At 50.3% G+C, this 140,993-nt stretch overlaps 2 protein-coding genes and 1 long non-coding RNA gene across 3 annotated transcripts; 2 read left to right on the top strand and 1 right to left on the bottom strand.

The window, feature by feature from the left end:
- The first annotated feature begins 33,234 nt into the window (after window positions 1-33,234).
- On the top strand, window positions 33,235-96,956 carry IGFBP2 (insulin like growth factor binding protein 2). The gene is made up of 4 exons (XM_030018815.2): window positions 33,235-33,699; window positions 90,448-90,671; window positions 92,136-92,276; window positions 94,522-96,956. The coding sequence occupies exons 1-4, from the start codon at window positions 33,297-33,299 to the stop codon at window positions 94,687-94,689; spliced, it is 936 nt and encodes a 311-aa protein (XP_029874675.1). The 5' UTR covers window positions 33,235-33,296; the 3' UTR covers window positions 94,690-96,956.
- Window positions 96,957-100,302: 3,346 nt separating this feature from the next.
- IGFBP5 (insulin like growth factor binding protein 5) lies at window positions 100,303-125,946 on the bottom strand. The gene is made up of 4 exons (XM_030018642.2): window positions 124,915-125,946; window positions 105,309-105,535; window positions 105,024-105,143; window positions 100,303-104,611 (listed from the first exon to the last, which is right to left on the bottom strand). The coding sequence occupies exons 1-4, from the start codon at window positions 125,243-125,245 to the stop codon at window positions 104,480-104,482; spliced, it is 810 nt and encodes a 269-aa protein (XP_029874502.1). The 5' UTR covers window positions 125,246-125,946; the 3' UTR covers window positions 100,303-104,479.
- LOC115343112 lies at window positions 123,624-126,241 on the top strand. Its single transcript, XR_003924006.2, has 2 exons — window positions 123,624-123,824; window positions 125,939-126,241. It is a non-coding gene; the product is annotated as an uncharacterized LOC115343112 (long non-coding RNA).
- Window positions 126,242-140,993: the final 14,752 nt, after the last annotated feature.

The raw sequence follows: 140,993 nt of genomic DNA, 5'->3' as shown, positions 1-140,993 counted from the left end.
ATTTTTGGTATGTAGTTGAACACCATCATGGCCTTCTGCACAGGTGTCTTCTGTTACAGCAGGGTTACAAGGGAAACCTGTGGGTTCAAGAAACTCTTAGGTCAACTCTGTTTCATTTTTACTATGCTTTTCTTACATGACATGCCCACAGCAGCTTTCTCTGGGTACTTGTCAGACCTCCCAGCCTAGTCCTGGACACTGCTGTTGCTGGTCCTGGTTCATGCTAACCAGTGTGGTTTCTTGAGATGCCATCTCCAAGCTGCCTTGAACTTTATTTTCAGTTAAGATGTTTCTGCTCCCTTGGAGATGCCTTGTGTACTGGTGTGTGGATAGCTGGAACAGCTCAAGGAGCCAGCTTTTCTCTTGCTGGCTGCTGCTCCCACTGAAGATAGGGTGAATGGTGCGTGAGGATGGCTTATGCTACTGTGAGGATACCTCTGCTGCCTGAAAAACAGTCACTGACCTGCCTCAGTGAGTTTATTAAGGGGCACCACTCCTGACTTTCGCTTAAATTCCTACATAGGTTTATGAAGTGCTGTGGTCCAGGAGCTGCTTTGCAGGTAACTGAGCCATCCTTTAGGGAAACCTCAGCAAAAAGGAAGGGTTGTGGAGCTGGTATAGACTGGATGTCCAGAAACAGCTCTGTGTCCTGCTTGAACCTCCTGGAAAAGGGGTGAAGCAGATGGGGGGAGCCGCTCCAGTTGCCAGCTCACATGGAGCTGAGTGCGCTTAGGAGGTATCGGCCACGCATCTGTGGATCACCTTGGGAGAGGACTTTTGAGAAGGTTTATGAACAATGACAACATTTCTTAAACTGCATCAAAATAAAGACAACTTCCGTTATGCTAAAAGTTTCTTCATGTGAGCCCTTTTACTGGGAAATTGTGATGAAACCACACGAGCATTGATCACTTTGCTTGCTACTTCATCATGCAAAAGCCTTTGTTGGTAAAACACTCGATGTGCTTGGGGGGGAGGTTCCTCTGGTGATGTGGCTGTACAGCTCTGCCTCTAGAAGTGGCTCTGAGGGGCCTGAGTTGCTCTGTGGTGGTCCACATTTCTACAAGGAGGCACCATGGAGCCAGTTGAGGCAGGGGAGCCCTGACAGCTTGGAAACAGCAGCCCAGTTTCCTGGGTGGTGGGCTTGAGGATGGGAGGGGGAAATGCTCTTTTCAGTGAAGCTGCAGAAGAGGTCCAAAACTCCAGCACTGCCTCCATAAGGTGTTCCTCTGGGAGCAAAACTTCACAGGGATCTGTGGTGATACAGGGGCCATGGATGTGGGTCATCTGCCACAGGAAAGTCACTGCTATGCCTCCATGATGCGCCAGAGAAAAGTACTTGGAACAGCTGCAGGTGTCCCCTGGTTAAACACATCCTTCTCTTTTCTGGAGTTGTTGAGCCGCTAAAACCAGATGTAAGTGGCAAGCTGGTGAGCATGCTTCTGGCAAATTTGGATTTACCTGCTGTCTCGATGGCTTGTAGCTGGCTGTGACAGCTGCTGTGTGGAAGTGTGTGTTACTGGCTCTCGCTGCCTTTACAAGCAGGATGGTGTTTTTCTGCATATTGCTTTTATTCTTGACTCGGTGTGCTTGGGTCACATTTCCAGGTCCCTCTCCCCTCCCAGTTCTGGGTGCTGACATATGACTCTGCACATCTCTGTGCTTTCTTCATTAATGCAGAGGTTGTAATTAAAGTACAGGTTTTGGATTAAAGCTCGCTCAACTGCTATGAAGTAGCCGTTCATTAACAGGTGCAGAGAATATGTTTTGTTATGTCGATATCCCAGGGTGATTGCACAGGTATCTTACCTAAGGTGACTTCTATTCCTGCTGAGGAAGTTATTAGTTACCTTTGGGATTAATATTTTCAAAGGGTGAAAGCTGGGCAGGGTGGAAATGGGAAGAGAAGATAAGGATGTGAGATGATTTTTTTTTTTTTTTATCTGGACCGTGTGGTCCCACCTGCATCCCTGCATGGGCTGTGCCCGCAAAGCTCCTGGGCTGCTTGTGTCCTCCCAGAGAGCCGTGGTACCCTGGGCTGCCCCTGAGCAGAGGCGTTTTGTGCTGGTGAACCTCCAGGGCTGCCAATTCCGCACGTTTCCCCAACGTGAGAGCAGGGAGGAAGGTGGAGAGGGCAGGAAAGAGGAAGGATGCTGTGGTCAGAGCACTGTCAGCTGGCAATGCTGCGAGCGGCCAGCGGGCGACACTGCCGCTCCGCTGCTGCTCGGTGTTGCAAGGCTGCTGCTGCCTGCCTGCATCTCCTCGGCTTCCCTTCCCATCCAGGAGAAAGGCTCTGCTCACCTGTATGCCTACTACAGATTCCTAGCTCAGCTTTTCATGCTTCCCCTCCCCCCGCCAAAATAGACCGTAACAGTGATTTTTAGACTGAAATAGGGGTCTGTGCCAAAAGCGATCAGGAGGTAGAAATAGGAATGGGAAGCTTGGAGATGGGGGTTTTGTGGTCACTTGTCACCTCTAACAGAGCTCAATTTGTGTCATTGCTCTGTCCAAATACTGTATCTATCTGAGGAGAATTTGTTGTATCAAGAACTATGTGATTTGGCCAGGTAATCCTCAAAATCTGTTGTTTTGTCTGGGATTCTAGGGTGAAAACAGGAATTCTTAGCAATATTACTTACTGATTTCGGTATACTTGCTGTTGAGCCTTAGTCAGGAACTTGGATAGGTTGTCTTAGGTGCTGTAGCAGCAGAGAGCAAAATGCCAGCACCTGTCTTGGAGGGTGTGAGCTTATGGCAGTGCCTGACTCATCTGGATTGCTACAGCTATGGCAATCGGGGGAGGGTTTGATGGAAACAGAGACTTTGAATCTGACTGAATGTTCTGTAGATGTGGCTGAGCAGGTTGGTTGATCTTGGTTACTTTTGAAGAGCAGGTAAGAAGGGGACCTCTTTCTCACAGCAATCTGTCAGTCCCATGGGATTTTTCAGGATCGAGGATATAACCCAAGGGGATGGTGGTTGTAATCAAAGTGGCCTTTCAGGTGCCCAAAGGTGTTTCAGGGGCCCAAAGGAACTTGGAAACCAAAAACTGAAAGAGCTCAGGGCAACTATCGTCATTCTGATTTCTCTGTTAAGCATTTACCTGTTTCCAAAAGAAAAGAATTGCTTTGGCTTTGCCCCATTTGTGCTTCCTGCTCCCTCCTGCTCACTGACAGTCTGTTTGGTCTGCAGGGGATCATGATGATAAGCCTTGCTGGCACCATTTGTGTTTGCGTTATGCCACATATTAAAGACTGTTGGGGCTTAAGGCTCATGGGGATGAGAAACCTTAGCCACAGGCATTGGTTGTCCCTTCTGTGCATCCTGACTTAAAGGTGATGGGAACTCAGCCCACGTGCAGGTACTCCCTTTTGGTTTTGTCTCTTTCTTGGGGATTTGACTGTAATATAGGCTGACAGTTATAAGCGATAGGCGCCATGTTTTACGGAGCATATCCCAGTGTGATTTCTAACTTCCATGAACAGCAAATGTCTTGGCCTTACTGCCAAGTCTTGGTCAACTGCCTTCATCCTTGTGCACAATCAAGGGCTGCCCATTGCCTTCCTGAGCTCCTTCATGCCTCTTCCTCCGTGCTGCATCCCAGGGAGATTCCCAACAGCACTTCAGAAACAGGAGTGACCGATGCAGGTAAGTCACCTTCCTGGGGCAGATATACCCTCTGCTGAGACAATTTTCTAGGTCTCTCCCTAGAAAGAAAGGAGCTTTAGTGATGAAGTTTATTGCTGGCTTTGCAGCTCAGACCATTGGACAATGAGAGAATCAGCCAGATTTGGGGTATGATGTGAGCACCTCTTTAATGGGCTGCAAGTCACCATCTGCTTTTACATGTCGTCCTAACTTCCACCTGCTGCTCATCTCAGCTGGATGTTCAGCAGCTCCACTTAGGGAAACAGAGCATCGTAGAGCTGGTGGTCCAGCTCCCATGAAAAAAGTGGGCAGGCAACACCTTTTTGCTTTCCAGCTATGCAGTGTGGCTCAGCTTTTCTTGGAGAAATGATTCCTTGAAGGATGCTATGAAGTGATATGCAGTGGCATGAGACTCTGTATTTCCAGTGGCTCAGGGTGACAGAGAATCGCCTGCTTGAAACTGGCACCAGTGCTCTGGAAGTGGGGAGTTGCTGTCGGTAACATATCCTTCCTCTGAGTATTTGGTTCTTAGCGGATGCCTTTTGAGGCATGGAGTGCAGCGGAGTTGTGGATATGCCTCAGGTGCCCTTATTAGATGCCTGGATGCATTTTGAAAATGGCTGCTTAGAAAATGTCTAATTGCTATTCCACATATTCAAAATGTTTTTTTTTTTTCTCTTGACAAGGCTTTGGCATGCCTTGGATTGCTAAATATACTTTCCTCTTGCAAATTCTTGGCAGGAATCTGTGTAAGGAATCATGCCAAGCAGTCTCTTCAAATGTTAACAAGCTCATCGGTGTGGCTTTCCCAGTGCAGGGTTTGTGCTCTTTTTTTTTTCCACCTCCCTTCCCAAAAAACCCCAACCCTTCTTCTTTCTGTATGCTGTTGCTCTGAGCATATGAACTATGGCAGCTCTGCAAGAAAGGATTTTTCTAACCAGAGCTGTAAAAAAGTGCTTGTTTGGTATTCAACAGTTTGGTGTCACTGCCCTGCTCAGCCTCCTGGGGCTCCTGTTGAGTTGGAAGTGTGGATTTTGGGGTGCTTCTGGAAAGCCTAATCCACTTCCTCTCCTCCCTTGCCCTGTCTTGCTTTTTCCTCTGTTTTTAGCAAGTTGGACTGTATCCTTGCACAGCAATCATAGATTTGATGTCTTTCTTTTAGTAGCCTATTAGCAAGTGAATGATGCTCCCCTTTTGTTTCCCCCCAAGTGCTTACACTGGTGTAGAAGCAGCCCTGGAGCTGGTGCCTACAGCCAGGCAGGGACCCGCAGACCCACACATTAGAGCTTCAGGCCTGGGCTGCTTCTCTCCCTCTGCCCCAGGAGAAGGGCAGTGCTGCTCTGGCATCTGAAACTGCCAAAGCAAAGAAGGGGGGGAGAAGCCGGCACAGCACAGCTGAAACCCCAATGTCTCCCTAAAAGAAACCTTCTCCTAGGACTCTGGCATCCATCAACGTCAGGCTACAAACCTCCCTTGAGCTTCACGGGGGACAATCTTGCATAAGCATTTGAAGAGCCAAAGGGCTGGCTTTCCCTTGACCTTTGCCCACCTCTTGTTTCTTCTCTTGCCCTCTTTTACTCACCTCCTGACCCAGAGCGTGAGCAGTGTCGCTGTGGGAAATGTCCAAGCAGCCAGGGGAACAGCACGGTCAGCCCCACCGGGCTGCATGTCGGGGGCTTTGCTGGCAGCAAGCCTCCACCTGATTTCACAGGAGGCAAAACGGGTTGGAGCTGCCCTCACCAGCTCTGCTGTGGTGTGCATGGGCACGGCTGCCCCTTGCCCCTGTGGCAGCAGAGGGAAAGCTGGCCTGGGTTTCTTATTTTTGTGCAATTACAAGCATGATATTGCTAGGTTACACCAGCTGAGGCTTTGGGCTGTGCTTTTAAACTGTAAATTTTGTAAAAGATTCCCTGGGCTTTGCCTCCGAAATACTCTCCTGGCCTTCGGTCATCTGATGGACACACCTTGGGAACAAGGGTTTGTGTTTGGGTTGGGATGTTAGATTCCCCACCCTGTGCTCAGAGTCCTACCTGCTCTTCATGGAAAGAGCTCAGCGGGGGATGCAGGGAAGCTGCTGCAGAGGAAGCTGAGTTGTGGGGCCACAGAGCCTACGTTCATCACATTACAGCCTGGGGTGAGCAGAGGGCTGGAAAGCCAAGGGCAGACCTTGGCACAGAAAAGCCCATACTTGAGACAACTGGAAGGGTAGTCCAAGCCAAGTGGTGACTCCCCACTTTTCCACTAAGGTGCTTTTTGTTCACACTCTCTCTGCTTGCAGTGTTGTGACTTTGGCCCACTCCTGTGAAATGGGCCTATTAATCCGGAGAGTGGAGAACTGCCCCTCCCGGATCTGGTAGCTCTCCTGTTAATGATGACTTCTTTTTTTTGTATTTTATTCACCAAAATGTAATATTTTCAGCCTTGATTCTGTGGGCTTTTCCGAAGGGACCTCTGTTCACACCACGGAATATTTATTTATAACTCATGAGTTTGGTTTCAGGAATTTGCTCTGTGACCCCTCTCCATTTCTTTGATTAAATCTCATATTGTAAGAGGAACATTTTATTCTTCGGCCCTTGCCCACCCTGAGACAAATGTCCTGCAAGCCGCTGCTTTCCTCTCCCCTTCAGGCAGTTCTGGAACGGCTCCAGCTCTTTGAAAGTGTGGTGAGAGGACGTGATTCCTCCAAATAAATATTATTTCATGGGAGATGCTAAGTGGTGGACCAAGAGGGCACTTGACTTCTTCACTCAATATAGTTCTTCCAAGTCACCACCTACTACTGGGCCTCACCTTTGAAGGGAGAAGTTTTGATGCAAAGCAAGATTGTCTCCAATATTCCAGCTGTGAGGCCAAACTGATTGCTTGAAGATAGGATCTTGGTCTCTATCAATCACGTCTGTTTCCATTCAAGCTGTTGGATTTGAAACTGTTTTTACTGTAATGGATTGGATTTGAGATTAAAAGGCAAATCTGTAAAGGGAACATTTAAAAAACCCTTAAATGCAGAGTAGACCCAAGTCATGCAAGGAAAGAAGGGGAACAAATAAATAATGTAGGCATTAAACAACTAATTTTTAACTTTAGTCAGCTGAAGATGTATGCTTTTTTTGTGCATGAAGAATAAGAAAGAAATAAATGCAACTTCCTGTAGCAAGAGGAGGTGTTTATTCCAAAGTAGGTCCACCTCTGACAAAATTGTTGTGTATGCCATGATAGTCCTTATGGACCTCAGATGAAGACTATGCTAGTACTTATCAAAACAAAGAAGAAAACAGTCAAAGGAAAAGATATAAGGTGATAAACAATCAGACAGGTATTGAAGCCTAAAGAAACTGGTTTGTGATCTAAGCCCAGCAGCAGCCTGGCCATTGCCAAGAGGTTTGGTTTGGATTATTATTACTGAATCATTGCTTAGCAGCTTAAGACAACATGTTTTTACAACATGGACCTTAAGCACTGATAAGTCATTTCACATAGCTCACTTGGAGAATCCAAGGCATTAGACATGGCAGTAGAGCTGCCAGTTGCGTTTCTTCATTTCCAAAGGGTGGAGATCAGCGATTGGAGTGGTTGTACGTGGAGATCAGGCTACTTCATTTGGCCAAGGTACTGTCCTCCCCTTTCCCACTACTTACCTTTTTTTTTGGTGTGTTCTCACCTCACATGCACCCTCCTGAATGATGTGAAGTCCTTGAGGCATAGAATATCATGTTTTGCCCCTCTGTGGAGAGCTGAGCACAGAGGACCTTGCGTGCTACCTTCTACCTCTGTTGTTCATCTGTAGGATGGATAACACCCAAGCCTTTGAGAGTACGTTTCAGGAGCGTTCCCTGCCATCACTGCAGGAAGATGGTACCCTTGCCATCACTTGCAGAAAAAGGGGTTGCATGGAAATGAGAGAGACTCTGGCTTGTGGTCTTGCTCTAAATCAGCTGCATTTTTAACATTCAGAAGCCAACAAAGATGAAAGACTCCTGCTCAACCTCTCTACTCCCTTGGAAAAAAAAAGTACAAAGACTTGATAAATACTTTGCATTAATAAATTCCATTTGTCTTATAAAACAAAGTTTGCCAACTACCAAAGCAGGGAAAATATTTTACATAACTCTGAGTGCGACGTCTAAAAGGTTGCTATGAGCCTGCTTTGAACAACTCTTTCCACAACCCAGAATGTGAAGGAATGCTAAGTTTCACCCAGGCTAGGGCCAAGATTGCTGCATGTGTCTGAGTGGTGGGTTGACTCTGGCTGGATACCAACTGCCCACCAAAGCCGTTCTATCACTCCCACCCTCAGCTGGACAGGGGAGAGAAAATAGAACAAAAGGCTTGTGGGTCGAGATAAGGACAGGGAGAGATCACTCACTAATTACTATCACGGATGAAACAGACTCCACTTGGGGAAAATTAACTTAATTTATTACCAATTGACCAGAATAGGGTAACGAGAAATAAACCCAAATCTTAAAACACCTTCCCCCCATCTCTCCCTTCTTCCCAGGCACAGCTTCACTCCTGAATTCTCTACCTCCTCCCCACCAGCAGCGCAGGGGGATGGGGAATGGGGGTTGCGGTCAGTTCATCACACGTTGTCTCGGCTGCTCCTTCCTCCTCACGGGGGGGACTCCTCACACTCTTCCCCTGCTCCAGCGTGGGGTCCCTCCCACAGGAGACAGTCCTTCATGAACTTCTCCAACATGGGTCCTTCCCATGGGCTGCAGTTCTTCACAAACTGCTCCAGTGTGGGTCCCTTCCACGGGGTGCAGTCCTTCAGGCACAGACTGCTCCAGCGTGGGTCCCCTGTGGGGTCACAAGTCCTGCCAGAAAACCTGCTCCGGTGTGGGCTCCTCTCTCCATGGGTCCACAGGTCCTGCCAGGAGCCTGCTACAGCACAGGCTTCCCACGGGGTCACAGCCTCCTTTGAGCATCCACCTACTCCAGCGTGGGGTCCTGCCCGGGCTGCAGGTGGATATCTGCTCCACCGTGGACCTCCCTGGGCTGCGGGGGGACAGCCTGCCTCGCCATGGTCTTCACCATGGGCTGCAGGGGAATCTCTGCTCCGGCGCCTGGAGCATCTCCTCCGCCTCCTTCTTCACTGACCTGGGGGTCTGCAGGGGAATCTCTGCTCCGGCGCCTGGAGCATCTCCTCCGCCTCCTTCTTCACTGACCTGGGGGTCTGCAGGGTTGTTTCTCTTACATACTCTCACTCCTCTCTCTGGCTGCAGTTGCTGTTGCGCAGGGGTTTTTTTCCCCTTCTTAAATATGTTATGACGGAGGCACTACCACTGTCGCTGATGGGCTCAGCCTTGGCCAGCAGCAGGTCCGTTTTGGAGCTGGCTGGCATTGGCTCTGTCAGACACAGGGGAAGCTTCTAGCAGCTTCTCCCAGAAGCCACCCCTGTAACCTCCCTGCTACCAAAACCTTGCCATGCAAACCCGGTACAGTCCATGTGCTTTTCTGCCAGCTGGTTTGTTTAATTGCAGTGGAAGTGGCAGGCTGGCTGCCTTCTGGTGTGAGTGGAGTCCAGCAGGTGAGGGGTAAGCCATGGAAAAAGAAATGAAGGCACGAACGTGGCCCAAAAGCTGTTTGTGAACCCAAAACAACGTTCTTCACTGTGCTGTGGGAACGTTGCTATAAAAGGCAGGAAAAGCACAGCTGTCTACTATTATTGTCTTGTTATTAATTTTTAAGGGTGATGTTGATTAACCAGTAGAGCAGATTCTCCAGGGATGTTTCTTGGTCTGGACTACTGACACTTTCTGATTCTCAGGGCAGGGACCAAGTACTGGCTGTTCTTGCTAATCCTGACAGGGCCTATGTGATGGTTTGCATCATCTTGCTCTGGTTTTGCGTCAGGCTGCAGAGCAGCGGTGATCAGCCGCAACATCTAGGGGACCTGCAGAAGGTTCTTCTTGCCACTTGCAAGCCTGCACCCTTGATCTTGGTTAGCGCTTCACGGCATACAGAAATATGAATTGTTATGGGTGGTGGAGGGAGGGGACACCCAAGCCTGAGATGAGCAGGGTGCAGCTGAGGTCTGCCTTCAATGACAGTCCCAAGACCACTCAGGATTTGGCATTTGGAGCACTCCAAGCCAAGCATGCTCTTTCGGCTTTGTAGGAGGCACGTCATCACAGCTGACCAACCTCCCTCCACCCTTACTGTCAGGCCTCTGCCAGTCTTTTAGGTTATCAGCTTGGCTTGCAGGAGCTGGGGTTGTTTCTCTGCTCAGTTTAAGTCCATCTCCTGGTCACCTCTGCCTACCCGCTTGAAGATGAGCTGGCTGCAGCTTTTTACATACTTGCACTTCTCCTTAAGCCTCCCTTTGCCCTGGGCCATCTGCCACTGGCCAACCTCTTGGAGGGAAGGAGGTGACTAAAGGCTCCCAAGTCTCTGTCAGTGTCAAGGCCAGGCAATGCTGTGCATTAAAACATGCAGAAAATGAGGGATGCAGCAACTCTGGGTGCACAAGCATGGTCTGGAACTCAGCTCCCACAAGCATTGAAGGCCCCGGGATATGCAGGAAGGTATGCCATGGTGAGAGCCACATGGGAAGTGGCCATTCCCTCTTGGGAAAGCATCTGAAACAGTCGACTAAGGATTTATCCTGAATTGGGGTGAAAATTTATTTGTGAATCCCAAACAATGTCTCTCGCAGAGCTGTGGGAACGTTGCTATAAAAGGCACGAAAGGCCCAGCTGTCTACGATTATTGTTTTGTTGTTAATTTTTAACAATGAGGGTAATTACCCATTGGAACAGATCCCCCCTGGGATGCTTGTTGGTCTCGGGTATTTAAACTATGAGGTCCTCTGAGCAGAGACGTGTCTAGGGCAAAGTGTACGTACAACACTGAAAACCGCAGCGCCTTCAGCCACAGCTTGTGCAAACCTACTTTCAGTTGCGCTGCAGCAGTCTGGGAGGACGCGTGTGGCCAGACACGCTGTCTCAGCAGAGGGGTGTCAGCTCCCACTGGGATGGCAGTAAGTCTTAGGAAAACCTGGAGAGCTGGGTAACTCTGAGCACCTGAAGTCTGTCTCAATTTCATCATATTGGTATTTTACAGCAGAACGTCTTCAGCCAGACTATTTATAGCCAGCTCCCAGCTAAGAACAATTAGTATTTGTTTTAACAGCGATTGAGGCTCTTAGGAAAGAGTTTCAACAGCTAAGGGATCAGCCTTTGGTCACCAAGGGTGGGGGTTTTTGGGGGTTTTCCCTCCCCCTCTTCCCCTCAATAGACTGTGCAAGTGCCTTCTCTTTTAGGAATCAGTTCTGGAGCAAATGGAGACTTGCCACTAAATTATATCTCTGGGCAGAAAAGCAATGCCAAGTCAGGCTATTGATTTTGTAATGTAGGACACAGCCCCCCTTGCCCTGCGTGCAGTCATGCACAGACTCCTTGGCATCTAATTAATAATTTGCAGTTAAGCAGCGGCTACTTCCTTGCATCATTTCAACACAATTGCCAAGTGGAAAATTGAAAAGCAAGAGAGAGCCAAAGAAACGACGACGACAACAACAACAACAACAAAGGTTTAAAGTTCTAGGAAATTTCACTATGTGAGGTCAAAATTCCTTGCACATTCAGAGGCTGGGCTGTTGGCTGGCAGGCGCCTCTAGTTAACATGGCAAGGCCCTTTCTTTTCAAAGCCCTGTTCTCCTAAAGCACCTCTTGTTTGACTGGAGTTTCTCAGCCCTAAAATGCGCGTGTGTTTGGGGAGGGGGAGGACGTGGGGAGAATGTGGGACTAGGGCAGGTCAAAGAGAAGTTGAATGAGGGTTTTTCTTGTGGTTGGTGAAGCACAAAAGGATGGTGAAGCAGAGCTCCCAGGACAGGACCGGGAAGAGGATGGGGTGATGCAGCTAAGGGGTTTGCAGAGCAGAGGATATGCAGGAGTGGGCTTACAGCCAAAGGAGACCTGGTGCTAACTTCTCTGGATCTTGAGGAACACATCTCACCATGAGCCTCTCCTCCCAGTCTGCTGGTCAGCAGTTGGAATGTGATTGGCCTGTTCATGGCACAAAAGGTCTTTCCTCTGGGTGGAGGGTTTTTTAGCATGGCCCTTTTAGAAAACAATAACAGTAGTGTCTCGTGAGTTAGGTTTTCCAGTCTTTTATGCTGCTAGCCCTGGGGAAGAGCTGGGGCATGCTACATTGTTGGCACAGCAAGAAGTACCACAGCTATCAACAGCTGAACTGAGCAGTTGGGGCTTTTATGCATCTTCATGCTCGAGGTTGTCGGAGACGTGAGGAGAAGGGGCCCAAGGGAAGGCTGGTGTTCAGAGGATCTATCAGCTGTTTCTGTTTTGCCTGCCTTTCTTCTGTCTTCTCCTCTCCATGGAGGCACGTGCTTCTAACTCTTCCCATTTACAGCCGCAGTAGTCTTCATGATGTTGGCAGCTCCAGGATCTGCGTGGCCGGAGACTAGCAATTGTCTGTGGGATGCAGGCATAAAAGATCAGCAGTCTCAACAACATGACCTATGAGGAAAGGCTGAAGGATCTGAAGAAGGAAAGGCTTTTTGAAAACTCTTTTTTAGTTACACAAAAGATTTTGCTGCAAGGTAAAAGGGTCTCATTGGTTCTCTGTATCCATTGCAGACCTGACAAGAAGTGATGGTTGAAACTGCAGCAAGAGAGATACAGGTTAGGCATTGGTTGGACAACATCTGGCCAAGTAGGTCTGGTTGGCTTTACTTTGAGTTCGGGTTGGAGCAGAGACCCCCAGAGGTCCTTTCCAGCTACAAAATTCTACAATTCTGCGATAGGAGCAACTTCCTTGCAATAAGGATGGCCACATAGTGATGAAGTAAGGTGGTAGTAATGTCATCTCTGGAAGTTACAAGTTGGAGATTAGGTAAACACTTGTCAGAAGTGGCTTCGGGAGAGCTGACACTCTTTGGAGCACTGAAAGCAGACTGTCCTCCTGATGTCCCCTGTGGTTTTTGTTTTAAAAAACAGCAGGTCCTACCTTTCAAGCACTGATGTCTGAAGGCATCAGGCTATGCATCCTCCATTTCTGCTTGGAGGAACTTGAGGCTTACAGATACCTGGCATGCGGAAAGATAGGGGAGCCTGGGAGGCTGAGCAATTTCATCAAGAAAAATGTTGTTCCCCATGTTCACCCTCCTGAGTTGGGGGTTTTCTAGAGAGGGGAGGAAGCAATGGTGTGGATTACTCATGGCCTGTTTCTAAAAGACCCAATAACGCTGGGTTGAATCACTGAGCAAACACGGGCAGAGCTGCAAACAATACCCAGAAGTCTTGGCCTCCTTCCTCTGCTCCCATTTCACGATTTTATTACTAAATCTAAACCTGGTGCTCGCAGTCCTTTCCAGGGAGGTACGTTTAACAGCATGCACATATCATCAGCCAGATCTCTTCCTCTTTGCCCTGAGCCTTTGTACACAAAGCAGTGATGGGAGGGCTTGTAGATTCTTGCAGTTTCTTGATTCTGTGGGATTCCCGTGGGCTGAGCGTGACTTAATGGCTGCGGTCCTGTGGATGAGAAATGCCTCACACCCTGCTGGCATCGAAAAAGGATTACTGTTCCCCTGCTTAATGCATTTGTTTAATGCCCATTCCATGAGGCTGTTTCTCAGGCTGTTTTCCTTGCAGGATATGTCTCCGTGTGTGCAATTAGCTAAGAGACATTAGCTTAATGACTTGTGCGTGTCTGAGTTAGGCTGGGCCCCATCTCGGATTGCTGCCTTTTCCCTCACCTTTCTCCTGTCTGGAGACTTTTAATTCTCTGCAGCACAAACTGCTCTGTCATGCTCATCCCGGAGGTTGGATGCAGACAGTGTCTCTTGCTGGTCTCCAGCCAGAGAAACCCTGCTATCACACATAATTACCTCCTTGACTCATAATGACTTTTATTGCCCCCCCCCCCCTTTTTTTTTTTGTTTTATAAGTTTGATTTGCTCTTTTGAAGCTATTGTTTCCAGCCCTGTATTCCCAGTGGCTCCGGAGGACTGCAGTGTATTCATGCAGGAATTACTGGGGCGGGCTCTGTGGTCTGTTTTGTGCAAGAGTTGAGACTGAGTGATCGTTTTGGTCTCTTCTGGCTGGTTTCTGAGCTGATGGGTTAGGCAGAGGGAGAAAAATATCTGGCCAGCAAGCTGCATTGTTCAGGAGCCTGGTGCTGAAGCAGAGTTGTTCACTGAAATGTAGGTCATCAGTTCATTTTGATGAACTGATTGTCTTGGTCATTTCAAGTGGTTCACAGCAGCTGGCTGAGCCATCGCTCAGGTAAGATGAAGGGGACACCGATCATCCAGTCTCCTGAATACGCCTAGTGCCAGAAATTTTCAGGACTGCAAGAGCAGATCTCATAAGGAAATATCCACCCGCTGTTCTTAGTGATGGAGAAGCCATCACAGTCGTCAGTGAGTTTTGCCAATGGGCGATATCTTCTACCAAGCTTATTTCTAGGCTGAATTTGGCCAGTTTTGCTGCTATACCATGGATCACATTATGGTGCAGTCTGTCAGAGTCAAAAACCCCTGTCTACCCATTCCCTTCTCCATGTGCATAATTATTGCCTCAAACAAGTCACCCTGGGGTTGTGTCATTGACAGGCTGAATGGTTCATGTCACACTTTCAGAGTGAAGTTACATCTCTGAACCTGTCCTCCCCCTCCATCTTTTGTTGTCAGTCATTTTATTTCCCATATTCTTCAGCCCCAGTTCCAAAACTCAGCCCAACAAATCTATCTGCAGAGGGCACTGGTAAAAGACAGGCTCCTTTTTCTCCATTCCTGGCTGGACTGAAGCTTGTGCTGCCTGAGCTGGCCGGCTTCTCCTATAGGCACAAATGGATGAAGTTTCCAGAGCCACCAGTGTGGAACTGTTTGCAGTAATCAGACCTGCACAACAACATTTATGGGAAGAAAGGCAAGCAGATCTGGGTATCTTGTGGCTTTGCTGATAGGTAAAAGCATGGTCAGATAGTTCTTTTGAACCAGACATTGTCTGCCTAATGCAACCTCTGGTCCTGTCCTTAAATGCGGGGCCAGGATGGGTGCTGTACATTTTGGATAGGCTTCATTTGGCCTGCAGAAACCTCAATATCCTTTCCAGTTCCTCTTTCCTTGCTCTCCTACCCATCTGTAAGGTCCCTGAAGTCATCACCTGCAGCTCACATTCAGGAGAGACCTGTACTCACTCCCTTGAAGGGTGCTGAGGAAAAAAGGGGTGTTTGGGTGGACTATGGTGGAAGACTTTATTCAAGGATTTCTGTTTGGGTAGGATGTATGTGCCATGGAGCCCACTGGTTTGGAGAAGGTGGTTTGAGATCTGTCTGGAGCAACAGAAAAGTAAGTGACAAGTTCATATCTTTCATTGCTTTTCCTCACCAATTTGCACTTCTATAGTAGATTTGGCAAGGCACTGGCTTCAGACTTGGCACCAGGAGGAACAATCCAAATTAATTTACCTTACCCCTGCTTTAAAAACTCCAAGATCCATCAGTTTATTGTCATCCTGGAAAGCACTGTGACATTTCTCTTATTGCTGAATACATTGTTCCTGTTAAAAAGTGTCACTCATGATGGTTTTTGACGTAGATGGATATAAATCAAATGCATTCCTTTCATTGATGCAATTAATGAGCAGAATGCATGGGGAAATTGTTAGGCTGTTGAATACTGCAAATTAAGGGCCTTCAAGAACAACAAATCCCTGTCTATAATGAAAAGAGCAAAGACATGTCAATCTTGTTTAGTTACCTGTTTATAGGATGCAGGTTCCTTTACTGACAGTTTCAGAAAGAGTGTGACAGGGTAAGAATATAAGAATACCAGATCCCGTAGCTCCTGTTGAACCAATCCTGTATGAACTAGCTCATCAGACGTGCTTCTAATTTTCTTACAGAATTGTTTTTCTACAATGAAGACCAGTCTTTTTTGTGAAACTGAGCATGTCAACAGGACACATCTCTCTCTGAGGATTTTTTCCTAGATTTTTCATGGGAAACTGACCCAACTTTGAGGTTATTTTCTTTTAAAACAAATTTATGGGCCTTTGCTGAAAGCCTGGGAGGTTTTGTTTCTTTACTGAAAGCCTTGGAGGTTTTGTTTCTTCATCTTAAACCTGAGAAACATGTTAAAAAGAGGTCAAGGATAATGACATTTTTTAGCAGGGAAAAGCAGCAACATTTTAACAACCTTTCTTCCTGACCAGCTTGGCTAATTGTTCATTAAACCACTGTTAAAAGCCTTAGAGAGGAACAAAACCTCTATGCTTAGGTAGCACCAAAGCCAGCTGCCTGGAAGGTCCCTCTGAAACAGCCTGGTGAGAGTGCCACAACCTTGCCAGTCCAAGCTGGCCAGCCCAACTCATTTAGTTGTCAACTCCCATAACCCAAGCCTTGGGGTTTTGGCCCCAGTGGGATTCATTTGCACAGAGGTGAGAAACCCCAGGTTGCACATGAGCTCCAGTTTTTCTGCACTTCCAAGGGAAAGGGGGTGGGGACAGCTGTCCTGAGAGATGGGCAGGGAATCCACCAGGAGCACACAGAGCAGGGACTGGACTCTGGTCCTCATCTGCTCTGTGCATCTTCCTCCTGCAGAAGGCATCGAGGGTCATCACCATGCCCACCTCTCAAGGCTTGGTTTTCATTGAGCACATGGGCTTGGGTTTGCTATCTCTGGCTCTGCCTGCAGGCTCTCCCTGACCCCTGGACCAAACTATTTCTGCAAAGAAAAAATCCAGAAAAATCCCATGGAAGGGACTCTCGGGTCTTTTCCCTTTTAGACCTTGATGACAAAGCTCCATTTGGGCCTGCAGCCATCTTTAGATAATTAGAGTTGTGTCAAAAGCTGGGTTTATCCCTTCATTTATCGGACAAAACAGCCCGATGTCTCTGCCTTTCAGGTCTTGCAGTAAAGCTTCACAAGTGGTGGACACAGCTGCAGACCCGGCGTTGTGCCTGGCCTCACTGCTGCCATGACGTTTTGGGTTATCAGTGAAGAAGTGAGAACGTTAGATGCACACGAATGTGCTGTGCACAGGTAATTCCTGCTCCCGCAAACACCACAGGGCAGGTCACCCTGCTGCCGCTGGGTCTTCTCTGTCAGGCTCAGAGGGATGGAAAGGGTAAAAGGGGTGCCCGGGCTGCAGCGAGCCAGGGATGGAGGCCAGCCATCCCATGCACAGGCCTCCAGAGCTTTAACCTCCAGAACCACAGTGCTCAGCTCCTTCTGAAAAAGGACGAAGCTGTTCAGCAAAGCTGTGGAACTGGGAAGCTTGTGGGCTGAAATGAGTCCAAAAGACATATTAACAGGCATGAGAGGCCTGTGATGAAATAGCTAAGGTATTAATGCAGCCAGAGGCTGGTAATGAATACAAGAAATGCCCACGTTTACCCAAGAGGTCCCAAAGGTCTCTTGGCCAGAACATTGTGATCCTTAAAGGAATCTTAAGAAAGTTAAACCGCAGGGTTAGGGCTCCAGGAACAAAATCTGGGCTAGTGTGGTCTCTCAGCCGCTCTGACCTCTTGGCTGATGAGACCCTGTTTAGGAGCTTTGTGCTTTTTAAAGAGCATGGATATTATCCCCTGGGGCTTGTCACCCAGAGCCCTGTCAGATGAAGGTGCCCCCTTGTCCCTATGGATGGCATGAGTCTCCCACTGTGCCCCATGGCTGTGATGCAGGTAACAAAGCTTAATTCTCATTTTTCAGATGAGGTTCTGTCACCTGGTGGCAGGGGAAATCCTGAACACTCAGGTATTACCTGGTGATGTACAAAATGCCCTTCTAGTACTTTGCTGTCTCTCCATCTCTCAGCTGCTGGAGGAAACCTATGAAGTGCAGAGCATGGGCCACTGCAGGCTAAACTGCTGTCGTCACAGTTTGACCTTCACTTCTTCTCCTTGTTGCCTTGTCCCATTACTTCTTTAATGCATGGAGGGCCTGGAGATTGTCCCTTGGTGCTGAGCAGAGCTGGGCTGCAAGGAGAAGACGGCAGCTGGAGGCTGATGAGAGCAGAGAGCTGTTGGGTGGCTGAGCATCCCTGGTGCTGGATATGATGCAAACACTACGGCAACAAGGAAACCAAAGCATGTGTGATGGATCTTCCTCTAAAGTTAATTCCAAACCAGTGCCCATCTGACCTGCTTTTTGGAGGGGCTGAACCTGCCTTTTAGGAGTCATTCACTCCAGTCAGGCACATTTTTGACCCATACAAGGGAGACAGTCCCACCATTGGTGTGGGCAGGTCCTGCCTGTCCCAACACTGATCAACCCATCCCATGTCTGGGTGTCCTTTAGCCTCTCTATCCGTGAGAATTTGTTCTTCTTTTGTATGTACTTTTTCCCATTCAGGATGCCTCAATGAGGAAGGGCTGGTGAGTGGAGGTCTTGTCGTACAATACTGGGTCTCTTGCCATGAAAACACCACCATGCTGTTGTTATTTTGTGCACCTGATGTGATAGCTCTTACAGCCATTCTTTGCTTCGACCATTTGCAAGGCCTGATTTTAGTCCAAAACAAGCTTCCTTGAAATAAAATTGTCATTTTCCAGTCTTCCTGTAGAAGCCAAAAGTATTTCAAGTTGGACTGGACTGGCCTAAACACAGAGTAGGGAGGGAGTCAGTAGGTTGGGGACATTTTAATAATGAAAAGAAGAATGTGAAAGGAAGGATTAAACACGGTGTTTTATGTGTATTTATTGAGTCAATTTATAAGGTGCCTTTTGCAAAATATCTTGAGCGCTGCATGAAAAACCACAAAGCAAAATATTTGAAAAATTTGGACATGAAGCCAGTGTGTCCCAGCGTACAGCCAGGCAGCAGAGGAGAACTTGGCACCAGGAGCTGCTGTCTAATCACCAGGCACCAGCAGGAGGAGATCCATGTCTGTAGGGCAAGGTGAGCTATCAAGGGAAGGATCTGTTCCCTGTGGGCCAGCCAGCCACTGGTGGGTCTCTGTGGGTAGCCTGGAGGACAGGGTGGCTCAGCCCATCAGATCTCCTCCAAGCAAAGAGTCCTGGGGTGAAGGACCTCGCTGAAGATGGCGTGACCCTGGCTGATCTAGGGAGGCCTGAAGGTGACCCATCACAAGCCCAGCTGGTGAACACCTAGTCCCCAGGAGCGGGGCTGCCTGGATGGGGAGCACGTTGGGGAGTGCAACCACTGCTCCTCCTGTACTGCACAATGCCCAGCACTGCTGCCCCTGGACCAGTTTCAGGGAGAGGCCAATTAGCAGCCCATTACAGTAATTTCACCTGGCCACAGCGAGAGCACAGATGTTTGTGGCACGGTCTCTGTTATGGGATTTTCTTGCTTGCAGTTGAAGGTCAGCACAAGTGTTGATTCTGGCATGCTGCCGTGCTGACGGCGTGTTCCCATGAGATGTCCAGAGCTTCTCCCTCCAGCTGCGGGGCTCTGCTCAGCCCTGCCGAGGGGCTGCCAAGTGCCGCCCCAGGGTGACTGCCCCCCCAAAAAACCTTTGCGAAATGTGTGGGACACCTATGCGGTGAGGAGCACTATAAAGAAAGCAGTTAACAAGTGCTTTGCAGTCACAGGGAGCTGGTTAGGCTCTTGAATGGTGGGCTGCTTTTGGACAGGCACGCGAAAAATACTCTGTTGAGGATTTAGCTAAATTAAAGAGCAAGTAAAGACCACAGGACAAAATTGAAGCACCTCTATTATGCACCTTCCTCAATCATTTTTAAGGGTAGCAAGAAATTGAAAATGGGTAGAGCAGAAAAATGACCATGCTGATTGCTTTGAGCCGTACAAGATACTTTTTTTAGCATCTGTAGCACAGTTAATTTCCTGATGCAGTATTCTTCCTGAAAATAGTTTACTATAATAAAAATGAAGGAACACCATGCCCAGGGGACAGTGATTAATCTGCTGTACACAAGGACATTTCTTCAGGGAAGGAAGCATACCTATAAGAGGAGATTTCATTGCAGGAAATACTGCTCACCAAAATGCCGAACTAAGCATATTCGAAGAGGTAACTTTGCCTTACAAATCCAACTTGTGCAGTACTTGCTGTGGCTCAGGCTGGGGGAGATGAATACGATCAACAAAACATTGTGAGTGAGGTGGGCTTCATCACTTCCTTCTCTACAGTCAACCACTTGCCTCTCTTCCAATAAGGAGGAGAGTAAAATACTTAAAAACCCAACAAAACTAGCTCATAAAACTACATCTGTTGGCAGTGAGGCCCAAGACTGTACTTCAGTCTGGTTTTAGCTCTTGCTTTTGTCAACTGACTGGAGCTCAATCCACAAAGTAGCCCTTCAGTTGGTTGGGACAATTACTACAAATAATAAGGCTTTGGGCAATCTGTGTTGGGAAAGGAGTTTTGGATAGGTGTCCCTTGAGAGTGGTCCAGGGTCTTTCAGGTTGGCTTCCCAGTGGGATGAAGCCATGGTGAAAAGTCAGAGGTGCTCAAAATGTGATCCATTTTGCTGATGTATGGTCTGCTTGTCTACCTGTCCATCTGTCTGTCCCAGTCTTGGAAGAGAGGTGATAACAAGAATTATGAAGCCCAAAGCTTCCATTGGGATCCTGAATGAGAAGCACGGGCCGATGCACCCACATCTTGGTGTGAGAAAGACAGCATCACTCAGCTTTCTGTCACGTGGTTTTCAGGTATTATTTGGACACTGTCCTTACCTTGAGGACTTCACCAGCTAGGAGCAGAACCGATTTACATCCTGGTATTTTTCAGAAATATTTGTGCCCAAAGCAGAGAGGTACTTGTGTGGAAGATGTTAGAATAGGGGCTGATACTTGGCACTGCTGCAAAGCGCTGCCGGAGGAGCTGGTTTGCATGCAGGAGGATTTGACCTTGAACTTTCTCCCGCAGTTCAAGCCAACATCCTCTACCCTCTAGGCCTGAAAAATGTTCCTCCCCCTTGTTTTAAAAATACATTTGTTATGTCTAATGTTTCTGGCCAGAGCTATGGTACAGACTTTTGCCTGCAGAGCTATGCGGGTCAGGGGTGGGGGGGTGATGTGATTTGTGAGTGGCTTTAGCTAAGCTCACTGAAGTCCCCAGTGCAGTTACACCAGCAGAGCTGTTCTTTTCTGGGGACACTTTATTGCCATCCCAGGGGACGGTGGCTTTCTTGTCCCAATGTGAAGTACAGCCCTGCTAGACTTTCTGGGCTCACACTAGGCTGTGGCAGCCACAAGCTAGCTGTGACATCCATGCTGCCAGTTCAACGGTGGGCTTGAAAGCAGATACCCAGAGCTCTGACCTGCTCATGTTCAAAAGACCTGCCAAAGGGCTCAGGCTCTGGGTGTCTGTCCAGGACTGGAGCAGTGTCTCTGATCACCCAGAGCACGTGAACCAAGTCTTGGATCTTGGCTGCAGGGCTCCAGGCCTCATGTGGGACACGTGTTCATGTGCAAGTAACGCAGCTAGCAGATGAGTCCCATTTTGGGGACAAGCCCAGGTAGAGTAGTCATGTCCCCTGTGATCCCACGAGTTAGGTACAGAACAGGGCATGGACAGAAGCAGTGACGGAACGGGTTGGTCTGCCTGTGCTCTCAGACCCAGGCGCAGAGGTTGCAGCCAGACTGCCTGGTCCCCAGCCGGAGCATCTCAGCACCCAGGCCCGGCTGCAGACTGGTTCTCCTCCGGATCATGCGCACAACCTCCTCCACCCCGGCTGCTGAGTTTTGCGGGGGAGAGCAGAGGCCACTGCCATGCTGCCAGGTGCCTGGGGTGAGTCATGGAGTGCAACCACCCTCCCTCCCCAAGTCAGTCTAGACACAGGGGAAATCCAGCTGCCTGCAAACGCCCCATCCCATCAGCTTCCCAGCCAAGCTGCGCTGTCCTGGCTGGCTTGGGTAATTTGGAAGGACTCCAGTGGAGGATTTGGCAGGCTGATCTCTCACAGCTCTTCCCAGTTCAGGCCAATGTGGTGAACCGGTTTACCGAGCACTTCATGCTGTTCACTGTGCTTTTGCCCTTCTTTGAGTAATGGCTGTATTTATTGGCAAAATGGCAACGTCCATGCAGTGACACCTGACACCCTTTGTCCTCATGTGAGAGGTTACCGTCATGCTGGACTGTGAGCATCTACTTGCTTTTGCGGGAGAAAAGCAGGTGTAGAGGGCAACCGTGGTGATTTTGCTAGCAGCAGTGTTGGGTATAGGAAGCCACATGGTTGGGCCCTATCTCTGCCACACCAGGGTGGGTTTTCCAGTGAATTGCCAGAAGTGGAGGATCTGCAAGGTGTCCTAAGAAAGACTCTGCCTGTCTGAGAGGATGCAGGTGAAGGAGCGGATATTACGGTGCCATGTGGATCATGCTGAGCTTGCTATCAAACCTCTCCAGGTGCTTATCACTACCTTTGATTTTTTTGATGTGAATAGTTTGCCTAGAGAAGCTGACGTTTTCCCACAGACCATGATTTAAACCTTGTGGGAGCTCGTGTGCAGGCTGCTGGTGGTGTGTGTATACCAGAATCCTGGCTGGCTCCCATGCGGCTCCCTGCCCTGACCTGTTCCATGAAATTAAGAGATGCAGAAATTATTTCCTAGGAGATCTTTTGTATTTATGCTCTGCTGGGTCGGGCTGGCCTGCAAAAGCCATTGGGCTGGGGGTTGTCTCTGCAGTAGCTAAGTGGCTGGAGGAGTTTGAAAGCTGGACATCTTCTCATAGCACCAGCCATGCCTCAACTCCCTCCTCTCCATGGGGCATGGCAGTCTTGCTTGGACGGAAGGATGGCAGTACCCTCCTGACATCCACCTCTTTCTCTTCTAGGCTCATTAGTGCAGCACTAGAAAGCAGTGTTAACCTCCTTCAGGAAGACAAACACCCAAATCTTGAGAACCTGAGCTAGAAAAAGCTTGTTTCATTGAGACATTGGGCAATTCAGAGAGGTACAAGTGGCAAGAGGAAGATGTTTCTTCTTTCTTTAACTTGCCCTCCATCCCTTTCTCTATCCATTGCAGTTTCTAGCTCTGCCATACCTTGTGTTCAGCTTTTCCCTCCCCTTGCAGTTCCCAGTGCGTGCAGCCCTGCAGAAATGCAGCGCTGGACTGTAAAAGCTGACTTTAACCCTGGTGCTCTGGGTACCGGGCTGGGCTCGCCGAGCTCCTGGTATCCGGCAGAGGGCAAGCGAGCTAAGAGAGCAATCCTGTCCCTGCAATCCCTCCTGCATTGCTCACATCAGGCCCAGAGCAGCAAATCCAGCAAATTGCTCAGGAAAGATCCTTTGGGGTTGTTTTGGGCTCTCTGCAGACAAGATCACATTTTCCAAAACCTTTTTCCCTCTCTTCACCTGGCTGCATCTTGCCATTTCTCCTGGCCAGTAACACCATATTTTATTCTTTGCTACATTGGTGTCCTGATTGGTCCTGGCACCATCTTATATTCAAAATTTTTAGCTATTTTTCTGCCTTACTAGTATGGCTAGATACAAGAAGTATTTTTTTGTACAGTTTTTGTTTCCTGTGTCTGTTTCCTGCTGTTTTGGAAGACATCTTCCTCTTTTTTTGGTCTACTTTGGAGCACAAGCCCTAGGGTCTTGAAAGCTGATTCCCTGGAAGAACTGCCCTTTCCCCATCCTGGCTGCTATAAGCAAGGAACAGTTCTGCCCAAGGTGTGCACAACATTGCTCAAATTGTGCCTGCTGCTCCATTACAGCTATAGTGCATTCATACCTTCTCGTTGTTACCTGTTTCTGTTCCAGCTGGCAGGTATACAGTCCCACGTGCTGCAGGACAGAATTTTCCTAAAGTCCCCTTCTTTCTGGGGATGTGCACTGTTCACTGTTAGACATGGCTGAGGTTTAAGAGATAAGATTTAACCAGCAAATTAAAAAAAAGCAAGCTGGAAGTGAAGTAGATATTTCTGTCTTTTGGGGGGGGGATGCTCTCTCTTTGTTCTCAGGACAAATTAGTGTGTGTGCACCATCAAAGTGATTTAGAGTGTTGTTCAACTCTCAAAAGACATTGTGGAAAACCAGCACCAGTTGTTGTGCATTTGCTTCCTTTAAAGGGTCAGAATTGGGCTGTACTTGCTGCAGGGTGGGAGAGTTAAAAATGCTGTAGGAAATCATGTACTCATTTGCCTTTGAATGCCTGTAGTGCACAGGCTCCTGGTTCTCTTAGACTCTTCTGAAAAATCCCAGCAATGAAGGTAAGTAGGCTTTACTCCAGCTCACAGCTGCTCTGGTAGGTAAAAAAGTGAGTAACTGGTTTATTGCCTAAGATAAGGGCTGTGTTTGCTCTTGACTACCCCCCATAACTCCCTGCAGCCACACCAGCAGCACCCACCAGGACAGAGTGACCCATGGGAGAGGTGGATACTGGAGGAGAAGGATGGATCCGGCACAGAGCAAGAAAGCGGATTAGCAGGTTCTGGCTGGGTGGATGTCCCAAAAGCCAGGGTGTTGCATAGGGTTTGGGGAGGTAGATTTGGACCCTTTGTTTTAGAGCTGGTGGGTGAGGGAGGAGAACCTGCATTTGCAGAAAGCTCGTTAGAAAACAGCTCTCTTTGGTGGGATGGGTTTCATCTGGAGTCTGAGAGACAATAAACAGGAAGTCCCACAATGACATTTTTATAGAGCTGCTTTGCAGAGTGGGGCTGCGCTTAAAATCCAAATTTAGTTTATTTGAGTGGGAGCATCCTTGGCTTTAATGTCTGCTTGCATTCAAAGCAACGTGATAGAACTTGGCTCATGCAGCTCTGATGTCCAGGCAAACCCATGATCTGGATCCCTCCTGTTATCTTCCTAAAAGCCTCTGCCCTTTCATTGGGCTATGCTGGTGCTCATGCTTTGAGATCTTAGTAGTGTTTTGTAAAGGATTAATTAGCAAGCTGTATTCTGCAGCAGAGATGACTTCATTTTAAGGTTTAAGTAGCTTTGTACATCAGGCCAGTAAAATATTCTTGGAAATAGACACAGAGCTATAAACCTAAAATCACTCTCTACTGCTGAGTGAGTATCTTTACTAAAATCTTTAATAAAAGGTCTGGTTAATAACTAGCATGTGATAGCAAGTGATGAGGAGAGTCTGCGGGCTGGGTTTGTTCAACCTGGAGAAGAGAGGGCAAGAGCTAACTGCTGTATTTGACTCTCCAAAGGAAGGCTTTAGAGGGGATGGAGCAGGTCTCTTCTCAGAGGGGCACCACAAAAGGACAAGAAGCAACAGGGACAAGCTGCTGCAAGGAAAGTTCTGTCTCGATAAAAAGAAAATAAATTCACAGGGAGAGTGGTTTAGCCCAGGGAGGCTGTGGGTTCTCCATCCCTGGAGATATTAAAAACTGGACCAGAACAGACCATGAACAACCTTTTCCAGCTCTGAAGGGGATCTCTGGAGGTCTCTAGCCAAACCCTCTGCTTTGCACGGCATCTGTTGTCCTGTGGTGGTGGGCTCCAGGAGGTACTGGTTTGTGGGGTCACCAGGGGAACTTTTCTTGGAGTGGAAGGAATATACAGCCTTGGGTAGTGGCGGCCCCTCCTCGTTACTTTTGTCATGCATTTTCTCTGGCAGGGTGTCCATGTCAGCAAGAAAAAGGAGAGCTTGTTAGTCCAGCTCCTTCTGTGTAACAGGAATCAGTGAGGGTCCAGAGGAGCAAGCCAGAAATGAGAAGTGATGCTTGGGCAGAAGGTTGCGGAAGAGGTCTTGCTTGTGGGTTGTATGTCACTGCTTGTGTTCACAGGCTGGTACATAGAAACATACTAAAGAAATGGAAAGACTTGCTACTGTGGGAATGACCTGCAAGGGGAAACCCACCCGCCAGGCTGCCTGGCTGTCTCAGCAGGGCTGCAACAGTGCAGGAGGGCTCATCATGTTACCTTGGAGTGAGATCATCCAGATCACCCCCTCCCACACCTGCCTTGACAGGTAGCATGCTTTAAAGCACATGATTAAATATTCTGAGTTGAGCCCCTGTGTTTTTCTGCTGGCTACTTGGTTAAGAAGTGCCATTATTGGTTGAATGGCCATGATGCTCACCAGAGATGTTCATCTGTAGCTGCTAGCCGAAAAGGACACTTTTATATGAAGTTGGTTCCTCAGTCTTTCTCCTGTGCTGTTGCTGAGGCAGGCAAGGGTTTTTATCTCGAGGGAGAAAGGCAGAGTTGGTGTTGTCCCAAGATGCCCTATGAGCGGTCTCTGCCTTTACCACTGAGCAGGGACAGAGGTGGGACACAACTTGTCTGAGGCCAAGGTAGCTGTGAGATGGGGATCTGTTTCTGCAAGATGCTCTGTCCCCTCAGTGCTTGGCTCCATCTCCCTCTGCCTCGGCCACAGAAATGAGTCAGACCCAAGAGAGGTGCAGACACAGGACCAGGGAAATGGGACTGGGGAAATTCTTGGTTTATGAGTTGGTAGGGCGTCAAAGGCAGCACAGCCCTGCGTGCTCCCTAGTCCTGGAATAGTTTCTGTTTCTCAACAGCCAGGAGATTGCAGGGGCCTGGGGTTTCCTTTGTGTTAGAGGTAAGTATTCAGTGCACCTTCAAATACTTCTCTTGCCCTAGGAGAGCTCTGTGCTCGGGGTTAAGATCCGAATGGTTTGTCTTGTCCCCGGCCAACACAAGACTGTTCCCTGTATTTTTTTCCAGTACTTGTTTTATTTGTCCCAGGAGACAAATAAAGTTACTTCCCCGCGGAGGCTTTGACATAGGCAGCTAGAGACCAGCAGCTGTAGTTTTTCTTGATATGTAGTTGCACCACACTTTCCTCTCCTTCATCCTGTTCCATCCAAGCACTTTCCATGGGCCCATGTAAGCAATCCCTGCTCTTCCTGGGGCTGCAGCCCCTTTCCACTCCATTCCTGCATGCAATGTTGTTACTCAAAGCAGTATCCCAGCGTGGTGCCTAGGAAAGAGCTGTTTTCTCTCCTGAGTAGGTTCTCCAAAGCTGTTATTACTTTTCCAACAGCAAATACAAAGCAAGTGGAAATGTTGGCTGATGCTGCTAATAAAATTCTTAAGCATCTATGTGTGCTTTGAAATGCTTTCATCCCGCTGCCCTGCTCAAGGGGTACCAGACACCGAGGGAAAGCCTGTCAATGTAAATGTCAAAGGGATCTTTGGTTCTCATATTTGTCAGGGGGATCCTGCCCGTTTCCTATTCCCACTGTGTCACCGGGCTGGGAGGCTGTTCCAGACCTCTCCCAACAGCCAGACCCTATAGCATTTGGACTCACTGAAACAAAGGGATTTTGAATCTAACTTTTATCTGGGGATCTAAATCCCCATGGAAACCAAGGAGCACAATGGAAGACTCAGTAGGTGTAAGCAATGTGGTGGCTTTTATGCCCAGGCCACCAGAGTTTGTGGGAGCACTCCTACCACTGAAGGGAAATCAGGGTTGAGTGGCCTGGAGAGGGAAGGTCTCTGAGGCCAGAGGAGCAGGTCCTCAGGCAAGAAGCTAGGGCTGTTAGCCACCAAACCCAGAGAGTATTAATCCCCATTCCCTATAGGTTAGGGCTGGGATTTTGTGATGTCTGAAAAAGTGCTGAAGTTTTACGGTCTCTGCAAAGAGGTCACCTTCTGCTGATATCCTGAGGACTGCAACTGGGAAACTGTAATACAGAAGCTCTGGGTAGTACCAGGTCCTTTAGCCACCCAAGGCCCACTTCAAACAGAGACTTCTTTAACGTAGGAATATCTCTGCAAAGATGCGCTGCTACCTTGGACTGAGATAAAGCCTCTTCCTTCCCCTCCCTCAGCTACCTCTCCTTCATCCTCACCAGGTCCTCTTCCAACAGCAATTAACGCTGGTACCTGCTGAATTCAAGGACAATCTCCACGTAAATCCTCTCTGCTCTTGTTTTAGCATCCCCATAAGCCCAGTCACTGTGCCTGACCAGCCTAGGTCAATATTTAACCCTTTTTGCACCATCTCCTCCTGGTCAGCTGCTTGGTTTCAAACTGCTTTGTACACCTGAGGCTAATGAAGGCATCTTTGAAGGACGCTTAGGGATGAGCGAGGAGTTTGGCTACCAGGGTGTCCAAATCTACAAGCCTCTGCTATGCATGGCAACTGCAGACCAGACAAACTCGCCGCGCCCTGCCTCCCTCCCCTGCACCCTCCCTGGAGAGCGGTGGTGCCTGGGAGACAGGCAGGTACGAAGCACCTGGCCCCTGAGCCTGAAAACCACCACTGCTTTATGCCTTCCAGCTAATGGGTGGTTTTAGCTCTGCTAATCTCTAATCAGTGCTGGAGAAACCTAAACAAACTAGCCTGGACAAAGCATTTGTAATTACTGGATCAGGCTCATAGATAATGTGTTTAGGGCTGCTCTAAAAATATCTCAGATAGGGTAAATGTAAATAAAGTGGCCTATAATTGACCCTTCTGCTGACATCTGAACACGGCCCAGCTGATGCACCTTGGGAAAACAATTTGAGGATGGAGAGGGGGGCCTGGGACATCAGGCAGGTTCAGACCTGCCTCTGAGCGTGACCTGTGGAGCAGAAGAGCTAAGGGTGCGGACCACAGCCGCAGGAGCTCATGGGGTACCCGTGCTCCTCACACCGGAGCCAACCAAGCTCCAGAGAGCAAGTGCTGAGGGAAGCGTGAAACGCGCTGGATGAGTTTTGGTGGTGGGGAAGGACAAGAGGCTGAGGTGTAACCTCAGGGCAAACAAAAGCGAGTCACCACCAGGAGCGAAGGCTGGAGGGCAGGGACAGGCTGAGGGTGTGCTGGGGAGACGTGCAACAACCCAGGTGGTGTAGCTCTGTCCCTGCCTCGCGCGGGAGCAGGGGGTGCTCAGAGCCCGCTCATTCCTCCAAGTGAGAAAACATGAGCTTCATTTCAGATGAGAACCATTCCTGCTTCCTTGTTCAACCAATTCTGCTGACCGAGCCCGGTGGGTAGGCAAAATCTGGTCTTGCACGACTTGAAATTTTGCTCCCTCCTGCAGGCCCTGGAAGCACAGGTAAGGTTTGCAGCAAACCTCTGGGCACCTAACCCTGAGGAGGAAGAAGAGGTGATGCTGGCAACTTATTTCTGGGCTATTCTTTTATTGCCTTGAAAGCTTGCCATTTTCAGCGTGATTGCCTGGGGGAGCGGCTAGCACTGTGGGCAGGCTGGATTAAGTGGGTCTCGCAAGTGCTTCCCTCCTCTCTGCAGTGTCCTGCTCAGCTCAGTCCCACCACCCTGATTCGGTGGGCGAAGCTGCTGAACTGGGGTGTCTGGAGGCAGGTTAAGTTTCACACTCCCTGCTCCTGTGGCTGGGGGGCACGGTGGCATGGAGCTGGAGCGTCGGGGACCTACAGTCCCAGGGAGCACGTAGGGGGGGACAGGGAGCCACTTCCCAAATGCTAGTGTAAGGACGGGGAGCTGGGCTTGTGGGTGAGGTGGGATTTCCCTCCAAGAGTGTGCGACGGGGGGATCCAGGCCCAAAGCCCCGCCAGCATCCTTGACATGCTGCTGAGGGGAAAAACGTGGTGGCCGGCAAGGGCAGGGCATCGCCCGATACCATGAACGCACACATGTCTCGTGAAGAGACTTGGCATCTCCATAATTGGGTTTTAAGGCTATTCTGTTCCTTCCGAGGGAGAGCCGGGGTCCCCCCTGCAGAGGACAAGGATTGGCGCAGAGCTCCTTCAGCCCCCACGACCGACTCACCCTGACCTCGGGCATGTCCCCCTGCCACCCCCCGGGGAGGGCTGGGCATGAGGGAGGGCAGACCCCTCGCTGTCCCGCCCTGGCGTGCTGTGTGTCGGTGGCAGTTCCCAGGTCCCAGCCCCTTGGCGAACCTTTACCCATGGACAAAGGTTGCCGAATCCCTAGGGAGAAAGCAAGGTGCTGGCCACCAAATATTCACATCAGGCCCAGCACGCATCCTTGCAGCCTTCCTCCTCACAGCCTTCCCTTCCTCATCACCCGCCCCTTACTGTGCCAGCTCTGGGACACAGGAGGCTCTCTCCACCACTTGCCATAAAGCACTCCATGTCACTCTGTTGAAAAGGAGGCCTTTAAAAACAATAAGACTGTTTTATTCTTTGCTCTTTTTTTCCTCCCCCCCCCCCCCCCCCCCCCATTACCCACCGAGCTAAAAATGAAGGAAAGAAAAACGCAGGAGGACACATTGTTTTCTCCCTCCCCACACCCAGAGCTGTAAAATACATCTGAATCATTGCGAGCACGAGGATCTCTGTGCTGGGCCTCCACTTTTTGTTTGCGAGTTTATTTTTCCTAATTCATCCTTGACAAAGGACAGAGCCATAAAAGAATCGACCAGCACGTCTGTGGGAAAAAACTGCCCTGAAAAGGGTCGGAGGAATACTGTAGCATTTCCAAACAATTCCAAGGGCTAAAGCCTCTGTGAGATGCAGCTTCAGCTATAACTTGCCTTTCTAGGAACAAGCCTACATCTGTTTGGCAATGCCATATTTTGTAGGGTAAAATAAACCCTTGAGAACAAACAGGCCAGCTTATCCAGAGGGGTAAATGCCTGGGAACAGAGCTCACTTGTTAATCCTAAAACTGTCAGCAAAGACCCACTGGAGAAATTATAGCTGGCCACGGGCACTCAAGCTGTTTTCCCTCTGCCTCCCCACCTCCCCCCATCCCCACAACAGCTGTAAAATCTTCTTTATTGTTCTGCTCGAGTTGGAGAGCGGCACAGAGAGGTCTCCCGGCTGAGGGCTGCAGCAGCAGGGGCAGGGGGAACATCTGATCCATTGTATCTGCACCAGCATTATTGCTTCGGTGGCGGACAAAGAAAATGACAGCGATAAAAGAAGGAGAACAGCCCGAGCACCTACTAAAGAGGCATATGAACAGGAAATTCTGGCTCGTTCCCACATCCGAGCTGCATACGGTTTCTTTCCCTCCAGGATCATTACGTTTAATGTCCTCCTGCAATTCGGGCAGCTGAGCTGACGGAGCCCCTTCCCTCCCCCTCCTCTCTCCCTTCCCTTCTCTCATCAGATTTCGAGCCCTCCCTGTGGAAAAATGATTTGTGCACAAGCAGCCTACACAATGGTGCTCATAAGGAATTTGCCCCTGCCAGGAGTTATTAATGGCACCCCAGTAAATGCCCCCAGCAAAACGGGCCGCTGCAAGCATCAAGTGCGTGTTGAAAAATCGGGTTTAAATCGTCCCTTGGGGAATGACCTATTGGCCACCTAAAAAATGCAGGATTGGTTCGCTGTATAATTAAGTTCAGGCCATCTCTTGTGCTTACACACGCAGAAACCCAGATGTCAGCTTGGTACTAGTCAAAGTGCTGGGCTGCTTTAAAGCACCAGGAGAAGACAGACCGTGGGGGCATAACATTTGCCACTGGAAGAAAACCTGCTTTGAATACTTGGAATATTTAACTGACTGCAACAGATAATTAGCCAAACCCTCTCACGCCTCCAAATATAGATTCATTAGTCATATGAAAATATCTCATTGGAACCAAATGTGAGTCATTAGTGAAGTCAACGGCAGATCATAAAAAAGGTACGGAGAGCCTCCTTCCCCCCCATCCCCAAGAAGTCGTGAGTGTGTGGTGAAAATAATTCGCTCCATTTTCTATTGAACATCTGCTGGCAAATCTGTTTTAAAGGGAGGCTTTTGAGGGGCTGCTTGTGTGCAGGGCTGTGCATCCCGTTTTCCCACTTTGCGATTTGTGGGAGTAACAAATGCAAAGTCTGTGCTGGGCTTTTTTCTACATATTTTTTTTGTCTTCTTGAAGAGACTTCCTTGAGTCGCTCAGGCTAAAATTCGGGTTTGGTAATACAAAAAGGGATTTTGTAACGTGAAGTGGAATAAAAATATCTTCATTATTTGCTTCTAATTTCATTTTTGTTGGCTTGGAGTTTTGGAGTCCCCTACACTCAGAGCAATGAGTGCTGCAAGCAGCAATGAGCGCTGCTACCACAGGGACCCCAAAACTAACTGGATTCCCCCAGAAGTGAAATAGGGGTGGTTAAAATCACCACTCAGCTTGAGCGAGGTGCAAACAAGCAATGGTACATTTAAAAAAGTATAGTAAATGGGCAGGTCTTCCACTGGATGAGGTATCCGCAGCGTGATGGGCAGCCAGAGAAAAGGACTGTGCTTGATTATACTCTTGTAAACCCCGAGTTACTGCTTGGGAAGACCCAGGGACCGGGATGGGAGTGTGTGCTTGGTCCTAGGATGTATCACATGGATTTCATGGAGCGTGCTGAACGCCGCAGACCGTTGTCCCACCCTGCGCTCGTCGATCCCACAAACAAACATGTTGTTGTATAACGCCAGGGCCATGAGTAATCCTGTGCCGAAAGTTGTGCCGCGCGAGTCATCAACAGCAGCATTTTGCATTTTTCTTAATTTGAAAAAACCCAAACCAAAACAACAAAAAACTACAGCAGCAAACATTAAGTGCCCCAAAGCTGACATTCCTGCGGCTGAGGGAACTCAGGCTGCCTCAGTGCCTGATTTTAGCCATACAACCCCACAACGATATTAACTGAGTTTTCCAGCTTCATTAGCTCGTTGGCATTCCCTGGGCTTTGTTTTTTTTTTTAATTAGTGAAAAAAAGTCACCTCTATGTAATACCCCTTGTACTTAAAATCCTCTGCATAGCCTGTGACAGTCGGGCAGCAGAGAGAGGAGTGTGATAGGGTTTGAAATGGGCATTTCACACCAAAACCCCAAAGCCTGGAGAGCTCTGCCTCTGCACCCCCAGTTGTACCCTGGCTTTTGGGCACCCTCGCGGGGCAGTGCTGCAGGGGAGGCGCTGAGCCTGCTGCAGACGGCTTTGGTCTGGGGGTGTAAATGCCCCGTGGGGAGCCAGGCTGGAGATGCGGTCAGCCCTATGGGCACGGAGCCTTGCGTCTCCAAGGGGGCTCCCCCGACCTCAGGGTCCCGCTCCCACGGAGGCAGGGTGGCTCCCAGGCCCAGCGTTCGGTAGGGGGCTGGATGGCGGGACTGTCCCTGAGCCCAGGTTTTGCCCCCCCATCCCCATGGTGGGCCCTGGCGTGAAACATGGCTGCTCGTGCCTGGCTGGCACTTCTGGGGCAGCGGGGTGAGAGTGGGCCCCCACCTGCCCCCCAGGCCCCCTCTCTCCTCTCCCTGGGGGTGCAGAGATCACCCAGTTCCCGTCCAGCGCTGGGTGTCCCTGTGGGGCAGGACCCCAACCCTCTTGTGGGGTAGGATCTCCATCCCTCCCCGTACTAGGTGTCTCTGTGGGGCAGGCCCCAATCCCCCGCTGTGGGGCAGGCCTCGACTCCCTCCGGGTTTGGCCCCGCTCCACCCAGCGGGGCAGACCCCAGCCTCCTTGCGAGGCAGATCCCCATCCCCCGCGGGGCAGACCCTGACTCCCACTGCAGCAGGCCCTCTCCCCGTGTCGGACAGACCCCCTCTCCCCCCCCCCCCATTTCCTCTTTGGGGCATCCCCAACCTCCTGTGCGGCAGCCTCCCACCCCCTCTGGGTCTGATCCCCTCTCCTCTTTGGGGTGGCCCCCCCCGCCTCCCCTCCGGGGCAGCCCCGACCCCCGCGGGGGGCGGGCGCGGGGGCGGCTCTAGGACCCGGCGGCGCCGCGGCGCGCCCGGCCCCGCTCCGCTCGGCTCCGCTCGGCTCCGCTCCGCTCGGCTCCGCTCCTCTCCGCGCCGCGCCGCTCGGCTCCGCTCCTCTCCGCGCCGTGCCGCGCCGCGCCGCGCCGCGCCGCGCCGCGCCGCCGGGGGGCCGAGCGGCGTGTCCACCTGCCGGCCCCGCCGCCCGTCAGTCCCGCCATGGCGCTCGGCGGGGTCGGTCGCGGCGGCGCGGCGCGGGCCGCCTGGCCGCGGCTGCTGGTGGCGGCGGCGGCGGCGGCGCTGGCGCTGGCGGGGCCGGCGCTGCCCGAGGTGCTGTTCCGCTGCCCGCCCTGCACGGCGGAGCGCCTGGCCGCCTGCCCCCCGGCCGCCCGCCCGCCCTGCCCCGAGCTGGTGCGGGAGCCGGGCTGCGGCTGCTGCCCGGTGTGCGCCCGCCTGGAGGCCGAGGCGTGCGGCGTCTACACGCCGCGCTGCGCCGCCGGCTTACGCTGCTACCCCGACCCCGGCGCCGAGCTGCCCCTCCAAGCCCTGGTGCAGGGGCAGGGCACCTGCGCCCGCCGCCGCGACACGGCCGAGTACGGCGCCAGCGCCGAGCGCCCCGCAGGTGAGCAGCGCCCGGCACCGCGCACCCCGCGCACCCCGCGCAGCCGGCACCGGGGACCGCGGGTCGGGCACGGGCGCACGGAGAGCCGCGCACCCAGGACGGGGCACCGGGCGCCCCGCGCGGCGCGCTGCCTGCGAGGGACCGGGCACCGCGCAGCGGGAGCGGGCGACGGCGACCCGGTGCTGGGGACCGGGCGCTGCGCTCCGGGTACCGGGCACCGGGCACCGGGCGCCGGGGACAGTGCGTTGCGCGCTGCGCGCCGGGCACGGGGCGCTGGGCAGCGCGCACACGCACCCGGGACCGAGCGCCGGGACCGAGCGCCGGGGCAGCGGGCCACCGGCACGGCCAGGGGACAAAGGGATCCTAAAGGGTGGCCCGAAGGGGGTCCTCCCGGGGCAGAGGGACCCCTCGGCAGGGCAGGGCAGGGGGATCCCTGCGGGAGAGGGGCTGGGGGGGGGGGGGGAGAGAGAGTCCGGGCAGGGACAAAGGGGGCAGGAATGAGAGGGGCGCTGGAGTTGGGGGGGGGGGGGGGGGAAGGAGCGCGAGTGCGTCCCTGGGGGTGTGGGGAAAATGGGGTATTTGGGGGTGCAGCTACCCCGGGGGTTACAGAAGTTTCCTTGGCACTAGGCAGGAACCCCAGAGGTGGGGTGTAACGGGAGGGGGAATGCAGGGACTGCCCCGGGGGGCAGGGTGGAGGTTGGGGTCTGCTAGAGAAGAATAATCATGGGGGCAGATAAGGGCGACGTTTGGGGAGATGCAGCTGAGGGGAGAGGGAGTCCTTCGGGGAGCAGAGGGAGGTGGAGGTTCAGATTTGGGTTTGGTGGGGCAGGAAAATCACCCTGGAGGGTGACGGATGCCCCAAAGATAGGGGAGAGGCAGTGTGGGAGGACCATGTGCTGCCTGGTGGGAAGGGGGTGGCTGAGGAGCTGCGAGGGCCCTGCTAGGTGGGGAGCCCATTCCCTATGGCTACCTTCCCAGCAGAGCCCACTTTGGAGCTGGGGTGGCCGCTGCCCTCTGCCGTGGGGGTTCTGGCCCCTTCCGGCCCCCCTCATCCATGCTGGGGAAAGAGGAGCATCCCTCGAGGGCACAGCCCCGAGGACAGGGATGACAACAGGCTCCTGACCTGTTGCTGCGATTGCTGTGGGAGGGAGCGCTCCTGGGGATGCCGATACAGCAGAGCTTGGTTTTATTACTGCCTTCTCTCCCTTGTGATCGGCCGCAAGCTCTTTCCCTTTCCGTGGGATGTTGAAAATTGCCGAATCGGGTCTGGGAGTAGAAACCAGCACTTTCTTCTTTGAAATCACCCCCTCTTGACTTCTGCCTCCTTGCTAGTTTTGCTCCCATGTCTACAACTGGGGCTCTGACCCTGTTTGCATAACTAGTTCAGCAGCACGATTTTGAATTCCCTCCCTTCCCTCTTGCTGAGGCTTTATTTAAAAGTGCTCTGAACCGGGCTATACCTCTCGGCTTCGCTCCCCGGGATGATGGGAGCACAGCCGGGTACCTGTGCACGCTGCTCTGGGTACCTGCGCATGCAGCTCTGCTCAAGGGGAAGAGATGGAGAGAGGGGAGTGAAGAAAATCCAGCAGCAGGGAAAACTTTGCACGTTGCAAGCTGCTGCTTCTGTGCACCCAGGCTGCGACTGCTGCGGTCCCCACGCCTGTCCCCCCTCCTGTCCCCCCTCCTTTGCCCAGCTGCGAAGGGCTGTGGAGAGCCGGGAGTCTGGAGAACACGTTGATGTGAAATCTTGCTCGACTACAGAATATGAGCATCAAGGGAGTGAATTTTACACTCTCCAGAAGAAGCCAAGGGCATTTAGATTTCAGGAATCTGGCGCTGCCTTCCAGGCTTATGCTTTTACAAGAAGTTGAGGGGGGGTGGAGAGCATTGCAGTGATGGGTTGAGAGGTGATTTTCTGAGTTAATGCTGCTTTTTTTGCTTTTGTGAACTTTATTTCAGAATTATGTTACTTCGCTGGGTATTTTGCTTGATTTTACTACCTTTATTCCTTTACAATGAATGTGATTTATTTGAGCCTATCTCTGTGTGTAATACACACACACATAAATAGCACAGTTCAAGGACACTTTAATGTATGTGGTGCTCTGTATTGTCCATAGGGGGTGAATAATAAAAATACTGGCACATCCTTAACCAGTGTGATGTGAAACACGCAGCTGGAATATTCATGTCTTGGTAGAGGAGCTTGGACATCCAGAAAAGGGTTTGCTGTCTTCAGATTACAAAACTTTTAACAGGTTGTTGTAGCCATTAGAAAAAAAAAACCCACAAAACAACCAAACCCACAACAAAACCAAGACCCGAATCTGCCAGCTTCATTTGATACTCTTCTGTTCAGACTCACATCGTTGCTTCCATCTGCAGCGTGCCTGCAGAACATATAGGAGGGAGAGTTTACTTTTCGTTTAAAGCAGTGACAGGGAAAGCAGTCTGGCACCCAAAAGAGCAGGGATTGGAATTCGCTTTCAAATGCTGATGTCAAGCTAGTTTCAAAAGTGCCCTGAGAGCAGGTTTTTGCCTGCAAAAGGCAGGTGTTGAGGCTTTTTTTTTTTTTTTTTTTTTAATGTGCTTAAAGGTATTTGCCCTTTTTCCCCTTTCCAGCTTGAAAAGGCTCCTTTGGCTGATTCAGGACTGGAATGCAGAGCTCGTGCTATTCCTAAATTAAGAGGTTGGCAAGTTTTTTTGTCCCTGATGAGAGGCAGAAGGATTGCCCAAATGAAACAAGGAATAAAACTCTGCAAATTGTCCTGCTGTGGCTCCAGCATTGTTTAGTCTTCCACTTAGGTCTGTAAAGCCAATCCTGAAATGATTGTAGGCGGAAAGTAACATAAACCACCATGTAGCTAGGAAGCAGGGGATGTTGCTCATTGCACAAGAGGCTTTGGGTATTTTGAAGATGTTGGGAATGTTGGAACAAAATAGCAGCAGTCTGTGGAAATCAGGCTGAGAACGTCTACCCCCCCCCAGGGAGGCGAGTGCACAAACTCCCACCAATGGTGGGAGCGAGACGGAGGCTCAGCACCTCCAGGGATCAGGGCCTCTGAAATAGTTCCGATGCCGCTGGACCACACTCTTCTACAGTGTATTTCAGGTCATCGCGTAACAAACTTCACGTACTGCTGACTGGAACCGCCTGAACTGGGGACAGAGGGCTGTTGTTGTGTGCGCAAAGCTCAGAGAGTTCATGCCAGTCTCGAGCGTGTTTATTCTTTCAGCACCTCAGTGAGATCGGCATGCTGTTTTGCAGGTGGACTAAATGATGTGTGCCTGAGGCCCACCGGGACACAGGGAGCAGAGTGAGGGCTGTCTGTACCTCCTGTTAGCAGTCTGTGTCCTGGCAGATAATGTCCCAGTCCCCGATAGCCATCTTCTCTCCAAGCGGGTCTAGGGTGGCCCGGGACCAAATGGGTGCTGGAGACATAACATGCTTTGAGAGGCATTTCAGGTACCATTGGGGTCTCTCAACCTCTCCAGTCTCAGCCGGAGGGTGGGGATGCTGCCTTCTGCTTTGGCCATCACGAACTGGAATCGGGGGCTTGCGTGGTCTTGTCCAGCTCTCAGCTGCGGTGTCCTTCTCCCTTCCTTCTGCTGGGTTTGGCTCTCACCTTGTGTCAGAGTAGGCTGGTTCAGGAGCTAATCCTGCAGAAAGTCAGCCCCAGAAAACAATGTCAGTGGTTTTCTGTCACATCAATGACCTGAAGTGGCTCAAGGTGCAGCAGGGTGCCAGTGCTGCTCCAAGGTGGGAACTTGTGCTAGGAGGTGGAGCAGGACAGATCTTAGCGATGTCAGCAAATGTCCTAAATTATCTTGCCCAGGTTATGAGAATAGCTGAAGAACAGCCATTTTCTCCTAATGGAGACAAGGTCCTAGGAATAAAACTTGTTCCACTCTGAAAAAAGGGTTCTTGAGTCACTGTTCAAAGCTGACCAGTTAAGGGAATCTTTTTTCGCTTTGCCACTGCAGTTCAGTTGGGTTTGTAGTATTGCTTTATTTTGTTGTTGGAATATTTGTACTAATTCAGGGGGATCTGCCTCAGAACCCACTGCTGGCTATTGAGTCCTGCTTTGGAATCTCACTTCTTTATTAAAACAAATGTGTTTTTTTTAGTCCAAGTAACCTTTCCAAATGGAAAGAGAGCTGAGAAAAGAATGTGGCCCCAGGCAAACTTGAACTGGCAGGACTGTGGTTGTCTCGTTCACCTGGTCAGGGACTCCACTTTGAACTCCCATGATACAAAAACAGCATCAAAATAGTTAACTGTTAAAAACGCAGCTTGTTTTAGCATCCAACTAAAATCCTTATTTGGGTAGCCCCAAATGCCACACATCCTTCCTTATGGGTCAAATGTCAAAACCTCCATTTCCCCTTGGCAGGCAGCTGCTAAAAGACAGTTTAATATATTGCTCCAAAACACAGAAGACTGTGAGGTTGGAGGTAGCATAATATAAGTGGAATTTTAACAGTAACTTGAAAACCACGCCAGTAATGCTACGAGTGCATTTTTCACGTCCACTGAATTGCCAGGAAGACTTCTGCTTTTATAAGGAAATGAAGCATCCATCATGATCTGCATGTGAATGTGTGTATCTGTCCTTCTGCCCCCACAACTTCTGACCCTGTCAGTCAAGTTGGCCAGATCTGTGCTGCTAAAAAGTGGGCGAGGGGTAGAGGAGAGCCAGGCTGTGAGTGTACCCCTTGTCCTGTGCTAGACACCTTTTGAGGCAGAAACACATGAGCAAGAGAGAGGTTAGTTAAGAGTGCTGCAACCAGGCGTTCAGCTTGGCTTATGCAAGCTTGGACATTACTAGACACCAGAGAAGCCAACTGCAAGAACCAAATCCACAGGAGTGTGTTAATATGCCCACAGCCACTACAGTGGCTCTGCCCAGGATAAACTGAACGTCTGCAGAGCTCCTTGGAAGAAATTATTGCAAGTGAAATGCAATTAATAACAGCTCTAAGGATGATAGGTGAATGAAAAAAAAACACAACTCATCTGTCCTCGCTGCCTCTGGGGCTTTGCCAGTAGGTGGACCAGGTCTCTAAGCTCCTTTGCGGCAGCTGTGTCTGGTCAAGAGCTAACCTGGTCGGGCCCTGGGCTGGTTGTCATCTTTAAGTATTAAGACAATAAATAACACCTTGAAAATAATGCTACCCCCTGCCCCAGTCCCACTAGAGTTTGCTGTGGTGGGGTTGATGGTGGTGCGAAAACGGTGGTTTGGAGCGAGGGGGAAGCCTGGGAAGATTTCAAGGCTTTGGCCCAAAGGAGAAATGTGTTTTCATGCTGTCCCTTGGCAAATGATCCGTTTCCTTCTTGCCCTTTGCAGTTGTTTCCTTTCCTCTGGGTTTCAGGCTCATACTCGCTGAGCATGGTATTTGTCAAGAGAACGGCAAGAAGCCCCATCTGTGAGAAAGTCCATGTCGTTTGTTTTATCCACATCCAGGAATTGAGCCGAGATAAACAATTCGGGAGGCAAAACAGTGAAAACTGGAATGTGAGAGGTGTGTTTGTGTATGGCTCTGTACTAGACCTGGCTGCAGTATTAGCTGGGGCTAATTTATCTGCCCGATGGGCAGCTGTCACTGTTAACCCAGAAACACGACTGGATTTGTGAAGGCAGGGTTTCATCCCAGTGGCCAGCAGCGCTCCTGTACCTGCTTTTCCTAGTTCTGTGTTCAGCACTAAGGAGGTAGGAGGAACAGCAGTTTCCCTGGTGGATTTTTTGCATTTCTGCTTGGATTGGGCAATTCCAGCTTTCTGAGCATGGCCACATATGCCTTCCCTGCTGGGGCTCTGATTCCTTCAGGGATGATCTTTTGCTCTAGGCAGACAGAGTAAGAGAAAGGCCAAGGTAAAATGTAAAGATGCTTTTAAACCATTTCTGTTACAGGAGGAGCGCTGAGCTTGGTGGTGTACTGAGTTTCCAGGTGTAAGAATTCCTGGTTTCTTTCCTTGAATCAGGGTGAAGTACGTAGCTTCGATCCAGTGGCTGCTTAGGAGACCCTTTCCATATCAGAGGGATGCAAAGCCATTGCCACTGCATGTGCTTCCACTATCGCTTCCACCCATCTTCACCCCTGGCTCTTCCTTGGGGAGGTGCTGCCTGAATCAGTGTGTGCGTGACAGCTTTTGAGGGTGTCCTTTAGCAGCACATACTGAACACATTGGGCTTGGCCTCCCAATATGTCCTTGCTAACTGTTTGCATCTGCCAGAAGAGGCAGGTTTGTCCTCAGTGGAAGAGTGAGGCTTTACCTGATGGCATTAGCCTTGTGGAGAAAGCTGCATTAGTGCCCCATGTCTGCCTGGGAGAGGGAGTTGGGTTACGTGTCCTTTTGCTGTGTGCTGTGCAACAACATGCTGCCTCATGGGTTTTGAGTGTGCTATGGGATTTGGAGGCTAACCACGGTGCGTGCTCCTGGTGTGGACTTGGGAGAGAAGGAAAAATCCTTGCTGGGGGTCCCAATGTTGTGCAGATGATTCTTGGCTGCCTTTCATCCCTGCTGAGCTGATCTTGTGGCAGTCGTGCCCCACTCCCTCCCTGTCCTGCTGCACATCCTTGTGCTCCGTCGTACGGGTCTTGGTCTTTGTCTGGACCACGGGTGAGCCATGATAGGGAGTTAACCCAACCAAATATTCACTTTTCTGGAAGGATGAGTTTTCTGCCAGTTTAGCAGGTTGCAGATCCAGTCTTATTTCCACAAAGACAAACTACCTTCAGCAGACCGAGTCTGACTGAAACATCTTTGCCTACTTTCAGCAGTCACTGCCAGCAAGCTGCGAGGTGTTTCTCATTCACGAACTGGCGAAGCGTGACCTCATTAAATGTGCGCGTTGACATCTAATTACAAGCGAACGTGATGTGGTGGCTATCTTAGGCAAAGGCTTAGGAGAAAGGGGTTACTGCACAGTTATCGGAGCTTTGCTGCAGCCCAGCAGCTTGTTCTAACTGCATTATTGATTGTCTTCTGTTCAGTGTTTTACCTCACACGTAATTTAGCTGGATACCAGTGGGAAGATAAAGTCTCTTGCTGCATGAGCTTATGGTAGGAATAAATTGTTTTAGAAAGGAAAGGGTCAGTAATCATGTGCCTTTCTTACGGCCTGGAATACTGGGAAACATCAGGTCACTTTTATAAGCCTTAAACTATCCTTTGACATTGCAGCTTTTATTCTGAAGAAAGCTGCACTGTGCCTCTTGGCTGGTAAGGGAACAAGTTCACTGCCTGGTGCTCTCTGTAGTCAAAGATCCCATTAATTCTGCCGGCTGTGAGGAACGATTTCTTGGTATTTCATTCTGGACTGTAATTGAGAGTGACACAAAGCACTGGTGGGAATTGGACCGTGTTGAAATCCCTGCTTTTCCTTACAATTTTCTGCAGATAAACCAGCTCAGGTGGGATGAGGGGATTTCTAATGCTCTGCCCTTGAAATTAATAACATTTCCAACACCTTACTGGCTGGAGGCAATTTTAGAGAGGAGTTTTTGTGCCTCCTTGCAGCTTATCCTTGCAGCCAGGTGTTGCAGGTTGCCTACAACAGTGACATGCTGTTGTAGTCACTTGCATGGCATCATCTATGGGAGATCCTGTAGTCCTATAATGTTGGGAAAATTCTTGAAGCTTTGCCCAGAATTTTTGCTCAGACCACAGCAGGATTTCCCCGTAAGGTCTTGCTTTTCAGACTTCAGCCAGGGTGGTCTGTTCTCAGCTCTTTAGTTGTAGAAGACTGAGTCCATGCTAATGGACTTGTCTTGGTGAGGAGGTTGTCTGATAACCTTCCCATGTTTTCCTCTTGCTGTTTTAAAACTAGAAGAGGGTGGGCACCTGATGTCCACATCTCGGGAGTGCTTGCTGTTCAGTCTGGGAGGACTGGCGGGTACAGTGAGTTGTTGAAGGTGTTTTTATCGTTCTGGGTGTCTTCCAAGACCTTTTTGGTACCTCCAAAGATCAGGTCCGTGTCCCCCAATGTGACCTGTCTCCTGTAGGGTAGGGAGTGCCCTGTATTTTCGAAGTCCCAAATTTTGCTCTCGAGGGGAGAAGGACAGATCCTGAGTGGCCCCAGTGAAGGCAGAAGAGCAGAAGCAGTGAAACTGGCCGGCATCTGACCTTTTTTTGTATCCGGAAAGTTGCTCGGGGGTCATTTTCTGTTTGAAACCAGGAGGTTTTGTCTGCGGTGCTCGGCGCGCCATTCGGCTGCAAGCTGAGCCGGGGGGAGATGCAGGGTTTGCGACCGGCGCGATGGCAGCCCTCCCACACAACCCATGTGGAAACGCTCGTCTCCTGTTGCTTTCAGCGGGCGAGCGGCTCGCCTCCATCTGGTGCTGTTTCATCTGGCACTTCAAAAGCAAGCAGAAATGGGGAGAGGAACTCAGGTTTAGCGAAGAGGAATGGCATGAGGAGGAGGAGCGGGAGGGGTGGCCGGCGTGGGGCTCCATCCTCCCCCGCCGTTGGAGCCCAGAGCTGGTTCTGGGGCTCTGCCCCGTATCCCCGGCAGGGATGTGTAGCTACCGAGGCTGTGGATAATCCAAGGTGGCTGGCTCAGGGGCTCCCCGGGGTGCCTGGTTTGTGTCCTCTGGGTCCTGGCCGGTTGGAGAGTTTGGTGTGGAGGCTGTAGGGTCGGAGTGGTTGGCCACCATTGTGTGTCTGTTCGCGGTGAGGCTAACCCAACAGCCCTGGGGCTTTCTGTGGCTGTTTTTTGTTCCTCCTGGTCCTCCTCGCTCACCCTGCAGTGCCCGTGCTAAAGAGAAATTCCAGTTATATTGGTGAATTATGTCTTGCTTCCTGGGGACACTTGTCAGGGGTGCTGCAATCCACCCTCCACACGGTAGCTGCTTTGCTCTTCTAGGTTTGCAGCTGAACCAGTGTGAGGAAAATGCTGAGTGATAACACTATAACAACTTACCTTACCATCACCAACTTCTTACCACTGCTTTCTGAAGGTTGGAAGAACTGCTCTAGGCTCCCTGCCAGGCTCTGAAAAGGCATCTCTTAGTCCAGCTGGTCAAGGACAACATTCCTGTGCTGGAACCTTCTTTCTCTCTGCACTACTGGGCTCCAACAGCTGTTCTTTTTCTAGCATAGTGCCCACCACTAACCAATGGGCATGAGTTTGATACAATCCCTGATGTGTAGAGGGCACTTTTCCTTCTTCTGAACGTCCTATGAACCAGATTGATATAAAGGCAGGGAAATCACTGCTGCACTATCTTGATCTGACTGTGGTGTGAATAGACGGGTAAATCATCTGCCAGGATGGAAACTGGGATGAGGAGGCCTAAAGCAATGGTTGGCCATGGTAGGGGAGCTCTTCCTTTGGCCGTGGTGAACAGTGCTGCCTCCATGGCTTGTGCAGAGGTGGTTTTGGGATGATTTCGTTTAGACTGTTAAAAATCCAGGTTGTTACAGATAGTCCATTACACAGGACGTTTGGGGCAGAAGGTCTGGATTTCTAGTGGTGTTCAGGGAATATTGCCATTCCTGGGACTGGATGGTGGGACAGCACTAGAGGTACTATTTCAAGGCTAACCCTCTAATCCATCACGGAATTTGAAAAGCAGTCCAGAATTGGGAGAGAAAAACGAGACTCTGGCAAAATGGTGCCTTCTTACACAACAGGTCAGCTCCCTGTGGGTATTCTGAGTCATTTTGTTGTTGTTGATTTTAGTGACTAAAATAAGTTCATTCCATGCTTTTTTTTCCTGCCAGGCCCTACTGTCACCCCCAGCTTGCAGGGAGTGAGACAGATTCCATTAATTCTTGTGCATTATTGAGGGATTTCGGTTGATGAGATTCTTGCCTGGAATTTCTCTGTGGAGGAGCCTGGCTTCCGACTGCCTGCAGATGGGACCTGAAAAGCTCGGCTTCCTAACACACCCAGCTGGGTGGTGGGAATACAACTTCTGACGTCTCCCGGACACATTCAGTGCCCTGCTCCCTTCAGGGCACCTGTCACTGAGAGCATGTCCGAGGCTGGGCAGGTGGAAACAGTTGGTCCACAGAGCTTTGAATAATGCCGAAATGCCTGATTTGGGCTGATTTTGGAGGTCTAGGAAGGTCTGGACCTCTGTGCACATGACTGGGGCATGCTTGGTCTGGGGGCAATGGGAGGAATTTGGCATGGAGCCCTCTGAGGCAACTGTCTTGTTTAGTAAAACTCTGGCTGTGGGAGTTGATGTGAGGAAATAACAACATCCACTTTGGTTTCTGCAGTCTCTGTCCCGGGGGCCAGTCGGGTGTTGCAGGAGGCCACAGGAATCCTGCTCGTGACCACAGCCAGATTAATGGCCATTTTGGCAGCTTTTCAGGAGTGAGGAATTTGGCCACTTTCACAATAATGGCTAGAAATTCCACATGAATTAATTAGTTTTATTACAGGACATGTCCTTCCTGCTCCCCCAGGGCTGCCTGAAACACTGAACTCATTACATGAAGAAATAAAAATAGTACTAAAAATAAGAACTGGTATCCCAAGCCTTTGTGAGGAAACACGCAGAGTATACCGACATCCTCCACCAGACGTGCTTCCCAACCTGTGGCTTTTGGCCAGATGAGATATAAACCCAAGTTTTAGATCAACTGCAGCCACTAAAATGCCCCAGCCTGCTCCACGTCTTCTCTCAGCTTCTTGGCCCTTGCTCAGCTTAAGCCATTCATCTAGGCTTCTTAATTACTCCCACAGTTTCAGCTTGATGCAGCGTTCAGATCTGACCCTTGGATGTTGCACAGTGGAGGCTGCACACCTTCAGCCTCCTCTCCCCACAGGATGGGATTCCACAGCACTGTTCCTCCCTCGCAAGGACACTGTTTGCTTCTCTGGTAGTAAAGTGCTTGGAAATACCCTTGGGAAAGGGTGCTCTGCATTTGAGTTTTGGTCAAGGGTATGCCATAAAAAAGACAGCATGGGACTTTGGAAAGGTCTGCTCGAGAGTAGTCAGAATAACTGCTTGAGTAAATACTTTGGGAGCCCAGAGCTGATAACTTTCCCTTGCTTACATTTGTGGGGAGTCAGCCTATAGAAACTTACCACCTCTCACGTGGCTTTTAAACAAAGGTTGTCCATGGACTCAGTGTGCTTTTATTTAAATCCCTTTTTAGAAGCGCTGATGTTGTCTTGAGATTTGCCTGCAGGTAAGGGGCAGGTGTGCAAAATTCACACGGCTTGCCGGTCGTTCCAGTGTTTGCTTTACAAATATTGCTTCAGATACTTGTGTTTGGACAGGGGGTTCTCCTTTTGAGTCTAACCTCTCCTTTCTGCTCAACCCCACCTTTGTGAACTAGGACTTGACTTGTTTGCATTTTTTTTCCCTTGTTTTGGTTGAAGTGAGTTCAACATGGCAAAGCTGGCTAGGGAGGTGGTAAAGTTCCTGCAGGTCCCACTGCACAAAGCATGGTTTGCTTGGTGCTCAGCCCTCTTGGGAACTGTGACCCTCATCCTACAGGGACTAAGGCCAGCTGAGCTGACAAAGGGCTGAAACACAAAATTTTCAGCATTAACAAAATGTGCCTGGTAAAAAAGGGTAAAAAATGATAATGCGGACATAGATTCTTCTCAGACAGTTGGAAGGCTTCTGTCTTTCTAGTAATGTTTGTTATTGATTTCAGTCATTGCTTTCCTCCATTTTTCTGTTTATTTTTTTATCAGGCTGGTTTCAAGGATTTGTTACCTTAACCCCTGGCCATTAGGCTGGTCCTGCACATGCTGAAACTGACGTTTGCAAATTCAGACCATGCTGAAAGTGCTTGGGCAGTGCAGATATGACTGGGCAGTGGACCAACCTGACCAAAGGTCCATCAAGCCCATAATCCTGCCTTAGGTGGTACCCAGTGGTGCACAAATTGGGAATTTATGAAAAGAGTATGGAGTGAGCCTTGTGGTGCGGGAACAGTGCTATGGAAACCCATCACGCTGCTGACACCACTCAGCCTGCGATTTCAGGGATTTTCCAAAGCACAGCCCGGTCTGCCAGCTGCTCACAGAGGTACCTCCTTCATTGTGTGAGCTGCCCACCTGACTTCTAGCAGTGGGGATTCAAGTGCTGGGGGAGGCAAGCAAACCCTTGTCTGTGTACATCACTGCAGTGTCTTGAGGCTTCGGGATAGGAAGATATCCATGTACAAGGCCAATTTGGGGTTGCTCTTACAAATACAGTTTGCTACCTGTTCCACCTGCTGCCTTGTGTGTCCGGGAGCAACAGCCATGGTGAGGAGGGTGGTCCTGTCACTTCGGCTGTGCCCAGTGGAAGCACAACCCTGCCCAGGTCTGTTTTCCCCCTGAGTTATGCGGTAGCAGAGTTCAGCCTCCGGGTTGCGGTTGTCGGCAGTGTCCTGTCCCCTGGAACTGATCTGCCCTAGCAGAGCTGAAATGTCCCAGCTGATCTAAAAAACTGCTTGCAATTGAAATGCAGCAGGGCCTTATAAATATTTAACCAAGACTGTGTTTGTTTTTGCTGGGTTTTTTTCCCCAGTTCTTCTCTTTTATTTTCCCTACCTATGTGGGGATAGTCAACTGAATGCATATCCCCTCCATGGTGTCCTGTGATGAAGCTGCATTTTTGGCAGTTAAATTATGCATCTTGCTTGTCTCCCATCATTATTACCCATGTTCAAGACTGACATTGAGCTCAGTGTTAAGTGTGTGAATGCTCCTGTGGGAGTGTTTACAACCCACTGTGGGCTGCTCACTGCCATACAAATTACATCCTGAGAAACTCTGTAGTTTCTCAGAAGAGCTTTTGCAGCTCTTCTCTTGAAGCAGTGGACTCCCATCAGATTTAAGAAAATTTTTAATGGGTGAAATTCCCCAAATTTTGTCCAAGAGCGAACTGTGCATGGGTGGGACTTCAGGCTGTGCGGCAGAAAGGGTCTGCAGTGCAAGACTGCAATTAGTGCAGTGACACAACGAAGAAGGTGCCTCTGTGAGCAGCTGGCAGACTGGGCTGTGCTTTGGAAATCCCTGAAATCGCGGGCTGAGCAGTGTCAGTGGCATGACCTGAGCTGAGCTGACTGCCTGGTGCCGGCACCTGGGGCTTGTTGCGCAAGGAGTGCAGTCTGCCCTGTACTGGAGTAACCCCGAGACAGGTTGCTCTCTTCTCTCCCCAACCGTGGAAGCATGCGCGGTGCCCGGAGGGCACGTAGCCACAGCCTGGCAGGGACTGGGACACGGCGGACCAGATACTGTCCCTGTGATGGAGCTGGGGAGTTTGGCTAGGGCTGCTATCTTCGCCGCAGGAGCAATGCCATGAGGTAGGGTCACTCACCATTGCAGCTCAATGTGGAGCACATGCGATTTCCCCATCACGACGGTGGTGAACGGCTGCATTTCAGAGCTGGAAGCGCAGCAATGGTTTCCGTCTGCTCTGCACCCAGCCTGGTGCAGCGCAGGGGCTCGTGCAGCGCAGTGCTGCCGTCGTGCCCTGGCTTGCATGCCGCAAGGAGAGCGGGGCTTTGCTGTTTTCAGCTGGTGAGTCAGACCCTGAGCGGCCTTAGGCCAGGGTTGCAGGTTTGCTCTTTTTCCAGCTAGACACATGCATCTGTTTTAAGGCAGCCAAGGCACAGAGCGGGCAAGACTGAACCTCCCTGAACACCCCGCAGCTCCCCAAGGAGCTGGCGCGGGGACCTTAGTGGGTTTAGACACCAAAGTTTGGGGAAACACATGTTGCAATGCTGCCTGTAGAGACTTCCATCCAGGGGCTTTCCTGTAGAGAGACATACGTGGGAAGCAGAAATAGCAAGTGACTAAACGTCACGGTTACATTCCTGCCATCTGAAAAGAACTCCCTATTTTCTTTTGGCTGCGAAAATTAACTTCCCTTTTTTCCTCCCTGAGCGGGTGAGCTGGCTCCTGGCGGCCGTGCCCTTGTGGCGGATACACAGGACGGTCCAGGTCAGGCTGAAAGGAAAACTCTCCTACTGGGGGCTTTTCACTGTTGTGCTCCTTTCTAAAGAAAATGTGCAGGACTTTTCCTGGCCCTTGTGAAGGCCAAGATGCAGGTCTGTAGCTGGAATAGGGTAAGACTGGCCTCATTTGGGAGCTTGTCTGGGTTTTGAGCTGCTCACTTCCCTCCCGCATCCCCTGTGCTGCCGTCTGAGCTACGTGAGGTGGGGGCTGGCATCCGGCTTTTTGTTATTCATGTAATTAATCTCATCCTTCCCGACTGTGGTTCTGCTGCCCCCGGCACAGACGGGCTGTGGGCACCTGCCTTTGGCCTCTGCTGCGCTGTGGAATCCCCTCCTGGAAGTCAGGGAAGCTGAGGCAGGTACTGCTGGGGGTGTTGTTCTTGGGGATACTTATCCTTTGGTCCTGGGAGACCCAGTGATGGGATTGTATCTCAAGAGAGCAAGTTTCTTGCACTGAACAGCCTGCTAGTTGCTCCAGTGATGAGCACTACAGAAACCATGATGGTGCCGCATGTTGCCTAGTTTAAAGATGCCAGGGTGAGGAAAACACTGAAAAGGCTCCAATGCAAAATCCCCTGGCGATTTTTTTGAGTTTATTTTAATATTCTTTCCAATAGCAGAAGCCTGGACTTTTGTGGGATAAGAGCCCAACGGGTAAGGAATGATCCAGCAGCTGCTGCACCCAGGAGAAGCTTGGTCCTGATTTGCAAGAGGCTTTTGGGGGCCCTCTGGGATCTCCTTGGTGCTGAGAAGAAAATATGCACTATTATACCAATACTGACCATGTGCATTCAGGCCAGGTTGTTCATCCCAGCCTCTATTGCTACCTTCCTTTGCTGCTGTTTTTTTTCCCTAGAGCCCTGTACATTTTTCCCATTGCGTTTTTTTGGTCAACAGGTTTATTTTTTTCCTGCTATAAATTTCTGCGCTCTCTTTCTTCCTCTTGTTTTCTCTTGTTGCATTTCTGCCAGCCTCACCTTCTCTCCCCATGCCTGCTCTCAGATTTACTTTGCATATTTTCATCGGGGTGCTAGCAGGCTCATTTTGATGGGTCTGGCTCAGTGAAGACCTGCTGAAACCTGCTGTTGCTCCAGAGAGAGGAGCTGTCAGGGGCTATCCCGCTGGGGTGGGAGGGTCAGGCGCAGAGCTCTGCGTGAGCACGTCTGGGAGCTGTGGAGGTGACACGCTCTGGGTTTGGAGTACGATGAAGTCCACATGTTGGTTCCTGCTTGGGGCTGATCATTTTGGTTTGGCTGCCAAACCATTTAAAAAAAAAAAAAAAAAAAAGAAAAAAAGAGCAAAATATAAGGTTTTGTTCAGATAACTTTGAAATATTAGCGTTTCTCCTTGGGAGCACAAAGGAACCTCGAAAGAAGCTTGCAAAGATGTTGAGGGAGACCAGCAGCACAAAAAGTTTTCCATTTGAGCATGTTGAAGAAAGCAAAGGGAATGAACAGCCAGACTGTCAAAAGTGGCCCCGAAGAGCATGCGACCAGTTTACCCAGTCAGCCAGGGTGTGTGAAAAGTGGCCCCAAACTCTTCCTTTGCCCCAGACGTGAACACAGGCTGTCTGGGCTCCCATATTGTAACACTTGGGTCTTTCCAAATGATGACATTTCAGCTCACCTAAGCAGCTAGTGGTGTTTGAGGGAGAGCCTGGAGGAGCGCAGTGATCCTGCTTGGCTTGGTGAGCCTCCTGAGCACCAGCTGCAGGAGCCCCAGGATCTCTGGCTCAGTGGGTGTGGAAGAGTTTAGTCCCAAATGGCCAGGCTCTTGGTGGCTTGTGTGTTCATTGCTTTTCCAGTTCTTGCTGCAATTGTGCCACCTCCTTAGTGGAGCTGCTGGTACACAGGCTCCACTCCACCCCACTGGCCCCAGTACTGACCACAGTCTTCTATGTCCTTTCCTTCTAAAAGCACCAAAAGGAAGCCTTGGGTTTGACCATAAGCAGACCTTTTTGACTTGGTTGCTGTTATTGCTGTGATTAAACCCAAACAAACCCAAAACATGGAACATTTTCTATATGTCCAGTTTTGTTTCCTTTTGTCCAGGTCATCAACCGAACCAAAAGGCCCCAAACAGACCCCAGGTGTTTGCACAGTCCTGGTTTTCACACAAACGAACAGTTTCTTTATAAAAACGTGTGCAAGAATTTGAACCCATTTGGAGTTTTCCTAGTCACTCTTTCTCAAGGGCATTTGGAGAGAGCTTCTCTTCTCTGTTACAGCTGTACTGAGATGTTTTAGTCCTGGTTCTCACCCTCCAAGATGGGGCAAGGAGAAGGCCGTCAAGAAGTTATGGAGAACGCAGTGTGACTGTGAACCCAAGTGGCCCTTGGAGGTGTTGGAGCAAAGCCCTACAATGAGGTTTTCCTGGGGTTGTCGTTGACCCTCCAGATGGGTGAAATGTCTGCATCTGTAGCCACCCCTTTTCCCCTCTCCTGCAAACCGAACGGGGCTTTCCTGGAAGCCCATCCCAAAGCTGGGGCTGGTGGCTTGCTGTCACGTAGAGCAGTGCAAATCCAGCGCCTGGACTGCACTTGGACTGGTGCCCATCCAGTTTCCAGAGGGCGGAGGGGCAACTCCGCAAGGAAAGTTTTCCCGGGTTTCAGCGAGTCGAGTGACCATCAGGACATGTGGGCTGAGAAGGAAGCAGACCTTCATCTCTCAGCTCTTTTTTTCCAGTTACCTGAGGCGCTGTCTGTCTCCTCAGCATGCAAATTCCTCTCTGCTTTGCATCCCCCGTAATTCAAACCGGTGCAAATTGCTTTCCTCCGTCGCCGATATCCGTTTTCTGACTTAGCATTTCTGCTGTTGTTGAGTTTTGGCCTTCACCCTTTGGGGGCTGGCACCCACTGAACCCAGCTGAGAATGTGGCCCTTTGTGCCGGAGCTGTTTGCGGGAGCCGGGGAGCTTTGCCTTCCCCGCTGCGAGCCTTTTTGGCTGCCGAACGTGTGCCCTTTTCTGGTGGGGAGGGATTTAGGGGTGAGGGGGAGGTGAGAGCGCTCCTTGTGCTGGAAGAAAAATGATGAATGACTCTCTTGTGCTTCTGAACAAAACCAGGAAATGGGGGGGGGGGGGGGGGGGGGGAAGCAAAAAAGGAGGAAATGAGAAACAGTAAAGAGGCCTCCCCCGCCTTCATATAAGCAATCACTCCACAGCATCTGGAACCCAGTAAAAGGGCCGTTCCCAGGAGACCTCGCACTCGCCAGCCACACAGATCTCCTTTATTGCAAACTCCCAGGGCTTGCACCTCCACCTCCCCTGCGCCAGCTCAGAGGGCAGCCCCGTACCCAAAAATGGCTTGACGACGGCAAACCGAAGCTCGGTTTCCATGGCCGTCGGCACCGGAGATGCGCGTGTCCGGCTCGGCTGGCAGGCCGCAGTCTGGATCCGGCCCGGGGATATGGTTGCGTTGCTGTCGAACGAGCCGGAGCACCCGACGCGGTGTTTGTGCTGGCACGCTGCCTTGCAGCGGCAGGGCTGACAGTACCTTGACGGCGTCACGTTACAGCGGCGCAGACGACGCGATACTCTATCTGGCGTGAAATCTGCTGGAGCAGAGTCGCCCCTCCTGCCCTCTGCCCCGAAATAGTTTTGGACACGTTGGATGCAGCAGGGATGAGCGTGGAGCGGGTCACTGGCCAGCTTGGTTTGGGTCTGATTTTAAGCACCCCCAGGATGGAGTTAGCATCTCAAGAAACCCTGACATAAGCTATTTAGTTAAAATGTTGCGGGAATACATAACTCTGGTGGGGCTGGCGGTGATGGCGCACCGGCACGAGCCGTGGCCGATGAGGTCTCCGTGCAGAGAGTCGTCCGGCAAAGCTCTGCTGCGGGTTCTTGTGATGTAGCCACATCCACCTCCACCCCTGTGAGGTGTTTGAGGCACACTGCGGTTTGGTGGCTTTGAAGAAGCTCCTTCACTGTTTGTTAGAAAACAGATCTGGTAGGGACGTTAAGAGGCCAAAGTCTTCCTTGGTGTCTTCCAAAGTCTTCCTTCTGAGGCTGATAGGAGCTCTTCTTTCTCTGGATGTAAGTCTGTTAAGAGTGGTTTACCCAACTGTTTTTCTCCAGTCTGAGGATGGTGAGTGTTTCTGACACGGCATTTGGGTCTTGCTTGGGAATTTTCAGTGTTGAAGGCTCTGTAGGAGAATTCTTAGTGTCAGTAGTAATGCAGATACCGTGGACCTTCTGTGCTGACAGATGTTTTTATTTCTTATATCCAGAGATTATATTTTCAGCCAGGCTTTAGCCCAGTGCTTGCTCATCTGCGCATGTCACCCCATTTTCATTCTTACAAATCTGGAGGATTGAGTGCATGTCTGAAAAACACATTTGCTCTCCAATGTGGGCATGGGAAGAGAAAGTTCTGTCCTGTGAAAAGGTCAGTCTAAATCACCACCTTGGATATTTGCAGCTGATTTTGAAGTGCCCTCTTACCACCTTGTGAGCAGAAGGGGATCCTCATCCTATTTCACAAATGCAGTGTCCTCAATGTGTATCTCTGCTTGCCATGTTCCCAAAGGAGCTTCCTCTTGAGAGGCTGCGGAGAGGAGTGGCTGGGCTCACAGAAGGGCTTGTGAGTGCTCACATGGAGGAAAGGCAGAAACACCCTAATTGCAGAGGAGTCACAGGCACCCCACTGTTGTGGAGAGAGACAGTGAATAAAATCAGGTTGCATCCATGCCAAGTGGTATCTTCAGGTTTTCCTTAACTAGTTAATGGAGGGGTTGGCAGCAATGCTAGGGATTTGGGCTGTTTGGCTGGGGCAGCCTCCATGTAAGTCAGCTGGGCTCAAGAGGAAAAGCAACATGGTTCTTGAGTTTAGAGCAGCTTCCAGTGCTGCTCAGTCTCCAGAGGGGTTTGCTAAGAGGGACAGTATTGTAAAATCCCTCAGCTCTTCTGTCTGCAACCCACTGGGCAGTGCCTTCCTGAACTCACTCTCTCTCTCCCCTTGTGTCCTTGGGTCTGGGTGCTCAAGGAGGGTTGTGGGACAGTGCCTCCACTCTTTCCACTGCCTGTGTGAACCCTGGGATCAGCTTTGGAGTGACCTCTGCATTGCACAAATTTGGGGGCAGTGATCAGAAAAGGCACTCTAAGCCCTGTCTGCAAGGTCTGAGTTGTGCCGCTGCGGGCTACTTAGCTGGAGAGTGACGGTGTGCATGGCAGGTGGCAAGGCTAAGTTTTGTGTTTCGTTTGGTCAGGGACTGAGCTGGGAGCTGGCTATTTTTTTTTTACAGCAGTTATGTTAAAATATATAGGGAAAACGTAGGCCTTTCTCCTTGTGCCAGCAATGCCCACAGGTGTCTGGTGAGAAGTGACCAGTCCCTAAAGGAGGACAGCTTATGATTCACCCCGTGCCTCCTTTTGGTTTTATACCAGTGATGCTTTTAAAGCGGGGTCCTTGGGTGGCCAGGGAGGGGGTGTGTGCTGAGTCAGCACCTGTTGCTGCTGCTGTATCAGACCCTGGGCAGGGGCGTGAAGTTTTGGGGAAGCCCCAGAGCATTGCAGCCTCCTCCGCCGGCTGCCCCCTGTGCGAGTGGGACCTTGTGCTCTCATTAGCACAAACCGGTGGCATTTGAGCCTGGCAAGTTTACGTTCTCTGGAAGTCACTTGATCGGAAACCCTGGGCTGCTTGGCTGGGAGACTGCTGTATTTTGGTCCCGAGCCCTTCAAATTAGCTGGGCCCACTCAAAGGGAGAGACCTCTTAGGGCTCATCTTCCTTGGGAAAAGCTCCTGAGGGAAGTCTGACTCCTCTGTGGTTTCCATAACACCACGCTGAGGTGTCTGCGCGTCCTGATGTCTTACTAATTTGCCAGTGATGATTTTTTTGGAGTTATTTTTAACAGGCGCATTGTGCAACTAATAGGCTTTTTATTGGTGGTAAACAATCTGAGCTAGGCAGGAATGCTGCCGAGGCTGGACTGGCAGGCTTGCCTCTCAGTACTATAGAAATGACTTGTTCACCTTTTTCCTTTAAAAAAAAACAAGAGAAAACCTGTGACTCTCCTGCAGCCTGATGTTACTGCTCCCACCAGCCTCTCCCATGGAAGCAGCGGCAGAGCAGCTGAGGTGCGTGCTCTGCATCTCATGGCCTGATTTTGGGGTCTAAAACTGCTCTCTGCTTTGGTTTAAGGGGTTGTAACCTCTGGCAGGGAGGTAATGGCTTTGCCCACAGTAGCTGGATTGTGCAGGGTCCAATCCTGCCCTGGCACAAAGAGCTGCTCCCTGCCAGGCTGTGGCTGGGATGCTCAGGGCTGAATGCATGGAGCTGGTGGAAATGCATGGAGCTTGGCAGGGGCTGTGGAAACCTCCCTGTCTCTTATGCTTCTTGCTTGATAAGCTCAAAACTGGCTGCGGACACACAGCATTTCAAAACCCTCCTGGAAAAGGAATGAGGTTGTATTGGAAACCCGTATAATCAGGGGAAACACGGGTACCACTGCAAAGTGTGTGGCCGTTGCCTTAAGAGTGCCTGGTGATGCTCGGCGTGTGAGCCCTGACCCATTGCCGTGGGGCTGTGCTTGGGGTGCTGGGGCTCACACCGAGCTAGGAGCTGCCCATGGGCTCAGCCTCCGTCCCTGCAGCATGTGTGCCACTGCCGTCCAGGCTAACCTCAAGTGAAAAGTATCAAACTTTAGTGGCCAAGAAAAGAGTGCTGACCTATTTTGGACACTTATTTATATTCAAGTTGCTTCTCTCTGTCTCTGTGAAAAAGCTGTTGTGACTCCAATACTTTAAAAAAGTTTTTCCCCTCCCATAGCTTTTGTTTTTAACAGGATATAATCTACGACTAACATCTGTATTTTCCAGTAGTTGCAATAAATGTCTTGTCTTTTCTTTTAGTTTTCTTGCTGAAACAACACTTTTACAGAGCAAAGCCAGCTCTGTAATACAGCTAAGCTGTTTGGTTGCATTGTGTCTCAATTTTTACAGGTTCTCTTTTTAAAGTCTTTGCTACAATCTACTACAATTTTTAAGTACAGTTGCCTTCCATCACTTACTGGCTGTATCACTTTGCTGAAATCTTGATTTTTCTCCTGAAAGGTCTTATTGGTGAAAGCGTTTTTGGTTTTTTTTGTCTTGTTTTGAAGGCTAGCTATTCTTTAGCTTTATATGCTGTAGTTCACAGTTAATTTCTGATATCTTTTAAATTGAAACTGTAGTGTCTATGACAAAATTGTATCATTGGAATAATCATAAAATTTAAACAGCTCAGTGCAGCCATGTGCACTAACCCTAGCTGGATACATGTTATCCTGCATATTTTAGGACTTGCACTTCTTACTGTCAACAGCAGGAGTAGAAGTTAGATACCTAGCCCGCAAGAAAACCAGAGGCAAATGCTATGGATATGTCATCCATATGAATGACTGACAGTTGTTTTATTCCATTGTATTCCATGATTTTTCCTACTTTAATGTAGGAGCTTTTTGTGTGTATCTGTTTTCTTTTCTTTTTTTTTTGTCTTTAAGACCTGAAAGAGCAAGGGTGAAAAAAACTGGGAGCAGCTTGATTTGTGGAAATTGCAAACCCTTTGGCTTCACTTGCCAAGCTTGCAAATTCACCGAACGTACCATCCTTACACTTAACCAGCTGTGCCCTATGCGAGTGCATCTACATGAAGATCATATCCAACTCCCAGAAGGTCAGTGGGAGCCTTTCCATCATCCTTGCCTGCAGCAAGATTTGACCCAAAGCATATCTGAGAAGGATTAGGGAAGCTTTTTTTGTTACACAGTTGTGGTATGTGGCTTTTGTGTCTGTCATATCTGTGTTCCTGTTTTCAGGGTGTCTGCCATGAATTTACCAGTGTCACATGCCCAGACAGACACACAGCTGCTTATACCCCTGCGTGTACTCAGATGTCTCTGTGCATCGTTATGGCTGGATTTGGGACAATCCCACTGCACGGTGGCAGAAGGGCTGTGCTGGCCCTGTGGGCTTCCAAGGCTGATGGCTCTGTGGTTGCCATCAAACATAGCTGCTCCTTGAGCGTGGCCAGGCTGTGACCGTCCCCTGCTCACGAGGCTGGTGCTGTGCAAGGTTTTGGAGAGGAGGACTGGAGCCTGTCTTGGCTCTACACACTATCATAAGAGGTTTTTCCCCAATGTTGCTCACTGGGCAGCCAGGTGATGCAGTCTGGGGGTGCTGAGTTTGTGGGTCGTCTTCATCCAAAGCCACCAGGGAATGGACAGCTGGAGGCAGAGCACTCAAGATACAGCAAGGGTGAGTTTTTCAACTTCTTTCAAGGAGGAACAGCAGTTGAGATCTGTAGCCTCTGATCCAGGACCTTGTACTAATGCAAAAGTGTTCTGAGAAGCTCAGCATTGCCCTTATCAGGAGTGGAACATGGCTTGGCCAAGTGAAGGGCTCCATACTGTGTGCTGGGGTTTGAAATGCCAAATGCTCTTCAGCTTCCAGTGGTTCATATCTGTTTAAAGTTGTTTGTGACCCCCATGTGTTAAAAGCATTTGTAAAACTCACCTGAAAGGAGGTAGGTCTGAAGGTGAAAGTAGTTCCTATTGCTGCTGGGATCGGAGGTGTGTAACAGCTCTGTGTCTGAAGTGGTGTGTTGCCTGGGTTTGGTTGTTCAGATTTGACCATGGAGAGACCAGACTATGACCCCTGCAATGCAAAAGAAATATATTTTTAATATTTTGCATGTGTATAAATGGTTTCAATGGACACAATTTCTTTGCTTTCAGTAGAGCAGTTCTAGATGACCAATCACCCTAACAAAGAACATAGCTTAGAGAAATGATGGACTCCAGAAGAGATGCTTATTTTCTCTCCTGAGTACCCTCCATAGGCGGCTGCAGTGGAGCAATGCTCTTGGCATCTCCTGGTCAAACCTGCTGGGGTGCTTTCAGATCAGCAAGGAAACTGGGAGTTTACCAAACCCATCTGGGATCTACTGGGTTAGGCGTGATGGGAGGCTGCTGAGTCTGGATGCCCAGGGACTCTCAGGAATTAATGATGTGTATATAGTCTGGATTAGTTTTATCTATAGAAGGTTTAATGCAATACACTTACTGAGAATTGAAATGCTCTTTGTTCAAAGTGAGCAGAATTCTCCCTGCAAATAAGAAGGCAAACTCAAAGGATGGATGCTCTGTATTGAGTTGGCATGTTTAACACACTTTAGCTACTCTACTGTGAAAGTGAATTGAGTTTAAGCTTCCCCTGTGTAAACAAGCCAGTTGAGGGATTTTGTTGTGTGATGAATTGATGCAGTGAAGCGGAAGTTGTAAAGGACATCTGTCCTGAGCACAGGGAATGTCCCTGGAGCCGACATTAACTGCCCCTGGCTGGCAACATTGGCAGAGCTGGGGATGGAGAACACTGGGCAATGCCTTAGACCTTCCACTTCAATGCTTAGCCCTCATATATCCTATACATGGTATATCAGTCTGAAGCCACAATTTTCCTATACCAGAAGCTCATGGAGAGTTTTTTTCATTTTCCTTGAGTCACTCAAAATTCAGTCCCTTGTACTTTGGCTTAGTGGTCTTCATGGTGCTGGTGATCCTGTGCACGTGTGTTGGCTCCACACCTTACACACCAGAATGTCAACAGGGTAAATTTTTGATAAAGTTACTGGGGAAAACTTCCACTGTTCCTGGATTGTCAGTTTCTTGGAGAGGTTTGGATCCAAATTTGAGGCTTGGGTGTTCTTCTTTCCCTATATTGCTGTGACCATATTTGTCTCTAAGTAGGAAGACTCTGATTAAATTACAGTGCACCTCTGTTGATGTGCAAGTATGGCAGCTCCCTTAAGTTTCATATTAGTTTTTATTTTTCATGTGGTGAGTAATCATGCTCACACATCCAGAGGGTTGAGGAAAGAGCAGTGCACAGCAATTGCTGGATATGCATTTCAAAATTCCCTCTGGAAGACTGTCTAATTAGACTTAATGAGCTGGCTGGTGAGCATGCACGTGCGTGTGTGCTTTCACCACCTCTCTCTAGCTAACAGGATCAGAAGTGCTCATGTGTGTGCAAGGTAAATTGGATAAGTATGTGGGAGAGATGTTTTTGCACTTGCAGAGCGCAGGTTTGAAGCAGACTTTTACCTGCGCTGCTTGTGTCTGTGCTGTAATGAGAGACTTCCATTGTGGAGGTGAAGCATTTGATAATGCAGGTGGTAAATTGGAGGTGAGGTTTGCTGTGGTTTCAGCTGCTTAGGTGAGGAGGGATGGGAGCAGAGCATCTTTGATAGTTGATATCCCATCCTCTGTAATGTATTCCCAAGAGCTGTTGGTGCAGGGGGGTAGCAGAGCTACAGTAGGTCACAGGAGGTGTGCCACCAAGCTACCGGGGAAGGCTTTAATTTAACTGGAGACAAATGGTCAGTGAGGCTAGGATTTCAGTGAGTGAGGTGGATAACTATCAGGTTTGCACCTTGCTGTGTCTCTGCTCTGCTGGCTGGTTTCCCACCCCTCGTTGCTGGAGACGGCCCTGAGTTGGCTGTGTGTAATTTGGCTTTTTTTGTAGGGGTCACAGCCACGGGTCAGTGCTCTGTTTCCAGGAGGGACCAGTCTGGATAGAGAGCTGTACCGAGAGGGTGGCCATTTTAATGAGGGGTTTCTCTTTGTGTTTTTTCTTTTTTTTATTAATTAACCTTTGTTTTCTGTCAAGAAAGCTGTCCTGAGGCACGACTTAGCGAGGGAAACATGCCCGGACAAAGGGAGTATTAAGCCTGCACAGAGGGAGGGGAGAGGGTTACACCTCTAATTACTTTGTGTGCATGTAATTTTTTTTCCCCCCTCTGGTGACTGATGGGTCTTGAAAGGACTTGCCAGGGTTGGTGCGTGATTCACTGGGGCAGAGCGTGTTCTGGGCTGAAGCTGCGGGCTGTCTGGGCACTGGATGGCAAGGGCAGGCAATGCCCTCGTGCTGGTGTTGCTCACACCTGAGTCAGCGCTTGTGCAGCACAGCTGCTCCTGAGCTGGGGCTCAGCCTGTGGGTTTTGCAGCTTGTGCCCCAGCCGAGCCAGACAGAAGGATGGAGAGGCTTTGTTCTGCCACGTGAGCGCTGTCCCGGCCGGGGTTCTGTTGGGAGCACATGGAGCAGCATCTCCTGGTAGCAATGTGGGTGCTCAGAGCTGTCCTGAGCAGATGTGAAGCACTGAGCTGCAAAATTGCTTCTTCCAACCAAGGCCCTAGAGGAGGAGGCAGTCCTGAACCCCTTTCACACATCCCTACCCCCAAATAGGGACACAAACAGGGAGAAAGGGATCGGTGCTCTCCCACCCTCCCAATGAGCAGCAGCCTCCAAACCACCCAACCTCCCATCCTGTCCCTTTCTCTGGTCTTCATGCCTGGTCCTGGAGCTCATGATAGACACCCAGGGTTTCCTGAACAAAATGGCATCTGGATGTGGCTGGGAGGGCAGTTAGGGCTCATAATGTTCCTGTGGGAAGCAAGAAGAGGGAGGAAGAGGGACTGGGGTAGAGGTGGAAAACGGCGAATAAGCAGTTGTGGGGCTGGTCTTCAGGGTAGAGAAGAAGCTGGGGCTGCCCCGGAGAGGGGAGGAGGAACTTGTGGAGTGGGTTGTAGTCCTGGCCTTGAAGCCGATGGATTGGGATGGCTTGGCAGGGAGTTGGGGATCTGGTTTTAGGCAAACAGTGTGAAATATGATGTGGAATTTAAGGAGAAAGCTCCAAAGCCAGTGGGCTTGGCTCCTAAAGATCCCACTGGAGAGAATGCATTTTAGCCTGATTTCTCTAAAGGTTTTCCCTTTCCCACTAGTTTTTGGATCCATTGACCAACTCCCTGCAGGTCAGGTGGTGCAGAGGTCTGTCTGATGATTTCCTTCCTGAAAGTTTGGTGAAAATCACTGACCGGGTAGAGAAGGAAAGGCCCTGCTAGGTGCCTGCTTGGAGAGGAAGGCTGTAGTGTGGCTTCAACTACCATATTAGACATCAGGGCATCTATGTGGGTGCTAGCGCCAAAGATGCACTCATGGGGTAGCGCTGCGCCTGGGATGGCTGGCTCTCCCTTTGGGAAACAATGCACTTTCTGCACCAAAATCATAGAATCATTTAGGTTGGAAAAGACCCTTAAGATCATTGAGTTCAACTGTAAACCTAATGCTGCCAAGTCCACCACTAAACCATGTCCCTAAGTAAGTGCCACATCCTTTAAATACCTCCAAGAACGGTGACTCCACTACTTCCCTGCGCAGCCTGTTCCAATGCTTGATAATGCCTTCAGTGAAGAAATTTTTCCTAATATCCCATCTAAACCTCTCCTGGTACAACTTGAGGCTGTCTCCTCTTGTCCTATCGCTTGTTACTTGGGCGAGGAGATCAACACCCACCTCACTACAACCTCCTTTCAGGTAGTTGTAGAGAGCGATAAGGTCTCCCCTTAGTTCAGGGATGGCCTCTACCCCCTTCTGCCACCTCCCAATTTCCTATTCTCACCAGGTGAAATGCTTTGGACATCCCCTTCTCCCCTTTTGGGGACTGCTGCTTTTAAGGAAGGGTCATTTTGACTGTTGCTGAGAGGTTGCTGTCAGCCCCGGGGGTTTGGAGTGGCTGCTGGTCCTGCAGGGTATGGACACCCTCCTGTGCATCTCACTTGGCCCTGGTAGGAGACAGGATGCAGGGCAAAAATGGCCCTTTGGTCTGGGTTAGTTTGGCTGCTTTTAGGGTTGTATGGGAACACAGTGAGACCGGTATTTCTTGGGGTGGTGTGGCCAGAAGAGGTTCTCGCAGGTTTAGATTTTGCATATGGAAAGAGCCTAATGCTGCTGTGGCAGCCAGGAAATGCGGGGGGCCCTTCCTCATGCTGGGTGGTTCCAGGTTTGCATCCTATAGCTTGAGAGATGGGGCTTCCCCACTTCTGGGCATGCCACTCAGTAACTTGAGTAGATCTTACTGTTGGGACTTTTTTTTTTTCCTCCTGCTTTTCCAGCCTTCCCTTCTTCATTTCATCAATTCCTCTTTCCAGCTGGGAGGTGATCCCATGCTTTAATAAATCTTAGTGTTGTAGAGAAAGTATTTGTCAGCAGATCTTTCCCCCCCTCTCCTATTAATATCTCTTACATTGTCTTCATTAATGAAAAATTGCCTCTAGCAAAAGGGAATGAGCATCTTTGCCATTTCAAACAAATTTCTCATCCAGCCAGGGTAGGGGAATCTGTTTCCAGTGTTGTCTGTTTGGTTGGGTCCCCCAGCTCTTCTCTGCTGATGGAAGATCAGTTGCATCTTACAGCTTGCAACAGGGTTATAAGCATTTTGGGGGGGGGGGGGGGGAACGACAAAACAAACAAAGAAGAAAACAAAACACAAAACCACCCAACTGACTGGGGGTTCTTTCATTAAGTGGAGCTGAGGGACTGCAGCAAGCTACCTCTTTTGCAGGAATCCTTTTTGGCTTGAAAGGAATTATTCATGCAGTTACGCAATCCATGTTGAATTTTCAATTTGTCACAGTTTTCCCCTGCCCCCTCCCTTTTATCCACCAGCCCAGCTAGGCTCCTGCTGAGTCTCTTCATTGACTGCCATGCTTTAGAAAGAGTCCTAATGTGTAGGTGCAGTCCTGATCCGGCAACCCTCCGTGCTCCGAGATCTCTGCTTGGAGCAAGTGGCTGCGGTGCAGAATGTGGGTCTAGAGTATCTCCCAGTTTAAGGTTACCCCTGCCGGGAGGGAAAGCCATCATTTTTCATCATGAATTCTTTTCTGAGAGGCTGTGGTTGCCTGGTGTCTCAGCTTCCCTCCCTGCATCTGTGTGGGAAAGCTGCTAGCGTTTCAGCGTTTCCAAGTGGTTCGTATTCCTTGCAGGAAGAAATCTCAGAAGCGGAGGACTGTGTGATCCTCTGCAGCCATAACCTGAACGTGGTCCCTGCACAAGGGTATTGGGAAGAGCTCAGGAGCCTTCACTTCAGTAATATTGGCTCAGATGGGCAGCGGCTGAGCTCGGTGTTTTGTTTTGCTCAAACAATTTGAGATGCGGGGTGGAGGTGTTCACTGCTTATCCTGATGTAGCAGAGCTCTGCCATTTGCAATAGGAACCTGAGCTGCTGGTGGTACCTGTTAAATCTCAAATCGGAGCGTACCTGTGCTATGCATCAGTTTAAAAATCATAGTTTGGAACGGATTATTGCTTCATTAGTTCTATGTAACAATAATCCTTCACTTCCAGGGAACCTGCGAGGGCTTTGAGTATGTGTAAGCATGAGCAGCAGCATCATCGTTCAGGGCAGAGGTTTCTCCTGTTGGCGGAAGCAGGGCCATTGAGCACAAGCCTGTCCTTCCTCCACTCCAGTTGTGGAACAAAATGACTTAGCCTGAATCACCCCAGATGCCTGAGTTCCTTATGAACTGACTGAAGTGGAAGTGAGGGACTGGATGTGTTGAGTGCTGCCCCAAATTCACTTGCACCAGTGCTGCTCTTGGGTCGGGGGGATCCTGTGCACGTGCACCCTGATGGGATGGCGGGGAAGGCTCCTCCTCCGCCCTTGCTCTTGCTGCAGGGCCCAGTGGTTGCAGAGTATCTGCAACAGGAATGTGGGCATGGGATTGTCCTGGGAAAACGGGGAGTGTGGCTCCTGATCACCTTCACTCCCCTGCCCCAGGGAGAGGGGGTCTGAGCTGTGGGGTGGCCTTGCACTGAAGGAGCCATGCAGTGGGCGATGCCTGGGCAGCACCGACACACATGTTGGCTCTGATTCATGGCGGTGATGCAAATGTCTGGGATGTGGGCTGGAGCTGAACTGCTGTGAGACAGGGTAATGTGGATTATTTTTTTCACTTTACTCCTCCCATTCAGTACTTTGCGAGGATCAGTGGAAGGGACTGCAGATAACAAAGCTAGCTGTTGCCATTCATAAAAGCATTTTCTTTCGACTCCCTAGAAGCTCCAGCAGAGAAAATAATAAAAATTCACTTGCTGTTCTCATTTCCAGGCTCTTCATGCCTTTGGAGATCCACCAAGATGGTGGAATAGGAAGATCTAAGGGAGGGTGTACATCTCCTGGGGCTGTGGTCAGGAGTCTGAAGAACTGTATAAAAAAAATATAACACAAAGCAGAACAAAACCAATCAACCCTTCCCTGAAGACCACTTCTGCTGCTCTCCCTTGGTGCAGCACAGGCCTCGAACCCGACACCCCCATCTTTCCCTGTGCTGATTTCTGTTACTAATTTCTCTTGCTGCAACAAGTGTTAAAATCCCAGCTGCTAAGCAGCAGGCCTGGGCTGTGTTTCAACCCTCCTGCCCCCCCTTTCCCAGGGGCTGTCGACGTGCCTGTGCTTGCATCCTTTGTGCTGTGTCCTCCATCCTGACACAGCTTTTTCCTTTCTCACTCCTCTCCCTCTGCCTCTCTCATTTTTGAAGGGTTCAGGCTGGGGATGTGATGTGTGGCGGGGTTTTTTTAGCGGTACGTCAGCCTTGACAACATTTCTTGAAAACTGTCCCGACCTGAGGAGAGCAGAAAACTTGTGAGAATGTTTGAATTGCTGACTAGTTTGACGGCCTCTTGGGTGATGTGGCACAGGGGCTAATACTGCTCCTTGCAGACACCGGAGTTGGGAGGGGTCTCATTTGCAGAAGGTGCCCCTGAATTCTTCACTTGCAGTGTGGCCAGCCCAGCCAGCTGGCAGGGTCTCCCTGACCTGCTGTATTTTGTTTGGGTCCTAAAGTTGCTTTAAGTGAATTCAAACTTAATTCCTCCTGCTTGATCCAGCCCTGTCCCTGGGTTTCCTCCACAAGGGATGTGCTGGAGTCACGGACACACGGGAACACCTCCAGGCCTGGATGGCGTTGGGAGTAAAACATCCCATCCCTCCACGTGGAGCTGCCCCGCTGGCATCATGCACGCAGGGACCACGTCTCTTTGCCGCAGCAGCTGGGGGCAGGTGGTGAGCAAGCCTTGCCTGCAGGCTTTACGGGGTGAGCAACTGGCTTTCTGCTTCCCCGCGGGCTGCTCCGTAACACGTCTGTCCCCGCTTGTTCGTGCCGCCGCCTGAGCCCCAGGGGTGGGGAGGGCGGGTGGGATCCCCCGTGCTCCTCCAGGACCTGACACCAAAGCTCTTGGCGTCTTCGCTTAGTGCAGGCGAGTGCGTGCATGTGTTTTGCGAGGCTGCGTTCACTGTGCTGGTTCTTTGTCTCTCCCCCACCCCTTAAAATTCCCAAATCTTACGTTTTTGATCCCCGTCACGTGCACGCATGCTTCATGCATCTAGAGCATCTGATTACAGTCAAAGTGCAGATCTTTCCCCCTTAACATCTCTGCAGCGTGCCATGCAATATTAACTGTCGGGAGGGCATAAAGTGCAAATGTGGTCCTTGTTTAGCTCTTGCACTCAGTAAAGACTTCTCTTTCTTGTTTTAAAGCAATGTACTGGCTGTCCCATTTTGAGCCTGGCTTTCTTCCAAACAAGCCTTGTGTGTGGGCACGTGTGGATTATCTTTGTCTCTATGGCTACCCTGAAAACTTTTGAACCAGAAAATTCACTGGAGGGATTGGGCTCTAAGATACTGGTTTCCTACAGCTTTTATGAAAATAGTTGCTGGGTGGTGGGACTGTACCTTGTTCACATCTCCTGATGGGTTGTAGCAGAAACTCAGCCACTGTTAGATGTCAGAGAACCAACAACCAACTCTCAATCACAGTCTCAGGAAAGAGCTACATTTAAAAAAAAAAAAACCAAACCCTTAAAAATCAAGCTTTGTTAGTTCTATCACTCCAGTGTATTAATATTAATTAGGTCATTTTACTAATTACCTGTTCATCTGTATGTAAGGGGCAATTGATAGCTTGCTGATGGGTCCCAGCTGGAAACTGTAGAGCATGAGAAACAGACCTTGAGAGTCAAGTGTGGGCAAGAGGGGGTTGATTATCGCCTCCAAGAGCTCTTGTTTGCTAGGGTTTTAAATCATTTTGGCAATCCCTAAGGTTGCATGTGGGATGGAGAAGTGCTCTCTCTGATGAGGGTTAAACATGTGCTTTTTAAGAGAGAATTAGTGCATGTAAGCTATTCACTGGTGTGTGCTTGCTAAAAGCTGCTGTCAACATTTTGAGAAGATAACAAGTAACAGCAGTTACAAATATCATCATCATTATTATGTTTTGGCTTTTTTCAGGCACGTCCCCAGTTGGGGATTTAAAGATGTTTCTAATTAGTCAGTGTTTCTGGCTCTGGTAGATGACTTGCTGAGACTCCCATTGCAGGGATGTCTGTCTTCGGGGCCTCTCCGGAGCTTATCCTGGGGTGAGCATCATCTCTGCTCCCCTCATGAACGTCATGTGGTCAGCAGCGAGTGTGAGGAGCTAAAGCAGGAGACTGGAAGGGGAACCTTGTGGACCACTTTGTGTTATCACATTTCCTGCAGGTATTATGTCTCTTAGAGGGGAGACGTTCATTGGAGACTCATGGGCCTGTCTTGCACCATCAGTTTGATGTGCCAGGTCCTTTTTGGTTCTCTGCCTTGTCCGGCTGCAGTGGCACACAGCTACTGTCTGGCACCAGGAGTTTTTCCAGCCCCACCTTGACTCTGGGTGCTTCCATGCTAGGCTGGACTTTGGGGATGGGTAATGCTCGGGAAGGAAAGATTTGGTGGTAAGCAAACGTATAGTCTCTTGTCAGTCTTTCTAGACTGACTATGGGAGTGAGGTCCTGTGGGTAATTTTTTTCAGCATGTTTTTAAACATAAGTAGTGACATTCCCCATGTTTCAGTCGTTCCATTGCATGCCTGGTGTAATAATCTTTGAAGCCATTTAAACTATTTTTTATTCATTTTGTGAAAATTGGCAGAGATGAGACCCTTTTAATACTATGATGTCAGAGAACCACATGGAAAGCGTTAATCTGTGCTGGTCCCCTGGACAGCTGGCCTCCTTGGTTTGGCTCCCTGGAGGACCCACCAGTTCATTGTCATTTTGGGCAGAAGAGATGCTGAAAACTGGCCTCATCCTCCCCCAACCCAAGAGTATTCTGGTAGAAATCTGGCCATTTTAAGGCAATTGTTCCTTTTTGGCTTGTCAAACCTTTTCTTTCCTGTTCTTTGCATTCTTCTGTAAGCTGCTGCTGCTTCCACCCCTGCTGTTGGCAGGTTGATGTCTATCAGACATCTATCCTTCCTCAGGTCCCTAAGCCCAATTCCCTTTCTCCAAGTGTTTCTTGATCATGCAGCAGAGCACAACCCTCAAGTTCAGAGTAAGCTGCTACAGAAACTGCTGTAGTCCCCAGAGGTTCATGCAGATGGGAATCCTCATTAAGGAATGGGTTTGAACTAGTGCTTATTTGGCATCAGAGCAGAAGGAAGGACAGGTTCACAAACTAATGTTGCTCTTGGAAGACAGTGAAGACTTGGTCCAAGATAGAACAGAATAGATTCATTAAGTTTGGAAAAGACCTCTAAGATGTAGAAACATGGAGGGAAAACAAAGAGGAAAAGAGTGTCCTTCCCTGAAACAAGACCTGGTTTTGCTCAAAGCAGGGAGTGAAATAACATTACATATAATTGATGTTGTGGCATAAGTGGTGGAGACAAGGCAACAGAAACATGGAGGTAGCTGCCTCTGGACATCTGTACATGAACGAACAGCTGTCTCAGGAAGAAATTCATTTGCCCTGGGAAGAAATTACTCTGGATGGGAACTGGTTAGGGCAGGTTTATTTCAGCATGAGGTTGCATCATGCAGCTTTTTTTCCCTCGCCTTAGGCCATCTGGGGATTTCCTGGCTAGTCCTGTTCATGCTGCTTTCTCTGGGTGCTTGAGATCTCTAATAGGTGCTTGTGAACAGCTGTGGTGGAATAGCATAGAGCTGGCCTAGCTCATTAAGGGAAAATGGGTTCAGAGCAACTAAGGTGATTTGGGGGCATTACTCAGTGGAAGATAACGGTTGGGTTTTTTCTTTTCATTGCAACAGCCTACTGAAGGCACGATGGGATCTGGTAAGGTACGTAAATGGCTGCTGTATTCATAGAGGCAATGAAATAAGATTCTCCACTGCCCTTGGCAAGGGTCCTTTGCCCTGCTGTGTTGCTTCAGCAAGGTGCTCTGATCTTCCAGTCATTAGTCATCCCCTTGTTATTTTATTTTGTGGAAGAGATTATAACCAGCTGAGGAGATAGGGCACCATGAGAGACCGGGCTGCTGTCTTATACTGCTGTATTGTTCCTTTGCTTTGTCCTCCTTCCAAACCCATGGCCATCCAGACCGTACAATGGAGAGCAGTTAAGAGCGTTCTTTAGGGTGGGAGGAGCAGCCAGTCTGGACTTGAGCAAGTCAAGTTGCCTAACCCTGGAGTTACGCTATCCATTGTGGAAAAAACAAGGGCTGGAGTCCGGAGCCTGCGACTTTATTCCCAGCTCTGCCACTGATGCCTGCATGATCTTGAGCAGATGACCCTCAGTTGCTCCAGCTTGCCTGTCTGCTGTATGTAAGCATTGCAGTGTTGATGTCGGAGAACTTATAAACCTTGATGCATTTAAGGAGAGTGAAGGCTCTGGAATGGAGGACTTCTCCATAATGTGGCTGATTACTGCAGCCTTTGAGTCAGCCAGGCCCCAGGAGGTTCAGCAGGAGCAGGTGGATTTGAGGGAGCTCAAACCTGAACCTGAAGATCCATATTAGCTAATCCAGTCATGAAGCAATGAGATTAGGGGTGCTCAGCTCTTTCCTTAAAGCCTGACTGTTTTTCTTTGATGAAGACGTCTTTAGGAGACAAGATTATCTCTAAATGGGTTTGTTCAGCAAATTGTATGCTGGGACTCTCTTGTCCTGAAGGGACCTCAGGTCAACATTTTCATCTTAAGTGATAATACCATTTGATGAAGTGGCTCAGGTGTAGAATTAGATTTATCACTTCTAGGAGGCAGAGTCTGACCTTTGCTCCCAGGGTCTTACAGTTCTTTCAGGACCAAACCTTGGTCCCTCTGAAGCTGTTCACTTGACTGGGAGCAACTTTTTCCCCATGAGTAAATAGCTCATTACTGCCTGACTTTTCTCAAGGGCAAGTTGGAGACTACTGTTGCCTCTTACGTGCCTAGGCTCACGTGTGTTTTGGCACGTACACCTCTTTGATATGAAAAATGACTGGGTTGAGAAAATGCAAATCACTTCTGCAAAATTGCTGATTCTTGTTGTAAGGGAGCGGGAAAAAAAGGCGCACCCAAACCTTTCCTGAAAGTCCTGAGTTTGAGGAGTGTCCAACCTCTGCCACACTTGGTAATCACAGTTCCTGGTGCCAACCAAGAATAGGAGTTTTTCAGTAGGTAACAAGGTGATATGGTTAGGTGGATCATGTTTGGTGCTGTTGGGAAACAGCTGCATTTCCCCCACGCTGCTGGGTTGTTTGGGGTGGGAGCCATGTCAGGGTAAGCATCCAGAGGCAGCTGTTTCTCCCGGGTTTCTGCTTGGGGTCAGCTTTGCTTAATCTGCATAGCCTGAGATAAAAAGCAAGTCAGATGCACAGCTCAGGGTTAATGCCTGGGGTTGTCTCAGTTTGGGCAGCTGCAGTGCATGAGGTTTTTTGTGAAGAGGCAATCTTTGGAGAGAGGCAGGTGAGGTAATTATCACAATCCTTTTCCTCTCAGATTTCACTAAACAGCTCCAGCCTTTGCAGGGCTTGAAGAGAAAGAAACCTGACTTTTTTTTTTCCCTCCCCTTTTCACTTTAACCTGTATGTGCAGAGATCACAGTGGGCCAAAGTAAAGTGGAATTATTTATGTGGCACTAAAAACATGGTCAGTGTCAGAGCAAGGGACTTGTACCTAAATATCATCTATTCAGTGTGGCTATATGGCTGTCCTTGCCATAGTTACAAGGACTTCTTCTATCTGCTGGCTTGATGCTAACAGTCATTCCATCAGGGATGGGATTTTTATCCCTTTTTTTATAGATGTGTACTGCTGGGTAGAGTGATAAAATTACTTCCTCAAGGTCTCTTAAGGAGGGGGAAGCAGGGCAGGAGGGCTCAAATCCAGTTCTCTTGAATCCCAGTTCATGAACTTGGCCCTGAGACTGTTTATGGGACCTTCCTAGCGTCAGGATTGACTTCCCTGCAGTCAGCTATATTGCACCAGTGTAAACTGCCTTAAGCAGATAATGGCCAGGGCCACGTTAGCTGCATTCAAGGACTGTACTGTGAAACACAGTGCACAAAAATTGGAGAGGGAGCAGGAACAAAGACAGTACTGAAAGCAAAGATCTTTGGCCTCAGAGTCAGTAACAAAATGGGCACTGGGACTTTCTTCGTCTACCAGAATCCATTTTTGTCTTAGTCTAATTCATCCTCTTTCATTTGCATTTCCCCTTTTTTTTGGATGACATTGATTTTGATGAAGAAACATGCCAGAGCCTGTGACTTCCATGGCAAGTCCATTCACAGTCCCTCACACTGACACAATGCTCCTGACTCCATCTCAAACAGACCAAAGATGAGGACACCAGTAGCAAAGACTTAAATGATCTTCAGTGAAGGGTTTTTTCTGTGGTGTGTTTGTGTGGTGGTGTGTTTTGTTTTCTTTAATAGTATCCTCAGAAAGGAGGAGGGTCTGGGTGGCTGTGATCAGAAGTCAAGGGCCCCAGAGTCGGTGACATCCCAAGCACTAGCATGTAGACTATGTGGCCTGGTAGTGGTGTTGTCCTAGCTGTAGTAGTCTAAAGACATAGGCAAGGCAAGCTTTGTGGGGAAGCCTCTCTTATTAGGCTGGTGGCCAAGCTTTCAGGTACATGAGTTGAAGTCTGGAACAGAGATGTCAATCTTCAAAGCTACATTCAGTTTGAGAGCAAATACTTGAAGCTTAATGAGGTAGATTGATCAGGTGGGTTGTTGGAGAGAAAGGTAATTCATACCTGCATATGAGAGGGGTGTTAGCAAAAAAAGTGAAATTAAGGAAATTAGCTTCTATGGGGAAGAGAGAGAATTTACCATCTGTTGAACATGGGATTAGCTGGGAGGAGGCAGGACAACTACAGCAGGCAATAAAGCCAATCTCCCTGTTGAAACCAGGATTTCTAGTATCTAGCAGAGTTACAAGTGCTTGTTTCCAAGCTCTCCTTTTGAAGGTGTTTTATGGGTTTCTTCTGAGGACCATGGATGAGAGATCAGAGGCTGCCCAAATAAAAGGATGTGCCCTTTAATAGCATTAGTAGCTGAGTTGTGGAACTACTTTCTAGAGGATGCTGTGAACACTCAAAATTTCTGAGTGCTCAAGGGGAGACTGGGGAAGTTAATGGGAGTTAAAATCCCCTCAAACAGTCTTTGATCTCCACCCACTTTTGTCTACTGTAGGGGATGAGGCTATGTGGACCTGTGGTCTGAGCTGGTACAGTTGTTCCTATGACAGGCTGGTGGTTTTGAGAGACATCCTGGTGATAGGGCTACTTGAAGGTATTAACGAAATACGTTAGAAGACTGCAGTTCATCCAAGTACCTTGGGAAATAGCCATGGGAGGATAGATAGACCTGCAGACTGTGAAATGAGGGGTGGCAGGGGTTGTGTGGATAGATCTCTGTAATGTTATTAGAAAGATAAATGTTACCAAAATAATACTGCTGTGGGAACTTAGGAATGTATCTTAATATCTAGGAATACACATTGGCAAACACGTTGTATTAATAAGGTAAAACATAGATATTCCTGGATGCGATAGCCCAGATTTTTTCATTAAATAGTAACAGCACCAGCAAATGGAGGTGCTATTTTAGGTTTTGTTTTGGTAACTAGTGTTGATGTTACAGGAGGGCCTGGTTGTACAGAGGAATCTTGGACTTAGTGCTCATAAAATGGATTCCTTTTAAATTAAATGGAAGCCTAAACAAAAGTGGGTCTGGAACTAGGATACTTGTCTTTGAAAGGGCAAAGTTTGAAAAATGAAAAAACCGGGTGGGTGAAGTCATCTGGGCAGAGAAGCATGAGAACTTGAATGCAGACGATGCAGAGCCTCTCTCTAATTCAGAGATGCAGAAACTATCTGGACCAGGCATGCCAAGCAAAGGAGGAAAACACGGCAGGAAAGGGCTCCTTGCTGAAGCTGGTGAATAGCCACCTTAAAAAGGATAGTTGGGATTAAACAGAGTCTGTAAGGAATGGAAAAAAAAGACTAATCGGCAAAAAAGCAATGTCTTAGAGGTCAGGAGGAGTAGGGATAAAATGAGAATTGCCAAAAGTCAAGCTGCGTTAGGCCTGGCAAAGGAAATTAAAACAAATAGCAACAGGTTTCTCAGCTATATAAATAAAAAGAGACTTGAAGCCGCTGTGCAGTGAGGACCAACTGGAGATTAAAGATGATCTAGGTATGGCTCCAGTATTAATCGAACTTTGCTTCAGTGTTCTGTACAGTTGGAAGGGATGAGGACATGGAAACCTTGAGAACTGGGGGGGGGGGGGGGGGGGGGGGCGGGACAAAAGTCAAAGAATTAAACTGATTGAAATCAGTTGGAAAGCAGAGGCCAGGAACACTGGCCCCAGGTTCTGAAGGGACCAGGACAAAAAAAAAAAAAAAAAAAAAAAATCACTGTCATGTATAAAGATTTTTAGGTCATGGTGGTAAATAGGAGACAGGGACCCCAGTATTTCAGATCACCAAAGGTGAGGCAGTGATTCAGCCAAATACAGACCCATTAATCCAACCTCAGCTGTGGATGACACTGGCAGATCTGGAGGACAGAGTAATGAAGTACTTGAAGGTAAACACCAAGCAGATGATGCAAAGGTGGATCATGCCAGGCTGAGCCAATGCTTTTGTCTGATACACGGCACTTTTCAGAAAAATCAGTTATCTGATCTGTGTGATTTCTCATAGAGCAGTAGATACAAATGCATGGGAGAAAATATTCCTTAAAATAGGGACAAGGGGAGTCATTTTGAGAAGTGGTGAGGATGTGACAGAGGGTTGTGTGGGAATGGTGGGATTTGGCTGCAGAGAACTCCAGGGATAAGAAGTGAGGTGTACCTGGCTGTGGGTTTGCAATGATGGCCCTCATAGAAACTGTAGGTATGAAGGTGTTGAATACTTGTGATTGTGTTGAGTTAGGTTCATTGTCATGCAGGGAGAAAGCTCAGGAAAATTCTTTAGGATAAGTGGTGTGGAGGGGTGATGGGTCAGGAATGGGATAAAACTGAATAGCACAGAGTGCTGGGATGGGCAGTGGAAGACCAGGCTTGGAGACTTTGATGAATGGGACTTTTGCTAGAAAATCTCTCAGTGGACAACTCAGACCTGTATGTTTTAATCGATCCCAGGGTGAGGGTGGACTGCCACTCAGGTCCTGCTTTGCAAAAACCACTCGGGCTTACCCTATATCCTGAGAGAAGCATCCCACAGGGGGAGGGAAGTGTTAACCCCTCTGAAAGCAGCTGGCGAGCCCTCTGCTGCAGTCATGAGCCTGAAAAAAATGGATGTGGGCAGGCGCAGGTGCAGGGACGAGCTCCAGGGGAGTGGGAGCATGTGCCACTGGGAGGGCTTGGCAGGGAAGGACTTGGCTGCTCCCTCGAGATACAGGAGGGGAACAAAGATGGGGAGCGGAAAGCACTGTGAGCTAGAGAAGAGTGCTGGCACAAGGACAGCATACCGTAGCTCTGCCCTAATAATATCCCGTCTAGAAAACATAGCGTCTTCTGCTGGCTGGAGCACTGTCCTTCTAGGACATCTTCTCCAGGTGAAACCTTGAGGGCAGGGCAGATGCACCAAGGAGGGTGGTGCGACGTGGCTGATGGCAAGCCCCATGCCCAGTGCCTCAGGAGGCCCTTGCACTAGTCCCAGGGAGGATTTCATTTTTTCCTTAAACAAGATTTTTTTTTTTAACATTTTTTAGTTCTATTTGTGGGCCCAGCAGGTTTTGTCAGTGCACAGGGAACTCTAGTGCCAACCTTGCCATGCTAGTGTTCCTTCAGCTTGGTGAAAGGGAAGTTTTGTCATGGGAGAGTGGTTGTTAAAGATCAATATTTATCCACCAAATTCAAAATAAAATTGTGCTCTCAGAATTGGTGTCTGGTTCAAAGTCCAGTTGGATCTAGGCTAAAGCAGTGTTCCTGTTTAACAATAAGTTACTGTACTGAATTTTCAAAGGGAATGGAGATGTAGAGATTTTTTGCTGTCTTTGTTAGTACTGTTTTCTAGGTGCAGGACCCCAGTCTGCCTGTCTGTTTTCTTTTTTTAAATAGATTTTATTTTTAATTGTAGCAAACCAAGCAGCATGACATGCTCTGACCTAAAGCGAGTTTCCATGTATTTATTTATTTACTGAGATTTTATTGCTCAGCGTTTCAGGGTAACAGAAGTGTCCTATGTGTTTATTTTATTTAGGCTCTAGAGTTTGCCCTGCAGCCAAGCCAAATTATTCCAGCTTTGGGGGGATCTGAAATGAGGAAATCTGTACTTTGTGACCTTAAACTTTCAATGAAAAGGGATTTGGGGAATGGAGAAATGGCAGGTGCTCAAAAAGTGAATATTTGCAATGGGGAAATGGGGCAAGACTTTAAAATAAAGCCCTTGTACAATGCCAATAACTAGATAATGTGGTAAAGTTAAGAAGCCCTCGAGAAAGATTCAGTTGCTCAAGAGGAGGTATCAGGTACATTGTCTGAGGCCAACAGCCCTGACAGAAATGAGGAAAAGGATAGCTGGCCTGTCTGACGCTTTAATTGCAAATGAAACAAAGGCTGGCAGAAGAGAAATTGAGAAGTGTCACGTGCCTTTAAAGTCTCCAGAAGGCTCTTCCCCAGTTTACAGTGGTCCTTTGTAGATTGCTGTAGTATGATTTATTCCTGTGACTCAGTGAGGATTGGTTTTTAGGCATTTGCTTCTCCCCACCTCTGAGCTCCCTCAGCATGGCTGTGCTGCCTTTGGGGCAAAGGAGCAAGATGCACTTCAGACTATTTATGGCTCATTCTACAGTTTCATTCTGGGAACATCCCAGGGAGGCTGATGGCTGTTTCAGCGCCAAATATTCATCAGCCTTCTGCCATTTTCCAGTTAATTTGTCTGGATGACTTCTGCGATGACTCCTCACGTTTTCCACCACCTGATGCTCTATTAAGAGTTTGTTCCTTTGTCCGTCTCTGGGGCTGTTTCGTTGTATCGACGCTGCCTTGTTTCCTGTCCCGTTTAAGGATTTGTGCTAACCCCATCAGTCGTGGCAACTGATCAAGACCACTTTTGTAAGGCATCATCATCTGGAGACCTCCATCCCATGCTCACCAGCTCCACAGTAGCAGGTCTGATCTGAGCGCTACCCTTTTCTTTGGTGGAGGTACTCGGTTTAGGGGTCAGCCCATGTGATGTCAGGCCTTCTCCTAGGTGCATCCATCTCTGGTGCTCCCAGGTTCATTTTTCACAGCTTTAAGGCCAGAAGGGCGGTGTCCCATCCTCAAGCCTGACTCCTGGTCCAGTTCAGACCACAGATTTTTGCTGTATGAATTGCTGTTTTGACTAGAGTGCTACAAAAACCATTCAGTTTTGACTTTAAAACCACGCACAACAGGAGATGCTATCATAACCCTTTTGTAAACTGTGCTAGTGGCTAATTATTTGGATTGTCCATGTTTGCCTCATCTAGTAAATAGTCTTCATCTCAGTAACAGTTGAGTGTTTGCACGAGTTGTTAATTCCTTTTTGGTCTTCATATACTTAACTATAGGTGAAGTCAGATTTTCCCTGGTTGTTCTTTTTCCCTTCTAATATCTGACCAATTTATCCTGCTTTTTTCTGTGACACTCCATTACAGTTGTATTTTAGGAATAGTAGGAAGCTTGTGGGGAATTTTCTCTGCAGGTTTTATTCACTTTTGCTTTTCATTATTGATTAGCAGTTTCCATTCTCCTCTTCTTACACTCCCTTAATAATAAATATTTATGCTGCCTCATCAATTTACATAGTATTCTGCAGATCCCAAAAGAGGCAGAGTCCTGCCCCACTGATCTGTAGTCTTTCCATGTATCTCGCATGCTGCTGTGGGGGCATTGGGAGCAGAGGTGATACAGCTTTGCTGGGGAGGACCCAAATACTGGAGGTTCTGGGTGCATTTTGCTCCTTTGGAGTTCCCTGGGAATGGAAGACCTTCCTACTTCTCCTTCAAAGAGAGGGGAGGACATACCTGTTGGTGATATTTCCTGCAGAGAGAATGGAAGTACTCTGATAATTTGCTTGGCATGTCTAGAAGAGGTGGCCCGTGCAGTGCATTGTGCAGTCTGGTCTGTGTATGGAAACAGCAATTGCTGCTAAAAACCCACTGATCTCTTGTTCTCCGCATGTTGAGCTGTTGCATGATGAGACCTGCTGACAAACTTGGCAGGGCTTGCTCAGCCTGCTGCATGGGGTCCTGCTCCGCTGGGGCAGAGGACCCAGCCTGCTTCCAGTGAAACTGGACCTGCCAATTCTGCTGTCTTGGCTGCTGTAACAAATCCCGTCTTTGAGCGCTCTCTCCCTGCAGAATTTGCATTACCGCTCCTGTGAGGTGTTAAATGCCACCAGTAACTCTTCACTGCTGACTACAAACCCTTCCCTCGAGGGCTACCTGTTTGCTGTTCCTCCAGGCACACTCTGAGTGATGTAGGAGGGAGATGTAATGAAATAAGTCTATAACTCAGCTGTTGCAGCTTTAGGGATGTCTCTGGTCTGGAAGAACTTGAGGATGAACAGATCTGTGGCTGTGTAGGGACCAGCCCAGTGAAGCTGGTAGAAATGAGATCAGCCCAAGGATTTTCTTACCCTGGTATTCAATAGGAAGAGTCAAATGCAAACACAATGATTGCAAGCGCATGTGGCTGTCCATCTTGAGGCCTGTTCAGTGAAAACTGGGTTTATCTCTTTGCCCAGAGCAACACACTTTTCCCTTTAACCTTCAGCAAGCCTTCCAGCTTTAGCCTGGCTGACACCATCATGGTTTATTTAGCAAGGCAAAGTATGGTGAGGCTGAGGGAGTGGTTTGAGAGAGGCCATAACTGGGCTTTGTGAAAGGCAGGATGGGGCAAAGGAGAAAACAATTAGGAAAGCAAGTGTTTTGGTGCAGAGTTTTAGAGTGGGACTTGTAATGTTCAGTGGTAAATAGCCAGTTAATCAATGCCAGATCGTCTGTTGGACGTCCTCTTAATTACTTCAGCCTGTGCCAGACACTGATATCCTTGAAACCCAAAAAATCCCATTAGAAGGTGCTTTCATTGGGGCTCAGCCAGCATGCTTCTCGGGCTTTTGAGGAGGAGCAGCAAGAGCATGACAAGAGCGAGTGCCGATGGGCTGGGGCCGTCAGGCAGCAATGGGGGTGGCACTGGAGGGGTCTCTCCCCGTGTCGGGGTGCCCTGCACAGCTTGTCAGGAGCTTGCAGTGAATCCCTGGCTCTGGGGTGGTGTCCCGGCTCTCCAGTTAGACAGGCAGCAGTAAAAACTGCTGCTGCTGCTGTTTTCCATGTGCTTTGGCTTTGTTCCTGTGCCCTCAGCTTGTGCCAAGGCCTTCTGTATTTGTGAAAAGGCTGGGCATTTTTCTTTCTCTTTAAGGAAGAGGTGTCCTGGCTCTCAGCCCCTTGTGAGGTCTGCGATTGATTTTTGGAAGCGTGATGGAGGTGTGCGTGGCACACAGCAGGTGCACGTTGCTTTCTGAAGGTCAGCCCTTGATTAAGGGGTCTTCAAAACCTGCCTCAACAGAGTATGAAGAGCTGCACTTCGGTGTTTAGGTCTTTCTGCTGACTTGTTCCTGTGGGCTGAGACGGAGAGCTATGAAATTGTGAATAGGGGGAGGAATGAGAAGATCACTATTTTTCAGTTTCATTTAGCATCCCGTGAAAAGATCCAGCAGCACATCTGGAGGAGCAGGGCACAGAATTAAACCATAAAAGTCATTGCTGTAGGAAGTTGGAAATGTCCTTGATATAAATGGCTTCTAAAAGGAAGTATAGAAATTCATAAGAGAGATGGCTGGCTATAAAATGTGAAGATCCATGTGCAGCCTCTGGCTCAGGAAGTCCCTATGCCGTTGGTTTCCAGAAGCAGAGGAAAAGATCAGTCCTTATGTGCTTCCTAACATGTGCTGCTGACCACAGCTGTAGCTGCTCGTGGATCATGGAGAGAGCAGCCCGTTGCTGGAAGAGTATACCGGTGCCTTGGCATGGAGACACGAAGAAGAGTCACGTGCCGGGGCCTCAGACAAGCTGCGTGCCGCTGGATGGGTCTGCTCTGCTTCTCCTTCAGCCTCCGTGTGGATGAGCCTCTGCATCATGGTCAGCTTGTATTTTGGACTCGTGACTGGTTTGGTCTCTGCACAAGGAACTGCCACAGCCCGCTCACTCTCTTGCTGGCAAGCATCGCTGCAGATGCCCTCCACTGTCCCCTCTCCACGGCTCTCAGTTGAAGGCAGGTTAACTTGGGTTGCACGTAAGCCGTACTCAGCTCATGGGGTGCACGGGCCCTGAGCAGAGGACATGCAGTCAGAGCCTCCGGTTGCAGGTTATGTTTTTATGCACTGCAGTATCTAAATTCTCCGCTTTCCCCAACTTTGAAAGATGGGATGTCCTTGTGAGGATGACTTGGGTTGGTCTTCCCATGGGTAGAGCCCAGCTGGGTTCAGTTGGAAAGCCTAAGCAGGGATTTTTTTGATAGGAAAGATATCTGTGCTCTGTGCATATGAGCCTTGCTGGAGGAAGGGAAGAAGACAGGGAGAGATTTAGAAATTGTAATTTGCTTACTGCCTTCTTCCCAAGGAATCCAGAAGAGCTTGTCTTGTTAAAGACAGGACTGTTTTCGTCTCCAGTGAAACAAGAGTGCCTAAGTAATTCTCAAACCCACAGCAACACCCGCTAACAGTTTGGGATAGGAAGTGCAGAGCTTAATTACGTTTTGACCCTCTTTCACTTCACTATTCAGATATTTCTTCTCCTGGGCTTGAAGTCTTGTCGGACTGGGGCAGGAAGGACCAGGGGAGCTCATTCGGCTGCTGCTAGTATGCCTTGCTTTTTGCTCGCTTCAAGGGTGGCTTTTGTGTTCAGACATCTGAGAAAAGATACTAGGCAGTGGGGATAAAAGACTGTTGGACTCGGCACTGCAGCATGAAATCAAACTGGAACACGGCATTGGGAAAACTGACAGTGCTTTGAATATCTTACTCTTGTAGGAAGGGGGACAGGCAGGACATCGACGCCTGCTTCCATTGAAGAGTTGAAAGCCAGAGCTTACAAGGTGTGACACTGGCTTAACAGGACTCCCTTGTGGGTGGGGGGCAGGAGAACAAGTAGCTGACAGTCAGGGCAGCACGTTTGGGGAGATGACCAGTGGGGGTGAGGAACATGCCTGATGGGCACAAAAAGCAAGTGGTGTAACTGAGGAGCTTGCTTCTGAGTGAAACAGACTGTGGGTATTGCTGCATCCCAGCCATGATGTGTGGTGGTGTGATGAGGCATCACTCTTCATGTAGCCATTTACCCTGAAGCTGCAGTAGTCCTGGTTTCAGTGGGTCATCCTGCTTTTAGCAGGCATAAAGCTCCTGGGCTGCATCCCGTGTTAGCATCAACTAGTATAATGCATCTGCTGTGCATTTGGTGCTCAGTGAAAGCCAGGCTGCCCACTGAGCAGTCCCAGCTGCAGTCTGCAGCAAGAGAAATACTATCTGGGGCAGTGTGTTAAAGCCAGGCTTCGGAGGCGTTGCTGGTACCTGCCTATGCCAGATCATGGCCTGAAAGCTGTGGAAAGATGCTGGGCACAGGTCCCTGGGAGGATGCTGCAGCCCAGCAACGGTGCCCCAACTCCTTCCTGCAGGAGGGACCTGTCCTGTTGTTCTCCCAGTGGCTGGGAAGCACTTCGGGTGGCTTAGTGGGAAAACGGCCAACTTTGCAGCCAGTACTCCTCTCCGTTCCCAGCTACTGCGTGCCTGGCTTCTCCTTTCACAGGGAAACACAAGCATCTTCCAGCGCAGGTGCTGGCAAAGGGGCTTGCAGGTAACCTCCCCTGTCTCTGGGGGCATGAAGGACCTTTGTGCTTCCTGGAAGGCATTTCAGTCGCCCCATGCGTTGCATACAGGCTTCCTGAGCTGGGCTTTTCTGTTGTTCAGGCCACCTGGAAGGATGTGCCAGAGGAGGCTCGCAGCATGATTGTTTGTGAGCGGTAGCTGGCACTAGCGCAGCCTGTGCTGGGTGGATGGAGGGGGACATGGGGGCTGTGTTTTGATTCTGCTTTTCCTGTTTGTTGTAACTTGGCAGGAGCAAAGTTTCAGAGACTGCAGGGGCAGCAAGATCCTTTTTCTCTTCTTTCTTTTCTCCCTGGCATGTACTGCAACACCTTCCACCAGTATCTGATTTTTTTTGGGGGGGGGGGAGGATGACAGAGAGAGTAGGAGGAAAGGATTGGTGTGTCGAGGCTCTGCAGCTTTGGAGCACATAAACCAGAATATTTTCGATGGGGTTCATTGTCTAGAGGGGAGACTTTCTCAAAAGCAGCCCCCAGCATGTGAGCATCTGTCACAGGGGCTTTTGTTCCTGCTTCAGGTGGGATTTCAGTGGAAAAAATTTTAAAAAGGAAGCAGGAAAAAACCAAACCCCAAATGCACAAAACCCTCTCCCCAAGGCCTTGTTCAGAAAATGGAGATAAAGCAGCAATAAAGTCAAGTGCTCAATTAAGCCAGATGTACGTGCTTTAAAGCACTAACAGATGTGGCAACAGTGGCTGTAATGAAGTGGAGTTTTATGGACCAAGTTCGATGGAGGCGGGTGCGTGTGCCTGTTGCTTCCTGACGGGAATGGCACAGCAGCGCTTTTGTTCTGGGGGCTGATGAAAGCCTCAGAGGGTCTGTGGGTGCTCTGGGCTGATGTTTCCCGCTGTCTCCTCGGCTCCTGCCCCCTTGCCCCTGGGATGGCTGCGGTTACAGCGCTTTTCAGTTGCGGTGGTCTGTCTGAGAGCAGTGAGGGTGGGTTAATTATAGCACTCCAGGGCAATTTATCTAATGACAGCCTCCCACCTTAGTGCTCCTGGGAGGTTGCGGTGGCCTCCTTGATGTGCTCCTTCTCCAGACCCTATGCCTGGGGAGTTACATGCCCTTAAATGACTGCCACATTTTGTTTGCAAATTTGAGGGTTCAAAAATGCAGCAGAAAGCTGAGATGCTTTCAGCTGCAAGAAGATGGATAAAGGCCAGGTGAAACCTGTTATTCATATGCTGTACGATGCCTGCAATGTACAGTGTGAATGATGCTTGCTGGAGAGCAGCTGGCTGGGTTTTGACTGGGGAGGCTCGCCTGGGCCAGGCTTAGACCATGCATGTGCAGGGATGGTTTGGAGAAGGACACAAGCCAGCTGAAGCTGTCCAGCATTTTGGGGTAAACTCCATGTGAATGTCAATCCTTCCTGAAGCCAGGGGGTTCCCTGGTATTTTCTTGCAGAAGCTCAGTGTTTTAACTATTTGACTTGGTAACACAGGCATGGGTGGTGTGCTCTAACTTGGGGACCCCCCCCCCTCCACGTACCAGCAGCTCCCCCTTTTAAAGGGCTCTTTGCCACAAGCCTGGGTATCTTCCAAGCCTTTAGGTGGTAGCCAGATCCTCCCACCAGGAAAGGGGTGCTGTGTAGATCAGGTGCACAGCAAACACGCCAGGGCACTTGGTGCTGAGCATCCTGGCTGGACGTACATGAAGTGCTTTCTGGAGCTGTTTGAGTGGAAAGCTGACTGTTGCACATCTGAGCTTTCCTTCCAGTGGTTTAGCTGGCTTATCACATCTGTCTCCATCGCTCTGTGTTTTGTGGTGGTCTGTTTTTTAAGCTTTGCAATGCCTCCCTCCTCCTTGGGAATGCAGCTGACTGATGTTCCCCTTTCTTTTCTTCCTTCCTCTACCACAGTTTTATGACTCTGTCTTCCTGCCTTTTGCTCAGCGGGAGTCTGCATACTCCTGAGGTTGGAGCTTGGGCAACTTCATGGGTGGCCCAAAATACAGAGTCGTTTGCAAAGTGAGATCCAGCCCCTTTTTCTATAAAGGCAAGAGACCAAAGCAATGACAGCAGAGCAAAGCAGCATGCTGCCTTGCACTGCTTCCCTCCCACCTGTGTGAGAGGAAAATTCCCCTTCTGAAGGCCAAGTGACATTTATCTGGCCAGGCTGTAGGCTCTGGAGGGTGGAAGTCACTGAAGGACCATGAAGGTAACTTGCATTACTTGCATGTGCATGGCTGTCGTATGCCACAAACAGTTATTACAGATCAGGTGATCTGCAGTAAATTGCTGACTTCTGGTAGCCTGTCCCTGAGTCTGAGCCCTTCATGGCGTTGCTGCATGTGTGTGCATGTCATTCAGCAGTGGGACAAATTCACAAGTCTTAATTTTGGCAAAACTCCTGTTTATTTCAATAGCAGTATTGTATCAATAAAGACTTCATGCCTAGAGAGGGGCAGTTGACTTAGTAAGTGCGCATAGTAAGATACATAGTAAATGTGCATAATAAATATACATGCCAGGCCAGGTTCAGTCCCTTCTCATGGTGTACTCTAACACGAGGGTTCAAATTCAGCTCTGCCCTTACCTCAGAGAAGGTTAAAACAAGGGTTAAAGAAATCCAGCAATGTAACTGCAAAACTAAGTGGAATACTGCCCTAAGAACAGATGAACAAAGTGTTTTGACATAACCTGAAACAATTGCAATGGTGTTTAGCTTGAACATCAAATGAAAAAAACAGAATCTGTGAACAGCTCAACTTAAGGCTTAAATGTAGGATATGGCAACTTGGTAATAGGCCCCATGAGGAGGGAAGGATAATGTATGTGAGTGCTGGAGGCAGCTGGGAGATGCTGGTGGGCAGAAGAGACTCACAACTAAATTACAGCAGCTACTGCCTCTTTCCACCTACACTTCAGTATTCTGGTTTTATTTGGAGGCTTGTGCTTTGTCCCTGGGGCATGCAGGTTCCTGGGGAAAAAGCAGATGCAGGATTGCCTTCAAAGGCTGGTGCTTGGCTAGAGGGGTGCATGGGGACAGTAGGTCCAGCAGACCTTGAGGTGACACTGGTGGTAATTGCCATTGGGCTCTGGCAGGGTTTCTGAGGAGAAGGTAGGAAGGAATTACTGGAATAATAGTGCATTTTGAAAAAGGCAGACTTTGAGGAAATGCACAATGAGATTTGGGTGGGTGGTGAGGGGAGCCCTGGACTGAGCTGCTGTCTGGAAAATTGACTGTGGAAAAGTGAGATGTTATTTAAAAACTAATAATACAAATGGCTGAACTTCATTCCATTTGCATGCAATAGTCATAATAACCAGAGAAGCCAATGTGTCTGAGAAGGGAGTGGAGCAATACCGGAGATAGGCGAGAGACAGCTCTTGCAGGCAGGGTGGGGCACTGCTCTGACCTTTTGGGGGTTTTAAGTATTTTTTGCCTTACTTCTAGTATTTTTGTCCTGGTTCTGAAGCTTTTGCACCTTTCTGTAGGGCGGAAGGTCAGAATTCTGGGAAAGCTGCGTGCAGAGTGGCCAAAAGTTGTGCAGAAATACCCTGCTGTAGGCTCCTCTGGTTGTGCCCTGTCCAGAGCCACTTCCCCACCAGCTGTTGATCTTGATGGGGGTTGTGAACAGGCACCAAAGGGCACAGCTGGGCTTCCAGAGCCAGAGGACATCTTTCTGGTGAGCTAAGCCATCCTTGAGGAGCCAGAACAGGCAGAGGGCATTGCCAGAAACAACCCCGAGACTATCTTCCCTAGCTTCTCATATGATAAAGACCACAAAATTTCCCTCAGCCACCTGTCCTTGGAGCAAGATGTCTTGTATTTGGCTAAAGCACCCTATCCAAGAGACATGTTATGTGGGTTTGAAGACTCCAATGGACAGATGTGAGCATTTCCTCCAGTAGCACATCTTTCCTTGGTGCAGGTTCAAATTGATTTTTGACAGTCTGTCTCCAGCTAACTTGGTCTTTGCTTGTCACTGCCTGCACCTAGGAAGACAATCATCTTAAAATAGGAGAAGAGTCTGAACAGGTCCTGTATATTATACTTTTTCAAAAAATGTGTGAGGGAGGCAGAAATGTTTAGTGTGAATTCGGAGAAGAGTTTCTTGTTTGTGATTCTGTGTCCATCAATCATCAGTCCTTCATCAGCCTGTTCTGGTGGGCTGCAGAGTGTCACACCTGGGAATCAGCCTTGTTAAGAGTCACAGCTGCTGTGACTCTGCCAGCCTCTGGCTCCCCTGCAGGAAAGAGGTGCAGCATCCCAATGCCAAACAGAGATCATCTGGATAATAATTAACATGCAGGCACCTTCATGGAGGCTGCAGTAAGGAAAGCTCTTCTGTGCTTTTCCTAAAGCAAACGGGGGAAATAAAGGTAATTCAAACACAGCAATAAAACCCATAGGAAATGAATGACATGGTTTTGTGGTCTGGTTTTCATTCTGGAAATTTATAGGAACTGAGGATTTAGGAGCCGAGCTTATACTAGAAGTTGGTGCAGGATTTTTGGGGTGGCTCGGTCGCTGAAGACCACACAGACACATGTGAGTGACCGGGGAAGGAGAGCAGAGACTTGGCCTGATAAGGTTAATGGCTTGTTTTACTCAGGCATAAGCCCCTAATGGCTAAGTAGCCACTACTCTGGATTTTACAGATGGGGTCAAGGTCAAATCGGGAAGCTGCAGTGCAATTAATTTAAGCTTGGAAGTGTTTTCAAGTTAATTCATTTGGTTCTGCTGGGAGTGTTGCAGCTTTGCAGAGGGCTAATCAGAGAAGTGTGTTGAAAGGGCTGAGATATGGTTCACTAACAAGGGGGAATGCTTTTATAGTGGCAGGGAGCTTGGAGAGCCTCACTCAGCGAAACTTTCCCAACATGTTAAGGTCTTTCCCCTGAGCAAGCTGCCTTCATGCACATTGACGTTAACCACATGTGCAAACCCACTGCCATCAGCCACAAGATGAGACCCTCTGGCTCCTCAGCCTCAGCTTTTAGGTGAGTCTGGAGAGTCTCTGCTGTACGTGGGCACTGGGATGCTCAGCAGCCCCATGCTCGGGGGAAGAAGTGGGTCAAAGAAAAGCAGGATTGCAAGTGGAAGTTGGGTAAATGAGGGGACTTGAAGCGTTCCCCTGCGTTTTTGAGGGACCTGAACAGCGTTTTCCCTTATCATTCTTGGCACGCAGCGAACAGCTGGCGCGGGAGGGAACAGGATGTTGCAAACGACACTTGCAGGCTCGCTGTTGGCAGGAGGAGGGCTGGACCAGACCTTCCCCAGCGGTGGTTTGTGCTCCGCTGGGTCCGCACAGAGTGGGCTGGTGATGTGCTACACGGCCCATCAGTCAAATTGTTTTGAAAGAAATCTAACAAAACAAACCCTGCTATTTTATCTCTCTTCAGCCTGGCTGCACATTTCCATGAAATGGTGGAAACTTACTATTTTTGAGAATGGTGTTCCTGTTTGAGATGTAGTTGGCATTTGCTGATGTGTTTGTAGATATATTGGGAGGTGGAGGAGGACTAATAGGAGACAGGCAGTCATGCAAACACATGCACATGCAGAAACACATAGAGGCAGGCTGTGTTATTGCACAAGCCCTGTATCCTTGGGAAACCAGTCTACAAACATGATTTAAAATAAAAAAAAAAAGTATGTTTGAAGTAAAGCCCAGGGGAGGGGACATCTCAGTCCCTCTTCTTCCCTCATCTGACATCAGCTGCATTTCACTATCGCTTCTGTGCTTGCTCCAGGGTGCCAGAGGATTTTGTGTGTGATGGGGCACAGGTGCACTATAGGGCACTGCACAGTGGGTAGGAGGTTTTTCTCTGGCTTTGGACCTAGGTGGATGGAGGAGGGAAAGTTGCTCTCTCCAGCCACCAGGAATGGGCAGAGAAAAGAGAGCGAAGCAGGCTGCTGAAAGCTGCGCTGCCCCGAGTCAATGTCCCTGGCGCTTTGGAGGAGCATAAAGCATTTCCTGCAGGACGCCTGAACCAAAGGAAGGCACTGGGTGCCCCTTGGATCACCTCTCGGTGCCAGCCACTCAGGGCAGGGAGAGGAGCTTGCTAAGCAACCCCTGGCCAGAACATGCCGTTCCCTCCCTAGTCCTGCCCTCCCTGCTGGTAGAGATGGGCTGAAAAGATCTCACAGCAAAAATAAAGGGTGTTTGCAGAGCCCCCGGGGCTCTCAGCCCCAGGGGATCCGAGTGCTTTGTGGACAGCTTATCAGAGAGGTAAAACGAGCTCTTGGAGACCGATGCAGGAATTTTCTGGCCGTGGTGTGCAATTGCCTTGCTGTTACTGAGCAAGCTGGTGTGATGAAATAACCCTGGGGAGTGCAGACAGGCAGAGGATCCTGGGAACCCACCCTGAGGAGCATCTTGGCAGGTGGAGAGATGCTCTGAGCTGATCTCCATCTCTGTGTCTCATGGGAGCCCATGGTTCCGAGATATTTGGGAGACCAGCCTTCCTGCCAGCCCTCCCAGAAACTGGGTGGCACAGACACCCCTGGGCTGCCCAGGAATGCTGGCTGTGTGTCCTCTGCAACCAAATCAAGTGCTTGAACATCCACGTTACCTGTGCAGAACTGGATGAGGCTAAGCAGAACAGGCTCCTGGCTGGGGACAGGGGACCAGGAGGAGGTATGGGGGGGGGGGGGGGGTCGTCCCTGTAGTCAAATCCAGAAAGGGATCATGCATGACTTCTCCCCAGTTAGGCCTGTCAACGGGTATTAAACCCGGTCTAGTCGGTATTAAACCTAGTCTAGATGCAACCTTTGGCTCCTGAACTGCTGATTGCCAGGAGGAGAGCTGGGGAGGGATTGCCCTATAATCGTGTCCTTTATTCTGCTCCTCCCGAGTATCCACGGCTGGTCTCCGAGAGAGTCGTTGTCATGGGGCAGGGGGGCTTCTTCTCTGCTGTACCTCCCTTCTGCATCCCTTCTCCTCCCGTCACCTCCTCTCCTACATGGCCCATTGCTCATGCTCCCTTTGTGGTGTTTCCCAGTCGGGCTTTTTTTTTTTTTTTTTTTTTTTTTTATGCGAAGTGAAGAGTGAAACTTGAGTGGCTGCTTTGGTTTCGTCTGTCTCTGGAGAGCTGCATCCAGCCCAGCTTGATTACACCTGGGGCCAGACCATGTAGCAGTGCCCCTGCATTTCCCTTCTGCCGCCTGCTGAGCGCTGACAGATGCTGTGCTGTGGCTCAGTGCTTTTGCAGTTTGGCAGCGGTAATCAGCAAACCCTGGGTCCTTTTTGGGGTAGGGAGGGCCTGGGGGGGACTTTGTTCTTGGCAGCTCCTGCTGTGAGGAAATTGCAATGCCGGTATAATCCCTGCTGGCAAACATTTTCTGAGGTATCCGCGCTCCAGGTCAACAACACCCACACTGGAGCTATTGCACAGGAACCTTCGCCCAGGGCTCTCCTAGAAATACTTTGCAGAGTGATGAGGCAGAGGTCACCGGGGCTGTGGTCAGGGTTTGTCTGCTCTTTCCCCACCTTCTTGCAAGTAATTTTCAGGCCATGGCTGTTGTGCATGTTAAAGGTCAGGTTTAAAGGCCGTATCAGCTCTCAGGCTGCAAAGGACAAGTGCTGTGGGAGGGAGATGTAAGCCCCGTCCAGCCCAGGACATGGACAGGACCTGAGGCTAGCAGGGCTCCGGGCAGGGCGTTGAAGGCCACTTGGATGAAACTTTCTGTGGGTCTGGGACCTTAATCAGCACTTAAACACTGTGCAAACACCCCAGGCAGATAAGCAAATGCATGTGAAACCTCTGCGAAAGCTGTCATCGAAGGAAAGCAAGTGCAGAGAGGGAGCAGTGCTGGAGAAGGCGCCTGTGGTCCTTGGCATGGTGCGTGCTCCCCGTGATACAGGCTGGCCCTCTCGTGCTAAGTGAGTGCTACTGGCTTGATCCCGTCCTGCAGCCCAGATATGCTTCGGGGCTCTTCAAAGGGATAAAGATGTATTTTTAACTTCAGACAGCTGACTTTTTTTCTGTGGTGCTTTTTTCTTCTTGTAGCTCTGGAAGTGGCAGGTTGTTTTTAAGCCCCTCTGTTTCTCAACTGTCTCAGCAGAGGTGCCTAGACATCTCGGACCAGATTCCCGAAAATTTCAGTGCTGGAAATTGGTAGCCGTATTTGAAAATGTTGGCGAGACTGTACAGCTCCCTACAGATGTTAGCTGATGGCTATTTGAACACGCTTTCACCTTGGCCAAGTCCTCACCCCATTGAAGCCAATGGGAATTTTCCTTGAAAAAGGCCATAAAGAAATCATTTTCTTGGCATGGAGAGAGGTGTTTCATGGGTTCCACATAAGTGTTCAGGAGAACTTCAGCTATCTGCTTTGATTCCTGCCACGCTTGTCCCGCCCTGCACAAAGCTCTCTACCTTTTGATCCAAAATAGCACAGGAGATGTTTTCCACATGCCATAGGAAAATGGAAGAACTATAAAACATAATTGTTTTGGAGTTTGGCACCTCTCCGTTCACAGTTATATTTAGTGTGAATTGAAATTGGTCAGCAAAAGGGCATTTGCCAAGATGACAAACAAATTAGGATTGTATATCTGAGGCGATTGCATACCTGCCCATCCCATGCCGGTAGGTTGGCGGGTGGCTTAGCTGGTTCATGGGTAGTCATAAGCAAGTATGCACAACTCCCTTCTGGGCAGTGTTAAAAAGCATTATCTGGCTGTAAAAGGCATTGTTTGGCTCACGGCATGCTCTGTGTTCTCCTGACCTGATTCCTGATGTCTCCACTCTTGTTATTGCTACCCGGCCCATTTGCTCTTTGCAATGTGGTCTATCACACCTGATGCTCAGCCTTCTCCCATGCGTGCAGCTTGTCCGTGAAGGAAACGCTGGTGCTTTGCACGTGGGGCCAACCTCTTCTGTTCCATCTCCCTTCCCCATTGATGGAGCCATCCCTGCAAGCCCCAGGTCAGGAGAGCTCCTCCTTAGAGCAGCACTGGATTTGGGAGAGGGAAAAGCTGTGATGGGGCTCTGGTATCAGCCCCAGGTGGATCAGTCCAGCTTGGCAGCAGGGTGAAGGTATAGCTCACCGTGGCTGGCTTGGCCTTGGAGAGAAGAGCTTGCAGTTGATAGCAGCTAGACCTTCCTGGCCTCTGCTCCAGGCTTGCTCCTGTGATGGTGCCCAGGGAGCCAAGACCAATCTCTCCTGTCCCTGGGTGTGTTCATGCACATGGGCTTGCACACTCTGCTCCCATCAGTGGTTTTCTTTGGGCTGATATTTGTTAGCATTGGAAAGTGAGAAAAATGAGCGAAAATATTATCAGAAGCAGGTTTTGTGAATGAATCAGCCGACAAGAGGCTTACCAGCTCGCCTTCATTTACTAGCACAGTGCTTATTTGGGCAGATGTCTATATATTTTAGTTGGAGGCAGGAAGGAGCGAGAATCGATGGGGGAAGGCGCCGCTTCCAGTTCGCTGCTTTTCCATCAGTTTGTACCATTGGTTTTCTGAATTAAGCAGGGCACTTCAATGTGTCTGAGATGCTGCCCTGCTGCTGCACTGGTTCTGCTGTTGTTGACAGCTTGGTGGGACACCAAGGAGAGGAGCACAAAAGACGTTGGAAGGCTAAACCCCTCCTGAGCAGCTCGTTGAGGATCAGAGTCTGGCCGGCATTGCCCGTCTCTTGCATGGTGCTTTTTCATTTGATCCCGTCTGAAGGCGGCTTCATGGCCTTCTCTTGTCTCACTATGTGTTTCTAATTAACGGGGAGACTGGTGTATAAACAGAAGATTCCTGCTCAAAATATTCCTTGTCCAGCTCCTAGGATGACAGCCAGATGGCAATCGCCAGGCAGCAGCCCAGACTTTGAGCTCGCCCATCTGGCTATCAAACCTGGTCCCAGTTCTCATCTGGAACCAGTATTGAGGAAAGTCATGGACTATGCCAGATTGGTTTTGCCCCGTGTTTGCTTTTCAGTTGCTACCTAAGCAGCTAAAAACCTGCAGACCAAACGCATCTAGTATTTCTGGGAAGTGGGACGATCCCGGTATTGGGAGATCTGAGGCCAAAATGGTGAGGAAGTTCAAAAAGATATTGGACAAATCCATTGAGGGATGGGTCTGTTGGTGGCTTTTAAATCCTGTAGGTCAGATACACTCTCCAGCCATGCAAGTGCTTTTACTGCTGGTCTGCAGCATGGATTGGGAATGGTCCTTCTGATGTGTATACCTAAGCAGCTGCTGATGGTCTCTTGTGGACGGCATGCTGGGCTGGGGTGGCTCTTTGATCCAGCCCACTTGAGCCGTTCTCTTGCCATCAGTCTGCAGGCAGCCACACATTTGCTGAGTAAGTTCAGACAAAACTCTTCTTGCAGTTTCTCTTGTGTGAGCCTGGGGTTGTAACACCTGAAAAGAGCTTGAAAAGCTGTGGCAGAAATAAAACACTCACTATTATGATTTTTCACACTCTGTCATGACAGTAGAGCTATGCCCTGATAAAACATGCAGCTTCTGAAAAGGAAATGTTAAAATCTGTAAATGCTCTCCGTGCTTGGTCTTTCAAGTAGCAGGAGAGCGCCATAAATTAAGCATTATTACACAAGCTAAAGCATTGCTTGCCCTCCGTTGTGCACAGTTTGATGTGATTTCTTTACTTCTATATAAGTGCCTGAGTTCCGGAGTGCTGGAAAGCTGAAATCAGAGGTGCCGGAGAGAATGCTGATGTTGGGAGGCTGGGTGCTACAGTTCCTCTTTGGCCTATGCTAAAAGACATCTACGTTTGCCACCATTGTAGGACCAGAGTGGCCTAGTCTGTCACTGGTGTGGAACCTGGGGAGCTGCTAAAGAGCTCCTATAAACAGAGATAGATACAGAGACATACTTGGCCTGGGTTATTGTGGTGAGAGGTGATGTGTGTGCATGGGTTGAATCAAAATTTGGGCTGGAAAGGACCTCTGGAGGTCTTGGTCCAAGCCCCTGCTTAAAGCAGGGCCAGCTTCAATGTTAGATCCAGCTACAGTTTTAAATGTGCTTGCTCAGCCAGATCAGACCAAGCACCGAGGAGGAGTCGGCTGTCACCTTCTGGGCTTCTGGAGCAAGCAGGAGGAATTGAGATCTGTCCTCATTGCCACCGCAAAGTCCAAAGGGACTGGTGTCTGCAGCATCGCGACCATTGTGTCCTACTTTGGCAGGGATTGCTCTCAGAAACGGCACCCAGTGAACTGGGAAAATGAACAAAGCAGAGTGTGGAGGAGGTGGAAAAATTCCAGTGTTTATCCCCAGATTTCTGCTAACTGATTTTGAAATGGCTGAGTTAGCTGGGGGCCGTGTGGCTTGCAGCAGTGGCAGAGTTGGGCCCAGGACATGTGGGGCTGTTCCACGGTCAGCAGAAGTGGCCAAATGCAGAAGTAGGTAGAAGCTAGATGAGTAATGCGCTGTATGACAAACGATGTGAAAGACGATACGGCAAGGACGATCACTGAAATGGCAGGATCTCTGAGGGAAATTAGGGTGGCCATAAAACAGAGGCAAGGTATTTTTGAAAGCAGGCCTGAGAATTTATTTTAGCACATTAATATTGAGTAAGTATTCCTGGAGATACTCTGGGGGATGATAGATGGACTCAAGGTATTGTTACTAATCACTGTGGTTTTAAGTTTTGGAGCCGAAGTACACTTGGCATCCCTAACCCAACTGGACTTCTGATGGGAAAATTACATTCTTCGGGAAGTAATTTAGAAGGTCAAAGAAAAACCAGAAAGAACTTCTCCAGCAGCGATTTCCCCTGCTCTCTAAACTGTCTTTTAGTGTGGTAATAACTCCAGAATGAAAGGATCTATTCTCACCTTCCAGATGAAAGGGCTAATGCAATTTAAAATTTTTGCATGCAAAGATTTTATGGCTTGGTAACCGGCCATGCTTGAAAGCGATCCAGGATGGGATGAACATGTGAGAGAGCACCTGGCTGAGCTTGACCCTTTCCTTGTCTGCCCTGTCTCCTGCAGATAATGGTGATGACCGGTCCGAGAGCATCCTTGCTGAGAACCATGTGGATGGCACCGCAGGGATCCTGAGTGGAGCCGGTGGGAGGAAGCCCATGAAGACAGGCATGAAGGAGCTGGCGGTTATGAGGGAGAAGGTGAACGAGCAGCAGCGGCAGATGGGCAAAGTCGGCAAGCCCCATCACAACCACGAGGACTCAAAGAAGTCACGGCTGTCGACGGGCAGGGTGAGAGGGCAGGGGGGCATGGGGAGCTAACGGAGGCAGCTGTGGGCTCGCCAGGAAGCACTGAACGCAAAGCCTTAGTGACATCTGCAACATACTGTCTTAGGAAAAAAAAAAAAAGAGAAAGAAAAAGGGGGGAGAAGAAAAAAAGGAAAAGCAAATGTTTGCTTTGGCCTGAAGCTGGGGCTGAACACACCATCTGATGAACTTTGATGTGCTGGCGAGGAGGTGTTATTTTCATTGCAGCTTCACCTCCTGACAGCAGGGCTGGGGAAAGGGGGTCCCGCTGGCTTGACACCTACCTCCGCAGGGGTGTGAGCGTGCCCTTTGCCCATGGACCAGCTTTCTCACACCCTTTTTCCAGAAGCAATTGCCAGGGATGGCCCAAGGGGATTTGGCGGGGGGGGGGGGGGCGGCTGCCTGCCTGCTGCAGGGTAGCACCAGTCCAGGTTGAGGGGGAGGCCCAGAGGCCCCGAGGATGGGCTGTGGGGCTGTCACATAGCAGGGAGAGCGACTGGAGTCCTCCCTGCCTCTTCTCGCTCTCTGTCCTCCAGTCCTTGGCCGTGGTTTCCCTCTAGTGGGCAGCTTGGTCAAGGCAGCTAGATGGGATGGGGATGGAAAGCCACCCCAAAAGGTCCGTAATACATATCTCTATAAACATATAAGGTATTTATATCTGGGGAGCGTAGAGACAGAAAGGGGCTTTAAAAGAGAGCCCTCGTCCCCTCCAAGAACAGGCAAAGGTTCAAAATAAGGTGCGGGCACCATCAACTTAGAGAGCTCCCACACTACTGCTGCTCCTTCAGGGGAAAAAAACCCAGCAACTGCAGAAGCGGAGAGGTGTGGACTCGCTCTGGCTCACATCAGGCATAATTCAACCAGACTGCCTTGGCTGGGAGTCCTGGCTTGGGGCTGCTGTGGAGCAAGAGGGATGCCTCCAGAGGCTGGCTTTGCTGGGCGCTCGCATTCCCAGGGCTTCCCCTCCACTCCCATGGGGTCTCACATGCTTTGTGTTGCACTTCTGGGCCAAAACTGCATCACAGGTGTGGGAACTGGACTATGCTCACAGAAACCCTCCTGGTCTGTCTGGATGAGTCCTGCTTCATATCACTTGTCACCACCAGTGGGACCCATGGGAGCATCTGTGAGGCTTCTCCTCCTCTGTGTCTCCAGGGCCTGTGACCTGGTGTCATGTTGGCTCTTGGCCACGCGAGCCATATGGGAGAGATGTGCATGTCTCCCTGTGTGGATCTCCACACATCGGCAAGTGTGGACATGCAGCACTCTGATTTTGGCTGCCTGCAGGTGAAGTCGGCAGTGGGACCCAGTAGCAAACCTGTGTCACGAGGAGGTGCACATAGGTGTTCATCCCTACTGGTGTTTCTGCTGTCCAGAGTGTTGACATTGAATGGTCCTATTGCCCTGATTTTTTTTGGCTTTGTTTTCTGCTTTCTGGGCTCTTTGCAGACCCCTTGTCAGCAGGAGCTGGATCAGGTCCTGGAACGCATCTCCACTATGCGGCTGCCAGATGAGCGAGGTCCCCTGGAGCACCTCTACTCCCTCCACATCCCCAACTGCGACAAGCACGGCTTGTACAATCTCAAACAGGTAAGTGGGGAGAGCCAGAGCCCTGGGGCTGGCTGCACTCGCAGCAGCAGCCATCGGCTCAGCGCGCGTCCCCACCGTGTGCAGCCACAGAGGACATGCACAGCGCAGGGCTGGGCTGATGTCACGCGCATGGTGTGAGGTGTAGGGTAAACAGCAAATATCACACATGGCATGGACAGGTTTAGTAACACCCAGGTGCATCTACAGTCATGGGCTAGCAAGTGGAGATGCAAGACCCATTTCCACATGTGGCTGTCGGCAGCCCAGAGATGGAGAATCTGTTTAGTTCAGAGTCCCTTCTTCCCTGCGAGAGCTGCTTATCTGTCCAGGTCTGTTTTCATGTGCTTTGAGCCAGGTCTTGTCCTGGCTGGGCCCTGCTAGAGGGGAGAAGCAGGGAGGGGCTGCATGCTGGCCAGTCTTGCAGGTGAAGCAGAAAGCACTGCTCCTGGGGTCAGGAAGGTTTCTAGCACACTTTACTGGTTTTCCTCCAGTAATCGAGGCTGGTCCTACAGCTCCGGGAGGCATTCCTTCCAGGCGAGGTGGGTGTTGGGGTGCAGCATGCTTCTGAAAGTATTTATGGGACCCAAAAGGACTCAAATGACTCAATGTGTGTCTGAATTCCGACTTCTTGACTACATTCATGCAAAACCAGCAGGTGTCAGCAGATGAGGCGTGGGGAAAAAAATACGAGGGAAAACCTCTTAGGCAGCAAAACACCAGCTTGTCCAGGGTTGACTGGCAGCTATGGGTGAATAGTACCTGGATGTGAGCACCTGTTATAGCTATGTGTAGCTGAGCCTTTGGAGGGGACCCCAGAAAACCTGCTGTTTTCATGGCTAAGCCTTTTTCTCAGGGCTACTTCTACACCTTGATCAGGAGCATTAAAAAAAAAAAAGTAGGATGCTCTGAGATAATCTCCCTCCATCCCTTCTCTTCCCTGTCCCACCTGGACCCTTGCCCTCCACCTCCCCCTGAAGAGCCCCATGGGCTGGCTGGATCCCCCAGCATGAGCACACTTGGAAGGAGTGGATGGAGCAGAGCTGGCGAATTCCCTGTAAGGAGATGAGCTGTGTCTGGGGAACTAGCCTGGGCAATGCAATGATGCATCGTGTGCTACAAAAGAAAAGTCTCTGCTGCTCTTGTACCTGGGAAACAAGTTAGCCTGCACTGAAGGGTGCAGACGGGTGACACACTGGTCACTGCTGCAGAAAAAGAGAGGGGACAAAAACTGCTTTCTCTTCTTCCCCCACCCCCTGCCCTGGTTAAAGGCAAACAAGGCAAATGTGAAGTGATACCCATTTCCCTCTATCTGGGTTTCCAGAGTTGAGCATCAGCTCCTTTTCATTCGCTGGAAAGCAGATGCCAACAAAAGCATTCCCAGTTGCTCCCAGCTCCTGTGGGCCAGTGCTCGGGTGGAGGGTGCCTGGATGCACTCTCCTGCTGGGGAGGCTTTTTCTTTCTCTTTTTGTGGTTTTTATTCCCATGAACAAGGCTGCATTTTGACCTCAGTCCAGCTGCAGAAAATGGCTTGAATTCAGCTCTACTGAGTGCATGCGGAGACTGGCCTGCCGGAGTAACCTCTGCGTCTCCCACTACACTCTGTTCAGAGACGTATCTGCTGGGGATGGAGGGATGAGCTTCAGGTTCAAAGTGCCTGCAGCCCTTCCAGGGCAAGAAACTTCTCTCTAACCAGACCAGGCTGGGGGGGGGGACAGAGTCCAGGTCCAGATGCACCATGGTCCTTACCTCTGTTCTGAAACAGAGTGAAAGCCTGTTTGGAAACATGTTTGTGTCTGGCTGTGGGGGCCTTGCTCTCATGTTTCAGTTTGTTTAGCCCAAGTGGCAGGTGAGAAGAAGCTTACACAGCTCCTCTGTCAGTCTGTCTCATCCCTCTTCCCCCAGGGATTTTTGACTCTATGGATGCTTTCATCCACAGTTGACAGAGCGCGACGCATCTCAGGGACAGTTGTCCTCATGGTTCATTAAAATCGGCTTCTTGTCCCTGGCACAGCCCCTGGGAGAAGAGGTCCAGCCCTCAACCTGGGCTGCTGGAGCAGTGGTGCTGGTACAGCACAAACCCTGGGGTGTCTGAGTTACAGAATCCCTGAATCTTGCCTAAATCTAAACTAGTGCCAAATTGCTGGAGAAACCCTAGCTCTCCCTGTGTTTGGGCTGGTGGGGCTGGGAAGCGGGTTTTGTCCCCCTATTTCCTCAGCTGATGCCTGCCCTGTCCCTCTCCATGCAGTGCAAGATGTCAGTGAACGGGCAGCGTGGCGAGTGCTGGTGCGTGGACCCCATCCACGGGAAGGTGATCCAGGGTGCACCCACCATCCGCGGGGATCCTGAGTGCCACCTCTTCTACACAGCCCATGAGCAGGAGGACCGGGGAGCACATGCCCTGCGGAGCCAGTAGACGGACGTGATCCTGCTCGCTGGAGGCGGCTTGCCGTGGCCCCAGTGCTGGATTTTACATGGGTTTCAGCGTGTCTCTTTAGGCTCTGGAAGAGACTAGGGTTGGGTCCTGTGTGCTGCCCTCCTCCCCTGCTGCCCAGCTCCTGGGGAGGGGAGGGATAACAGGAGGGGAAGGGCGGTGGGGGGGTTGCAAGGAGAAGGGACTGCTTTCCTATAGTCTTTCACCCAACGTAAGCCAGAGAACTGGTGTTTTTTGCTCCTCGCCCTGCGGCCTTGCCCTCCCTGCTGCTTCGCGGCATCTTCCTACACCCTCCAGCACAGAGCGCCGTGTGCTCCCCGACACCTCCTGGGGACGAAACCCCTTGCCATGGGCAGGAGTGGGACAAAAAAACAAAGGAAAAACCCCACCCTTTCCCCCTCTTTCCCTCCCTTCCCCAAGACCAAAGACTGTAAATACTGTCGCCTGCCTCTTGCGTCCTGCCGGTCCCCTGCGCCCTAGCCCAGCCATCGGTCCTGGCATGGGATGCGGTGTGGGAGGGAGGGAAGGAGGAAAGTCCCTGGCTTCCCAGCTAGAACATGCTGGTGCGGTTGGGATGCATCCCCCAAGGAGGCATTAGTGAGGGAAAGGGCTAAGGATGAGACAGCTCCCCCCACCCCAAAACACCCCTGTGTGCTTCCCTTCCTAGCTGTGGGGCACAGCCAGCCTCACAGGGACCCGGTTCCAGCCGCTGCTCTGGGAGGAGGGGGCCTTTGGGTGATGGCGAAGCTAAATGCTTGATTTACTAGGGGATTTGAAGGGCTATTGCCCAGTATTTCTTAAGATCAGCTTATGCTGAGGGAGCTAAAGTGAACTTGCTGGGGCTGGGTGGAAGGATGCCTGTGTAGATTTAGAATAACAAGCCAGAGAGTCTCTCTCTCTCTCTCTCTCTCTCTCTCTCTCTCTCTCTCTCTCTCTCTCTCTCTCTCTCACATTCTTTCTTTGTTTCTAGATAAGAAAAAACCCATCTAAAACCTGCACTCCCAAGCAGCTGCCCTTGTCCCTCCATTTTTGCTTGGGACTGGACTGAGCATCTGCTATTCAACACACACTTCTTTTTTTTTGTAAGTGAATTACAGTATATATCTTGCTTTGTAAAGGCCCTGACACACATGCACCCCTCTGCCCACACACATTTGTATAGATTAAATCCAAGCGATTCCAGGCGCTCTGAGGAGAGATGTCTCTGCTGTTATTTCACCTGTCGATTTCTTTCTGTACAGAACACACCGAAGCTGAGAATAAATAACTTCCCCGTCGCCTAAGCAAGGAGATTTTATTATTTTCTACCCCCCGTTGTTTTTTTTAATATGGATACCATTTGCAGAGCAATTACAAAAATCCTCTCCTTACAGTAAAAGCCTCAGGTTTTCCTTAAATGAAATTAAGGTTGGGGGGGGGGAAGTAAAGCATCTCCCAGTTTCTGGAAATGCTTCTGAGTAGCAAACAGCCTCCAGATCCCAGGTCCTCTGCAGGGTTAGGTTGAATAGGGTGGAGGAAGCGGTTTCATCAGTGAGTGTGGGTGCTGGCTGGGAGCACCCTGTGCCTGCGTGGTGGGGGCCAGGCAGGAAAGCTACCTGACCGTGGCCTGCGGGGATGGGACCAGACCCTGGAGACTGCCAGCACACCCCAGAAACACCAAATGGTGCTGCAGAAACATCACATTGGTGTCCCTACTGGTGATACCCCCTCATCTGAGGACTTTGGTCCAGAGAAGGAAAAGCAAAAAGCCCAATGGGCTCTGGGGGAAGGGGAGCTCTGGAGAATTTTTTTGCAGCCCCCCCCCCCCCCCTTCTTGGCCCCACATTTCAGATCTCAAGTGGGAAGGGCACAGGTGGTCTCTGCAAATTAAGCCCTTCATGACTTTGCAGGGGTTTGGATGTGGCAGTGGAAGAGATAGGGAAAGGACCCCCTTTGGAAAGTCAGGGGTGGGGGTGTGTGCATGTGGATGTGTATGAGAGGGAGTGAGAGTGCATGAGAGAGAGAGAGAGAATACACACCTGCATGCAAAGCCAAGTAACTGTAAAAATTATGCTACCTGTTTTCTGTTAACATCTGAGGGTGTTCTGCTTTTTCATGTAAACCTTGCACATGCTGGCTCTCATCTGCAGTTTGTACTTTTTGGTTTGTTTAGGAATCAGGAAGTTTTCTTTTTTGTTTTTCTTTTTTTCTTTTGGAAAAGCTGAGCTGCATAAAGTTGGAATAAATTAAATGGGATGCCAGAAAACTGTCATCTTCCCCCTCCCCACTTCTCTGTTCATAGGACACATTTCTGGATGCATCACACGCAAATTTGGGCCTGTTCAGCTTTTGTGCTGGGGGTATTGTAAACACTAGGCCCAACAAGTGGCAACTGGAGTTGGGCTTTTCATCGTTACTGGTCCCAGTTCTATGAGCAGGGAGGAACGGGTGGCACTTGCCCACTGGCCTGCTACGTTCCTCCTCCACACATGGTACCTTGTGAGTTTGCAAAACGCAACTGTGCCCTCAAGTTCTCTCGAATGAGTGTCTGGCCAGCACATGTGCAGAGACCATCTCCCTGCCTGACAGCAGCTAGATTGGGTGGAAAAGGGTGGTTGTGTCCTGCTTTGCCAGGCAGAGAGGGTGGCAGCATGAATGCCCTGTCCAGGTCCAGCGTGATGCTCATGAAGCTCCCTGAGTTGCTGAGAGGCTGCATGAGAGCAGTGGTTTCCTGCTGCTTGAGCAGGGGAGCAGCTTTGCAAGGTCCCTCTTACCCGGTGCAGGGACCTCAGGGACCCTGGCAGATGCTTGGGCAAAGGCTACAGGAAGAAGGGAGCTCTGCTCTTTCCAGCTTCCCAACCTTGGTATTTCAGGGGCTTCTTGAGTTAGCAGTTGCATCTAACCATGCTGTTTGTTAGCCGGCAGATGGACATGTTCTCCATGAACATGTTCTCCCCGTCATCCAGGGTCCTTTAAGCATCTCGCTATGGTTGTGGTCTCCTCTGCACCCCATGCAAAGAGTTCCTTGGCTGAGCGGGGTGCTGCAGGGAGAAACTCTCCATGGGTTTCTATGGAGGAACCCTCCAAGGGCTCCCCCCTTTGCTTGCTCAAGGGGAGAAAAATTTGAGCCAGCCGAAAAGCTAGCCTTAGTGTTCCCATGCAAAGCCTTTGCCCAGAACAGGCTGCTGGGAAGGTGCAGGGGGGCCTGCGCTGCGTGTGGGATCAGGGCTTGGCTGAGCTGCTCAATTCACGGGGCTGTGGAGGCAGGTCCCTTGAAGGTCCTGCACCTTCTCCCAGGGTGAGAGGTGCTGCCTAAGGGAGCATGATGGCACAGCTCAGTGCTTGGAGCACCATGGGGAGGCAAAGAACAATAATAATAAAAAACCCACCAATGCACACTGCATTCAACTGCAGCCTTGAAGGAGAGGCCCTGTGTGGCCCCTGACTGCCAGCATTCAGGTAACTGCGGTTTCCCTTTGCCTTCCCCAAAGGAAGGCAAAACCACTGGGCTGCTTCCCCATTTGTTTTTTCCTACCCTGTGCCAGGACGTTGAGTGGGATCGACACATGCTGACAGACTGGGCAGTGGCGGGGAGCACGACAAAACTGTATGGGGACAGGAGCCAGTGAGTGCATGGGGCTGCAGGGAAGGCGGGGGGGGGGGGGAACAGGCAAGATGGAGGGTGGGATATAAGCTGGAGAACATGAGAAAAGCAGCAAAATTAACATTTAATACCATCCTGGTTTGTGCCCCTGGGGGGAGCTGAAGGCAGCTCAGGAGATACCGTGGGATGTATGCCAGTAGCACTGTGGGGCACGAGGATGCTCCAAGCCAGGTGCTGCCCAGGGAGGGCTGGGGGTGGCAGAGGTGCCAGAGCCCAGCCGTGCCTGGGGGCATGCTCCTGAGTCAAAAGCCTGAAGGGGACAGGAGCCCTCAGCCCAGCAAAGGGGCTTGCAGGCAGCCAGGCTCCTTGCAGAGCAGCAGACACAGCAGTAAGGCAGGGGGAGCAAAGAGCTTCTGGTTAGGTTTCCCCAGGGTTCCAATGCAGCCTTGAAGGCTGCATGTGTGTGTGATGGGTGTCACCGCTTGGATCCTGGCTCTGGGGTTTCTTCCGGGCCACCTTTGTGCCTCCTGTACTCTAGGTAATCAGGTGTGCGGTCGGGCATCAGGACCTGGCCAGCAGCACGCAGGGTACTAGCTGAAACCCCAGCAGCTCTGGTGTACACACACAAAATTATCTACACTAGCAAACTACAGTTTTAGTATAGCAGAAAACCCGTGCACTAGGATAATATAAATAATATAATTAGTGTAAGACTGTATGGCTGTATCTATGTACAGCTATAGCTATCTATATACATGCATATAGCTATAGCTTGTGGGTAGGAGGACTATGACCTACTAGCCCACTAGCTGGGGGGGTTAAAAAAAAAAAAAAAAAAGCACTAACCTTTTGGGTGGAAAGCCTATTTCCAGTGCCTGTGTGGCTGAAAGCAGCAGCAACGCCTCCTTCCCCAGCTGCGCAGGCAGCGCAGGGCAGGCTCAGCGCGCCGCCTGGTGCTGGCTGCGCTGCCGTGCGGCTCCTGCACTGGGGGGTGCCCGGGGGGAGCGGGCCCAGCCTCGTGGGGTGGCATGGGGGGGCAATGGGGTGCAGCCCCCCCCCCCGCCTTGCTCGCTCGGGGTGGTAGGTTTTGGCCCCATCCGTGCTATGGGGTGAGAAAGTCATCGGGGAGCGGGTGGCTGAGCCAGCCCCGGGTGGTGCCAACAGGGTGGGCGATACGTTTCAGCACACTCCTGGCAACCCACGGTCCCCAGTGGGGGCCAAAGAAGACGTTTTGCGTCGCACCCTGCTCTGGGCACACGGGGTGATGCTGGCAGCGGGGGCGGATGGAGGGCATGGGGGGCACAGGAGGGAAATAAGGGGGGGGTGTGGGAGGATGAAGGGTGATGGCTGTGTGGGTGGAGGGGGAGGCCAGATCCGGCATCAGGAAGGGCACGGGGCAGTGGGAAGGGTCACTGAGGGCCACCACGAGGCATCTGAGGACCACGGTCTGGCTGGGCTGCGCAGGGATGCTCCTGCACACTGGGACAAATCTCCCTGCTGCCCAGAGAGGTCTGAGGCTCAAACATCATGTCCGATACCAAACTGTGGGGCTCAGTTTGGGATAGCAGCTGGGGGGTCAGCATCACCAGCAGCCAGGCACTCTCCCCCACATAACCCAGTTGCCGCGCCCCACTGCCACATCCATGCAAAGCAATTACTAAAATAAATAGGGCAGCTCTGCTTTACGGATGCTCTGAACTCAAGCTTGCAATTTTACCGCTGTCTTACTGCTCTGGTATCAAAAGCTCTCCTAAACCACTGCCGCCACATTACCCCATGCCCTGTACCTCCCCCAGCACCCCTGTGGGTCTGGCTGGGCCCCCAGGGGCACATTGCAGCCGGCCAGGGGATGCTTGGGGCCGGAGCAGCTCACTGGCTGGCCCTGGCACGCAGACACTCCACGAGGGTCAGGCACAAGCTAACTGAATGCATAACTTTATTAAATAAATGCTTTGTCATGAGAAAAGACAAAGATCAAAGAGTAACATAAATTATAAGTTGAATAAATAGTATACAGCAATCTTCACTTTTTAATAAAATGTGAGATTTTTTTTTTTAAGTACAAAATGCTAAACAGAGCATTAAGCTCTTCTTCCATTGTCAGTTTTTCACAAACTGCTTTTTTTTTTTCCCACCAGTAAGATTATGAGTATTTCTTGTTTACTGGAAAAAAAAAAAAAACAACAAAAACAAAACAAAAAGAAACAACAGAGCTACCGTATGTATGTAAAGCTATAAAAAGCTACCGTAAAATGTGTAGTGAGTATTGCTTAAAGATAAAAACCAGGCAGGAAACTCGGAATCTGGTGTGTTTTAACAACTGTGTTACAACGGTGGGTAACGTGCGCAGTGACGTCTGTCCCAGTGGCAGTGGCGGGGGGCTGGCGGGGCTGGGGAGGGGGGCACAGTAGGCAGGGCTCCTAGCCAGTGCCAGGACAGCGGTCTGGAAGCGAGGTGAACTGTCAGTCGTTAAATATACAATGCTCCGTTCGGGAAAAAAAAAATCAACAACAAAAAAAAGAACCCCAACAACAAAAAAGAGAGTTTTCATGGGGAAGGGGGAGAAAAAAGAGAAGGGGGGGAGAGAGAGCAGAGAAATAGTGCAAAATGCTCTTGTACTAGTGGTTTTCGAAGTCCACTGCAGTACAGACAAGGGGTAGCCCAGCCACCGAGCGCCGCTCCCCAGGGAGATGTGGTGGAAGGGCTGTCCTGACCCCTGCGCCATCCTCGTCCTCTCCTTCCCAACCAACATCCCGGGTACCGGTGTGGGGTCGGTGCAAAGACCATGGCTGGAGACGCCCAAGCCTCACACCTCTCCCTGATGCACAAATTGCCAGAACTTCCCCATGTGCCTTGACCAACCCTGCTGCTCACCCAGCCCTCCCCAGCTCCCAAATCTGCCCTTTTGGTTTTCTCACCCCAAATGCTGGGCGCTGAGAACAGGAACACCTCGTCACTGCTGCCCCTGGAGGGGGGCCAACCCCTCCTGAATCCACTTGGGCTCCAACCCCAGTCCTAAATATTAGTGCAGCCTGCAAACAGCCTCATCCTGCCAGGGATCCTCAAGGGAGCGGGTAGCTGGGGGGGGGTTGGGGTGGTGGTCGGTGCCCCATCCCGGGAGCCAAGGTGGCTTGGGGGGGGCGAGCGTGGTGCAGCCCCCTCCTTGCATCCTCCTCCCCCCAGGTTGGTGGGGATAGGACAGGCAGTGCCGTCCCACTGCTGGATGTGCAGGGTGGGGAGGGAGGCTGTGCGGGATTGATTTTGGTGCTCTGGGCTCCTGGGGCCGTGGCTGAGACTTGTTTTGTAGGGCGAGGTCAGGGAGGTACCCTGTGTCCCCCTCCCAGTGTCACCATGGTGGCCACGTCATGAGAACGCCACCGGGCCCTGTGAGCTGACCCTCACACTGCAAAAGCACCGGCCCCAAAAGTTAAGGTCTGTGGGGAGCTGCCATCCCTCTGCCCGCTCCCATCCTGCCCCAACGGCACGCCTCCTTTCTCTGCAGCCAAAGGCTTTCAAGTTTTGGGAAATCAAACAACAAAACAAACAAACAAATGAACAAAAAGCAAGAAAGAGGGGGAGAGAAGGGTCCTGGGGAAGGTGGTACTGGCCTATAACAGTCAGGAGGTTTTGCACGGGGATTGGCGAGCGGAGGAGACGGGAGACAGTGGTGACAATGGCGACCTGTGGCCCTTGGGGATGGCACAAGCTCCTCCTCCTCCACCTGCCCCCTTTACCCCATTCTTCACCCCACCTTCACGGCACCATTAACCCACCACCCTGGTCAAACCGACCCTGCTCCATCAGCCCTGCAGAGCCCGGAGGGGTCCCTCCCCCAGCACCTGCTGTGCTCCCCTCCAGCAACACGGGGTCACGCTGCTCTGGCAGGTTTTTTTTTTTGGGGGGGGGGGCAGATCTGCATTTGGTGGCACTCTCCCTTCTTTTCAGCAAGGGAAGACACCTCGCCCCCAGCTCCAAACATGCCCCAATAGGTCTCCGTGGAAGTCCATTGGCAAAACTCGCCCCCACCGCAACTCTGAGGGAAATAACTGTGGGGTGTCCAGTCCTGCCCTCGCTCAGGGCAAGCGTCCTGGTGGGGGGCCCCACGGGGTGCTCGGGGGAGTGGTGCCATGCCGTGGGAGGCTATGAGGGCGCCCGACTGGTGATGGAGAGGAGCCTCCACCAGAGCCCCTTGGCGTCAAATCCCCCGTGCCATCCCCACTGGTGCTGCGGACCCCCTTTCCTCTCTGCTTGGCTCCGGGATGCTCAAAGGGGCTTCAGGGGTGCAAAAACCTTCCCCCTGAGATCAGCTGTGTCCTCTGACCAACGCCAGCTGCCATCTCCAGCCGTGGCAGTGGGATATGGTACCCGGCGGGTGCATGTTTGCCCACTGGGACCACAGCACCCAGACCCCACAGCTCGCTTTCCTTTCCTTCATTTCCTTTGCTGCAGGATCTCCTCCCAGCGCCAACATCCTGGAGACCCTTGTCATGGGGAAACGAGAGGCAACAGTCCCAAAATCAAATGTAAAAATTAAAAACAACAAAAAAGTCAGGAAGGCAGCCGAGGGCTGTCCCAGCATGCCTGAGGCAGTGGGTCTCCGCGGTATGGTGGCCGCTGTCACTCAACAAGGAGCTGGGTCCCAGGTTAAAGGTGAGGGCCCATCGCAGGATCTTACTGTAGGTTGGCAGGAATCAGCTGTGGCAATGTGAGCAGTATCCTCAATGCGAAAGGATGGAGACCAGCATTTTCCTACCCATGGGAAAGGTTATAAACCAGCCTTAACAAAAATCCAAGACAAAACAAAGAGTAGGTTTGGGATATTTTTTCCCCTGGAGCAAACCACTTTTTTGGCTGTGAAAAAAGAAAAAAAAAATCTCCATAGTTGGTCTTCCTCGTGGCAGCAAAGGGTGATGAAGAGTTTTGGCCCCAATCCCCCTGTTCCCACATAGGGATGCTTCATCTGGACGGTGATGGAGTATCTGTGGGGTCGGCTGGGATGCAGCCCTTGGCGTCGGCGGGGCCCTGATCCCGCAGGCACCGATGCTCCTCTGTGACTCTGCTCCCATGCTTAGTCCAGCAGGTTATTATTGGTTTTTTTTGGGGGGGGCAGCATCTCTCTCCCTGCTTACAGTTAAGCCCTCCAGATTGCAGGTTTTGAGGCGAAGTTTTGCAAGGAGGAAAAGCCACATCTGTGCACACACACACACACATGCACATGACAAACACTTCCACACCTGGATGGACAATGGTTAGAGTCCCGCTTGTCCAAAAAGATTTCTGACCTCCCATTTGAGAGGAACCAGATGGAGAAGGGTATCTTTCCTTTTTGGACGATTTCTTTTTGAAGTCCGCAAATATTTTTGGGAGAGTATTCATGCCGTTGCAGGAGCTGTGTTTCCCTCCCTGGCTCATCTCCAGACACGAAGCCAGCAGTCCCACTCCTCCTCCCGACGTGTCAAAATCTGCCTGGATCCGGGGTGGTCGTTTGAGGCTGAAGTCAAGTCAAATTGACTCGAGTGAGTCCCAATGATGTGGGAAGGAGACTCCGGAGGACTGCAGCGAGGAGGGGGAATGCTGGTGGCCACAAGGTTTTCTCTTGAGACCCTTTAGAAAACAACTAGCTAACCCAAAAAAAAAAAAAAAAAAAGAAAATTAACCTGCCCAAAACCCGTACTGGAAAATCACCAACTCGGAGACCTTCCTACATCAGGGTGGCTTCTGCTCATGGCAGGGGGGCGTGGGTGGCATTGGGGAGAGGCACGGGGAGGCGCAGGACGGTGGAGTGGCCGCAGCTGGTTTGTCTCTGGCTCTGTCCTTTCCTTGCTGAGTCCTTGTTGTCAAGAGGCTGCTGTAGATTCCGAGTCCTCAGTTTCTTCAGGGTTTGTTTTTCTCTTTTCTTTTCTCTTCTTTTCCTTTCTTTTCTTCTCTTTTCTTTTTTCTTTCTTTTTCTTTTCTTCTTCTTTTTCTTTTTCTTTCTTTTTGTTTTCCTTTCTTTACTTCTTTCCCTTTTGCTTTTTTCTTTCCTTTCTCTTTTTTCTTTTCCTTCCTTTCTCTTTTTTCTTTTCCTTTCTTTTTTTCTTCTTACATGAGATGAAAGGAATCGGAGTCCCGGGGCACGGGGAGGTGCGGAGGGGAGGGTGGAAGGGAGCCTGGGTAGGTAGTGATGGGGCAGAGGGAGGGGATGCGACTTCACTCCACGTTGCTGCTGTCGAACGCGTGGCACTGCAGGTCTCCGCTCAGGTAGTCAGTCCCTGGCAGCTTCATGCCGTATTTGTCCACGCACCAACACAACCCACGCTTCCGGCCTCGGGAGGGCTTGCACTGGGGAGATACCCAAGGGCAGAGATCAGGAGCTGGCCTCCAGACGCCGCGTGGCTTCCTCGCACTGGTACCAGGACCAGCCCTGTGCTTTGCCCCTTTCACCCCAGCGATGCAATCCCCTGGGTAGGACCTAGCTCCGGCTCTCCGCTTTCAGCACATCTCCGTCCCTGCTGCTACCCCAGCCTGGGGCTCTCTGCCTTTTCCTCCTCCCACACCAGCTCCTTCAGGATGCTTGCCTCAGGCCAGATGGCACTCGCAGCCATCAGCAAGGCCACCCACCACCTGGAGATGGTGCCTGGAGATGCTCACAGCAACCCTCCCCACCAGTCCAGTAGAGGAAAAACCTCCACCCTTTCCATCCAGGGCAGCAGACCCTGGATGGGAAGCATCCCTCTGTGGGGCTCTTTCTTACCTGCTTCCTCTTGTAGAAGCCTTTTCGGTCGCAGTTGGGGAGGTGGACGGCACGTGGGACCATCCGCTGGCTGCTCTTGAGCTCCTGCAGGGATGCCTCCATGTGCCTGCGGCAGGGACCCTGCGAGCAGGGAGAAGATGGAGCGTGAGAAGGGGACCACCCTGCAGCAAGCCTCCAGCTGCAAATGCCCCCAGGTCCCCTGTCCCCCTCACCGGCACATGCTCCCCAGGGGGCAAAGCCCCCCCACCCGCAGCAGCCCCGCAGAGGGAAGGCGAAGGCACCCACCAGCTCAAACTCTTGCCGGAGCTCAGGGATGACGACGCGGGGGTGCGCCGTGTTCTCCGCCATGCCCACAAACTTGGCCAGCGTCAGCTTCTTTCGGCGGTCCTTCTTCAGGGCCTCAGCCTTGAGCTCAGAGAGGCGCCCGTGCTTGGGCCGGTAGGCCTTGGGTGGGTAGGTCTCCTCTGTCATCTCTGACGTGGTTGGCTCCTCGTGCTCTCGGGACTCCCGATCTGGAAGGGAAGGGGTACCAAACCGTCAGGTCTCCATGAGCTGACGGGCTTTCTTTCGCACAGAGAGCCTCCTGCCTGACCCCAGACGACATCTTTGCACCAGGCAGGATGGGAACAAATGACCAAAGAAATCCCTTTCCCAGCTGCTGCCTACAGCCCTGGCTTAATCCCACTGTGTGGGACCTGGCATGGCTTTTGTGTCACCCCCGAGCTCAGGACAGGAAGATGTCTGAGGGCATGGAGGAGCTGGCAGTCAGGATGGGATCCTACATATAAGGCCACCACTGTTTGCAGTGTGTCAGCGCAGAAGGACTGGTGGATGGCTTATCCCAAACCCAGAAAGGACCAGATGACACACAAAATGTGGCAGAGTAGCCCCTCTTTAGCCATGGTGAGAAGATTAAGTGGCAAGTTCACACCCTACCCTGCCTTGCAGATGCAAGAGCAAAAGCTAGGGATGCTCGAAGATGAGACAACTCCAAAGTCAAGGTCAATCCCACAGCAAAGCCACCATATGTTTGGGCAGACCCTTCGGCAGTGATGCCGAAGACACGTCTGACAAGTGCTGGGATCTCCAGGGTCCCCAGTCTGCAGCCCCACACTCACAGGACTGAACCAGCCCCTGTCCGCTGCCACCCACTGAGCAGCTGGCAAAGCCTGGGGTAAACGCTGCCGAGCAGTGCTGCCTGACCATAGCTGCCACCAATAGTACCGACAACAAGGGAGGAGAGCGTTTAGGCTCTGCCCATGGCAGTCGCCTCCCTATACACCCCCCGGATCGCCCCAGTGTGACCTGTGCCAGCAGGATGCAGTCAGGAGCCCTGCATGGTTATATATAGGAGAGAGCTGGTGACAGTCTAAACTTAGATGACTTGTGACATTTAGTACAGCCACTGGAGTGAAAAAGGGGTTATTTCTGGACTAAATTTGAACGGAGTTTAAGGCTCCTGAGGCTCCCAGTCTCCCAGTCCCTAGTTCCCAGCAGCCCTGCACTCATGCCAGTTTTGTGCTGGGGCCAGCGAGCAGGCATGGGGGAACCCACTGCGGTGGGAGGAAAAGCATCAGAGTGGCTGAAATCCCTCCCTGCATGGCGTCTCCAGTGACTTCGATGCCAGTGAACCCCGCTCATCCCCTCCTGCAACCCTATGGTGAAGGTAGCAGGGAACCAATCACAACATCACTGTTGGGACATAAGAAAAAGTCTAGGATGAAAATAAAAGCGGATAAACACCCCCGAACAAGGCAAACAGGAGTCTCCCTGCAGATTGGCAGCTCCCTGGAGCCCAGATGCACCCCAGGGGCGAGGAGGATGGCTCTGCCCCACCAGGCTGCCCAGGGGTGCCCAGGGGACGCCTGGCAAGAGGGGACAATGCACTGCTCAGCAGCAGATGGTAGCACTGGCCTGTCACACACAGCCCCAGCTGGGTGGCCTTGGAGGTGGCTGAGGGACAGGCTGGTTGCTGGACCCCCAGGCCTGCCACAGCTACCGGTTTCCTCTTCCTCCTTGCCAAGGCAGACCTGCCCTCTTCCAGCAAAACTGGAAAGTTTTCCACAGCTACTTATTTATTAAAGCAGCCTTTTTTTTGCCTCTTTGCACAAGAACAGAGCTGGGTCAGCATCCCAGACTCAGCACCTTCCTAACTGCCCACAGCAATGTAAATAACCCCATGCACCATCCCCAGGACTTGCACATATCCCCAGGATGGAATTCTCTTGCCATTTTGCCCCATGATGCTTGTACGTTTGGGTTTTTTTTCTTGCTGCAGGACTCAAAGGCCCCCACAGGTTGGGGGTCCTCTATTATAAGGGGATGACAGACAAGGGATAGAGAAGGAATTGATTAAATTGGGAATGATCTTGTCCCCCCAGGAAATGACACTGTAGAAGGTGCAGTAGAAGAGCATCCTTTGCCACAAAGATTTTGTGGCAATTCGAGGTCTGAAAGGAGACCGGAGACATCCACAGTGACTAAGCTCTTCCACGGCAATGAAACACACTGTGATCTGTCCCAGGAATCCCCTCTGCACCCACTGCCAGGGCTGGATGCAGCAGAGCCAGCGCATCTCCCTAGGCTGCCCCCCAAGGTAATTAAAGGGAGGGGAGGATTCACACCGGTGCAGGCAACCCTACAATAACACAAGAGGGGCACAGCTCATTACCCCTGCAATAACAAACACGAGAGGCACAGCTACCTGGGCAAACCTAAAATAACAAACAAATGGGACAAAGCAATGAGGATTCAGTCAGAAAAACAGCACAGGGTGTCCAGTTCCCAGGACTCGCAGTGCAATGTGTGTTTGCAGCGGCTGAGCCTGCTCAGACAGCAGCTTCAGCCTCTGCAAACACCTTATTTCTTTGCTTTCTGCAAGCTGCCAGCCAGCCAGAGCGGTCTGGCAGCTGGGGACTAACGTGGAGCCCTTTCGGCAAGGGGACGTGGGAGCCACAGGAGCCCAGTGCTCTGCAGATGGAGCCGAGGGCTGGCGTGCATTGAAAGCTGCCCAGTTCCCAGCCTAAGTCCAGTGCTTCCTGCAGGGCTGAAAAAGCACCTGGAACCGACCCCCTTGGCCCTCCCCAGCACACACGGGTCCCTGCTCAAGTAGCGATATAACAAGGGACGGCTGTGGTGGGACTCGTCCACCATCTGCTACTCAGCAGTGGTGTCTAGTCTGGGTCTTTATTTCCCAGTGAGAACCCCATGGATGCCCTGGAGGGATCCCTTTCCTCCACCCTCCAATGTTTTTGATAGCCTGATTTCCTTCAGCAACAAGGCTGAAGCAGCCCCTGCTCATGCACTCGATTATCTGTTCTCTAATTTGATACTATCTAGACAATTTTGACAAACTGAAGGGCATAGGTATGTGACACACAAACTCCTGACAAGCTATGGGCAGCTGGTGAGGGACCTTCCCGGTGCCAACACAAGAGAGAAAGGCAGAGCTGGGGCAGGCAGCACTCACAGTCCCCACGCTTCACCTCCCGGCCAGCTCATCCATATCAACCTGCAGCCACCCGCTGCAGCCAGGACCAGACACCCATGTCAGCATCTCTGGAGCCCCTGCACCTGCCTGTCCATCCTCGCTCACCAGCTCATTCGTTAACCTCCATCTGCCACCCCGGGGCTGGCTCGTGGCAAGCAGCGCTGGCACTGCTGCACTTCTGCTCCCGAAGAGATGCCAGCAGGAGCAATGCCCAGTTTCCCCAAATGAGCCCTAATTGTGCCTGTCTGAGACTCAGGAAGGAGGCTGGAGTTCCTCCTCCCTCGCTGTCAGGATCTGGCCTGCCGCACAGCCCCTTCCCGCCTTCTCCCCTCTGCCTTGCCAACCTGGCGATTGGGTTTCAGACAGGCGGCTGTTTGCAGAGGCAGAGCGTGCTACATCTCCGTATGTCAGCTATGGGCACAAGGCATACACAGGAAGGCCCTACTCACCGTGTCCCCAGGCACGGGACAGCGGGAAGCAGGAGGTAGCTGGCTTTCACATCTCCATCCCTTCTCCCCACTCCTCAGGAGGAAGTGACCTCTCAGCGGAGGTCCCAGGCTCGCTGGGCACACAGAAGAATGGCATTGCTGGCCAAACTGAGGATGCCTGGCTAGTCTGGAGGTGAGACCTGGGCTGTAGCCACCTCAAGGGGATGCTGACCCTACAGCCAAGGCAGAAGACAGAACTCGACTCAGAGCCACCCCACGGCTTTGTGTCTGGTCTGATGCTGTGGTGCCCCGGGAGGACCCAGGGAAAGAGTGGTGAGCATCTGGAGATGCTCCCGACACAAGTCAGGCCAGAAGGACTGTTGTTGATGTCCTAATTCATGCAGGCTCCCATGAGCCCTGGGAGGTAGAAAATACCCATAGCAGAGTGTGGGCTGTCTTCTGCCTCAGGGCTGAGGGCTTAGTGCCCTCTCCCCGCTCCAGGCTGGCCAGAGGGAGCTCCCTGGCAGGAGCCATTTTCAACCCTTCCACCCTGCCCCTACAGAAGGGACACGGAGTAGCAAAATACCAGGCACAGTTTCTGGGAAACTGCAAATTGCTCCTGTCCCGCTCCCTGCTGATCTTGACAGACATCACCCAGAGCAGTCCGTGCACCTTCTTGCACCTAGGCCAAAACCCAGCCTGTGTGCTTCTGTACTCCAGACGTTTTGGACACGTGTGAGGTCCCCACAGGGTGTGTGTGTGCGTACGCATGTGGGTGTGGGGCGTGTGGGAACACCACCTCCCTGCTTGCTGACATTACAGAGAGGAGCAGGAAGCTTGTTCCAAATGGCTAGGAGGCTTGAATTTTCGTAATACATTTTCATCGGTTTCTGGCAGGAAGGTAGGAAAAGTTATCTATTGACCGCTGCTGCTAATGATCCGTGCTTGTTACATCCACAGCCCACTGCTAGAGGACTTGCTGTCCTGTTCAACCCCCCACCCTGCCCCAAAGCCACAATGCACCTAAGAAGGACAAGCACAACCATAGCACAACTTTGCTAAACAGCCCTCTTGATTATTATCATGATTATTATTATTTACAGCATGAGCACTAGCATAATACACCACTTAAGCAGGAAGGTGTTGGAAAAAGACTTAACGGGGATCTCAGTTAAACCTCTAGCATAGGAATGACAGCAAATGTCACTGGTGGAGACCTTGCCCTGTCCTTCCTTTGCCCCCAAAGTCAGCCATCTCTGTTTAGAGGTGCTCATTGCAAGATGGAAATTAAGGCTTACATTGCCCAAGGCTGAAACATTGCTGCTTAAAGAGCAGCGTCTCCCACTATACAGCGCAGTGCAACAGTGCACAATGTCTCTGCTTTCCACCGGAGGAGGATTTACCCCCAGGATGAAGAGCTACTGCCAAGTATTCCCAGGAAAGAAAATATCCTCAGCTGCAGGACTCCATGAGTGGTCCCCCACCCTGCTTTTCCAACAGGCTCCTTGTGATTTTGGGCCTTGGTGGCAGCTGTCTCTGGAGGACCTCAGTTTCTGTCCCATTGCCGCTTACAACAACGTGGCATTTTCCAAACCTAGCTAGGTGATCTCTGACACCTTGGCTTTCTTTTTGAGGGAGAAGGACAACGTTTTGGGATCAGACACCTAGGCAGCTGACGCTGGCAAGAGAAAAGGGAAAAAATTTACGGGAGAGGCTGGGGGAGAGAGGGAGGGATTTTTCTGCAGTTCCCATCAATCAGGACCCCAAAGTGCTAATCAGAGCCAGATCTGGACATTCCCTCAAAGCTTCACCCATAACAACACCTCTCTGGCACAAACAGCTGCAGACTGCTATCTATGGCGGCTCCATTATCTGCCCAGCCCCAAGCTGGCTTCTTACGTCTTCCTGCTGGACTTTACACTCACACGCAGGCAGAGGCAATGATTGCTGAAATCAGTGTTTGTCTTCTTCCCTGTACCTGCCGGAGGGACGGGATCCTCCCACTTCTCCTTCCTCCCCTATCCTTTATGGTACTGGTTCTTGCTGGACAATGCAAAACATCTTCCCTGGGCACCCTGTGGCTGGGAGAGAAGGAACGTCGGTGCTGTCCCTGAAAACAGCTTTTGCACTTACAAATCATGTTAGAGATGTACCCATTTTTCTTCAGATTGGCTTTTATACAGGAAGTCTGTGCTCAGGTCCCTGGCTGGTAAAAACCCCCATCGTGCGTTTCCCCCAGCTGCCCTCCCCACTTGTCCCCACTCCAGAGGAGGGGACGTGCCTCACCTACACCAAAACCTCCTGGGATGGAAGCAAGTTCCTCCCCAGCCTGGACTTACACCTGTGACCATGATGGGAAAATAAAACTCCCTCCCTCCTGGTCAGCACACAGGGACAGCTGCTGTGTTTGCATTCTTGAAATGCAGGCAGGGAAGGGATGCAGAGCGAGGAGGGTCATCTCATCTCGCGCCCTTTGGCAGCTGGAGAGCACAACTGAGCAAAAGCATTCCTGAGCTCTCCAGGGGCTGCCGGGATCAGCCCAGACAGAAGGGAGCTTTCACTGCCCTAACGAAGAACGGCTCGTTTATGTTCCCGTCGCAGGCACAAGCGCCCAGTGTGGCGGTGAACGACCCCCAGCCCCTCGTCACAGCCCCGCGGGGGTGGGCAGCGGAGCCGCCTCAGACGCGGTGCCCAGGGCCAGAGTCTCTGCTCCAGACCACCGCCCCGGTGAAGTCAGGCGGTGATCTCAGGCGGCCGCCCAGCCTGAGGCCGTCTGGCACCCACCGGAGGAGGAGCAGCCAGGGCCGGGGATGCAGGCTCCAGCCAGTCCCTCCACTAGCCCAGGGCGTTGGCTGCGGGAGAGCCAGCTGCAATGTGCCTTGGACTTCCGACGAACTTTTGTGCTTTGGTGGGGACTCGACGGCAGGCCGGCGCGGCCGGTCTGGAGGGGACTGGCAAGGGAGCGCGCTGGTGATGCTCGCGGGCGATGACAGCCTGGGAGGAGACACCACGCACCGAGAAGGACAGAAAAACAGCAGCCGTGCTTGGACTGCCACCCCACCTCCCCCAAGTCCCAGTGATGTGGAACAGGCATTTACGACAGATCTGTGTTAAGTAATGCCTGTCCGCTAACACAGAGGTGTTGGGGCTTCGCTGGATGGCTCGACTCCACGTGTAAGTCATTGCAGAGATGCTGCACCCTCCAAATTGTGACCAGCCCCATCATTTGGCTTGGGCATCGATTTTAGGGTGGAACGACATATCTCTGGAGGCTCCAGCCTCTCCTCCTGTGACTCCAGTGGTCTCCCTTAGGCCTCCAAAGGTGTGAAGTTAAGAAAGATAAATCCCCCCATCTCTTCAGTACTGGTCCCCTTGCAGCCTGTGGTGCAGCTCTCATGGCCAGCAGTGCCAAACTGTTTTATAGCACAGGAGCAGCGGTAAGAAAACCCAGACTATTTCCTTCACTGGGAATTAGGTACCTCAATGGCTGCTGAAGGCAGCAAATCACCTTTGTGATTTGCAGGGTGTGGAAGGAAGTCTTTAGCAGCCAAAGCATCATGGAGCACCCACAAAAACACCCACTCTGCCCAGTCCCCTGCCAAAGACATATGATCAGAGTCCAAATAGTCCATGGCCCAAAATCCACACAAGCTTTTGGAAGAGAGTTCTGGGGTATCCCAGTACCTTAAATCCCTGTGACAGCATGGTGAAAGTTGCTGGGACCTCACTCTCTTGTCCCACAGAGACACCTTTAAAGAGAAGGATATGGATCAGTGGGACCAAGCTCAGAGAAGAGATGGAAAAGCAGCCAGAGGGCTGGAAGGACTCAACCCTAGGTTAAGACTTATCTCCATTTTATTAAGCCAAGGCCCAGTAGGATGCTTGGGAACAGCTCAGGAATACCAGAAGAGCCTTGGAGAGTGGGGATGGATGGCAGAGGGATGTGCTATACTGTGGTCTTTTGTTTTTTAAAGTTGTTGTTTGGGCTTTTCTGAACTAGCCTGGAAGACCAGCTCTTTCTCAGGAGATTTGTGTCTCCTCAGCAGAAACCTGTGGATGCAGATTCTGCTACATCAGCCAGGGCTCACCTGCGGAGCATGAATATCAGGTGCTTGGGCTGCCCCCAGGTTCACAAAGGATTCATGGGAAAGGGAGATCATGGGTCTGATGACCTCAGTGTTCTCATACAGAGCTGATGGGGGAGAAATGCAGCTCAGCATGTGGGAAAGGAGCTCTCAAGGGAACTAGTTCATGTTTTGGTCTGCTCTGGAAGTGCAGGGCCTATCTGTAGGAACGGATCTCTGGGTCAGCACCACTTCTCCGCAGTGCCAGCAAGTGCCACGGAGGTGGGAGAGGTACGGCTATGGGAACTTGAACCGTAAGGAAGGATTTGCGTTGCTGTGTGCCAAATGATACTTTCCTGAGCTGCCCTTCCTTGCTGCAGCCACAAAATAAAAGTCCCTGGGAGCAACTCTCTATAGCAAGGAGAAAAGCAGGTTTAGAGATGGGGATCTCCATGACGTAAGCTCCTTCCCTACACGTTGCTAGCTGTTAGTTCAGCAGGCTTCAAGCATCTATGCTGTGCTGGAAGAGCCAAGTCTGGGCACCAGCTGGAGGGCTGGGCTGGTTCCGACCTGGGATGTACAAGCAAGGACGGTGGCTCACTGTTGTCTTTGACCTGTCTCTTTCTCTCTGGAGAGCTCCTAAATCGGGCTACAATCCATTCTCAAAAGAGGCTTGGGAGCTAGCAATGCATATACAGGACACACCAAGTTCAGGTGAAGGTCTCGGCCTGTGGTGGACAGGCAGTGTGGCCAGAGACTTGGGGGTCCCAGCAACAACCGTTTCAGTGCAAGAGGGAACCCAAAATGTCTAACCAGTAAAAGAGTTGGGAAACTTCCCAGAGTTTCTCCCTCCGGGAAGATGATGAACAAACATCCGTCCTTTACGATTAAATGATGCCGACGTGCGCCATCTTGCAAAATTGCAGGCACTCTGTTTCTAGATAGCTGCTTGCATAAGCCTGACATTTCCTGAACAAAGTTATCTTCCAGGGAACTGAATTGGCAAGTGGAGGGGAAGGAAGTATTTCAGGATTAGATTTACATCAAAAAGCTCCTGTTGCTGATGCACTGATGATAGGAAGATAAAACATATTTCCTTCATATCATCTGGAGACTACAGATGTTTCCCATTCCATATGCTGAAACTGCAGAAGAAGCTGAGAGCTGAATTGAAGAATAACCCAGAGAAATCAAAATAAAACATCTTTCAATATCATAGTGACCAAGACTTATTCTTCCTTCCTGGAAAGGATGAAATCATTCAGTCTTTCTCAGTCTTGCATCTTTTCCAACAAAGCCACCCTAGTGGCAGATTCCATCACTTGTAATAAAGGTGGCAAAAACCCCACCCAGCTGCCAAGGAACTAAGAGCAGAAAAGAGCAAAGAAGGAAAACTCAGGGAAAAAGACTGCATGACAGTCTCTGCCTAACTGACAGTAAAGGTGAGGAAAATCTAAAGTAGCTCCTGACAAGCATAATTTAATTGTTTACCAGCAGTTTCTCTGTGGGGTTTATCTGTGGCAAAAAGACGGGAAAAACCTTCCTAGAAAACAAACATATTTTCAGGTCTTCTGAATGAAAATAAAAGGGTTTGAACTGCTCATCTGGCCACCAGGTGGGAAGGGATCATCTGAAAAAAAATCTTGCTGTGTCTTTAGGAATGGAGATGTGATGGGTTGGAAGAGAAGCCTAAAAGCATCCATCAGCTATCATTATTGTATGAGAAAGAAGGGCACAAGGAGGACTTTTTTGGATGGAGGTAGCTCAACAGCAGGAGTGGAGGAAATGACACTAGGGAGGAAGAGTAGGTAGCTTTGCCCCCTTGGACTATGTGGGACCTGTCTCCAAAACTCAGCTGAAGGCAGGTGTCAATATACACGAGATGTCAAGAAACCTGGACTTGAAAGCAGGATGCTGCCAGGATGCTGATACTCTTGATCACTGAAACCCAAACATGACAAATCATAGTAGAGCCAAGTGCTAAGAAGGCCTTAGAAAGAGAACCGTAACCAAGAAGAGTGTTGCTGGCAGCCATCAAAAGCTGGGATGTCACTGTGGATATTGTAGCATTTTACCCTGAGAACAACATGCAATTAAGAGGAAACCTCTCTATTAAAGGAGATAATCCCAAGAAGAGGATGTCCTACCAGAGATGTAGCCACTACAGTTCATGCTAAGCTCTCTGGCCTGCTTGTGGATGAAGGTGGCTTTTGCCTTTTAGTCAGGGTTTTGAATCTGATTTAGTTTCATACTGAGCAGAAGCTTTTAACAACTGGCCTACTGAAACTGAATCAGGAGAGGCTGCTCCCACTGGAGGCTGGTGGTCTCCATCACAAGATCCATCCTCGCTTATGTTATTGAGGGTGTCCGTCAGCCTCAACAGCAGCCAGTAACTGGAAGAGCCAAGAATCCAAACCTTTTGCCCGCCCCAGAGAAAGAGGTGAAGGCACATCAGGTGGAGTCTGGAGATGCACCTGTGTCAGGCGCTAGATGAGAACTGCTCCAACACTACAAGTATTTCAGGCATGCAACTGTGATTGCAACCTCCAGCCTAGCCTGGATTAATTTCTAGGCCTTCAGCCTGACTTTCACAGCTCTGCCTTAAACCAGATGGAAAAGATCTGTGAGATCATCCATTGCTCATCTCTGTGTCAGCACCAGATGACACATCGTCACATGTACTGTCCAACCTGACTTTTACAAGCTCCGAGTGATGAGATTTCCACCTCTGCCCTCAGGGCTCCCTTCTACTTTCTTAATGGCTCCTTCTCTCAGAAAGCCTTCGCCTGGGGTAGGCCTGGCCATTATTTAATCTCTCAGTCCACCTAAGTAGTACCACAAAAAAGTACCAGAAGTTTGATGTTCACACTCTGACAATATTGATAAGCAGAAACTTGCCCAAGCTTGATCCTAACAGATGACTCTTGCCTCTCCTAGCCATCTCCCTCCTTGCACTGTATCACTGCATACACTAACCAAACCCCTTTGGTCCCACACGATGCAAAGATGCCTTTCAATGTTAAAAAAATATCACGGGTCCCTTGATGGAGCAAAGGGTGCAGATCTCAATTTTGGAGTCTGAAACTCCAAGAAAGACAGCTGATCACCCTTTGCCACAGGTCCGTGTCCTGGTTTCAGCTGGGATAGAGTTAATTTTCTTTCTAGTAGCTGGTATAGTGTTATGTTTTGGGTTCAGTATGAGAAGAATGTTGATAACACACTGATGTTTTCAGTTGTTGCCAAGTAGTGTTTAGACTAAATCAAGGATTTTTTAGCTTCTCATGCCCAGCCAGCAAGAAGGCTGGAGGGGCACAAGAAGTTGGGAGGGGACACAGCCAGGACAGCTCACCCAAAGTGGCTGACCCAAAGTGGCCAACGGGGTATTCCATACCATGTGATGCCATGTCTGGTATATAAACTGGGGGGGAGTTGGCCTGGGGCAGGGGGGGATCACTGCTCGGGAACTAACTGGACATTGGTCATCAAGTGGTGAGCAATTGCATTGTGCATCACTTGTTTTGTATATTCCAATCCCTTCATTATTATTGTCATTTTATTATTGTTGTTACTATCATTATTAGTTTCTTCCTTTCTGTTCTACTAAACTGTTCTTATCTCAACCCACAAGTTTTACCTTTTTTTTTCCAGATTCTCTCCCCATCCCACTGACTGGGGGGAGTGAGTGAGCGGCTGCATGGTGCTTAGTTACCGACTGGGGTTAAAGCACGACAGTCCGGAGCCTTTCTGGATTGATAAGATCCCTGTTGCACTTCATTGTTTTTCCTGCAACCTCAAGCTGCCTCTGCTATTACAAAACCAAATAACTGAATACTGAAATGCTTATGAAATGATGCGGTAAAATTTCACCCGTTTCTGCTATTTCTTCAGGAAAGCAGGAGTCACAAGTGAAAGTAAAGTGACTGTATGTCACTTAGTGTTTAGACATTATTAAGATGTATTAAGACATACATGTGGCTGTGGCGGCACCGTAATTGACTGTTGGACAGGTATAAGACATGCAGTCCCTCCCTAATAGAACTTTTTTTCTTTTCCAGCATCTCCTTTAAATTAAAAAGTAAAAGCCAGGTTCCATAGTTGTTCACTGGCTTATTTAATTACTAGATTTTCATCATTAGTCCAATGCATAACATCTGATTTCTTAAGCATGAATAATAAATGGGTCTGTTGATTTAATTGTCTTCCAAGGGTGAATCCCATGTGAATTTGGAAAAATAAAGTATTTCTACTGGTTTTCTACAAAAAGAATTATGCCTATTGGCCAACTTTGCCCCCAAAGTTACCTTTAACATACATTCCCTCTCTTGTTTAGCTAGGGGATCATTTCCTTAAGTATCTGTCAGGATTACCTTCTTGCCCCTAAATAGCAACCAGACCAGTTACCTCCATCAACATAACAATTATCTCCATCAGTGAGCCAGCTGTGTCCATCCAACAAGCAAACAAACCAAACTGCAATAACAGCCCTCAAGGCAGGCAGCTGCTAAGAGCTTTCCAATCCTACTGAAGCCAACAGTGTCTCCAGCTTTGGCCTCACAGTCCTTCCAGGACTGAGGTAGCTGGCTCCCATGAAGACGATTAGGTGCCTGAAAGCCTATGATGCTCTGGGGCTAGCAAAAAGGTGCTCAGCATCTTGCAGGATCAAGCCCTGCCAGGCTAATAGGGAATGATGTACCAGTTTGCTGTGGGGGGTATTGACGCCCCATTTCCACATTCTGTGTGAAAGAGGCAGTATCAAAAGGGTGGAGGCACAGGGAAAAATGATGGGAATATCAGAGGGGTCTGGAGAATGAGGGCAATAGCGAGAGCAAGTCTTTATGCAAACACACAGAAGTGCCCACTGACTCCACAGGCATAAATTTAAGATGCCTCCTCTCAAGGTTGAGCCTGTTGACCAGAGCCTGTCTGCAGCCAGGGAGGCTTGGACCTTCCTGCAGGCATAGCTTAAGGCAGGTGTGGTCTTGCAGCCAGAAGCTGATGGTTAAAAGACACGGACTGATGGGCAGTTAGCGCACTTGTCCTGGAAACATCATAAACAGACAGGAGATCCACCAAAACATGCTGAGAAACTGCTTCCTTAAGAGCAAATTTGCCTGCATCAAACCACCAAGAGTCCCAAATTTCTGCAAACACACTACACTGGCTTCCGCTGGGATTAACGGCAAGCCATGGCTTGACATAAACACTAAGGGGTCCCCTCTGATCACTAGCATCAAAGACCCACCTCAAAAACAACATCTTGCTGAGAGTTGCCTTGGCTACCCAGCTGAAGGAATAGACAGTGTCTCGCGGGGGGTTGAGTGGTGAGAGGATGGGGGATTTCACTCCTTCATCACCAGGTGTGACGTGACCCTTCCTGGATGGGTAGAGGCATCAAGCATGACCCGTGCCCAGTGATCTCAAATGGGCAGCTCCCCCGGGTCTGGGAGCGTGGGCACAGCTGCCACGCCACTCCGTGACCCACAGGCAGCCCTGCACATCACTGCAGGGAGACCCGGCATGGAGGCTCTCACTAAATGGGCCTGGGGGTCCAGGTCTTAAGGATTGCAGCACATGGGCTGGGGTTCCCTCTCCTCCTCGCCAGCAGAGCCTCCTTGTGCTTTTGGCTACACCTGTCCTGAGGATAAACAGATAAGATCTATCTTTTTACCTGTAGAAAATCTCCTTACAAATGACTAGGAGGTTATTTATGCTGGCTGCCAGTGAGTTCACGCAGGCCAAACTCTTTGGATCATCTTTGACCTATGCATGCACCATGTCCTCAAGTCCTGCTGCTTCCTCCTCCTCAGTGCTGGAGGTTGTTTCTCCTGCCCTCAACTTGCCACATTTCAGCAAATTTGCCATCTTTTCCCAACTCAGTTCTTCTTTCCCAAAAGCCAGTTGTTGCTGCCTGGGCAAAGAGAAGTTTGCAGGGCCCCAGCACACTCAGTGCCCCTGGCACCGCGTCCTCTACCAATGCCACCAGGCACCACTGCCCCCCACACGTGCCCTCCAGCCCTGGCATGCAGCAGGAGGGTCGTCTGCCCTCTGGAAGCCACAACCAATCCGCACCTTCACTGGGGCATCTCTCAGGGTATTTAACTAACGTAGACTTAGTCCATCCAGAAAATACAACCCACCTCCAAACATGGAGGGGGTGAGTTCGGATCCACACAGCTGGCTGGGAGGAATATCTTGCCTCTATCTCCTTCCTTGCCTCCCCTTGTTTGATATGCTTACCTCCTGCACCTCATTTCTCAGCCCTCAGTGGGAGGATAGGGTAGGCCGGTCTGTACGCCAATATCTGATCGTGGCGGCAAAATACCAATGTGCCAGTCATAAGCAGAACCACTGCACCTAAGAGAGGTTTGTGTGTGCTGCCTGGAAACCATTCTGCCCCCAGAGACAAAAATGCTCCGTGTGTGTGTTTGCACACATTAAATGTTTGTGCAGGCGTGTGTGGGCGTGTGAATACGGGTACGTGTGTGTATGCTCACATGCATATCTTCCTTGTGCACATTAATCCTGCTGCTCTGCAGCCCACATCGAGGGGCAGGTGTGTTCCAGCCAAATTCTGCTTTTATTTATCTCAGACCTTGAATTTGCACTACTAAGTGCTTGGTAAAAAATAGGCAGGATTTGCTGTGCCATGGGCCCTTTTATCTCCCCTGTGACTTAGCACAGGTGAAACGAGCTGCAACTGTTCTTAGTGGCTCGCCACACTGAGCAGAGGAGGACGAGCCCCAGAGGCTGAGGTTCCTGCCCCCCTTCCCAGACTGCTCCCAGGCTTTCCAGTTTGGGTGAAGAGCGCTGGGAACCACCACCACTATAACAGCTCTCGCAGCTGCTCCTACATCTGCGACGCCTTTCGAGCCAGCGTGGGTAAAACTTCCAGCGGACGTTAGGAGGAAGCAGAGCACCACGCTCTGTGCGAGACAGCGCCCGCTCGCTGCTTCTCCTCCTCTCCTTCCTCCCCGGCTGCCCTGACACGCGTGTGCCAAACTACATGACCAAGAGAAACCAGGAGCTGTCCCAAAGCTGGCGCAAAACGTACCCGAGCTCTCCTACCCCTCTCTTCCGAGCCTGATGGGACACCTCACCCCGCAGTCATGCAAACACTTCCAGTCGCACACAACTGCGATCACGCCACCGACGTGCCAAAGCCACGACGGTCATCTGGGCACAGGATGCTGGTGCTTAAATATCGACACGAGGAGGCACACAGCCTTCTTCCAACATCCCTCAGGTTTGCAGAGGCTCCTATTTAAGGCCAGTCCCCGATCTCCGCTGCAGCGGTACACGCTCTGGAGGGGCTCCCTTCGTTCACCTGGAGCGGGTCCAGGCTGACAGCGCTGCATGGGAGCTTGGGACCAGCTCTATCACTCATGCATGCACGCACACACGCATAGAGCCACGTCTTTTCTCGGGTGAACTCTGCTGGCACCCAGAAGGAATTTCATTTGTATCAACTACTTAATATTCTCACTCCTTCCTTAGAAACCAGACTGCCGAAAAATCTTTCCAGCCAAGGCCCCTCCTTTCCTGTTTGAACCACCCCATCCCTCCCTCCCCCATACACACACACCGCAGAAACCTGGCTCTCTTGCTGGCACCTGATGGATTTCACCCTCTTCTTTTTTTTTTTTTTTTTAATATATTGTTATTGTTGTTGAAACTTCAGATCAAAAGAAAAATGGAGATTTTCCTGTTCTGGATCCGAGGCTTTGCATGCCTGTTGCTACTAGCTTTTGCCTTGACAGCTCGGGAGGTGCTTCGCACAAAGGACCTGCCGCTTGCACCCGCCGGGTCCCTCCCCAAGTGACACGTTTGCAGGCTGGCACGTCCCAAACCCCACTCCCACAACCCCTGCCCTAACCCTCACCCTCACCCCAGACCTTGGCGAAGGGCTGCCCACCTGCCCTGCCGCGTGTCCCCATCGCTCGCCCCTGAAGCCCCCGCATCCCTGAACGGGGAGCAGAAGAAGAGCACGGGAAGGAGAAACAGGGTAGGGGGGGAATATGTCGGGGAGGGATAAAGGACTGCACCGAACACGAGCTGCAGGAAACTTGGGCTCAGCAGCACTCCTCCTCCGCCTACTTCCAGCTGACGCAGCAAAGACGATTTTCTTAGGGCTAGTTCTGCAACCCCCGCCTTTCCCCTCCTGGTTATCGTTGGCTCACGGTTTCGTGAGGAAACTTGCCAAGTCTTGCTCGCTTTCTAGAAAGAGAGCAGGAATGAGAGAGGAGAAGGAAATATTTGACAACCTTTGTTTTTCCATGAGCCTTTTTAGGGCAGCAGGCTCCAATCTGTGCCCTCTGCTCCCCGGTGCTTGGCCTGACCTTGCTGTCTCAGCAGGAAGAAGTCTGGTGGGAGCACGGGGGGAGAAAAATGGAAAGACGTGGTGTATTTCAAAGGAAACCTAAACAAAACAGAGAAAATCCAAATTCCTGCAGCCTGTGCCATAAATGAAGCTCATTCATGGTTTTTTACCAGGAACAGTCAATTACAGCCGTAATGTTTGGCTTTCGGTAGAGGACAGTGTCTGACTGTTGTGCCAGGAAGGACTAACAGAGACGGTCCCGTCAGTACCTACACATCCGTGTACTTAAAACGAGCCTTACCAAAGCCCTTTAATCCCACACTTGCTTTCATTTCTGACCTCTCAGCAAACCAGGAGCACATTGTGCCCAGTAGCTCCAGCATTTCTCAGTACTGCTGTGCCCAGCTTACAGATGAGGAAACTGAGGCACGGTACCCAGCAGCATCTTGTCCCCAGGCAAGACATCTCTGTTCTACAGGAGAGCCAAGCCTGGCCTCCCAGGCTTGGGCTCTTATAATACCGCTTGTTGCGTCTCCACCTCGACTATAAGGAGGAAAGCATCTGCGATTTTAAACTCAGCCAGCGCAAGAGCAGAAATAGATAGAAAAGCAGTTTGATCTAGTCCTCGCTGCTGTCACATAGTTTATTTTGCAGAGTGCTGATTCTTTCTCAGTGGTTCGCAGCTCAGGGCCAATTTTGGTCATTGACAGATCAGAGGGCCAGGCCAGCTTCCCCAGCACACGGTCCTGCACTGCTGGCCAAACTGGCAGAGGCCAGAAAGTTCAAGTCAAACTTAATTTCTTTCCTTGCCCCGTTGCTTAGAAACACGCCTATGAAAATATACTTTGTTCTCACACGCTACCAGTCGAATGCCAAGAGAGTTTTTTCCCTCCCTGTCCTCAGGAATTCCTGATTTATTTTTTATTTCTTTTTTGCAATCGTGCAAATCTCAAGAGGAGCCTGCCGGTCTCCCGCGGCTTCTTGCAGCAGCTTTTCCAATCCAGGCTCATCTCCCAGCTGCGAACAAAACCTGTCGAAAAGAGCCCCCTGCGGCGCTCGGGGAGTCCAAACTGGAAGTGCAGGTAGTGCCAAGGGGTTGGTTTTGCAACAAACCTGCGAGCTCTTTCCTATCCCTCTCCTTGTTCATTCAACGGGTGCTCCCTATCCCAAGAAAACCAGAAGCAGCGATATTACAAGGGGACCGGCCAAAGTTTCATGCAAAGCACCTGCTAACGGACCAGCTTCCTTGGGAAGAGTGAGGCAGGTGGAACAAGAGGAGATTCAAGCAGGGAGACAAGTGCCAAAGCTTTTCTGGGTGCCTTTGGTCTGCATGGGGCACCCTCACCACGGGCACGAGGATCGGCCCCGCTCTCCCAGCTGCCGCTGGGTTTCAGCTGCACAGCTTTGCCTTCCCGACCACACCGCCTGCCCCTGGCCGCGCACACATACGCGCAGAGTAAATAAACACCGTGGATGACGCGCTCCGGGATACTTCGCATAGCTCCACTGCCAGCGGGTTATTGCCCGGCTTCCTGGGCTCCACGGCAGGAACGTGGCTCCTGGCTTCACCCTCAGCTCCCTGCGCAGGTCCCCTCCCAGCCCTCACCCCTTCCAGCTCCCCTTCAGAAAACCAAGCTCAGCTTTGCTGTTTCTGGCTGATTTCAAGGAAGTTTGGACATTTGTTGTCATTTGAGGGAGGGGGGAAGTTATACACACAGAATTTGGTTTTGCTGTGAAGGATGGAGCATAGCAACACAACCACTGCCTGCAAGCAGCAAAGGGGAAAAATAATAAAAGCATCAAGATTTATTAGGTGCTAGGAAGGAGAAACGGATTCCCATTGCGTGGGTATAAGCAGAAGCTTGCTAACAAGCAAAAATGACTTTTTCATGGACCAAAAAAAGTGGGGGGCTTGTTTCTGGTTTTTTTTTGCCAAGTGGTTCCCCGGTCCCCCAGACATACAGACACGGTCCCTGCCTCCCCTTCACACTGTGGCAGAAATACAGACGTATTTGGAGGAGTACAGGGAAAGTGTGTTTGCACAAGCTACAGGATCCAGAAATGGGAGTTAAACGAGTGCCAAAGTAAAGGAGCACTTTCTTTCGTGCTTTTGTCACGTGCAAGGTGCAAACATTTCAGAAGCTTGGCTTTTTGCACTGGTGCTACCATGCCAGCCTTCATGCTTGCTTTTAACCTATTCTTCATGATTATTAGCATCACCATCATTATTTTTTGCAGTTGCAGATTCCCTGTCCCTAATGCACCTGCTCCCTTCACCTCCCTGGGCTAAAACCTGTTGCCCAACAAAGACGTCCAGCAGCGGGCAGCCAGGAGGAGCAGGCTGCAAGGATTTCAAGGAGAAAGTGGGAGGCTGAGCAACAAACCCCGGGGTGGCTGAGGACTTTGGGGATGGGGCAGATGGTTGCAAGGAGGTGCCCTGCCCTCCCCTGTATCTCAAGCTGCAGAGGCCAGCTCGGGCCCCAGAGCAAGGTGGAGGATATGGTGAGAGAAAGGGGTCAGGGAGAGGGTGAAGACAGGGATGCAGGAAAGATGGAAGGGATGCAACTGGGGAAGGACTGGGATGCAGCTGTGACTAAGAGGGGGCATCTGGGAGGTGGGGGAAGAAAAGCTTTCCATTGGGGATGGGACAACCCAGAGGTGATGATGGAAGGGAGGGTGAGGAAGACTGTGAGATGATGCAACAGGAGGTTCGACCAGGGCATGGATGGAAAGAAGGATGGGAAAAGCAGCGGGGGGCATGGAAGAACAGCTAGGGGGATGGAAGAGTACCCGCAAAGATGGAAAAGCAGCTGGGGGGGATGGAAGAGCAGCCAGAAAGATGGAAAAGCAACTGGGGGGGGGGGGGGGGGGGGTGGGTGGGTGGAAGAGCAGCCGGAAAGATGGAAAAGTAGCTGGAAAGGTGGAAAAGCAATAGGGGGATGGCAGAGCAGCCAGGGGAAGTGGTGGTGGTGGAGAAGCAGCAACCGGGGGCTTGGAAAAGCTGCTGGTGGAGGGGGTGGGGAGGTGAAGGAACGGGGAAATAGCTGGAAAGATGGGAAAGCAGCCGGGGTGTGTATATGTGTCTGCGAGAGAGAAAAATCAGGCAGAAGGATGTAAAAGTAGCCAGAAAGATGGAAAAGCAGCTGGTGGTGGTGGAGGGGAATGGAAGAGCAGCCGGGAAGGCAGAAAAGCACACCGCGGGGGAGGGGGGGATGGAAGAGCAGCTGAGGAGGGTGGGGATGGAAAAGCGGGCGGAAAAATGGAAAAGTAGCCGGGAAGGAGGAAAAGCAAGCGGGGGCACGGGAGGGCACCTGGGAAGATGGAAAAGCAGCCGGAAGGATGGGAAAGCAGCCGGGGGGGACAGGGAAGAGCAGCCAGTGGGAGGGAGCAGAAAAGCGAGCGGAAAGAGTGAAAGGGAGCCGGAAAGGCAGAAAAGCAAGCGGAGGGGCATGGGAGAGCACCCGGAAAGAGGGAAAACGCAGCCGGGAGATGGTGGTGGGGTGGGAACAGCATTCGGAAAGATGGAAAAGGAGCCGGCGAGGCGGAGAAGCATCCGGGCAAGAGGAGGGTGGGAGAAGCGAGGGTCACTCACCGGCCTTGGCTTGCTCGCGGTAGCTCTTCTCGCTGAGGCAGACGGCCGTGCCGTGGAGCAGGGCGTGCAGCGGCTTCTCCTCGCCCTGGCGCGGGAGGCAGCGGAGCCCGCGGGCGCAGCGCTCGGTGTAGACGCCGCAGGGCTGGCCGGCGGGCAGGGCGCAGGTGAGGCAGCAGCCGCAGCCCGGCTCCTTCACCAGCTCGCAGCCCAGCGGCGGCGGCGGGCAGAGCGACAGCGCCTTGCCGTCGCAGGGCTCGCACTGCACGAAGGAGCCCAGGCACCGCGACAGCCCCGGGCAGGCGCCCAGCAGCACCAGGAGCCGCAGCAGCATCGCGGCGGGGATGCTGCGGGACGGGGCGCGGGGGGCTGCCGCCGGCGGGGGGCGGGGGGGGGGGGGGCGGGCGGGCGGTGCTTGCTTTCCGCTTGCCCCTTCGGGGGCAAAAAAAAAAACAAACAAAAAAAAAAATAAAAAAAAAATTCAAAAAGGAAAAGGGGCGGAAAGCGCAGCCCCTGCTTGCAGGCGCCCCGCTCCGGGGTTTATTGTCGGAGTGCGAGACCCTCCTGCTTTGCTTTTGGCGTTAGGAAGGGGGGGGGTGTCTAGGTTTGCTTTTTGTCTTTTTTTTTTTTGTTTCCTTTTTCTCCTTCTTTCAGCTTTTGCTCGCCTCGAAAGAGGGAATTCGCACCGCGATCCGCGGGAGCGCAAAAAGAGAGGGGGAGGGAAGGAGGGGGGGAAAGGGAGAAAAACCTGCAGGGGTTGCACAGCCTACAGGTTGCAAGGGGCGGCGTGGAGGAGCAGGGGGGTTTGGGGAGGTGGGACGGCGTTTTCACACACACACGCACACACACACTCTTCCCAAAGGGCTGGGAGGAGGCAGGTTGGGAAGGGAGCAAAGTTCCTTGAAAACCAGTGTCCTGCTATTAATGCATCAAAGCAGTCAAGGGGCGGGGGGGGGGTGGGGAGGGGGAAACGCAGGAGAAGGAAGAGGGGATGCAAAGCTCCCCTTCCCTCTCTCTTCTTCTGCAGGAGGAGAAAAAGTCTCTCCCGACGCAGCGAGCTGCTGGGAAGCTTGGTATGAAGCAAAGTTGTGTTTCGATCGGCTCTGTTCAACCCTCCCGCTTTCCTCTTCCAAGATTTGCAAAGGCAAAAAAAGCGGAGAAAAAAAAAAAAAAAAGCCAAAAAAAGGCAAAAAAAAAAAAAAAGGCAAAAAAAAGAAAAAAGTTTTCTGCAAAGTTGGAGTGTTTTGTTGCAAAGTCTGCAGAGGAGCGGTAAAAAACAGGGGGAAGGGGGAAAAAAAAAAAAGAGAGGAAAAAAAAAATCCACTTTGTAGATCTCCCAACACTTTTCCCCTGGAGAAGTTTCTAAAGAGACTGAATACTGCAGAACAGGCTGTCTTTTAAATAGACTGCCTCTGGCTGCCTGCCAGCCCCTAGCTGCAATTTGAGATCCCAATGACACCTCAGCTTGACTAGGTGCCAGCAGCGCGGGCCCTATCAGTGCACACTCGAGCCGGTGGGGGTGGGGTGCACAGCTTCTGACTTCTGGGCTTCAAACCCCGGGCAGTGATCAAGGATAATATTATGAGGAGAGACAAGGGGGAGGAGGAGGGGGAAGGGGAAGCCGAGGATGGGGAGGGGAGGGGCGGGGGGGGGGGGGGGAAGTTCAGATCTTCGTGGCTTTAGCAAAAGAAAAAAAAAAAAAAAGGAGAAAAGTGGTTGCAATTGGGTTGCACGGCAGCCTGGACTGCAGGGAGTCTGGGAGGGAGAGGTCAGGGCTCTGAGTTTGGGGAGGAGGCGGGGGGATTGTGTTAGCAGGGCCTGATCCTGCACGCTGTGCCATGTGCTGGTGGGGCAGGGACCCCCATCCGCTGCCCGGGTAGCTGGCGGGCTGGAGACCCTCAGAGCGGGGAGCCGGTGCACACACCTTACCCATCAGCTCCAAAGGTGAGCGCAGGAGGGAGATGGCTGGATGCACGCCAAGGAGCCGTTCTCGCCCGCCCTGGTCCGGGAAGGAGCCTTTGTGCGTGCAGGGTGCCCAGCTCTCCTCTCCTGCCCCTCTGCCCCTGGGCGAGGTGTAAAACCGCAGTGAGGCTTTGCCCAGTGCCAGGGTGTGCCCCTGACACCCCCAAACAGCAAGGGTTAACGCAGCCGGACAGTGAGCAGGAGGGAGGGCTGGGCTGCTTGTAAGAACTGTGTTAGATTCCTCTTTGGAAAAGTTCGCTGTTGCTTAGGGCATGCCAGAATACAAGCGGAATTTTGCCATGTGAAGTCCGATTTGCACGTTTTAGCTCATTCTTCTTCTGCCTCTTGCCCTGCACAAAGTGGGGAGGGAGAAGGAAAAAAAAAAAAAAAAAAAAAGGCGCTTTGCAATGCTCATCCTCTGTCCCAGACAGCTTGGGGTTTGTTGTCTTTTGTTCCACCGCTGCATTCCTAAGGGTTGCAGCTCTCTGGGCCGTGGTCCTTCGCACTTGCCTCCCTTAGTGCTCATTCATTGCTAGGAGCGGGGAAGCTGGAAGCGTGGGCAAGGGAATCTCCCAAAATTGCAGTGTGCAGCCCCGTGGCCCGCCCAGGCAGCTGTGTGCCGGGATGTTACACCTGGAGCAGAAGGATGAGCTGAACCCAGCCGAGAGGAATGGCTGAGCGAAGGGCTGCAAGTTCACTCAGGAGCGCAAGCACAGGGTTATCTACCAGAGGAGTGGGAAATTAAAAGGGATCAGCCAATTCTGGGTGAGGTTTACATGTGATTCAAGTCACCCCCCCCCCCCCCCTTCCACATACGCACACACTCCTCCAAACCTCATATTCCCCCGGTTTCTTTTTAGATCAGTCATCTATGCAGCTGCATTGCATGGGTTTTGCCACTAGAATGCACCCTTATCTATGGTAAGAGGACGGATAGTTGCTTAAAAGCGTTAACTCCTTCTTCTCCAAAATTTCCATGCTTAAGGTTTTTTTGCTCCTCTCAGGTGTTCCTTGTTTTACTGCCTTCCTACCCCATGTGGACTCTGTAGTAAAGATCAACTCCCTCCTGTTCTTCCCCCCGCCCTTCAAAGAAGAAAGCCACATTTCTAAGCTTTTTTTTTTTTTAGCTTTTCTTTCTACCAAGAGGTTTTCCAGAGGTTTTATTTAACACTACCTGAATCTCTGCTTAGATCACAGTTAACTGTAAAAAAATAGGCACCCTTAAGGTAAGAAAAGCAACCCCCTAGGATTTTGTCTAGAAGTGTTTTAAAACGGTTTCTCCAGTTGACACTTACGACTTTTACAGCATATTAATTGCATCCTGCCGCTGATTTTTATGAGAATCTGCCGCTGGTCTGAATGGGTGCTTTGCAGGAAATAGCACGAGGCAGAGAGCGAGCACTGTTCATGTGGAGATCTGGAAGCACTTTGTGAGAGAGTTTAGGGCAGGAGAGAATTTGATTTCCTCATTCTCTCCTACACCCCTTAAGAAACAGTGTGCCTCAGATATTATTACCTGGTACAGAGACAGCAAGAGTATCTAGAGGGGCGGAGGAGAGGTTTCACTCCCACTCCAGCCTGTGAGACACAAAATGGTGAGGCGTGTAGAGAACTGCCTCCATCGAGCCTAACTGCAAGCCCTGGCATAGGAGGCTTGAGCACGGCTGGATTGCCATGGGGCAGAGATCATGCGAGGGATCCCTGGGGAAGCTGCTCTAATTTAGGGCTCTCTGGGAACTCTCTCCTGGGCTTTCAGAGCAGGCCAAAATGCAGGTGGTGTGAAGTTGTCTTGCGGCCACCCTCTTTTCACTTCTATGCTGCACCGCGAGGACACTCATCCACAAAAGCGTGCCTGGAAACTGAGTCATATCCTCAACCAGAAGATGACAAGATTTTAGCCATGAGATGTGCCCTGATGGCAGGTTTTCTCCCACATTATGAAAGTGGTCTCGGCCGTGGGGATCTTGGGGCTACCACCCGTATTGAACCACTGAGCCCAGCAGCTGGGATGGAGTTGCAGATGACCACCTGGTGTGTGCTGTCCATGCTCCTCACAGGGGCTGTCTTTTTGGCACCTTTTGCTGACACCAAAAAAACCCACTACCCTGGGAAAGTAAGACAGCAATGGGGCAGTGTGCAGCATACGGCTGGTCACGAGCTGTAGGAGATTCTGCAGCTAACAAAGATCACATTTCTCCTGGCTTGTGCTTTTCCAAGGGAGATCACAATCACGTTTTATGTTTATAAGACAGACATGCTTTCTTTTTTTGGGGGAGTGAACAGAGAGCATCCAGAGGAAACCAAGGTTTCTGTTAGCGTCTTCTAATATACTTCATTGCTATAGGCTTCATGTGTTACATATGGCTCTGTTGCAAAAAGAGAAATAATTATTTGGAAAGCAGTTACTGTTCTTTACATCTCAGATACGTCACACTTCGTTATGATACTCTCTGTAATGTGCCAAAGCACTGACTTTCCTGGGTATGATAAAGAGGATGCAACATATGCTTTAATCAGTTTGGGCTAATCTGTGTGTTTTGGAGGCACTTAGAACATCAAACAAGTTCAGGCAGTCTAGAAAGATTAAGAACTGAATCAGAGATACAAGAGTGAGGTTTTTTTTTTTTCTCCCTCCAAAACCACTGTCCAGTTTGTGTAGATCTGGAATTCATTAGCAAAAAACCACTCATACAGGAGAATGTATATCTTTTTTTCTCATGTGCAAGTACTAGAAAACACCAACAGGCTGTGAAATCAGGTGCCTGAAGCATCGTTATGAAAAAAAGCCAATACTTCATCCTTGGAGGGAAAATGACAAGTGACAAAAGTGGAACTGATGGGGCAAGTCTGTGCAGAAAGGAAAGATGAGCAACAGCAGGCGGTGCAGATATCAACACAATATTTCACTTTGCATGGAGACTAGGTTGAATGTCAGAAGCAAAATGCGATTTCTTCCCAAGATATTTGTCCTTCCCTTGGACAGTGCCTTTCTACTTGCGATGATAACCCCAACAAGTGTTCACAGCTTCATGCTGGGAGCCCCTTTCCAGCAGGAGTGAGCAGCCCATCCTGCAGCGGTGAGTGTAGTAGAGCTAGCGAGGGCTAGGTGGCATACTGGATACGTTGGAGAGTCACCTCCAAGGACTTCCACATCCAGCAAGGGCTAGGCTGAATGAAATTATCTCTTTGCAAGCAGCTTTCTGTGTCATTAAAAAAACAAAGCAACCAATGCTTCCAATGAAGACAGCATCAATGTTTTGCTTTCTAACATGCCTCATGGGGGTATCAATTTTAAACCGCTTGTAGAAATGGAGTCTCTCCTCACCAGATCAGCGCCTGGGTGTTCTGCAGGGCTGTGTTGGCTCTGTTTCACATTATCAAGGCTCGGCTGCCAAGATTTCCAGCGGTGACTGGTGACTGGGGTGCCTCCATCTCCCTGTGGCCCACCCGAGTCAGCTTGCAAGGTGGGGGGATTTGGTGAGGGACATCAGATCCTGAGCATCAGGAGGTCCTCAGAGTCTTTCACAAGGACCAAAGCATAAAGGCTGTACTGGATGTTTAAATGATAGAGGCAGAAATGGCTCAGGGGACAAATTCCTCTTGCCTGAGCACAGACGAAATTAGTTTCTTTTGCTAACAGGGAAAGACAGATGTTTCATCATGAGCAGACAACAGAGGTTCCCCTTTGCACCTTCCCGGCCAGAGTGGAGAGCAGAGGTCATTGCATTGCTGGTGGCTCTCAAAGGACCTGAGAGTGGTCCCCGGGTGTGGGGCGAGCGGCTCAGTGTCCCTCCCAGCACACACACGAGGCCCAGCAACGAGTGGGTGCTGCAACTCTCACACCCCCCTGGCCACGTGTGCCACGGGCATGGGCCTGCATATGGGGTCATGCTTCCCTGGGGCATCAGGAGAGTGCAGTCCAGCTCTGGGGAGGAGGCTGGCCCTCTTCCAGAGATGCTGGATGACCAGGGATGAATTGCAAAAGCAGCTTCATTTTCCCCTCTCTGTGCAACAGGGCTGATGAGGCTTCTGTATCTCAGAGGGGACTGGGTGGGTTTAAAGGGCTGTCTTTGAAAGTGGTTGGAGATCTTGTCGAGGTACTCTGCAAGCTGGAAGTATCCCTGTGATTCGCTCGCTTTCCACCTCTACCTTCCCCCGCTCCATGCTGCCCACATTCTTTTTTTGTTATTAATTGTTTTAGATTCAGACAATGCCTCTCCTTTGGCCTCAGGCAGACTGAATCACTAAAACACTTTAACGCACATCTGCTGAGGCAGCAAAACCCAGTATCTCTCTCTTTTTTTCTCTCTCTTTCTCTGCCTCTCCAGTATCCCAGTCAAAAGGTGACTGAGACACAAAGTAGATCTGGAATTGGCTGAAAAGGGAAAGTGCTCCCAGCTGAAGTGCAGAAAACACCTGCATCTAATAAAAACAAATGAGAAACATCATCAATAACCAGAAGAAAAAATGGTGTAAATAAAAGGAAGAGTATAAATTCACATGGTCTCTGGGAAACTTGAACAGATGCCCCAGCCTGCTGTCTTCTGGAGGTATTGTCTAATTATTTACCTTGTAGCACAATAAAATACAGGGGGTTGCCGTGTCTCTCTGGCACAGACTAAGGAGCTTTAGAAACCTTGCTGTGCAGTGGGATGCCATGGTGATGGGTGACCCAGAAATACAATAGATTGTTGCTGCGGTGGGAGAGGGGTGTCTCCTGGAAGAAGCAGTTGTCCTCAGAAGGACGGTCCTTTCTGCCCTTGTAAAGTTTTGCAGGTTCTGCTGTGAGCATTAGGATAATGATTTAGGGTAGAAAATATGGTTGGAGTTGACCGAGAATCCAGAGGTCCCTTACAGGGTGTGCTGGGTGTGACGTGGGATGCCCTTTGCCTCTGTGATCACATACCTGCTGCCTGGCCCTGCGAAGCAGCAGTAAGCAGTGCTTTACCTGGAGGAGATGACTCCTGACTGTGACCATCACCTCCCTCCAAGCCTGCTGTGCACGTTCATTCCTGAACCTTTGCACAGCGACTGACGAGTTGGCATGAAAGTAACCTCTTGCACCCTGCTGATTTTATTTTTTCTTTTTTTGTCTTTCAACCACTCTGGATTCCCTCCTGCTCTATGCATGAGCCAAGATGGATTTGAGCTTTTCATCTCCTTTTGTATTGCCATGTGTCTGGAAATGCTCTTGCCTGAATTGATATCACCACCAGCAATACACCAAAACCCCTCTCCGAAGGGCAGGGAGGTGTAATTTTCATGGAGAGCCCCATGGGTGGGTGTATGGCTGTACCATTGACAGGAGTGGGTATGGATGGTTTGGAGGCTTTCTAGAGATGAGGAGACATAACCTCTACAGCCTGACTCTGCAGAGCGCTCAGAAACCAGGCTGTCATTTCTGCTGAGGTGCCACAGAAGTTCCCAGGGACATCCAAACTACTCTGGGATTTGGGAATGGGAAGAACTGGCTGTTTCCATTTATAGTCCTTTTGACTGAGGAAAACTGTCCTTTGTCCTCCCTTTGACTATCACACCTCGATTTCTTGCAGAGCTTTCTGCTGGCCTCCTTCATTAAATACCCACAATGAGTAGAGCAATCGTATCATTCAAAGGACAATTAAGTTCCTCACCAATCTAATCCAGGCTGCAGCTTAGACCCTCAGCTTCCCCGTTGTGAAAGGAAAATATCCTGTCTCCATCCTGTCCCAGACACATGCATGGAGCCCCATCCCTGAAGGTCTGCAGAGCGCTGTAAGTTCAGGAATGCGTGTAGCATTTCAGGGTCCTGCTGAGACACCGAGGACAACAGGTTCTGTGATGGGGATGCAGGCTCATGCAAGACTGGATGGAGATAGACCCAAACCAGAGGGGCCCTTAAACACTGCTTGGATACATCCTTTTCTTAGCCACCAATAACTGGCCTGGATGTGGGCTCATGATTATATCCCTGAAGTAATTCCCTGGACTTCCCTTTACCCCCACTCTATAATTATTCATAGTTATTCTCTAATGGCTGTCCTGCCACTTGTTTTCTTTCTGGCTTTCTTCTTCTTCTGAGTAATGAAAACACATCAATGGCCTTTCTCCAAGAACAGTTATTAAAGCAATCACCCCTGCCTATCCCCCCTCCCCTTGTTTAAAGCCTATCAAGCTCCATTGGATTTGTGGCCAGAGTTTGCATCAAATTACTATTTTGGGGTTGCCAAAAAAAGCACAACCAGAAAGTTTGGAGGTGAGGAGGGAAGAAGAAGAGAGAGAGAAAGTTATAATCTTCCCAGATCACTATTAATTACATTTACAATGATTACACTTTTCCGGACGCTTACACTGCTGACAAGCAGGAGGATCAGCTCTTGCAGGGGAACCTGTGTGCGCATTTTGGCCTTTGCTTTTCCTCTAGAACAAGTCCTTTGTGACTCGCAGCTGCTGCTGGGACACCTCCGTCCCCAGTGGGATGGAGAGGACAATGTGCATGTGCAGGGAGGGCAGATGGTTTCATACCCTTGATGGCAGATCTTGCTCCTGCGAATGGGTCCTAGCTTGGCTTGCCAATTTGCCGCCTCCTCTGAGGCCAAATTTCAGTGCCACGTTTTGTTAACCCAATCCCCTGGCAGTCTAGAGCATGGCAGAGGCAGGGTGCAGGATGCAGGACTGGGAGTCACTGTCTAAAGATGTTACTCAAGGCAAAGAAGAATTAAGGGATGCCGTCTCCTGGCTATGGGCTGAGCTGTGCTTCATTCAGACCTCCTGGGACCCATGTGTGGATGGGTCTAATGGATAAACACAGTGATTCGGAGCAGCCCCTGCGAGTCAGACCGTTACTGATTTATCCAGATGGGTGTAACAATTAGGGAAGAGAGCAGAGATGTCAAAAGGCACTTGGCTTTCCTCCAAGCAGCCCCTTCTTCTGGTGCCTCTTTCTGAGGCCACTGTCCTCCCCGGTCTCCTGCAGTGCTGAGATCCCTGACAAGTCTCCCCCTTGCGCCATGGCCCAAGTTATTATCTCCTCTCATTGCCTGTGCTTGACATTTCCTGCTTGGAACCCCCTCTCCTATCCTAAGCCAGAGGTGTGGGGACCCAAATACTCATCAGAAGCAAAACCTCAAAGGCATTAAAATAACACATTTTGTCATTGACCCAGTTATCTGCATTTTCAGAGCTGTCTCACTTCAGACCCTTCAAAAGCTTTGGATCCCACATATTCTCACCTGTAATGTGATATATTTTATGCCTTATACCAAATGCCCTCCCTAAAACTGCTTATCACGCAGACCACTCAGTGAAGAGCAGAAACACCCACTTACCAGTGGGGAAACATTTTTATACAACATTCACTTCATCTCTAGCCTGTGAATCCTGATCCTCAAGGGTAAGTTAAAATAATACTGACTCTTGAACTAAAATTCATAACTCTCCTGGCTGTGACAAATCACAGCCTCAACAAGAGATATTTGTTTTATGGCATATTACAGCTTCCCTTACAATTTACCTGTCCCCCAGGATCCTAAAGGCAATAATTATCTGTCTGTCCGTCCAGGACCAACAGCCTTCCTGCCTCCCCTTTTCCATCATCCTCCTCTGCTCTCCAGTTACCGGCTCTCTTGACATAGACAGGCATAGTCATCACAGCAGAGAGCCACGGGTGGTGTTTGTAAGCCAGGGACAGATCTCCCTGGCACTCCTGACAAATGGCTTGTGGCGACGGTCCCCCTTGTTGTCCTGCTTGTGGAGTAGTAGCAAAAGTACATAGAGCAAGAGCTGTAGGGCCCCACTACCAGTCTGCTACCTTAACTCCCTTGCCTTGTTGGTGAGGGGAGGCGTTTTTGCCCTGTGAACAAGACATCCTTTCCCTTGCACTTTGTTTTCCCTAGGAAGCATCCTGACTCCCCTTTCTGCCCTGCTGGCCCTCCCAGAAGAGGGGAGCATCGCTCACAGATGACCCAGCAAAAATCCTTGCCACTCTCTAATGAACAGCCCTGGGACACACTGGTCCATAGGGTTGAGACTGGCCTGTAAAACCTATCATTGTTTCACTCAATATTAAAAGAAATAATAAAAAAGTAGTATTAAAGCATATGCATAAAAAAGGTAGTTGAAACAAGATCAGATGCAATCCAGGAGGTGGTGAGGGAAAACAGAGTCTGTGCCCAGTACAGAAATAGTGGGGCATTAAACGTACAACTGTCTCTTGGGCTCCCAGACTCAGAGCACACATCAAAGGCCTGAACTTGGTCCAAACCATCATTTCTTTTTTTTTTTTTTTTGGAGGGAGGAATCTCCACAGCCTCATATGAACAAAATTTCACAACCTGGGGCAGGCACGTAGCTTTCTCTGGACTATTCCTATTTTTCTTTCACAGCCGTGCCATGGTAGGCTGAGAGAGAGGGAGAGGGAAAGACAGATCTGCCTGTGCCTTGCATTGGTGCTAACTCCTTGGAAAAGTCGTTGGGAGGTTGAGCGGAGCACACGGGTCTCTCGGCAGCAGCCAGCACCCTCACGGGTCTGTGCTGGGAAACGGTTATGATTCTTGTGCTTTTGCAGCCTGGGGAAACATAGTGACTCAATACGCTCATGCCAGTGGGTGACATCTTCGTGTTGTGATGCATATAACGGCATGAGGAATTGATTCAGTATTGCCCCCGCACATCAGGCTGACAGGAACTCACTCAGACCGGAGGCATGCTCTGGCACACATGACATTGCGTCTTTGAAGGGACTTCTCACAACAGTCTCGGGAAAGCACCAGCCAACTGTGTGCTGCTTGGCAAGAGGAGGGTAACGGGAACAGGGCAAGGAAGCCAAGCCCTCCTATGAAGGGAAATTCCAGGAGAGCTTGTCTGTAGCTGTGGGTCTCACATTCCACTTAGATCCGTGGAACTTTGGTCACCATCCTTTCTGTCTGGAGCAAGTCTAGTGTAAATGATGCCTTAAGATATTGGGCTTCCTCTAGGGCAGTTAATTTTTACATTTCAGATGGGAGCCTGGGATTGAACCAGTATGTACAAAATGGGCAACAGAAGGTTAAGGGCTCAAGAGAAATGTGGACCATTTTGACAGGGTCGACTTAGAGGATGTAGTGCCATGAAGAGCAGGCAATTTACAACAGACTTAGGAGAAGGAACAGGGATCTCCCTCTCCTGCAGCATAAGAAAGTTGGAGAGCCCTTTCTTGGTGTTGAAATGTCACATTAGGAAGCAGCACAGTAAATAAGCATCATGGCAATGATGCCAACTCTGCTGACATTCATATACCAGAGTGATGGATTCTTCCTCAGGACAAGAACTTCATCTGTGAACAAAAGCCTGTGCACAAATTTAGGCCAAAGGAGAAAGATCAAGCTTCTCACTTCCCTTCATTTTTATGGCCCACTTGCACTCTTTTTCTTGAGTTTTCAGCAGCCTCTTCAATCTTCCTGCAGCAATCCCTCAGGACAGCCTGATCCTGCTATTTTACTGTAGCAGCTTTCCCAGGTGATTGGCTCCTGTAGCTATTCTCTCCGCTCTAGCTATGCCTGAAGTCACTACTTGTTGCCAGATCCTTGATACTTTTCTGAGGTCTCCAAGTCTATGAATGGTACATTGCCTGATTACCCATCTCTTCCTTGAAGACCTTCTTGTCTGCCTCTTAAAATCTCATCTTTTCAAAGAGCAGGCAAAGTTTTCAGACCTTGTACTATATGTCTCACTGCCCACTGAAACCTTCCTAAATCTGAACGTATTTCAAGTGCAGTGTTGCAAGATGTTGGAGGAGTCACAGTGAGAGTCCTGTAAGACTTCCAAATCAATGTAGTAGCCTGTACACCCTAACTATCTATGCTCGCAGACTCCATCCCACCTCTCTTTACACATCTAAAAGTTGGTTTGTTGGTTGAAGGTAGTTGTTCTTCATGGTTAAAGATAGGTGCGGGTGATCTGAGATGTCCCCAGACCTGAGAGTTTTGGTGGATGTTGAGAAATCCTGTCCTTTGACTTGACTGAATGGTGACTGGTCCAGTGCTCGCAGGGCTAATGCCTTCAGTACTTCCTCCAAAACAGCCTGGCTTTCGTGCCTTGGACTTCACTGCTTTCCCAGCAGGCTCAGGAGCTCTTTGGCTGATGGCTGCTCGGCTTCCAGGACCAGGCAGGGGCAGACGGCTGCAGTCACCCTGGTACAGCTGCAGCCTGCACGGGATGTCTTGGGCTCAGTCATGCCTGCATCCATTCCAGCTGGTGGACGAGCCAGAAAGGCTGCTCTTTTAGCTGAAAGGGTGGCTGGTGAGTGGCCTTAGTCAAAGTTTGGACTCAGAACTTCTGTTCCCGGAGCTGCCTGGATAGAGTTTTAACCAAGCATGATGTATGTGGCTGCTGAGTTACCATCCCTAATCTTTTTCCCCTCTACCATAACCAGTTTCCATAAGCATTGTGAGGCCAGCTCTGAAAAAAACAAAACAAAAAAACCAAACCAAAAAAACCCCCCTCTGTTGAGGGAAAAGATTAGTTAAGCAACTACATTTCCTGTCCATCAAATGGCTGAAGACATACAGGTTTCCCAGTTTCCAGTGCACTGTAAAATGAAACACAATAGGAAAGGGGAATGAGATTAATGGGAAAAACGTCACGGTCTGCTCTCAGCCAGAAGCAGTCGCACCAAAAGTGATGGGACTGCGCCAGTGGAGGTATGAGCAGGGTTTGGCCTTGAATCTGTTAAATGAGAACATTACCAGAGTACCAGATTACACAGCCTGGTTCTCTGAAACAAATCCTGCTAAAGTAGAAAGGATTTGTTAGGAGGCTGCAAGGTCAGGAAAGCAAGATTATTGGTTTAGCAGCCTTCTGCTGCGCTGGGGACCTTAGGCAATGGCAAGCACAGCTCTGCCCAGCGTTTCACATCTTTCACTTTGTCATTTAAAAATTTGTAAAAAGGAGAATGAGACATTCTCCTTTCTTTCTCTTCAGTATTTGCACAGTTGAAGTAATTCTTACTCTGTGCTTTTTTTTTTCTCCCTCAGAAAACAAGTGCTTCAATGCCCTTATTTTCTAAATAAACTGAACATGCCCACACAAGTGCACCCACGGATATTAGCAGCCCAGAGCGCATGACCACAACAACGAACCATTTTATAGCACAGTCTTCATGAATATCCTGTTCAGACCAGCCGAGACCCCTGTTCATAAACAGCTCTATAGTTTCTGTTAACCAGCAGCCCTCCAGTAACGATCTGTTCTGTTCAGCCCCGTACCCTTCAGTGACCTCCCAATAAAAGACCCCACTATCACTGTGCGACTTGGCCACAATTAATCAATGTAGCTCAGGGCTTGCAAATTACTTTCACCCTTGCCAGCCATTACTTTAGAGTGACCCTACAATAACAAATTGAGATCTACTGCTGGCAAAATAGTCAGATATTTTTATTTTTTTGCAAATAGCTCAAAGCAGCTCTCTAATTATAATATTTTTTTTAGCCATTTCAGAAATTAAAACTTATGGCCAGAACTTTGATTAACATGAGCACAAAGAAATATAATTTGGGGGAAAAGGCAGAGATCACTTTTAATAGTTTAATTGCCCAATGAGGAAAAAGAAGGAACACCCGATGTCAGTCTGGAGGATCCAAGTCCTGTGGCATGGCACAGATCACATCTATGGGACTTCATTCTGTCCACCCCCACCCAAAGAGGAAGACGTCATCCACCTTAGGCATGGGTATGTCTCTTGCCTGTGTGATACCCATCCCAAGGCTTAGAAGATGCTATGACAGCTGTGTCGAGGAGTGAGCTAGCAGTTACATAGCACAGACAGTCACATGCTGGTGCTTGAGCCCCTGTCCTGTTTAACTTGCTTGTGCAAGTGCAGCCACAGCCTCTGGTTTGTGCCCCCCCCTTTCTCAGGTGGATTTGCTGGTGGCTAATGCTGTGGCTGTCACCTTTTCCTATAGCAGGTACCTAATTTCCAGCTCTGTCCTTTATCTGGTTGCCAGCTTTCATGAAAACTGTAGAAATGTTACATCTTGGAGGATGCTGCAGTGCTGTCAGATTGGGTTGAAATGGACCAGTGGGTTGAAAAGCTATTGCAAAGTCATGGGGACACAGAAATGCCCATACCCCTAAGCAAAAATACAACTGAGCACCGTTCAGTCCACGGTATCTGGTGTCACAGCATTGTGGTGGCATTTTCACTGTGTCCTTCATAAGCCTCTGCCAAAATCACAGTCTGGAATTTGTCCTGTTTCACCTTGTTTTAGCACCTGGAGTTGAAATTAATTTTAAAACCAGAGGGAAGCACAAAGAGCTGGCACACAGTGGGGTCCTGGCTCTGATCTCTCCAGAGCCACTGACTCACTCTGTGATCTTCGGCAAGGCTGTTGACCTGCCTGTGCTTTGTGCTACACAGCTGGAAAATGGAGTAAAAAAAAAAAAAAAAAAAAAAAAGCAATGGGAACTTCACTCAAAAGAGCAGATGCAAAGATTTTCTAGATAAACAAATCACCCAAGCCCTGCTACTCCAGCCCCCCCAGTCCTCCTCTCTTCTTTGCACCTTATAGTTCAAGCAAGAAGCAGTTTAAAGTGGAAAGTCTGGGACTGTGTTTTCTTACATGTTCTGGATCCTCCTTTAACTGTGAAAATGTTCAAAGTGAAAACTTGACCTGGCAACAGTTTCTGAATGACCTCGCTTTGGCTGTGAAATCCACTTCAGCTTTGCAGGAGCAGGTTTTTATAGTCTTCTCTGGTAGAGGAACAAAAAGATTTTTTATTATTATTATTATTTTTCTTCAAGAGGAAACTTTATACAGACTGTGTGTTATGCTTTCTCCCAGCGCTCAAGGTCAAATCAGCAGTTCTCTTCTCACTGTTCCCCACTCACTTTATATCACCCAAAAAAATAAATCCCTTCCCCGCTTTCTCACTGCAGATACTCCACAGCAGCGGAGAGGAATGACAGAAGCACAAGCAGACAGCGTGACATTTCTGCCATTGCAGCCATGCACAGTAAAGCCTCGTGTCTAGGCAATGTGATCTTGTAGCTTAAAGTTGCTAATTATAATTGTTTAATGGAGGTGTGACAAATGCTACCTCCTAATTCAAAGGTGTAGTGATTCATGGGAACCCTGAGCTATCCAGGACTCCCGGATCCACGTTCCTTATACTACAAGCCATAGCACTGGAGATAAACACCTCCAGTGGATTAACTTTCAGGCCGTAACTTAGAAGTGGCCAAAGACACCACTGGTGAAGATTTGATAACAACTGCTCTCCAGCTCGGTAGTGAGTGCAGGATCAGAAGCTGTGGCTGAGCATCTGAGGCTCAGCTGGAGCTAACCTGATCATCCTCAAGCACCCTATGCCAGAAACCTTCTGCTGAACATTGCAATAACTTGCTGCAGGCCATTTTTGCCAGGGGACTGTATGTAGAACCAACCATGTACTGGTTGAGAAAGAGCATTTATGTTTGCTGAAAAGGCTTCACAGTGTGTGGCAGCGGTTGTTTGCACATGCAGCTAATACGCCTCACACCTCAGCAAGACCCACAAGTGCACGCAGCACAGGACATTAGGATTTATGTGCCTGCACACTCTTACGAAGTTGTGCCTTAGGTGACAACTAATTCTGAATGATGTGTTAAAAAAAGCAACAGATATGCAATAAGGGCTAATCCTAACTTGAAAAAATGCTTTTCTTTGTCTCCTGGTCTGACCCTTGGAAAGGAAAGCCTGGTCTCTGACATTGGCTTTCCCCATGGCAAGTCTTAGCCTCAACTTCTTAGTCTTATACACTGGGCATAATAAACATTTCCTTTTAGTTGGCCAGCTCATACCGGTGTTTCCTAGGCTTGGCCTGCGGAATAGCATGTCCCAGGGCCATTCCCAGTAAAGACTGTGGAGGTGGCTACCACAGCATGGAGGAGGGAAGGGAAGGGAATTTAGTTATGAGCCAAGCTGAGCTGACTTGTGCCAGGCAGACTCCAGAGTACGGTCCCTGATCTCTTAGTTGCAAGGATATATATGGCCTGCATTTCCAGAATTGTAAATGAGACATCACATCATCAGGGTTGAGAGAGTAACACACTGAGGAAAGGGAGACAGGCCAAGGACATATTACAGTATTATCTTATTATTCCTTTACACTCTCTTTCAATCAAA

This window comes from Aquila chrysaetos, chromosome 6, assembly GCF_900496995.4.
Source record: "Aquila chrysaetos chrysaetos chromosome 6, bAquChr1.4, whole genome shotgun sequence".
Lineage (NCBI taxonomy): Eukaryota > Metazoa > Chordata > Aves > Accipitriformes > Accipitridae > Aquila > Aquila chrysaetos.
Note: the sequence above shows the minus strand (reverse complement) of the source record. Positions and strands in the feature narration are given on the sequence as shown.

Coding starts and splice junctions, on each gene's coding strand:
- IGFBP5 (XM_030018642.2), bottom strand. CDS start 125,245: ATGCTGCTGCGGCTCCTGGTGCTGCTGGGCGCCTGCCCGGGGCTGTCG. Junction 105,536..124,914: donor CCGCGAGCAAGCCAAGGCCG/GTGAGTGACCCT, acceptor CTTCCCTTCCAG/ATCGGGAGTCCCGAGAGCAC. Junction 105,144..105,308: donor TCCGGCAAGAGTTTGAGCTG/GTGGGTGCCTTC, acceptor CCCTGCTCGCAG/GGTCCCTGCCGCAGGCACAT.
- IGFBP2 (XM_030018815.2), top strand. CDS start 33,297: ATGGCGCTCGGCGGGGTCGGTCGCGGCGGCGCGGCGCGGGCCGCCTGG. Junction 33,700..90,447: donor CAGCGCCGAGCGCCCCGCAG/GTGAGCAGCGCC, acceptor TGTCTCCTGCAG/ATAATGGTGATGACCGGTCC. Junction 90,672..92,135: donor CACGGCTGTCGACGGGCAGG/GTGAGAGGGCAG, acceptor GGCTCTTTGCAG/ACCCCTTGTCAGCAGGAGCT.